Here is a 144,179-nt window from a genome sequence, read left to right as displayed (position 1 = left end):
GGTCATCAGTCTCCTAGAACTTAGAACTACTTAAAGCTAACTAACCTAAGGACATCACACACATCCAGACTGAAGCGCCTAGAACAAAATTGAAATTCCCTCTGCCTATTATTTGCTAAAACCTTTTCTCGATATGCGACCATTTCAACAAATGGAGGAGATACAAGCTGTAAAAGGGGATACAATGGCAAAAGTTTTGTATTTTTTGCCATTAGATAGTTCCTTAACTCGTTAAAAATATTGTCTACAATTTACAGACTTCAATTTGTGCTACAAATGATGTAAAAGTCATTGGCCGGCCGGTGTGGCCGAGCGGTTTTAGGCGCTTCAGTCTAAAACCACGCGACCGCTACGGTCGCAGGTTCGAATCCTGCCTCGGGTATGGATGTGTCTGATGTCCTTAGGTTATGAAACTTCCTGGCAGATTAAAACTTTGTGCCGGACCGAGACTCGAACTCGGAACCTTTGCCTGCTAGGAAGTTCCATATCAGCGCACACTCCGCTGCAGAGTGAAAATCCCATTCTGGTCCTTAGGTTAGTTAGGTTTAAGTAGTTCCAAGTTCTATGGGACTGATGACCTCAGATGTTAAGTCCCATAGTGCTAAAAGCCATTCGAACCATTTCTTAAAAGTCATTTTGTTTGAAGCAATGCGCAATGTCATGCCCCTTTTTTCTATATGACTCTGTGTTTGCTATATTCTATTATTTCCTGCCATCAGGGAAGACATCTGTTGTGTATATGAGGCTGTGAGCCCATTTTCGGTGGTATTAATTATAATTTATTAAAGAAATGTACACATTGTAGAACACTCAACCGGCAGGCAGGTTCTGATAGTCTGGTAACCACATTTAGAAGATATGCCCAAAGACAACGTTTTGCTCATCTGCTATTTCTAAAATTTCCTAATATCATGCTTGTCTAATGTTAAGTGATGGTAACACTGCAAAAGTCACGACCCATAAGAGAATAGGATTTGGTTTTACCCATCTACAATTGCTATACATTCCTAATATGATACTTGTCTGATGTTCAATGGTGGTAACACTCAAAATGTCGCGACCAATATGAGACTAGGTTATTATTCAGTTTTTTTTTCACTGTAAACCTGTTGAAGAAGACTGATGATGTACGTATAGGTAGTTCTCAAATGTCAGTGAAGGATATTGCATGACAGAAGGATCAGACTCTAGAAAAGAGCTACAGGAAAACCAAAACCACGACCTACAACAAATGATGATGCCCAAGTAGGTGTTTTAGCTGCTGTGGCGGCTAATCTGCACATCAGTAGCAGAAAAATTGCGCGAGAATCGGGAATCTCAGAAACGCCGGTGTTGAGAATCTACCTCAACAGCGATTGCACCCGTACCATATTTCTATGCACCAGGAATTGCATGGCGACGACTTTGAACGTCATGTACAGTTCTTCTACTGGGCACACGAGAAATTACGGGACGATGACAGACTTTTTGCACGCGCTCTATTTAGCGACGAAGCGTCATTCACCAATAGCGGTAACGTAAATCGGCATAATATGCACTATTGCGCAACGGAAAATCCACGATGGTTGCGACAGGTGGAACATCAGCGACCTTGGCGGGTTAATGTATGGTGCGGCATTATGGGAGGAAGGATAATTGGTTCCCATTTTATCGATGGCAATCTAAATGGAGCAATGTATGCTGATTTCCTACGTAATGTTCTACCGATGTTACTACAAGATGTTTCACTGCATGACAGACTGGCGATGTACTTCGAACATGATGGATGTACTGCACATAGCTCGCGTGCTGTTGAAGCGGTATTCAATAGCATATTTCATGACAGGTGGATTGGTGGTCGAAGCACCATACCTTGGTCAGCTCGCTCACCGGATCTGACGTCTCCGGATTTCTTGGTGTGGGGAAAGCTGAAGGATATTTGCTATCGGGGTCCACCGACAACGCCTGACAACATGCGTCAGCGAATTGTCATTGCATGTGCGAACATTACGAAGGCGAACTACTCGCTGTTGAGAGGAATGTCGTTACACGTATTGCCAAATGCATTGAGATTGACGGACATCATTTTGAGCATTTATTGAATTAACGTGATATTTGCAGGTAATTACGCTGTAACAACATACGTTCTCAGAAATGATAAGTTCACAAAGGTACATGTATCAAATGGTTCAAATGACTCTGAGCACTATGGGACTTAACTGCTGTCCTCTTCAGTCCCCTATAACTTAGAACTTCTTAAACCTAACTAACCTAAAGACATCACAAACAACCATTCCCGAGGCAGGATTCGAACCTGCGACCGTAGCGGTCGCGCGGTACAGACTGTAGCGCCTAGAACCGTTCGGCCACTCCGGTCGGCGGTACATGTATCGCATTGGTACAACGGAAATAAAATGTTCAAACGTACCTACGTTCTGTATTTTAATTTTTAAAAACCCATCTGTTACCAATTGTTGGTGTAAAATTATGAGCCATGTGTTTGTGACTATTGCAGCGCCATCTATCACAAAGCGAAAAAAGTGGTCCAACTAAAACATTCATAGTTTTTTACGTACTACACGAATATCTAATAAAAATGGGGGGGTCCTATTTTAAAAAACGCAGTTGATATCCGTTTGACCTACGGCGGCGTTTTCTACCGGGCCAACCATAGCACCATCTGGTTTCCCCCTTCAAGCTAGACAAGTTTCGTTCTTTGTAGTTTTTTCGTTTGACGCATATTTCGTGAGATATTTTGCCCGGTCACGATCAATGGTTCAAATGGTTCGGAGCACTATGCGACAACTTCTGAGGTCATCAGTCGCCTAGAACTTAGAACTAATTAAACCTAAGTAACCTAAGGGCATCACACACATCCATGCCCGAGGCAGGATTCGAACCTGTGACCGTAGCGGCCGCTCGGATCCAGACTGTAGCACCTAGAACCGCACGGCCACTCCGGCCGGCTATACGATCAATGGACCATCCTGTATAGCGTGAATAGAATAGCAGTGGTCCTATAATTAAACGCTGTGGAACGCCATCAGAAGTAGGAGTGGAGCCTCCTAAGAACGGCTTTGTGCACTGGTGTTACGAGTAGGGCTATTAGGTAAGACGTCGGGCAGGTTTGCATCAGGCGGGCCCACAGCTGGTGACCCCGTTCCCAGTACTTTTCCAGTCAGGGTCGCGCGAGGAAGCGGCTGCGGAATTCTGCGCGACGGCGAGACAGGGCGCGGGCGATGCAGTTTTATTTTGTCTGGCTCTGGCCGTCTGGCTGCAGTCGCGGGCGACGCCGGTTGGTGGAAGCGGCTGCGGCTTCAGGGCCAGACGGCTGTGTGTGTGTGTGTGTGTGTGTGTGTGTGTGTGTGTGAAGGCGCCTGGGGAGGGGCGGTAGGGAGGGGGGGTGGGGATGGGGTGTCGCAGTGCATTCGTCTGGTCGGCGCGCGCGGACTGCATGCAGCTCGTCCACTGCACGTGGTGCATTCCCGCCACCTTCTCGCACTGCATGCCTTCCTGCCACGGGCGTTTAACGGGAGACCAACATATTCGTGGGGATACGGAGAAAGCATCACAACTTACTGGTATCAGGTCGATATGGATAACTGGATGCTGGATACTTTTCAACTGGTACCTCTGCTCGTATTGGCATTTTATAGCAGATCTGTTTACCAAGAATCTAGGGAAGTGCTCGATCGTTTTGCTGCAGATATTCACACGATACTGTAATAAACGCTCGGACAGGTGTGGGCTAGATTTTTAAAAATGTATATAGAATGCAAATATATATATACACTATGTAAAAGGGAAAAAGCTGTTAGCAAAAATCTTGAAAACTTCTTGAACGATAATATTCAAATTTTTTCACAATTCTGTAATAAAAGTTCAGCAAATTGGTCAAGTAATATATATATATATATATATATATATATATATATATATATATATATATATATATATACACCTGTCCCAACGTTTATTATGGTATCGTGTAAACATCTTTTTACAGTATTGTGTAAAAACTTGAAGTATATCGTTCAAGAATTTTTCAAGACTTTTGCAAACAACTTTTTCCCTTTTACATAGTGTGTATATACTTGCGTACTATATAATTTTTTTTTCAAAAAAATCTAGTCTACAGCTGTCCGAGCGTTTATTGCAGTATCGTGTAAAAATCTGCAGCAAATCGGGCAAATACTTCCCTATATTCTTGGTAAACATAACTGCTGTGAAATACCGACACGAGCAAAGGTACCAGTTGAAAAGTATCCAGCATCCATTATATATGGATGCTGGATACTTTTCAACTGCATCTATTATAATGGAAGCTGGATACTTTGATACTTTTCAACTGGTACCTTTGCTCGTGTCGGTATATAGTCGTTCGATTTATACAGTAGTACAGATGTATCTACGCACTTACATACCATATATATTAAAAAAACGTTGCCTGTTTTTCCGTCCGATGTTTATACCGTAACAAATGGTTCCAATGGCTCTGAGCACTATGGGACTTAACATCTGTGGTCATCAGTCAGTCCCCTAGAACTTTGAAATACTTAAACCTAACTAACCTAAGGACATCACACACATCCATGCCCGAGGCAGGAGTCGGGCCTGCGACCGTAGCGGTCTCGCGGTTCCAGACTGTAGCGCCTAGAACCGCTCGGCCACTCCGGCCGGCTCATACATCTGTACTACGGTATAAAGTCAAGTAGTTGTTTAACGTTGTTCCCAAAAATTTCAATAAGATGTAGACCAATTACCTTCACATTTTTACGCGATGCTCTAATGAACATTCCGACAGTCGTACGCTATACTATTCTTTTTAGAATATAGTAGTATATAAATATATTTGTTACATGTTGTTGTTCTGGTGGTCTTCAGTCCAGACACTGGTTTGATGCAGCCCTCCATGCTACTCTATCCTGTGCAAGCTTCTTCATCTCCCAGTACCTACTGCAGCCTACATCCTTCTGAATCTGCTTAGTGTATGCATCTCTTGGTCTCTCTCTCTACGATTTTTACCCTCCACGCTGCCCTCCAATACCAAATTGGTGATCCCTTGATGCCTCAGAATATGCCCTGCCAGCTGATCCCTTCTTCTAGTCAAGTTGTGCCATATTTGTTACATATGCATTGGGAAATGTTGTTACCAAAAATCTCGAAAAGTACTTGACCGATTTACTTTAAATCTTTACACGAGAAATGAACATTCGGTCAGATAGTCACTATATATTTTAATATAATTATGTGTGTAGTATATAGATGATAAACGTTCTTACCAAAATCTCGGAAAGTACTTGACCGATTTACTTCAGATTTGTAGAGGATACTCTAATGAAAATTCATACAGACGTAGAATATATAAAAGGGGTATTGATGGTCGACTTTATGCCCACTGGGACCACAATTAAACCTGACATGTACTGTGAGACTGAAAACACTCAAACGGGCGATTCAGGAGCGCAGAAAAGGAATGTTGAGGGAGGGCGTACACATTCTCCATAACAACGCTCGCCTACACATCGCTCGGCAAACCGTTTTCTCCTGCAACAGTTTCAGTGGAACACAATCACCCACCCACCCTATGGTCCTGACTTGGCCCCCAGTGACTATCACCTGTTACCTAGGTTAAAAGAACATTTGGCTGGAAAGCGATTCAGCTCCGACGACGAGGTGAAAGAAGATATTCGCTGCGAGCTGGTATGATGTTGGCATACAAAAAGTGCCACAGCGTCTACAAAAACGCATCGACAGAAAGAGTGATTATGTCGAAAAATAGCTAAATGTTCAAGCTGTAAGCCGTTGTAGAAATAAATAGGTCTATGTACTTATAAAAAAATAGGGTACCTTACTTTTGGGATTACCCTCGTAATTTGCCAATGTCAATAAGCATTGTTCCGTTTAAAGAGTGTATGTTTGCACAAAAAATGAAAAGGAAACACGTGGAAAAAAAGTAAGCAAACTCCTCATTGTATCAAAAGGAATCGCCATAACTGTTAATACATTTATCTCACTGCGAGACAAGACAGTGAATGCCTTCATGGACAATTGTTTGCAGTTGTCTACGGAGCCATGAATGTACCAAGGCGACCACCTCTTCGTCTGAAGCAAATCGACGCCCGCCAGCATCTTTTTTCAGGAACCCAAAAATATGGAAATCGCGAGAGGAGAGATACGGATTGTATAGAGGATATGGGTGGACCCACATGTTCCCAAGGTTTTTTCCACTACTCTGTAGAAGTGTCGCTGGGAAGTCCTTAGATGTCCTCTATACGACCCCGATTTCTCCCACGCTATTTCCATATTTTTGGAGCCCTGGAGAGAGACATCAGTGGATCTCGATTTGCGTTGGACGAAGAGGCGCCTTCGTAGTTCTGTAGTAAACAGCAAATATTTTCCCATGAAAGCACTGACCGTCTTGCCTCACAGTGGGGTCAATGCTTTAACAGTTATGGCAATTACTTTTGAAGTAATAAACAGTTTACTTTTTTTACCTGTATCGTTTTCATTTAACTGCTGCCCATACACTGATGCTCATAAATTAAGGATAATGCTGATACATGGTGAAACGACGCTCTGGTGGGCAGTTTGCGGATTGAAGTCACCTCGGGGTATTACGATGCGGTGCATTTGACCTGCGGTCGTCGCACGGTGGTGCTGGCAGCAGTCCACATACGCAAAGGTATGTTGGTGCAAGTGTGCAAACGTTTTCAGACTCGCTAATGGTAACTGTGTGTTAAACATGGCTCAAAGAACACATATTGATGAGGTTATGAGGGGTAGAATACTAGGGTGACTGGAGACTGGTCAAACACAGCAGGTCGTAGCACGGGCCCTCCGTCTGCCATAAAGTGTGATCTCTAGATTATGGCAACGATTCCAGCAGACAGGAAACGCGTCCAGGCGCTACAGTACGGGACGGCCACAGTGTACAACACCACAAGAAGACCGATATCTCACCATCAGTGCCCGCAGACGGCCACGGAGTGCTGCAGGTAGCCTTGCTCGGGACCTTACCGCAGCCACTGGACCAGTTGTCTCCAGACACACAGTCTACAGACGAATGAACAGACGCGGTTTATTCGCCCGGAGACCTGCAAGGTGCATTCCAATGACCCCTGGTCACAGGAGAGCCCGTAAAGCCTGGTGTCAAGAACACAGTCCTTGGAACAGTGGTCCCAGGATATGTTCACGGACGGGTCCAGGTGATTCTCTCCGGCTGTTCATCTGGCGTGAACCAGTAACCAGATACAAACACATCAATGTTCACGAAAGGGATCTTTATGAAGGTCGTGCGTTGATGGTGTGGGGTGGGATTATGATTGGTGCACATACACTCCTGCATGTCTTTGACAGAGGAACAGTAACAGGTCAGGTTAACGGGACATTTTTCACCAGGATGTCCGCCTTTTCAGGGGTGCAGTGGGTCCCACCTTTCTCCTGATGGATGATAATGCAGAGCCCCACAGAGCTGCCATCGTGGAGGAGTACCTTGAAACAGGAGGTATCAAGCGAATGGAGTGGCCTGTCTGTTCTTCAGATTTGAACATCATCGAGCACGTCTGGGATGCTCTCGGTCGACGTATCGCTGCACGTCTTCAAACCCCTACGACAGGCACTGGTGCAAGAATGGGAGGCTGTACCCCAGCAGCTGCTCGACCACCTGATGCAGAGTATGCCAACCCGTTGTGCGGCCTGTGTACGTGTGCTTTGTGATCATATCCCATACTGATGTCTGGGTACATGCGCAAGAAACAGTGGCGTTTTGTAGCACATGTGGTTCGGTGGTCTAGGGACGCCGGCACGGTAGCTCAGCGTGTTCGGTCAGAGGGTTTAACTACCCATTGTAATAAAAAAATTGAGCAAACGGATCAAAGAACAATCTGAGCGAGTGTCATCGGACGTCCGCCAAGAACAAATTCAACGAACAATATAGAACACAATGAGATTTTTAAAAAACAAAAAAAAGGGGTAGCGTCTTTGATTCATAATCAAAACGTCTTCGGTCCCGGCTTCGATCCCCGCCACTGCCTAAATTTTGATAAAATAAACAGCATTGGCGGCCGAAGACTTCCGGCATAAGAAGTCAGCCTCATTCTGACAACGGCCTTGTCAAAGAGGGCGGAGGAGCGGATAGAGGTTCAGGGCACTCTCTTGTCCCAGGGGTGGGAAATTGCCCCTAAAGGCGGAAGAATCAGCAATGATCAACGACATGAGGATGCAGAAGGCAATGGAAACCACTGCATTAAAGACACGTAACGTGTATCCACAGGACATGTGGCCTGTAGTTGAAGAAGTGTCATGATGATCTCTCCATTGGCAAAAGATTCAGGAATAGTCCCCCATTCGGATCTCCGGGAGGGGACTGCCAAAGGGGAGGTTACCATGAGAAAAAGATTGAATAATCGACGAAAGGATAATGTTCTACGAGTCGGGGCGTGGAATGTCAGAAGCTTGAACGTGGTAGGGAAACTAGAAAATTTGAAAAGGAAAATGCAAAGGCTCAATCTAGATATAGTAGGGGTCAGTGAAGTGAAGTGGAAAGAAGACAAGGATTTCTGGTCAGATGAGTATCGGGTAATATCAAAAGCAGCAGAAAATGGTATAACAGGTGTAGGATTCGTTATGAATAGGAAGGTAGGGCAGAGGATGTGTTACTGTGAACAGTTCAGTGACCGGGTTGTTCTAATCAGAATCGACAGCACACCAACACCGACAACGATAGTTCAGGTATACATGCCGACGTCGCAAGCTGAAGATGAACAGATAGAGAAAGTGTATGAGGATATTGAAAGGGTAATGCAGTATGTAAAGGGGGACGAAAATGTAATAGTCATGGGCGACTGGAATGCAGTTGTAGGGGAAGGAGTAGAAGAAAAGGTTACAGTAGAATATGGGCTTGGGACAAGGAATGAAAGAGGAGAAAGACTAATTGAGTTCTGTAACAAGTTTCAACTAGTAATAGCGAATACTCTGTTCAATAATCACAAGAGGAGGAGGTATACTTGGAAAAGGCCGGGAGATACGGCAAGATTTCAATTAGATATCATGGTCAGACAGAGATTCCGAAATCAGATACTGGATTGTAAGGCGTACCCAGGAGCAGATATAGAGTCAGATCACAATATAGTAGTGATGAAGAGTAGGCTGAAGTTCAAGACATTAGTCAGGAAGAATCAATACGCAAAGAAGTGGGATACGGAAGTTCTAAGGAATGACGAGATATGTTTGAAGTTCTCTAACGCTATAGATACAGCAATAAGGAATAGCGCAGTAGGCAGCACAGTTGAAGAGGAATGGAAATCTCTAAAAAGGCCCATCACAGAAGTTGGGAAGGAAAACATAGGTACAAAGAAGGTAGCTGCGAAGAAACCATGGATAACAGAAGAAATACTTCAGTTGATTGATGAGAGGAGGAAGTACAAACATGTTCCGGGAAAATCAGGAATACAGAAATACAAGTCGCTGAGGAATGAAATAAATAGGAAGTGCAAGGAAGCTAAGACGAAATGGCTGCAGGAAAAATGTGAAGACATCGAAAAATATATGATTGTCGGAAGGACAGACTCAGCATACAGGAAAGTCAAAACAACCTTTGGTCACATTAAAAAAAAGCAACGGTGGTAACATTAAGAGTGCAACGGGAATTCCACTGTTAAATACAGAGGAGAGAGCAGCTAGGTGGAAAGAATACATTGAAAGCCTCTATGAGGGTGAAAATTTGTCTGATGTGATAGAAGAAGAAACAGGAGTCGATTTAGAAGAGATTGGGGATCCAGTATTAGAATCGGAATTTAAAAGAGCTTTGGAGGACTCAACGGTTAACTAAGGCAGAAGGGATAGATAACATTCCATCAGAATTTCTAAAATCATTAGGGGAAGTGGCAACAAAATGACTATTCACGTTGGTGTGTAGAATACATGACTCTAGCGACATACCATCTGACTTTCGGAAAAGCATCATCCACACAATTCCGAAGACGGCAAGAGCTGACAAGTGCGAGAATTATCGCACAATCAGCTTAACAGCTCATGCATCGAAGTTGCTTACAAGAATAATATACAGAAGAATGGAAAAGAAATATGATAATGCGCTAGGTGACGATCAGTTTGGCTTTAGGAAAAGTAAAGGCACGAGAGAGGCAATTCTGACGTTACGGCTAATAATGGAAGAAAGGCTAAACAAAAATCAAGACACGTTCATAGGATTTGTCGACCTGGAAAAAGCGTTCGACAATATAAAATGGTGCAAGCTGTTCAAGATTCTGAAAAAAGTAGGGGTAAGCTATAGGGAGAGACGGGTCATATACAATATGTACAACAACCAAGAGGGAATAATAAGAGTGGACGATCAAGAACGAAGGGCTCGTATTAAGAAGGGTGTAAGACAAGGCTGTAGCCTTTCGCCCCTACTCTTCAATCTGTACATCGAGGAAGCAATGATGGAAGTAAAAGAAAGGTTCAGGAATGGAATTAAAATACAAGGTGAAAGGATATCAATGTTACGATTCGCTGATGACATTGCTATCCTGAGTGAAAGTGAAGAAGAATTAAATGACCTGCTGAGCGGAATGAACAGTCTAATGAGTACTCAGTATGGTTTGAGAGTAAATCGGAGAAAGACGAAAGTAATCAGAAGTAGTAGAAACGAGAACAGCGAGAAACTTAACATCAGGATTGATGGTCACGAAGTCAATGAAGTTAAGGAATTCTGCTTCCTAGGCAGTAAAATAACCAATGACGGACGGAGCAAGGAGGACATCAAAAGCAGACTCGCTATGGCAAAAAAGGCATTTCTGGCCAGGAGAAGTCTACTAATATCTAATACCGGCCTTAATTTGAGGAAGAAATTTCTGAGGATGTACGTCTGTAGTACAGCATTGTATGGTAGTGAGACATGGACTGTGGGAAAACCGGAACAGAAGAGAATCGAAGCATTTGAGATGTGGTGCTATAGACGAATGTTGACAATTAGGTGGACTGATAAGGTAAGGAATGAGGAGGTTCTACGCAGAATCGGAGAGGAAAGGAATATGTGGAAAACACTGATAAGGAGAAGGGACAGGATGATAGGACATCTGCTAAGACATGGGGGAATGACTTCCATGGTACTAGAGGGAGCTGTAGAGGGCAAACGCTGTAGAGGGAGACAGAGATTGGAATACATCCATCAAATAATTGAGGACGTAGGTTGCAAGTGCTACTCTGAGATGAAGAATGGAATTCGTGGCGGGCCGCATCAAACCAGTGAGTAGACTGATGAAAAAAAAAAAAAAAAAAAAAACTGCGTCTGGACGGTTTTCTCGACTTATCACCAATACCGTGGACTTACATATCTGTGTCGTGTGTCTTCCCTATGTGCCTATGCTATTAGCGTCAGTTTTGTGTAGTGCCACGTTGTGTAGTTGTGTGTTTTATTCCCATCTAGACCAAATCTATAGTCAAGATAGAGTAGTGCAAATAATTTTTTCTTCTGCTCTTGTACATATTAATAATACTGTTAATATACGACCTCAGTATGTTATTGATAGCAAATTTCATCTTATTGGTAAAATTTTGATTGTGCCTTCAGCAGTTTCATGACGTTCCGATTGATGGAGGGGCTTTATTTAGTCTTTAAATTTAGCGTTTGTGACAATGGTGCGTTCCAAGCAGGCAGCTGTCAGTGAGTGTCAAAGCAGAGCATCGCAGATATAAATAGGAGCTTACAGATTGTCTACGGAGATGTAGCAGTGAACAAAAGCACGGTGAGTACGAGGGTAAGTCTGTTATTATCCACAATTTAGTTATACGTTTGTTAATTCCGTAGTACTGTCGTTTCACGTTGTTTATTTGTTGTTATAGCCTTGCAATTTTGAAGCTGCTAGGTTAGTTTCGTTATCGCTGCCGCGCTGTTAATCATGGCTGCTGCTCTGTCTATATGCACCAAAGAAGAGCAACATTCTGTGACCCTTTTTTGTGGTCAGAGGGTGTATCAGGGGCCGAAATTCACCGAAGCCACCGGTACAGTACGGGAACAGTGCTTGCCACAACGGAGTGTCTGCGAATCGACTGAAAAATTCCGAAATGGTCTCACAAGTGTTACGCTCGGTGAAGAAGCCGGATGACCGTCTACCGGCACTAATGAAGAAACCATTGAGCGTTCACGTGAAATGATTCTCTCAGACAGACGATTAATTTATGACGAACTGGCACATCGTTTGCAAATTAGTCACGGTTCTGCCTACTAGATCATCCACAACAGACTTGGGTTTCATAAAGTTTGTGTAAGATGTTTCCCAAAACAACTCACACAGTTACATAAGCAAACGCGCTTGGACATTTGAAAAAAAGGGGGGGGAGGGATCGCTGTGGTAACGAGGGGGAAAACTTCTTAGACAGGATCATTACTGGTGACGAAACATGGATCCATCACTACGAGCCGGATAGTAAACGGCAGAGTATGGATTGTAAACATCCAAATTCGCCGTGCAAGAACAGGTTCAAGACCCAACCGTCCGCAGGAAAACTGATGCTTACGGTTTTTTGGGGCTCACGAGGTCCAGTACTGGAGGATTATAGGGAAAGGGGCACAGAAATAAAAAGTGTACGTTACAGTGAGATGCTTACTGCCAGGCTAAAACCTGCAGTTCGAAGCAAACGCCGAGGATTGTTGTCAAAAATGTGTGTTGTTGCACGACATTGCCCGTCCACATATTGCTGCCCACACTGCTGAAACGCTCCAGAAACTCAAATTTGAAGTACTGGATCATCCTCCATATAGTCCAGATCTTGCCCCCTCCTTACTATACTTGTTTGGTCCACTCAAACAAGCATTAAGTGGCCGTCGATTTGCCTCGGACGGAACAGTGACAAAAGCGGTGCATTCCTGGCTCGCAGTTCAACCTTCTTCTATGAAGCCATCAGGAAGGTTGTACAACGATGGACCAAGTGAGTTGAAACGCAAGGAGACTATGTCGAAAAGTGATGTTCTTGTAAGTTTCCTGTTTGACTACAGAAAAATTTTGTATCTACTTTGCGGATAACAGTTGACTTCGCCTGTCATCATCGCAACAAGGTCCCAGGCCGGCCGGGGTGGCCGAGCGGTTCTAGGCGCTTCAGTCTGGAACCGCGCGACCGCCACGGTCGTAGGTTCGAATCCTGCCACGGGCATGGCTGTGTGTGAAGTCTTTAGGTTACTTAGGTTAGTTCTAAGTTCTAGGAGACTCACGACCTCAGATGTTAAGTCCCATAGTGCTTGGAGCCATTTGATTTTTTTTTTTTGATTCCACACCACACATTCACTTTTGGAGTATCCCCGTGAAGCTCCCTAGTCACGTGGGTGTTCAGATCCCCAGATTCTCACACTTTGTCTGTTTAATGTCCCAGAAACATGAAAAGTTGTCTCGTCACTGAAACAAACTCGCTTGAGGAATGGTTCATCCTCCGAAAGGCGTTCCAGCATGTTGAGTGCAAACTATGTCCGTTTTGGCTTGTCATTTGACGCAAGTGTCTGTAACAGTTGCACTTTGTAAGCGTACAACTGTCAGTTCGTGTGGAGGACCTTTTGCACAGTTGAACATGGTAGTTGCAACTGTCTGGCAGCAGTGCGGATGGACTTCGTAGGTGAACGAGCGAAGTCGTTTAAAACGCGATCGATGTGTTTGATACACGATATCTTTTACATATCGCCATAAAAAAAGTCCAAGGGAGTGATATCTGGCAAGGAATTGACCCATCCCTCCCAGTCCATCTCTCTTCATTGAGGAACCGACAAATATGCAGTCCCCAGTGTGGTGGTGCACTATCTTGCTGGAAAATGATAGTTGGTTGTAAGTCAATCAGTTGTGGTGCTACATATTCAGTCAGTAGGTCGTGGTAAATACGTGCAGTAATTGGCGACTCGCTGAAGAAAAATGAATCAATTATTCGGTTGCACATGATTCCACACCGGCCGGCCGCTGTGACCGAGCTGTTCTAGGCGCTTCAGTCCGGAACCGCGCTGCTGCTGCTACAGTCGCAGGTTCGAATCCTGCCTCGGGCATGGACGTGTGTGATGCCCTTAGGTTAGTTTGGTTTAAGTAGTTCTAAGTGCTAGGGGACTGATGACCTCCGCAATCAAGTCCCATACTGCTCAGAGCCATTTGAACCGAACCTGTCCCATGTTCCGCGCGCTGGCCTGCCGCATACAACTGTTGCCTAGGTTAAAAGAACATTTGGCTGGAAAGCGATCCAGCTCCCACGACGAGGTGAATGTTGGAACTTCAACCTGTTCGTCGCTGCCACAAAAATGCAAACAAATTCTACTCGTGCACGACAACGCAAGGCCTCGCTCACGTCTGCGCGCCCGAGAGCAGCCGACAAAGCTTCACCAGACTGTTCTTCCTCATCCACCCTACAGCCCGGATCGCGCACCTCCCGACTTTCACATGTTTCTCGCAACGAAGGATGCATTCCGTGGGAGGCAGTACGTGGGTGTTGGGGAGGTTATCGATGCAGCAAGATCTCGGTTGCTACGGCGACCGTAGAGTGGTGCCAAGCACGTATACAGGCCTTTCCAGTAGTGTGGCATGAGATGACCTCTTTTCAGAAAAAAGTTTTGAATTTTTTATTGAAGGCCCTCGTAGCTGTGTGGACCACACACAGTTCAAATTACCTAATTTATATAGTGGGAATACCTTTTATCGCAGTTAAAAGTTAATTTTTCTGTAATACTTTGCTGTTTTATTTATTATTCACCAAGCATTTTAACCATATGATTTTCCTCAGGATCTGGGCTTGTCGATGTTTCTGATATGAGCTCTTCCATAATTGTCATAGTTTCACATCCGTTAAGTTCTTTTGTTTACACAGTTTGCATCACTTATATGCTCAAATGTGTGTGAATTCCTAAGAGACCAAACTGCTGAGGTCATTGGTCCCTAGACTTAGACACTACTTAAACTAACTTATGCTAAGAACAACACACACACACACACACCCTTGCCCGAGGGAAGACTCAAACCTCCGTCGGGAGGAGCCGCGCAATCCGTGACATGCCGCCTCAAACCGCGCGGCCATTTTGCGGGGCTTTGCCTTCTATGAAATCAAAAAAGTATATCTGTTCCAAGTGTGTTCATACGCTCTTTGTGGTTTTACAATTCTCTCTTTGTTAGCCCTCCCTATAATCTCGCTTAAGTATCTGAATTCGTCTACTTCGGGAATTTTCCTAAATCTGCTGATCAAATATTCTTGTTATAACCACGACGTCTTTCGTGGCGGATTTGTCATAGTAATTGTCTTTCGATGCAATTGTCACGTCAACTCTCCATGATAATTCAGTCTTCCATCAACCACCACTGTCTTCATTAGGAAAACAGCTATCAGTCGTCAGCTGGTTTCCTGACGAAGACAATGGTGGTGGTTGTTTGGAGTCCGAACTTTATAGACACTTAACGATACAAGTGGATCAAAGCACATAATATAGGAGAATCCTCTAGAATACCGGTTGGTTTCCTTCTATATGTTACAACTTTTCATTTGGAATTAGCTTTTTTAAACTATTTTTTGAAGTTTCGGTGCACCCCGTTAATGTTGTTGTTGTTGTTGTTGTTGTTGTTGCTGTCGTCTTCAGTCCAGAGACTCGTTTCATGCAGCTCTCCATGCTACTCTATCCTGTGCAAGCCTCTTCATCTCCCTGTACCTACTGCAACGTACATCTTTCTGAATCTGCTTAGTGTATTCATCTCTTTGTCTCCCACTACGATTTTTACGCTCCACGCTGCCCTCCAATACGAAATTGGTGATCCCTTGATGCCTCAGAACATGTCCTACCAACCGATCCCTTCTTCTACTCATGTTGTGCCACAAACTCTTCTCCCCAATTCTATTCAACACCTCCTCATTAGTTAGGTGATCTACCCATCTAATCTTCAACATTCTTCTGTAGCACCGCATTTCGAAAGCTTCTATTCTCTTCTTGTCCAAACTGTTTTTCGTCCATGTTTCACTTCCATACATGGCTACACCCCATACAAATTTTTTCAGAAACGACTTCCTGACACTTAAATCTATACTCGATGTTGACAAACTTCTCCTCTTCAGAAACGCTTTCCTTGCCATTGTCAGTATACATTTTATATCCTCTCTACTTGGATCTCACATTCCAAGCTCCGATCCGTTAGAACGCTAGTTTTCTTTCTCCTGATAACGACGTCCTTTTGAGTAGTCCCCACCCGGAGATCCGAATGGGGAACTATTTTACCTCCGGAATATTTTACCCAAGAGGACGGCATCATCGTTTGACCATACAGTAAAGCTGCATGCCCTCGGGAAAAATTACGGCTGTAGTTTCCTCTTGCTTTCAGCCGTTCGCAGTACCAGCACAGCAAGGCCGTTCTGGTTAGTGTTGCAAGGCCAGATCAGTAAATCATCCAGACTGTTGCCCCTGCAACTCCTGAAAAGACTGCTGCCCCTCACACATTTGTTCATAGTGCATTGTTGAACATGGAGCTCCGCAACAAACCACCCCGGCCATCGGGATTCGACCGTCGATCAATCGAAACGTGTCGGCTATACGAGTGAGTCACACTTTCACTACACTAGGTCGCTGGTCGTCTCCACAAACGCAGTCATCGAGGTGAACGGCGGTTCCAAAAGTGCAGCGCGCCACGGATGCAGGCTGGTGGGTGCAGTATTATGGTGTGGGAGAAATTCTCCTGCGCTTGCTTGGGACCTGTGATCGTAATACACTCCTGGAAGGGGAAACTTTATTGACACATTCCTGGGGTCAGATACATCACCTGATCACAATCATGCACAATGTCGCCACTAGTACAGTGTATATCCACCTTTCGCAGCAATGCAGCGTGCTATTCTCCCATGGAGACGATCGTAGAGATGCTGGATGTAGTCCTGTGGAACGGCTTGCCATGCCATTTCCACCTGGCGCCTCAGTTGGACCAGCGTTCGTGCTGGGTGTGCAGACCGCGTGAGACGACGCTTCATCCAGTCCCAAACATGCTCAATGGGGGACAGATCCGGAGATCTTGCTGGCCAGGGTAGTTGACTTACACCTTCTAGAGCACGTTGGGTGGCACGGGATACATGCGGACGTGCATTGTCCTGTTGGAACAGCAAGTTCCCTTGCCGGTCTAGGAATGGTAGAACGATGGGTTCGATGGCGGTTTGGATGTACCGTGCACTATTCAGTGTCCCCTCGACGATCACCAGAGGTGTACGGCCAGTGTAGGAGATCGCTCCCCACACCATGATGCCGGGTGATGGCACTGTGTGCCTCGGTCGTATGCAGTCCTGATTGTGGCGCTCACCTGCACGGCGCCAAACACGCATACGACCATCATTGGCACCAAGGCAGAAGCGACTCTCATCGCTGAAGACGACACGTCTCCATTCGTCCCTCCATTCACGCCTGTCGCGACACCACTGGAGGCGGGCTGCACGATGTTGGGGCGTGAGCGGAAGACGGCCTAACGGTGTGCGGGACCGTAGCCCAGCTTCATGGAGACGGTTGCGAATGGTCCTCGCCGATACCCCAGGAGCAACAGTGTCCCTAATTTGCTGGGAAGTGGCGGTGCAGTCCCCTATGGCACTGGGTAGGATCCTACGGTCTTGGCGTGCATCCGTGCGTCGCTGCGGTCCGGTCCTAGGTAGACGGGCACGTGCACCTTCCGCCGACCACTGGCGACAACATCGATGTACTGTGGAGACCTCACGCCCCACGTGTTGAGCAATTCGGCGGTACGTCCACCCGGCCTCCCGAATGCCCACTATACGCCCTCGCTCAAAGTCCGTCAACTGCACATACGGTTCACGTCCACGCTGTCGCGGCATGCTACTAGTGTTAAAGACTGCGATGGAGCTCCGTATGCCACGGCAAACTGGCTGACACTGACGGCGGCGGTGCACAAATGCTGCGCAGCTAGCGCCGTTCGACGGCCAACACCGCGGTTCCTGGTGTGTTCGCTGTGCCGTGCGTGTGATCATTGCTTGTACAGCCCTCTCGCAGTGTCCGGAGCAAGTATGGTGGGTCTGACACACCGGTGTCAATGTGTTCTTTTTTCCATTTCCAGGAGTGTAGAAGACAGCTGTGAACCACGTCCGTTTCTTCATCCTTGATACCTTCCCCGACGACGATGTCATCTCTCAGCAGTATAACTGTCCGTGTCTCTGAATCAGAACCCTGCTACAATGGTTTGAGGAGCATTATAGCGAACTGACGATGTCTCGGCGAGCAAATTCGCCTGATATATATCCCATGGAACCCACCTGGGTCGCTATAGGGCGCCTGCAACGTGTATGCGAATCAGGGGCCCGTTATTTACGCGAATTACATGACCTGTCTGTACACATCTATTGCCACATACCCCCACAAACCTGTCAACAATATGTCGGAGCCCTGATCCTCCCAATCAGTGATTTATTTCGTTCTAGAGACGGACAAACATGCTGTTAAGCAGATTGTCAAAATGTTTTGGCTCATCAGTGTACATAATATAGAGGGTGGTCCATTGATCGTGACCGGACCAAATATCTCGCGAAATAAGCGTCAAACGAAAAAACTACAAAGAATGAAACTTGTCAAGCTTGAAGGGGGAAACCAGATGGCGCTATGGTTGGCCCGCTAGATGGCGCTGCCATAGGTCAAATACTTAAAAAAAAATAGGAACCACCATTTTTTATTACATAGTCGTGTAGTACATAAAAACCTATGAATGTTTTAGTTGAACCACTTTTTTCCCTTTGCGATAGATGGCGCTGTAATACTCACAAACGTATGGCTCACAATTTTAGACGAACAGTTGGTAACATGTAGGTTTTCTTAAATTAAAATGCAGAACGTAGGTACGTTTGAACATTTTATTTCGGTTGTACCAATGTGATACATGTACCGTTGTGGACTTATTTCTGAGAAAGCATGCTGTTACAGCGTGATTACCTGTAAATACCACATTAAGGCAATAAATGCTCAAAATGATGTCCGTCAACCTCAATGCATTTGGCAATACGTGTACCGACATTCCTCTCAACAGCGAGTAGTTCGCCTTCCGTAATGTTCGCAAATTCATTGACAATGCGCTGAGGCATGTTGTCAGCCGTTGTCGGTGGATCACGATAGCAAATATCCTTCAACTTTCCCCACAGAAAGAAATCCGGGGACGTCAGATCCAGTGAACGTGCGGTGCTTCGACGACCAATCCACCTGTCATGAAATGTGCTATTCAATACCGCTTCAACCGCACGCGAGCTATGTGCCGGACATCCATCATGTTGAAAGTACATCGCCATTCTGTCATGCAGTGAAACATCTTGTAGTAACATCGGTAGAACACTACTCAGGAAATCAGCATACATTGCACCATTTAGATTGCCTTCGATAAAATGGGAACCAATTATCCTTCCTCCCATAATACCGCACCATACATTAACCCGCCAAGGTCGCTGATGTTCCACCTGTCGCAGCCATCGTGGATTTTCCGTTGCCCAATAGTGCATATTATGCCGATTTACGTTACCGCTATTGGTGAATGACGCTTCGTCGCTAAATAGAGCGCGTGCAAAAAGTCTGTCATCGTCCCGTAATTTCTCCTGTGCCCAGTAGAAGAACTGTACATGACGTTCAAAGTCGTCGCCATGCAATTCCTGGTGCATAGAAATATGGTACGGGTGCAATAGATGTTTATGTAGCAATCTCAACACGTTTTTGAGATTCCCGATTCTCGCGCATTTTGTGTGCTGCTGATGTTCGGATTAGCCGCCACAGCAGCTAAAACACCTACTTGGGCATCATCATTTGTTGCAGGTCGTGGTTGACGTTTTACATTTCGCTGAACACTACCTGTTTCCATAAATAAATAAACTATCCAGCGAACGGTCCGGATACTTGGATGATGTCGTCCAGTATACCGAGCAGCATACATAGCACACGCCCGTTGGGAATTTTGATCACAATAACCATACATCAACACGATATCGACCTTTGCGGCAATTGGTAAACGGTCCATTTTAACACGGGTAACGTATCACGGAGCAAATACCGTCCGGAAATACTGACGGAATGTTACGTGATACCACGTACTTCTACGTTTGTGTCCATTACAGCGCCATCTGTCACAAAGCGAAAAAAGTGGTCCAACTAAAACATTCATATTTCTTTACGTACTACACGAGTAAGTAATAAAAAATGGGGGTTCCTACTTTTAAAAAATGCAGTTGATATCCTTTTTATCTATGGCAGCGCAATATAGCGGGCCAACCATAGCGCCATTTAGTTTCCCCCTTCAAGCTAGACTAGTTTCGTTCTTTGTAGTTTTTTCATTTGACTCTTATTTCGTGAGATATTTGGCCCGGTCACTATCAATGGACCACCCTGTATAGATGAATACATTGCGAAACCATGCATTCATATATCCTGATTCGTGTTCACAATAACAGGAGTGGGTGAACCCAAGTTATGGTTTGAAAGACACTACCAAAAGATTATAGATCTACTTCCGGCCTGAACTCCACCATCCACGCATTGCGCGTTAAGGGGAGGTTTACTACCTTGTGATTCAAAAAATAGATTTTTTAAATTGCAATTTTGGATCCATAAAAGTGGTTAGAATTCACCCCTGGAAAGGTTTTTCCTAATACGGAACGGAATTGTTTGTTATTCGTGGCCAGCCTTTTTCACGCACGTTTTTTTCGGGAATTTCTTCGAGAAAAGGATGGGCACGCAGCTTAGAAATGTGAAGAAACAAAACCAAGGCATCAGAGGAAAAGCACAAGGGAAGCTTACTGATAAAGTGATCAATGAGCTTACGACGTACTACGGCTTGGCAATCCGACGGCATTCCAATTCGGTGGAACAGATGGAGAAGGCAATTTGGGCAACGTATTTGCACAAGTGTTCGACGGATGACCACCCACAACATAAAAATTGTCTGGTTGGGGGAAATAGTGCAAGTGACCCATTGCAGAGGCTACCGGACATCTGGACGAATATCAACACGACCAGCCGCTCTCCAAAGTCGTTCAAAAAGTGATTCATCCGATCTACGGGGCCCTTTCGGCAGACGAGTTATTGTACCGGTGCTTGGGAGGAAACACAAAAAAATTCAATTGAAAGTTTGAACGCGTGTGTTTGGAAGTTAGCCCTCAAGCATTTGCATTCTAGTGGGAAGGCTGTTGAGATTGCGACTTTCCTGGCAGTGAGCAGCTTCAACGAAGGGTATTCAGCAGTTCTGAAAACCATGACAACGATGGACGTCACCCTGGGACTCTATTCGACGCAGCTCGCCAAGCATTCGGACGATCACCGGATTCAAGCGGCCGAAAACCGCTTGTCACCGGCCGTACGAGCGGCTCTGGAGCAGCGCAGGATAGCCCAGATCGAGGAAAACACCCTCCTTGAGGGGAGGAAGAACTAGTTTATGGACCCGGAATAGCAAATTGAACGCACGTTGCATATCAAAAAACTGCCTATGAGCAGCGCCTATCGGTCCTACAGCCGATCAGTTCCAGTGATTCCACCAGGAAGGAGGTACACGGCTCGTGTTGTCTGGAGTTCAACCATGCCTAGACGGTCAATAGCGCGGTTTGGTCGCGTCCGCATTGTTACTTTGTGCCAGGAAGGACTCTCAACAAGGGAAGTGTCCAGGCGTCTCGGAGTGAACCAAAGCGATGTTGTTCGGACATGGAAGAAATACACAGAGAGAGAGAGGAACTGTCGATGACGTGTCTCGCTCAGGCCGCCCAATGGCTACTACTGCAGTGGATGACTGCTACGAGCGGATTATGGCTCGGGGAAACGCTGACAGCGACGCCACCATGTTCAATAATGCTTCTCGTGCTGCCACAGGACGTCGTGTTACGACGCAATAGGCAGCGTACCATGGAGCGCGGTACAGATGGGCCCAGCAACATGCCGAATGGACCACTCAAGATTGGTATCCCGTTCTCTTCACCGATGAGTGTCGCATATGCCTTTAACCAATCGTCGGAGACGTGTTTAGAGGCTACACGGTCAGGCAGAACGCCTCACACACACTGTCCAGCGATTGTAGCGAGGTTGAGGTTCCCTGCTGTTTTGGGGTGGCATTATGTGGGGCCGACGCACGCCGCTGGTGGTCATGGAAGGCGCCTTAACGGCTGTACGATACGTGAATGCCATCCTCCGACCGATAGTGCAACCATATCGGCAGCATATTGGCGAGGCATTCGTCTTCATGGACGACAATTCGCAATTCGGGCCCCCATTGTGAAAATCTTGTGAATGAGTTCCTTCAGGATAACGACATCGGTCGACTAGAGTGGCCAGCATGTTCTCCACACACGAATCCTATCTAACATGCTTGGGATTGAATGAAAAGGGCAGTTTATGGACGACGTAACCCACCAACCACTGAGGGATCTACGCAGAATCGCCGTTCAGGAGTGGGACAATCTGGGCCAACAGTGACTTGATGAACTTGTGGACAGTATGCCACGACGAATACAGGCATGCATCAATGCAAGAGGACGTGCTACTGGATATTACGGTGTTTACAGCAAATCTGGACCACCACCACTGAAGGTCTCGCTGTATAGTGGTACAACATGTAATGTGTGGTTTTGAGCAATAAAAAAGGCGGAAATGATGTTGATCTCTATTCGAATTGTCTGTACAGGTTCCGGAACACTCGTAACCAAGGTGATGCAAAACTTTTTTGATGTGTGTATTTTAATTTCAATTTAACGGGGAGAGAACCTTGAGCCGCCATTTTTAATGACCAGGGGACATTGAGGAACTGCAGTGATTTTTGTGTAATTATAGTGTTTGAATAAATCATTTCTGTTCGTCTCACTGAATCATGCGAAAGGTACTATTGTCCTGATGTTTTTCACATTAATGTACATTTGATAACTCCGAGAGTAAGATTTTTCAGATTAGATAAAAAAGAAAATATAAGAAGCAAGGAAAAAACATAGTGTGAATGTATTAATTTTTTTTAACAAACTCCTACTCTACGCTATGCGTTGTCTAAGTTATCTTTCAGCATATAATTTACCAACAAAACTTTCTGGTATGTCGTAGTAACTTCGGCCCTCGCGTGTCAGCGGCTAGCGAAAGCTTTGCCAGCTAGGTAAGTAGCGCATTGCGACGTGTAAACAGCTGCTGCAAATATCTGGCAGTTAGCACAGCCCGCGCTTAAGCAGGCGACTTCTGCAGCTGAGCTCCGCTGTAGAGGCAACCTGTAGCCACAGTACAGTAGCGCCCTTTTATTGTGCTTCCGTTTACACGCTGTTATATAGAGCTTTTATTCTTGCGCTAATAACCGACACTGCAAACTGCGCAAATTAAGGCAGTAATATTGTGCCTGCAGAGACCGCTTTAAACAGCATTTATTGCTTAAAAAAAGGCGAGACTTAATTGTAGGTTTATGGTAAAGCACCGGTTTTACGAGGTTCGTAATATTTGCTTTATACATAGTCGCTGTCCTATGTGGCATCTCCTTACAGCTGAGGATGTTACACTGAGACCTGCTTGTTTCATAAAAAGCGATACCCATCAGCAGATTCTCAAATCCAGAATTCCCGTAGCTACACTTAACTTGTGATTGTTGGCTATCCACAGTTACAGGTCAGATCAAATGCTTGAAATGGTTCTAAATACTATGGGACTTATTATCTGAGCTCATCAGTCCTCTTAGAACTGAGAACTACTTAAACCTAACTAAGGACATCGCACATGTCCTTGCCCGAGGCAGGATTCGAACTTGCGACCGTAGCAGCAGCACAGTTCCGGACTGAAGCGCCTAGAACCGCTCGGCCACAGCGGACGGCTAAAGATCAGTGGATGCATTTTATATTTGAATTGATCTTCATATTAGGAACAATGTAACTGAGATGAGAAATGAAAAGAGTAAGTAGAATACGAGTAGGATGCAAGAAAAAAGGAATACGGATCGATTGCCTGGCACTCACAGACTGAAAAGTTTGGATCAAGGTAGTCAGGTCGATGGAATACTGCTTGGTTTTCGAAAAGTATTTGTCTCAGTACCACATGTGCGCTTATTATCAAAAGTACGATCGTATGGGGCTTTCCGGCCAAATGTTCTTTTAACCTAGGTAACAGGTGATAGTCACTGGGGGCCAAGTCAGGACCATAGGGTGGGTGGGTGATTGTGTTCCACTGAAACTGTTGCAGGAGAGCAACGGTTTGCCGAGTGATGTGTCGGCGAGCGTTGTCATGGAGAAAGTGTACGCCCTTGCTCAACATTCCTCTTCTCCGGTTCGGAATTGCCCGTTTGAGTGTTTTCAGAGTCTCACAGTACCTGTCAGCGTCAATTGTGGTCCCAGCGATTCAGCTCCGACTACAAGGTGAAAGAAGAGGTTCATAACTTTCTGAACACCATGGCGGCGAGGTGGTATGACATGGGCATACAAAAACTGGCACAGCGTCTACAAAAATGCATCGACAGAAATGGTGATTATGTCGAAAAATAGCTAAATGTTCAAGCTGTAAACTGGAGTAAACCATTGTAGAACTAAACAGGTCTATGTACTTATAAAAAATTAGATCTTACCAAATAACACAGTTTTTGATGAACAAGAGAACGAAAGTACGCTCGACCCTAGAAGACAGAGAAGCTTGCAGAATATGAAACTGTAAGAATATTGGAAAAGGATGGAGACCAGAAGAACGAAACTGATCCGAATTAATATGATAATCAGAGGGCAAAAAGAATAAGGAGAAAATAACATAAAACATTTTGAGTAATGTTTGTTTACTATTATTCAGTGCTAATAAAGACATTATGCATGTGATTTAGTCAGTGCTGCCTACATATCTATACTACAGGGTGTCCCACAAAAACGCGGTACGCCTTAGGTAATTGCTAATCATTTCTAGTCTGTTACTTGCAAGCTTACTACTTTCTGTTAGAATATGGACTTTAATAAAAAATGGCAAGGTACTGTTAATCAGAACACGGGCAGAAGTTGTGATCTAAATGACAATATTCATCCTTAACATCACAAGAAAACAAAAATGACTAAAGAAAAGTCGCACAAACTTTTTTTTATTTGACAAACGCTTTCACTAACATGGGGTCTATGGTGGACAAAGTGACCAGGTAGCGATCGACACACGACACAAACCGGAACACTAATCGCTTCATCTGACTTCATATATGTGAATCGATGTTATGGCACAAAAACTACGCCACCATCAAGAATCTGTACTCTACTATTCCCAAAAAAGAAAAATATGGTTCGAATGAACAGGGTTCTGAGAAACACATACTGGAACCCTACGCAGTAACAGCGAATACTTTATCCTCCTGCTGGTCAGGGAGGCACAGCACGATGCGTTCGGTGACTGAAGTTATGGGCGGCAACAATCTGTTGTTAATGGCGCGCACCCGAAAAATGGAAGTACGCGGTCTGGCGCTCTGTCAATTCGGAACGCAGGTACTTCCCTATGAGCCTCTGAAACCCCGGTGGCTTCCAGTGTGCAGGTGGACCCGTTTACTGGTCTGCCAAACCAGTTTGACCCCGTGCCACGACTATGCGTCACGGAATATGGTTCAATTGGCTCTGACCACTATGGGACTTACCTGCTGAGGTCATCAGTCCCCTAGAACTTAGAACTACTTAAACCTAACTAACCTAAGGACACCACACACATCCATGCCCGAGGCAGGACTCGAATCTGCGACCGTAGCGGTCGCGCTGTTCCAGACTGTAGCTCCTAGAACGTGACGGAATATGTCAAATGTTTAGACGGCCTACTCAAGACAAATAAGTACACCCACACATTGCTCGTTGTGTGCGTGGTGCTCGAAGCAGTACCTCTGACGGTACAGAAGGTGACTGGCACAGGATCTAAGTGGTACACTGGCAAAGGACACAAGTCTCACCATTTAGGTAGAGACCTGCAGTTCTTTACTAGCGAAGCGCCAGTACAAGAGTGATCTTCTCTTCCTGCCCGCTTTCCTCCTCAGCTCGGTAGTAAAAGCCTATTTACATGTGCTTAGACACTGGACTCGCATTCGGGAGGACGACGGTTCAATCCCGCGTCCGGCCATCCTGATTTAGGTTTTCCGTGATTTCCCTCAATCACTCCAGCTAATGCCGGGATGGTTCCTCTGAAAGGGCACGGCCGACCTCCTTCCCCATCCTTCCCCAATTCGATGAGACCGATGACCACGCTGTCTGGTCTCCTTCCCCAAAACAACCAACCAACCAAAATTTACATATTAGATTTCCCCCACTTTAGCGCAAGCCAATCACGAGCTGGAGCGCGGTATTCGAAGCTTGGAGAGTGCCCCTTGCTCTGTATTCACCGATTTGACCAATAAAAGATTTTAAGGTTATTTTGGGGAAAAGGAAAAAAGATTCAGCTTCGCAGCCTCTTTCCCATCCGTTTACGCCGTGTCTTTTGTAACAACATGACCAGTATGCCGGCCGGTTCTAGGCGCTTCAGTCCGGAACCGCGCGACTGCTACGGTCGCAGGTGCGAATCCTGCTTCGGGCATGGATGTGTGTGATGTCCTTAGGTTAGTTAGGTTTAAGTAGTTCTAAGTTCTAGGGGACTGATGACCACGGCAATTAAGTCCCATAGTGCTCAGAGCCATTTGAACCAACCCATGCCCACCACGCCCAGCGTATCTTATAAGCAGGTAACTACATGTTTTTTAATGTTACTGTTATCTACTTTCACAGTTAGTTCATTGCTACTTGAATCTCATGCGTGAGGCATACCAGTTTTATGCGGCATACCCGTACAATATGACAACTAGTTGCGTAACGTGGTTACCAATACTCTGGAAAAGGACTTAACCAGTTTACTTTTAATTCTAACACGATACTGGAATGAACGATCGGACGGCCATACGCTATGTATTTCTTTAACATAAGTAATATATAAATATATGTGTATACACTACTAGCCATTAAAATTGCTATAACAAGAAGAAATGCAGATGATAAACGGCTATTCATTGGACAAATATATTATACTAGAACTGACATGTGATTACATTTTCACGCGATTTGGGTGCATAGATCCTGAGAAATCAGTACCCAAAACAACCACCTCTGGCCGTAATAACGGCCTTGATACGCCTGGGCATTGAGTCAAACAGAGCTTGGATGGCGTGTACAGGTACAGCTGCCCATGCAGCTTCAACACGATACCACAGTTCATCAAAAGCAGTGACTGGCGTATTGTGACGAGCCAGTTGCTCGGTCACCACTGACCAGACGTTTTCAATTGGTGAGATATCTGGAGAATGTGCTGGCCAGGGCAGCAGTCGAACATTTTCTGTATCCAGAAAGGCCCGTACAGGACCTGCAACATGCGGTCGTGCATTATCCTGCTGACATGTAGGGTTACGCAGGGATCGAATGAAGGGTAGAGCCACGGGTCGTAACACATCTGAAATGTAACGTTCACTGTTCAAAGTGCCGTCAATACGAACAAGAGGTGACCGAGACGTGTAACCAATGGCACCCCATACCATCACGTCGGACATACATCAGAATGGCGATGGCGAATACACGCTTCCAATGTGTGTTCACTGCGATGTCGATAAACACGGATGCGACCATCATGATGCTGTAAACAGAACCTGGATTCATCCGAAAAAATGACGTTTTGCCATTCGTGCACCCAGGTTCGTCGTTGAGTACACCATCGCAGGCGCCCCTGTCTGTGATGCAGCGTCAAGGGTAACCGCAGCCACGGTCTCCGAGCTGATAGTCCATGCTGCTGCAAACGTCTTCGAACTGTTCGTGCAGATGGTTGTCGTCTTACAAACGTCCCCATCTGTTGACTCAGGGATCGAGACGTGGCTGTACGATCCGTTACAGCCATGCGGATAAGATGCCTGTCATCTCGACTGCTAGTGATACGAGGCCGTTGGGATCCAGCACGGCGTTCCGTATTACCCTCCTGAACCTACTGATTCCATATTCTGCTAGCAGTCATTGGGTCTCGACCAACGCGAGCAGCAATGTCGCGATACGATCAACCGCAATCGCGATAGGCTACAATCCGACCTTTATCAAAGTCGGTAACGTGATGGTACGCATTTCTCCTCCTTACAACGCCGGTCAACTGCTGTCTGTGTATGAGAAATCGGTTGGAAACTTTCCTCATGTCAGCACGTTGTAGGTGTCACAGCATCTTATTTCTGTCGGTTAAATTTTGCATCTGTAGCACGTCATCTTCGTGGTGTAGCAATTTTAATGGCCAGTAGTGTACATAAAGCGGAAACGTTACCAAAAATCTCGAAAAGATTTTTGATTTACTTCACAATTTTACACGATACCATAATGACTATTTGGTCGGACGTAGACATTGTACTTTTAATGTACATAGTATGTGAATACATGTGTAATAGCTAAACGGGCAACGTTGTTATAAAAAAAAAATCGGAAAGCTCTTGACAGGTTAACTTCAAATTTTTACATGATAATCTAATGAACATTTGGACGGACATAGGTTATATACTTTTTTTAAACGATAATTTACAGCTTTTCTGTTAAAACCGAATGACAGAAAGAAAATGCTGTCCTGTGCTGCAAAAAACGTGCTGTATCGTTTTCTTTCTTGTAGCCAGTTTCAACTACGATAGCGAGGCATGTAAACCATTACACAGATTGTTTCTCACCTATACAGTGTGTCTCGCAGATGTCGTCAGTCATCTTTTCCTTGGTTTTTCGGCAGACATTTTAATTTCGTTTCTGCAATGAATGGAAGGAGTAAGCTCGAACAAGTATTACTCGCTGTATAAAGGAACAGTCCCAGTTGCAAAAAGTAACTTTGCAAGTGAGACTGTTTCTTTATACAATCACGAAAAACGGTTGCTGTACCAATGAGCCTATCATGAATTGGAATAAACTTTACACATGCACTTTACATATCGCACTAGGCTAATTCGGAACCGCTCGATGTAATGAGAACCTAAAATTCCGGTTTAAAAACAATTTTGTTTGATATGGGAAAAAAAATCCTCGCACTTCGTCGATACCTGGTATCGCATAAAAGATGTGACGAACGGTATTTGTAAATTGCAAGTAGCTGCTGAAAAACCAGACCAATGTGGTAGACGGTCCTTAGGAGAGACATCGGGTATGTTCTGCATCTGCATACTCCACAAGCTCCTTACGGCGCGTGGTGGAAGGTATCCAGAACATTTAATTCTATTGATTTCGCTCAGTAGTCATTTCATGGTATTTTTCTCTAATTTTATGTATTCTGTGTCAGTTTCCATATTTTACTAGGTTTTGGCCATTTTACATATTTAATCGTATTTACCTCAAATTTTACTTATTTCACATCGATTTTTCGTGATTATACCAGGTTTTCCTCGAGTTTTACCGATTTTATGTCATTTTCCATATTGTTTCCACAGTTTTCCATATGTATATGGTCATATTGCCGACAAACCCATGCGCTTTTGATTTTCTAAGAGAATATTAACGCATCTTTTACACCAACCTACTAAAAAAATCTAAGACTTGCCCTCCCCCTGATCCACATGCATTCATTTTGGGTAGGATAATCATGAAAAGCATAATAACAGTCTCTTCGTACCTGTATGAAACTGAAGACTCGATTTATGTCCAGGATGTGACAGAGAAATGGAGTACTTTGCAAACATCTTTGTTCGTCCAGAGGAGAGTGTTGAAATAGGTTTTTCATCTATGAACATTATTCATCACACATGCGTTGGAAGCTGACTGTGGTATGGAGACGTTTGCTGTTAACGATTACAGATAGATAGCGCTCTGTCACACACTAAACACGCAATTGTACACAAGTCGATCGTAAGTTATACAAGACAACTGATGAACTCAAGCGAACAATGGAAAAAAATTGTTAAATGTGTGCTAAATGACCTGCAGCAACATCTCCCTCTCTCTAAAATACATCATCAGTCTGCCATTAAATCATACCTTGTTACAACCCCTCTGAAGCCATCACTCCATTCATTTTCTATCATCCTTTACTGCAGATTCATGTCTGCTTAGAGGGAGACGGTACTCTTTTGCAGGAAAGCACCTAAGACAGCAGTCAACTTGCATGTGTCACTATTACCTCAATAGACATACAACAGAATGTTATTAAAAAACCGCATAGCAACTACTCTGTAAGGAATTTGTTACCTGACACCGCATGGTTGGTGGAGAGTACAGATAAGCACATTGTGAATACTGATTGTTAAGAAGCAAAACACCTAAACAGTCTTGCTCAGGATCAAACACAAGATCCATTCTGTAGTTGTACGAGGGTTGTCAAGAAAGTAAGTTCCGTTCGGTCGCGAAATGGACACCATAGCGAAAAACAGATGAAGCTTTGTACAGACGTGTTGGGCAGTGTATGTAGAATGTCCGTCGATCGCTTCAAGATGCTCTTGTCAGTTGTGAGTGCACTGTGAGCCAGTAAAGGTGCCTAGAACAGCAATATCTCCCGCCAAGCAGGAGGGCCCCGCTGAGAGGCTTCGCCTTAATGAATGCAGCCCACCTGACACAGCTGCCACGCACTTTCTTCTTCATGGCGATTCTCAGGCGCACTCTGCAGGGGCAGTGGAGACGCTCCTGCACCCATTTCGATGGGTTCGATCACCCACAACACAGCCCTAATTGGCTCGTCCTGAGTACCATCTTTGTTCACATGAAACGCTGGATACAAAGACAACACTTGGGCGCAGGCTACACGCTGTAGACCAGCGTAGAGAATTATCGGAAAGCGCAGGCGGCTGCTTTCTATGACGATAGTATTGGAAATTTGGAATAAGGCTCCTACAAATGTCTAAGTCGGAGTGGCTGAGCGGTTCTAGGTGCTTCAGTCTGAAACCGCTACAGTCGCAGGTTCGAATCATGCCTCAGGCATGGATGTGTATGACGTCCTTAGGTTAGTTAGGTTTAAGGAGTTCTGAGTTCTAGGGGACTGATGACCTCAGATGTTAAGTACCATAGTGCTCAGAGCCACATGAACCATTTGGACCATCTAAGTTGGAGCGGCGACAATGTAGAGAAGCACCTGGCATGTGTAACTAACTCTTGCAAATAAAATATTTCTGATTTTCACTGTGATTTCCATTTAGCGACCAATCGGAACTTACTTTCTGAACAACCCTCGTATATTGCAGTCACCTCAACTGGTAATTCAATGTTCTTTAGCAAAGGACACTTTATAAAAAAAATCTATAAGGCGGTTGCCTGTAAATTTGGGGTCACACCTGGGCTTGTGATCCCACGTATATCAATTTATTGGTAGTCGTCCACGTAAAACGTCAAATTCCCACTGTTTCCCTGGTTGCCGGTGCTTCCATGTCAACTTTTTCTTGTATTCCTCTTGCTATCGCATACTCGTTACCACATACAACAATTTTCCTGTACCAAGTAGAATCCATGCAAGTACTCCCACATTCCTCTTAATTTCCCCACATTTTAGAGTATTTTCGCTCTGTTTATATGTATCATTCGTCATTTTATCGATTTTATGTCACTTCTGCCGATATGATCATGACATCACTTGTCACCACTTATTCCAAAATTGCTTTTTTATTGTAATACGAGGGCTATCCACAAAGTACATTACGTTTTTTGATTAAAAATAAATAAAGTATTGGAATTTTTTTTATTATATACAGATGAAAGCCACACTTAAATACTACTTTTCTACATAGTTGCCATTTAAATTAAGGCACTTATCGTAGCGGTGGACGAGCTTGGAAATTCCTTCGTCGTAAAATTCGGCGGCCTGCGCCTTCAACCACGTGGTTACCTCTTTTGGGACAGAAAAGGTGTGATTTTTGTGGATTTCCTGGAAAGAGGCACTACAATAAACTCTCAAAGGTATTGCCAAACTCTGCACAATCTCAGAAGAGCAATACAAAACAAGCACAGGGGAAAGTTCGGCTCAAAGATCTTGCTGATTCACGACAACGCCCGGGCCCACACGGCAAATGCCACTCGTGAAGTTCTCGAATCTTTTAAGTGGGAGTTGTTTCCTCATCCGCCGTACAGTCCCGACCTGGCACCGAGCGACTCCCACTTATTTGCAACAATGAAGAAGTGGTTCGCTATGCAGCGTTTTGATGACGACGCTCGGCTTCAAGATGAGGTAACCACGTGGTTGAAGGCGCAGGCGGCCGAATTTTACGACGAAGGAATTTCCAAGCAAGTGCCTTAATTTAAATGGCAACTATGTAGAAAAGTAGTATTGAAGTGTGGCTTTCATCTGTATATACTTTTAAAAAATTCCAATACTTAATTTATTTTTAATTCCAAAACGTAATGTACTTTGTGGATAGCCCTCGTACAATTGCCAACATTTGGCGCAAATGCACAATTTTTTCTGGTCAGACGATGTAGTGTAGCACTGTACTCGAAAGCATCCATATACCTCCTACCACATATTCTATGGTTGCAGTGCACTTTTTTCTGTATATCTGTGTCTGAGTGTGAATCGTTAGCCGAATCACATTTTAAAATCGGTGATACGGTGACTTTCAGTCTGTTAATACACACCTCACGATCACCGTCCATATTTGTGCGGAAGACCACTTCATTCAGAAGCAATACCATACCGCGATTTATAAAGCATATACAGTTTTGAACGTGGGTATCGTTAGCGGTAATTGTGTTTACCTGTAGAACCAAGACTGCTTTTTATGCAGGGTGACAGTAACATGGTTGATGCGATCGTATTTTTAACATCTGGTCACTTATTAGGCGATTACGTCTCTCTTTCTAATTTGGAGTGGTTCCACTCGCAAGAAAAACAAATGAGGCATGTCCATCCATCGTGGATTTGCGCTCAGTATTGTTTGGTGCCACCAGTTGTCAATTACTGGCGAAGTAGTAGACTTATCAGGGGATGTGTGACAGATTCACCGAGATTGACAGGCTTATAAAGTTTGTGTTGGGGTATAAAGTTACTGTAGTCTTTGTTCCAACTCGTGCAAAGAAAATGGCTAAGTCTGGTCGTAAGAGAGGTATAGATTCGACGTGGGAGATTGCGATTTCAACATACTTATAGCCATAAGCCTCCCCCCATGGACCTTGCCGTTGGTGGGGAGGCTTGCGTGCCTCAGCGATACAGATGGCCGTACCGTAGGTGCAACCACAACGGAGGGGTATCTGTTGAGAGGCCAGACAAACGTGTGGTTCCTGAAGAGGGGCAGCAGCCTTTTCAGTAGTTGCAGGGGCAACAGTCTGGATGATTGACTGATCTGGCCTTGCAACATTAACCAAAACGGCCTTGCTGTGCTGGTACTGCGAACGGCTGAAAGCAAGGGGAAACTACAGCCGTAATTTTTCCCGAGGACATGCAGCTTTACTGTATGATTAAATGATGATGGCATCCTCTTGGGTAAAATATTCCGGAGGTAAAATAGTCCCCCATTCGGATCTCCGGGCGGGGACTACTCAGGAGGATGTCGTTATCAGGAGAAAGAAAACTGGCGTTCTACGGATCGGAGCGTGGAATGTCAGATCCCTTAATCGGGCAGGTAGGTTAGAAAATTTAAAAAGGGAAATGGATAGGTTAAAGTTAGATATAGTGGGAATTAGTGAAGTTCGGTGGCAGGAGGAACAAGACTTCTGGTCAGGTGACTACAGGGTTATAAACACAAAATCAAATAGGGGTAATGCAGGAGTAGGTTTAATAATGAATAGGAAAATAGGAATGCGGGTAAGCTACTACAAACAGCATAGTGAACGCATTATTGTGGCCAAGATAGATACGAAGCCGACACCTACTACAGTAGTACAAGTTTATATGCCAACTAGCTCTGCAGATGATGAAGAAATTGAAGAAATGTACGATGAAATAAAAGAAATTATTCAGATAGTGAAGGGAGACGAAAATTTAATAGTAATGGGTGACTGGAATTCGAGTGTAGGAAAAGGGAGAGAAGGAAACATAGTAGGTGAATATGGATTGGGGCTAAGAAATGAAAGAGGAAGCCGCCTAGTAGAATTTTGCACAGAGCACAACTTAATCATAGCTAACACTTGGTTTAAGAATCATGAAAGAAGGTTGTATACGTGGAAGAACCCTGGAGATACTAAAAGGTATCAGATAGATTATATAATGGTAAGACAGAGATTTAGGAACCAGGTTTTAAGTTGTAAGACATTTCCAGGGGCAGATGTGGACTCTGACCACAATCTATTGGTTATGACCTGTAGATTAAAACTGAAGAAACTGCAAAAATGTGGGAAATTAAGGAGATGGGACCTGGATAAACTGAAAGAACCAGAGGTTGTACAGAGTTTCAGGGAGAGGATAAGGGAACAATTGACAGGAATAGGGGAAAGAAATACAGTAGAAGAAGAATGGGTAGCTCTGAGGGATGAAGTAGTGAAGGCAGCAGAGGATAAAGTAGGTACAAAGACGAGGGCTGCTAGAAATCCTTGGGTAACAGAAGAAATATTGAATTTAATTGATGAAAGGAGAATATATAAAAATGCAGTAAATGAAGCAGGCAAAAAGGAATACAAACGTCTCAAAAATGAGATCGACAGGAAGTGCAAAATGGCTAAACAGGGATGGCTAGAGGACAAATGTAAGGATGTAGAAGCTTATCTCACTAGGGGTAAGATAGATACTGCCTACAGGAAAATTAAAGAGACCTTTGGAGAGAAGAGAACCATGTGTACGAATATCAAGAGCTCAGATGGCAACCCAGTTCTAAGCAAAGAAGGGAAGGCAGAAAGGTGGAAGGAGTATATAGAAGGTTTATACAAGGGCGATGTACTTGAGGACAATATTATGGAAATGGAAGAGGATGTAGATGAAGACGAAATGGGAAATACGATACTGCGTGAAGAGTTTGACAGAGCACTGAAAGACCTGAGTCGAAACAAGGCCCCCGGAGTAGACAACATTCCATTAGAACTACTGACGGCCTTGGGAGAACCAGTCCTGACAAAACTCTACCAGCTGGTGAGCAAGATGTATGAGACAGGCGAAATACCCTCAGACTTCAAGAAGAATATAATAATTCCAATCCCAAAGAAAGCAGGTGCTGACAGATGTGAAAATTACCGAACTATCAGTTTAATAAGCCACGGCTGCAAAATACTAACGCAAATTCTTTACAGACGAATGGAAAAACTGGTAGACGCAGACCTCGGGGAGGATCAGTTTGGATTCCGTCGAAATGTTGGAACACGTGAGGCAATACTGACCTTACGACTTATCTTAGAAGAAAGATTAAGAAAAGGCAAACCTACGTTTCTAGCATTTGTAGACTTAGAGAAAGCTTTTGACAATGTTGACTGGAATACTCTTTTTCAAATTCTAAAGGTGGCAGGGGTAAAATACAGGGAGCGAAAGGCTATTTATAATTTGTACAGAAACCAGATGGCAGTAATAAGAGTCGAGGGGCATGAAAGGGAAGCAGTGGTTGGGAAAGGAGTGAGACAGGGTTGTAGCCTCTCCCCGATGTTATTCAATCTGTATATTGAGCAAGCAGTAAAGGAAACAAAAGAAAAATTTGGAGTAGGTATTAAAATTCATGGAGACGAAGTAAAAACTTTGAGGTTCGCCGATGACATTGTAATTCTGTCAGAGACGGCAAAGGACTTGGAAGAGCAGTTGAACGGAATGGACAGTGTCTTGAAAGGAGTATATAAGATGAACATTAACAAAAGCAAAACGAGGATAATGGAATGTAGTCAAATTAAATCGGGTGATGCTGAGGGAATTAGATTAGGAAATGAGACACTTAAAGTAGTAAAGGAGTTTTGCTATTTAGGAAGTAAAATAACTGATGATGGTCGAAGTAGAGAGGATATAAAATGTAGACTGGCAATGGCAAGGAAAGCGTTTCTGAAGAAGAGAAATTTGTTAACATCGAATATAGATTTATGTATCAGGAAGTCGTTTCTGAAAGTATTTGTTTGGAGTGTAGCCATGTATGGAAGTGAAACATGGACGATAACTAGTTTGGACAAGAAGAGAATAGAAGCTTTCGAAATGTGGTGCTACAGAAGAATACTGAAGATAAGGTGGATAGATCACGTAACTAATGAGGAGGTATTGAATAGGATTGGGGAGAAGAGAAGTTTGTGGCACAACTTGACTAGAAGAAGGGATCGGTTGGTAGGACATGTTTTGAGGCATCAAGGGATCACAAATTTAGCATTGGAGGGCAGCGTGGAGGGTAAAAATCGTAGAGGGAGACCGAGAGATCAGTACACTAAGCACATTCAGAAGGATGTAGGTTGCAATAGGTACTGGGAGATGAAGCAGCTTGCACAGGATAGAGTAGCATGGAGAGCTGCATCAAACCAGTCTCAGGACTGAAGACAACAACAACAACAACATAGCCATAAGGGAGATGAAGGACTTTATGTGGAAAATTATGTCCAGTCATAAGAGGAATATATATTTGATATTTCCAGAGCCACAGCCGTCAGCTGGAGATACTTCATTCATTGCCCATTGTCATCAGACTGGAGCTGCAATTCGCGTGTTAGTTACACTATTTGTAATTCAAGAACGGCTGGACCGATTTGGCGGAAAATTGGTGGAGAGGTAGCTTAGAACCAGGAAACGGACATAGGATACTTTTTATCCCGTTCGACTGCTATAAAACGTGGTATAACAAAAACGCATCTGGTATGCAATAAAAGAACGCAAATGTCAGATAAACGTCACTATAAAACGTGGTATAACAAAAACGCATCTGACATGGAATAACAAAACGCAAATGACAACTAAACGTCTATCACGGCTCATTCAGCATTAAAATTGCCGTTAAATCTTCAAGCTATTGAAGAACCAACATGTAATATTACGAAAAACTCAGCAATGACCAAAGTTTTATCAGCATCCAAGATCATCATCTGGGACAAAAAACACAATGGCGCATAAACGTGCAATAGAGGCACTTAACCGAACATTGAAAGATCTACGCAATGACTCGACATGTTTTGGAGGAGCAATGATTTCACTATCCAGCGATTTCCGCCAAACACTGCTAATACTTCCAAGATCAACGGCTGCAGACGAAATAAATGCTTGCCTCATATCATCGAATCTATGGCGCTATGTGAAGAAACTTCAGCTTACGACAAACATGAGAGTTGCATTGCTTAATGATACATCTGCTGAAGATTTCTCTGAGCAATTGCTAACTATCGGTAATGGTCGAGTACCTGTCGAAGAATCGAGTGGATTGATTTCATTTCCTCATAATTTCTGTAACTCTGTCTCATCGAAAGACGAACTTATCAACAAAGTATTCCCAAACATCATTACTAATTACAAAAGTAATGAATGGTTGTGTGAGCGAGCAATTTTAGCGGCTAATAATAAAGATGTAGATGACCTAAACTACATAATTCAGAATGAGATCATTGGTAAAATGCATTCATTCAAATCTATTGGCTGTGTAACAAATGAAGATGAAGCCACCAACTATCCAATTGAATTTTTAAATTCCTTGGATGTGCTCGGCTTACCACGGCACAATTTACGCTTAAAAGTTGGCTCCCTAGTAATCATGCTTCGCAACACAAACCAACCAAGCCTGTGCAACGGTACGCGTTTGGTGGTAAATTAATGAACAATGTTATGTACGCGACGATATTCAAAGGAAAATTCGAAGGTGAGGAAGTTCTCATTCCGAGGATCCCGATATGCGGTTTGAGTTTAAAAGACTTGAATTTCCGCATTCGCCATGACCATTAACAAATAACAAGGCCAATCCTTGAAAGTTTGTGGTTTAAATCCGGAATATCCATGTTTTTCACAGGTCAATTATATGTGGCATGTTCACGGATCGGAAGACCATATTGTAACATCCACGTGATAAATTTTTGGCTAAAGTGCGACGAGAGGAAATTATGCCTCTAACAGTTATAAACATTATCTATTCGACATATGAAAAACTAGTGAATTAATTATTTATATAATATTCTATGATATAATTGGACATATCGATGTGTATCATACAAAGACAATGATAATTGTAAATTGCTTTTATGATCTGCATTTGTCTTCCCTTGTTTTTGCCTTTTGTTGGCTGGCTTTTGTAGGTTGCAGACACATATCGAACTGAGGTCTGTTGAGAAATTGTAATTATTTGTTAATTATTACTCGAAAATAGAGTTCATTATTATTATAAATATGAGTGAATAATTATTTGTAACTTTAATTCCTCTCTGTAAGCATTATCTCTGTTAATTATTTCTTTCCGCTGCAAGGAGCGCAGCCATTGATGATAGCGATTTGTATCGCGTTTTTGTCTGTGTTTTCCTTAGAAACAAATCAAATGTTTGCTTGATGAAGTCTAAATAGTGCACAATACTAAAGTAGATTTTATAGAGTTTAATAAGCATTTTAAATATTTACTTATTTGCTTTAACAATAGAAAGTCTCTATCAATTGTCTGCCGCCATCTTAACAATTATCTCAGCGGCAAATTCAAATTACGAAACTCTGCAGACATAAATGCCGAACGTAATACAAATGTGCAAAAATAAATGTGCACCGGTGGTCCCGAACTCATTTTAATCAAAATAATTCGAATCAGATTGGTTCTTAAAAAACAGTGCTCATAGCACGAACGTTATATCAAACTTTTCTAGCTGGTGTATGGAGCCGAAAATAATTACGCACGAGTTGCGAAAAATATTGTTTCAGGTAACATACGTCAGTGTTGTGCGCGGCTGATATTCAGTGGTTTTAATGATCATTTTGCTGAAGATAACTACTTCCATCTTAATCAATAGTTGTGTAGAATATGTTGTATGAACTGTGATTTAGTGACACACAACTTACAGACTACACTTAAACACGACGTTAACTTGGAGTTCTTTAGCAACTTGATCAAATCTTCAGCCGGGAGAAAAATTATTTAGTCATTACTCAATGTAATAAAATTATATTATCATTTCCATTTACAAATTAGTTAAATACCAAACCACTGAATAACCCAGCGAACGCCACAATATGACGGTACGTCACATAAATATTGACATTTTTATCGGTTGTAAACCGCAGTTACAGTATTTTATGAATATAATTAGTGTAAAAGATATAGGTAATGTTCTTGAAACAACTGATATACAGCGATAACGTCTTTATTTAATGTCTATGAAAATAAAAGAGGATCGAAAGAGACGCGATTGTACGACCGAGGAGGAAGGACGCATTTTATGGGACACACACTGTTTTGTTTTGCTATACGGAAGGCAGCCATTGAGCGGCTACACATATTTTATGTAAGTTATTCGTATTTCTGATAAAATAAAATTGTTATTATTATCACAAAATTAATTTCTTTGTAGTAGTTGTCACCTCAAATGCTCGCAGTGGCTAATTATTTTTAATAAACATTTTTTCAGTAATTTGCGCTGCGTGAAGCTCATCTTCCGATGCAGCCTCTGGTCGGCCATTACGCGCCTAAGTATTAATTTATTTTTCAAAGTGTTAACAGCAAATGTAAATGCGAGAGATTTCGTTGTAAGAACCTTTCTAAATTGCAACAGATAATAAATTTACGTTAAAGTTCATTTTTTAAATTATACAGATTCCATGAGTTCAGTAAGTTTAATCTTGGCCGGTCCATGGCAACAATCGAAATTCTCTCAAGCCTTGCTTTGCAATATATAAATAGAAATTGACAAAATTACATTCAATTCAGTTAATGGCAACTGTATTTTAGTCATCAAGTTCAAAACTAAAGTTAGTACATGAATAACTGAGGCCCTTCAAGAACCCGTTTCATAATGGGTTCATACCCCATTTATAGAGGTATCAATCCTCTCCTTTTTAATGACCAACAACTCTACAAAACTTCTCTTCCTATCAACATTAATGATAGGAACGATCCTGTCCATTTCATCAAATTCCTGATTTGGGGTTTGAATAGGACTTGAGATCAACTTACTTTCATTTATTCCGCTCCTAACAGGAAATAAAAATATAATAATAAATGAATCATCAATTAAATATTTTATTGTCCAAGCAATAGCATCGACAATATTATTATTTTCAATTTTGCTGATTCAAATAAAATATCCCATGGGATGGGAAACAGAATTTATCCCATCAATAATAATTAGATCTAGATTATTATTAAAGATTGGAGCTGCACCTTTCCATTTCTGATTTCCAGAAGTTATAGGAGCATCAAGATGAAATAATTGTTTAACATTAATAACATGACAAAAAATCGCCCCAATAATGGTCTTATCCTATTGTATTCAATTAAGAACTTTTATTTGAACAATTATTATCTTAAGAATTATTATTGGGGCAATAGGAGGTTTAAATCAAACATCCTTACGACAACTTTTAGCATATTCATCAATCAGACACCTAGGTTGAATAATTAGATCATTAACAGTCAGAGAAAACATCTGAGAACTATACTTCATTATTTACTCACTATTAAGATTAATTATAGTTTTATTATTTAAGCAAATAAATTTATTTTTCATAAATCAAATTTATTCAGCCAGAAATATAAAAACCGAAATTAAATTCATAATATTCTTATCTTTATTATCTTTAGGTGGCCTACCACCATTCCTTGGATTCTTACCAAAATGAATTGTAATACAATCGTTAATAGAAAACTATATAACAACTATTATAACTATTATAGTTGTATTAACTACAATTACACTCTACTACTATATACGTATTAGATTCTCAGCTCTAATTATATCATACACAGAAAATTCGTGATCTATAAAGATAAAGTCCCAAAAATCAAGAATCATTCTTCCTATAACAGTAATAATTTCAACAATAGGATTGATTTCAACATCAACCTTAATTTCATTATACTAAGGACTTAAGTTAATCAAACTAATAACCTTCAAAGTTATAATTAAAAGAATAATCTTTTAGGCCTTAGTAAAATTTTACATCTCTAGAATTGCAGTCTAGAATCATAATTGAATATAAGACCTAAATATGATAAGAGAGAAAACATCTCATAAGTAGATTTACAGTCTACCACCTAAAATTCAGCCATCTTACCGAAAAAATGATTATTCTCAACAAACCATAAGGACATGGTCTTTCCCAGAGAAAGAATCATGCTGATAAATTAAAAAAATAAAAATATATAAAATATATATGTAATTTTTGTATATGACGTAACGAATGCCACCGACGTCACAATCACCTGCGTTGTTTGTCCTTCCGCCTGATAATAAAACAAAAAAAGTCGTGTATCACAAGGTACTTAATTGAAGCGTGTAAGCTGTGCACCAAAAAACAACAAGAATAAAGAATCATTAAAATACTTAATTCTTTTATTTTTATTTCCTAATAAAAAACTGAACTTAACATCCAAAATCTGATTATTTATTGACTTTAAGGCGGAACAGAGTTCGCCGGGTCAGCTAGTTACATTGATCAATATGTGGATGGTTTCCTAGGACGACAACGTTTGGTGTGCGGCGTGCGTGGTAGAGGTAGCCTGTGGCCTGAGCGAATGGACATTTCTGACTGGCCGGCTAATCGGTTCTCGCCCATACCTGCAGGGGCGAGTCCTCGTGGAAGCGCTCTCTGGATATCTGAATACCGAACTAATACTTTGTATGCATTGGGCTGTCTCCGGGATCACATGTATTCTCCGTGGAAAACTGAGCAATTCAATATCAATCAAATAGTTCAAATGGCTCTGAGCACTATGGGACTTAACATCTGTGGTCATCAGCCCACTAGAACTTAGAACTACTTAAACCGAGGCAGGATGCGAACCTGCGACCGTGGCGGTCACGCGGTTCCAGACTCAAGTGCCTAGAACCGCTCGGCCAATTCGGCCGGCCTTTCCATGGCCGGAGTGGTACACTTTGGCATACACGTGTGTCCACAACTATGGCAGTTTCCTCCAATCTCTAAGCGTTCTCACTGGTAGTGTATGTGGCGTGGGTCGCGCTCCATCTGGGGGTGAGTGGGTTGTATGTATGAGTGTTTTCGGCAATCTCGCGCACCTAGACGTGACAGCTACTGCGGCCGTGATTTGGATGCTCTCAATACATTGCCGTGCTGTCTTGTCGTTGTTAGTATCCTGACACGCAGAAAACCCTCGTCTTCCTCCCATCTTCATGCTCATTCTTCGTCCTGGTGTGAGACAACAATCTTACGGGCTACATAATGCTTTAAAAACCCACCAATGCAACCTCTTTGCAGATTGTTTAAGCAAACAACATGTAACTGGATTGACATTTGAAATTATCGGCTACCTCCAACGTAATGGACTGTCTTCTACACTACTGGCCATTAAAATTGCTACACCACGAAGATGACGTGCTACAGACGCGAAATTTAACCGACGGGAAGAAGATGTTGTGATGTGCAAATAATTAGCTTTTCAGAGCATTCACACAAGGTTGGCGCCGGTGGTGGCCCCTACAACGTGCTGACATGAGGAAAGTTTCCAACCGATTTCTCATACACACAAACAGCAGTTGACAGGCGCTGCCTGGTGAAACGTTGTTGTGATGTCTCGTGTAAGGAGGAGAAATGCGTACCATCACGTTTCCCACTTTGATAAAACCGATTGCGGTTTATCGTATCGCGCCATTGCTGCTCGCGTTGGTCGAGATCCAACGACTGTTAACAGAATACAGAATCGGTGGGCTTAGGAGGGTAATACGGAACGCCATGCTGAATCCCAACAACCTCGTATCACTAGCAGTCGAGATCGTGCAGCCACGTCTCGATCCCTGAGACAACAGATGGGGACGTTTGCAAGACAACAACCATCTGTACGAATAGTTCGACGACGTTTGCAGCAGCATGGACTATCAGCTCGGAGACAGTCGCTGCGGTTACCCTTGACGCTGCATCACAGATAGGAGCACCGACGATGGTGTACTCGACGACGAACCTGGGTGCACGAATGGCAAAACGTCATTTTTTCGGATGAATCCAAGTTCTGTTTACAGCATCATGAAGGTCGCATCCATGTTTGGCGACATCGCGGTGAACGCACGTTGGAAGCGTGTATTCGTCATCAGCATACTGGCGTATCATCCGGCGTGATGGTATGAGGTGCCACTGGTTACACGTCTCGGTCTCCTCTTGTTCGCATTGACGGCACTTTGAACAGTGGACGTTATGTCTACATCTACATCTACATCCATACTCCGCAAGCCACCTGACGGTGTGTGGCGGAGGGTACCTTGAGTACCTCTATCGGTTCTCCCTTCTATTCCAGTCTCGTATTGTACGTGGAAAGAAGGATTGTCGGTATGCTTCTGTGTGGGCTCTAATCTCTCGGATTTTATCCTCATGGTCTCTTCGCGAGATATACGTAGGAGGGAGCAATATACTGCTTGAATCTTCGGTGAAGGTATGTTCTCGAAACTTCAACAAAAGCCCGTACCGAGCTACTGAGCGTCTCTTCTGCAGAGTTTGTCTTTCATCTCCGTAACGCTTTCGCGATTACTAAATAATCCTGTAATGAAGTGCGCTGCTCTCCGTTGTATCTTCTCTATCCCTTCCATCAACCCTATCCGGTACGGATCCCACACTGCTGAGCAGTATTTAAGCAGAGGGCGAACAAGCGTACTGTAACCTACTTCCCTTGCATTTCCTTAGGATTCTTCCAATGAATCTCACTCTGGCATCTGCTTTACCGACGACCAACTTTATATGTCATTCCATTTTAAATCATTCCTAATGCGTACTCCCAGATAATTTGTGGAATTAACTGCTTCCAGTTGCTGGCCTGCTATTTAGTAGCTAAATGATAAGGGACCTATCTTTCTATGTATTCGCAGCACATTACACTTGTCTACATTGAGATTCAATTGCCATTCCGTGCACCATGCGTCAATTCGCTGCAGATCCTCCTGCATTTCACTACAATTTTCCATTGTTGCAACTTCTCGATACACCACAGCATCATCTGCAAAAAGCCTCAGTGAACTTCCGATGTCATCCACCAGGTCATTTATGTTTATTGTAAATAGCAACGGTCCTATGACACTCCCCTGCGGCACACCTGAAATCACTCTTACTTCGGAAGACTTCTCTCCATTGAGAATGACATGCTGCGTTCTCTTATCTAGGAACTCCTCAATCCAATCACACAATTGGTCTGATAGTCCGTATGCTCTTACTTTGTTCATTAAACGACTGTGGGGAACTGTGTCAAGCGCCTTGCGGAAGTCAAGAAACACGGCATCTACCTGTGAACCCGTGTCTACGGCCCTCTGAGTCTCGTGGACGAATAGCGCGAGCTGGGTTTCACACGACCGTCTTTTTCGAAACCCATGCTGATTCCTACAGAGTAGATTTCTAGTCTCCAGAAAAGACATTATACTCGAACATAATACGTGTTCCAAAATTCTGCAACTGATCGACGTTAGAGATATAGGTCTATAGTTCTGCACACCTGTTCGACATCCCTTCTTGAAAACGGGGATGACCTGTGCCCTTTTCCAATCCTTTGGAATGCTACGCTCTTCTAGAGACCTACGGTACACCGCTGCAAGAAGGGGGGCAAGTTCCTTCGCGTACTCTGTGTAAAATCGAACTGGTACCCCATTAGGACCAGCGGCCTTTCCTCTTTTGAGCGATTTTAATTGTTTCTCTATCCCTCTGTCGTCTATTTCGATATCTACCATTTTGTCAACTGTGCGACAATCTAGAGAAGGAAGCACAGTGCAGTCTTCCTCTGTGAAACAGCTTTGGAAGAAGACATTTAGTACTTCGGCCTTTAGTCTGTCATCCTCTGTTTCAGTACCATTTTGGTCACAGAGTGTCTGGACATTTTGTTTTGATCCACCTACCGCTTTGACATAGGACCAAAATTTCTTAGGATTTTCTGCCAAGTCAGTACATAGAAATTTACTTTCGAATTCATTGAAAGCCTCTCGCATAGCCCTCCTCACACTACATTTCGCTTCGCGTAATTTCTGTTTGTCTGCAAGGCTTTGGCTATGTTTATGTTTGCTGTGAAGTTCCTATTGCTTCCGCAGCAGTTTTCTAACTCGGTTGTTGTACCACGGTGGCTCTTTTCCATGTCTTACGATCTTGCTTGGCACATACTCATCTAACGCATATTGTGCGATGGTTTTGAACTTTGTCCACTGATCCTCAACACTATCTGTACTTGAGACAAAACTTTTGTGTTGAGCCGTCAGGTACTCTGTAATCTGCTTTTTGTCACTTTTGCTAAACAGAAAAATCTTCCTACCTTTTTTAATATTTCTATTTACGGCTGAAATCATCGATGCAGTAACCGCTTTATGATCGCTGATTCCCTGTTCTGCATTAACTGATTCAAATAGTTCGGGTCTGTTTGTCACCAGAAGGTCTAATATGTTATCGCCACGAGTCCGTTCTCTGTTTAACTGCTCAAGGTAGTTTTCAGATAAAGCACTTAAAAATATTTCACTGGATTCTTTGTCCCTGCCACCCGTTATGAACGTTTGAGTCTCCCAGTCTATATCCGGAAAATTAAAATCTCCACCCAGAACTATAACATGGTGGAGAAGTCTACTCGAAATATTTTCCAAATTATCCTTCAGGTGCTCAGCCACAACAGCTGCTGAGCCCGGGGGCCTATAGAGACATCCAATTACCATGTCTGAGCCTGCTTTAACCGTGACCTTCACCCAAATCATTTCACAATTCGATGTTTCAGATGTGTTACGACCCGCGACTCTACCCTCCATTCGATCCCTGCGAAACCCTACATTTCAGCAGGATAATGCACGACCGTATATTGCAGGTCCTGTATCGGCCTTTCTGGATACAGAAAATGTTCGACCACTGCTCTGGCCAGCTCATTCTCCAGATTTTTCACCAATTGAAAACGTCTGGTCAATGGTGGCCGAGCAACTGGCTCTTTACAATACGCCATTCGCTACTCTTGATGAACTGTGGTATCGTGTTGAAGCTGCATGGGCTGTACCTGTACACACCATTCAAGCTCTGTTTGACTCAATGCCCAGGCGTATGAAGGCCATTATTACCGCCAGAGGTGGTTGTTCTGGGTACTAATTTCTCAGGATCTATGCACCCAAATTGCGTGGAAATGTAATCACATGTCAGTTCTAGTATAATATATTTGTCCAATGAATACCTGTTTATCATCTGCATTTCTTTTTGGTGTAGCAATTTTAATGGCTAGTAGTGTAAGTGACAGGAATTAAAAAGCGCCATAGTTGCTTAAATATTCCATACTGCCTTGTCACCGGTAGGAGGGGAATGGGGGGGGGGGGCGGGGGGAAGTCCAATAGGGTTTGGAAACCGGGCGGCTGCAAGATCGAATGCCGCCAAATATTCCAATCCTAGTATCCACGAATAGAAGCACGGCAACTCTGTTCTACACAAAGGGTTTCGATTTAATTAATTAGTCATTCAATTTGATAGAGTGGGGAAATATTTCCAAGACATCCACAGCTAAAGGGTTCGGTGTGCTACCGATGGAATTTGCAGGTCCAGCAGTGGCGCGCGACAGGATGCGGCCACTTAGAGAGAAAGAGAGAGAGAGAGAGAGAGAGAGAGAGAGAGAGAGAGAGCATGTGTTTCTGCAGGAATATCTGATGTATTAGATATCAAAGGGTTGCCGCCACCTGTAGCTTTTCTTTGGAGATTAGTGCGACACCCGGTATGTCAGTCGCGGGGGCGTAATGCAGCCTCCGCGTGTAGGTTCAAATGGCTCTGAGTACTATGGGACTCAACATCTGAGGTCAACAGTCCCCTAGACTTAGAACTACTTAAACCTAACTAACCTAAGGACAGCACACACATCCATGGCCGAGGCAGGATTCGAACCTGCGACCGTAGCAGCACCGCGGTTCCGGACCGATGCGCCTAGATCCGCCCGGCCACAACGGACGGCTGCGTGTGTGGGAATACACGGAGCATCCACCTCGGTGGACAGCGCGAGCTTTGCGATCGAAAGATTTTTAACAGTGTAATTACAAGCAGTGAACTATGTCGAAGGTATTCCTTGAGCCATAGAAATTAAAAGGCGCCATAGTTGCTTAATTATTCCATACTGCCTTGTCATGCTCAAAATGTTTAAATGAACAGTATTCCACACATTGCAGTCAATTTGTCCACAAATTCTTTAAATAAATAAATAAACTATATTGTAGACACTGCCTTGTGTTCCATGAATTGTTTCAATAAACATTGTTCCACACATTACCTTCTCTACCAGAAATTGTTTAACCAATATTCTATACATTGCAATCGAGTCCCCATCAAATAGCCATACAACTAAATCTATTTCCCCATCGAATAGCCAATAATCTAAGTCTTTTCCGCCAATTTACGGGTGGCGGTGGGGGGGTTGGGCTGGACGGGTTTCTAGAGGAGAAAGGGCTAATTAATTGATCGATTTCATTAATTAGTCAATTAATTTGGTATCAAATGTGTACTTGTGTCAGCGAGGGGAGTTTCCTGAGTGGAGCCACACTTGACAAAATGTGCTGATTGCCGCTGTTCCAGCTGAACTAGATCATTACTCTACCATGCGTAGGCCTCCGTTTACACAATACAAAACGGCTGCGTTTCGGGAGTTGTAACCGCGAAGCATGGACAGTTGATGAACGGCCTCACGTTGTGCTGAGCGATGAATCGCAGCTTTGCACAGTCACAGATAACCATCATCGGTGAGTATGGCGGCGGACTGAGGAGATGAAACATGGCAGTGTCACTCCCGGCATGAAGATGTGGAGAGACAGTGGGTATGGCTTCAGGTCATGGCTGGTAGTGACTGAGGGAACTCTGATGCAACAATGGTATGTCACGGACATCCTGGGTCCTCTCATGCCATAGCACCATGTTCCAACAGGACAACGCTCGTTCACACATGGCACATGTCGCTATGAACTGTCTGTTTGGTACTAAGGTAGGCCCATGGTCAGCAACGCCCTCAGATGCGTCCGCAGCTCGTGATCTAGTGGCTAGCATTGCTGCCTCTGGATCACGGGTTCCTGGGTTCGATTCCCGGCCGGGTTGGAGATTTTTCTGTGCCCAAGGACTGGGTGTTTGTGTTGTCCTTATCATCATCATCACCACCACTCGTGATGATGGCTAGATTTGATTGTGTAAAAATTGGACTGTATAAACATTGGGACTTTGTACAGGCGCTGATGACCGCACAGTTGAGGGCCCCACAAACCAAACATCATCATCATCTCCCTCAGATGTTTAGCCGAGCGGTCTCAGGCGCTGCAGTCATGGACTGTATGGCTGGTCCCGGCGGAGGTTGGATTCCTCCCTCGGGCGTGGGTGTGTGTGTTTGTTCTTAGCATAATTTAGGTTAAGTAGTATGTAAGCTTAGGGACTGATGACCTTACCAGTTAAGTCCCATTTTTTTCCCCTCAGATGCGTCGCCAATAGAGTACCTGTGGGACAAACTTAAGCTATCACATCTGCTCAAGTGCCAGCATCCACGATATCCAGGAGCATTTACAATAGTTTTATGTCAGGTGCCTCAGGAGAGGATAGAGCAGCTTTACCACACCCTTCCCAACCAAGTCACGCTATCGATGTCAGACGGGGTAAAACGCCATACCTATAAATGAGCTCAGCTACTAAGTCCTTCATGTATCTGATGCCATTTCATAATCACTGAAGTAACATCTCATATCTTTTCAACCCGTGAAGTTCCATTTCGTTTCCTCCACCACTTTCGGGTACTAAATTTTAGTCAGCCTGTGAATTTCATTCCTTAAAACTTGATGATTAGTTGCGAATAAATATTGTTAATCACTGAATAAAAAAAGTGTTACTCTAAGGCCATTCTCGTCGTAGCAAAACTCATCGAAGAGCTTCTATGTTGGTTTAATTTGTTTGTCGTCCGGCCCCGGTAGCTGAGTGGCAGTCCGCCTTTAGCCGCGGACTTGTTTACGTCCCGACTGCGAACGTTCGCGGAAGAAGCGGTGTTTACACCATCCCCAATCGCGTGTGCTACTGTTTGAATCGAACGCAATGGCACACAATTTCACGTTCTGTAACGAGTATGCACGACCGAAGGCTTTCGAAACCGAACGTTTCTTGAGGGACGAAGTGCAACTTAATTACACGGACATTATTGGAATTCATTTATCAATCGTGAGCAGCACTCTTTATGTAAAGAAGATTGACGACGCAGCATGCGATAGGAAATTGAAGCCGCCAAACGAGGATTCCGGTTCCGACACTCCGATGGTCATATTGGCCAAGTTTTAGTCGCTAAGTCGGGCCTGGGCGTGCGTACGATTCGAGTCTTCGAGCTGCCTTTCCAGGTACCAGAATCATTGGTCACTGAATCGCTCCAGCCATATGGCAGAGTTATCAGTCATACGGCCGAACGTTGGGCAAATTTTAGCACGTATCCAGTGCTCAATGGTGTGACAGGTGCGAATTGCCCTTACGAAACATGTGCCATCGTACATCAACATCGGCGGCTGTCGAGCTATTGTCATCTACACTCCTGGAAATTGAAATAAGAACACCGTGAATTCATTGTCTCAGGAAGGGGAAACTTTATTGACACATTCCTGGGGTCAGATACATCACATGATCACACTGACAGAACCGCAGGCATATAGACACAGGCAACAGAGCATGCACAATGTCGGCACTAGTACAGTGTATATCCACCTTTCGCAGCAATGCAGGCTGCTATTCTCCCATGGAGACGATCGTAGAGATGCTGGATGTAGTCCTGTGGAACGGCTTGCCATGCCATTTCCACCTGGCGCCTCAGTTGGACCAGCGTTCGTGCTGGACGTGCAGACCGCGTGAGACGACGCTTCATCCAGTCCCAAACATGCTCAATGGGGGACATATCCGGAGATCTTGCTGGCCAGGGTAGTTGACTTATACCTTCTAGAGCACGTTGGGTGGCACGGGATACATGCGGACGTGCATTGTCCTGTTGGAACAGCAAGTTCCCTTGCCGGTCTAGGAATGGTAGAACGATGGGTTCGATGGCGGTTTGGATGTACCGTGCACTATTCAGTGTCCCCTCGACGATCACCAGAGGTGTACGGCCAGTGTAGGAGATCGCTCCCCACACCATGATGCCGGGTGTTGGCCCTGTGTGCCTCGGTCGTATGCAGTCCTGATTGTGGCGCTCACCTGCACGGCGCCAAACACGCATACGACCATCATTGGCACCAAGGCAGAAGCGACTCTCATCGCTGAAGACGACACGTCTCCATTCGTCCCTCCATTCACGCCTGTCGCGACACCACTGGAGGCGGGCTGCACGATGTTGGGGCGTGAGCGGAAGACGGCCTAACGGTGTGCGGGACCGTAGCCCAGCTTCATGGAGACGGTTGCGAATGGTCCTCGCCGATACCCCAGGGGCAACAGTGTCCCTAATTTGCTGGGAAGAGGCGGTGCGGTCCCCTACGGCACTGCGTAGGATCCTACGGTCTTGGCGTGCATCCGTGCGTCGCTGCGGTCCGGTCCCAGGTCGACGGGCACGTGCACCTTCCGCCGACCACTGGCGACAACATCGATGTACTGTGGAGACCTCACGCCCCACGTGTTGAGCAATTCGGCGGTACGTCCACCCAGCCTCCCGCATGCCCACTATACGCCCTCGCTCAAAGTCCGTCAACTGCACATACGGTTCACGTCCACGCTGTCGCGGCATGCTACCAGTGTTAAAGACTGCGATGGAGCTCCGTATGCCACGGGAAACTGGCTGACACTGACGGCGGCGGTGCACAAATGCTGCGCAGCTAGCGCCATTCGACGGCCAACACCGCGGTTCCTGGTGTGTCCGCTGTGCCGTACGTGTGATCATTGCTTGTACAGCCCTCTCGCAGTGTCCGGAGCAAGTATGGTGGGTCTGACACACCGGTGTCAATGTGTTCTTTTTTCCATTTCCAGGAGTGTATGATGGACAGCCCCGGACATGCTCCGGGTGTGGTGGTGAAGGACACCTGCGATCTGCGTGTATGCAGAGGAGACTCGTGCAACTCCCCAGCGGAGACATCCAGAATCCGACTACACCAACATCATTGCCGATGACTTACGTGGCGGCGCTTCGCGGGGAGGTGACGCCGAGGTCGGAGCGCACTATCAAACCGACGCCGCAGTTGATTGAGGCGCCTTCGGACCCTACTGAAGAAGGAATGGCTCCGACCAACCTCGAATCCCAGACATTACAGGTGGTGGAGAAAGAGGATGGCAGCATCACAACAGGCATGGAAGCTGAAGTGGAACGGCCCCAGGGCGTTGTAGCGGCGGCTAGAACACAGGTGATGCAAGATTCGCCAATACCAGAGGCTGAGGTTAGGGCCCGCAAACAACGCTCGCCAAAGCGCCGCAAGAAGCGCCGACCAAACTCTGCGGAGACGCTCCCTTCTCTTCTTGGGAGCCCAGATGAGTCCAACACTATGGACCTGTCTGACTTGGAACCACAAGCTTCGGATGTCGCAGACCATATGAATTCGGACAGTGAAAAGATGTCATGTCGTTCAGACGACGCATCCGATCAGGGGTCTGCTACCCCTTCTGCGGTGGAGTCTAAAGCTGCGAAAGAACAGATGTCACACATCAATGCCGCACAGGAAAATTTGGAGCACCGCAATAATATCAGCTGGTATGAGCAGGACGACGAAATCACCGATGCGGACCATTCTATTGGTGGGGACTCGCATCCGTCCGCATCTCAAGACACCTAATGCCGCAGGGACACGTCCGTCGGGCGACCCTCTGCGGATGTGCAAAGAGACTGTCGATACGGTGAAACACTGTCATTTTAACATCATGTGGAGATGACAGCTACTCGACAGGCATACAGAATAGGGACAGTGAATGTAAATACCATTAGATCGCCCGTGAAACAGCAGTTGTTTAGGGACATGATATACGCGTCGGATGTGGATATACTGATGGTGCAGGAAATCTACATTTCTGAGTTCCAGGAAGTCCACGGCTACATCTCCTACACCTCGCCGCACTCGAACAACGACAGTGGAACGGCGATATTGGTCCGGGACGGGATTCCGGTCCGCGACCTGGCTTATCTACCTTCGGCACAAGGACTGGCGATAACTGTTAATGGAATTCGCATTCTCAATGTTTATGCCCCTTCCGGCACAGACAACAGACGGGCGCGTGTGAGATATTATTCGGAAGAGATTGTGCCCTTATTTACCGGCAAATTCGATCATTTCATTATAGGTGGTGACTTCAATTGTGTTTTAGCCCAAAAAGACCAGACTCCACATTAGAATACCTGTCGTGAATTGCATGTGCTATGCCGGGATCTGGAGTTAAGCGACACCTGGTACATGATGCATAGGAACCGTGAGGGATATACTTTTTATACTAGTCACTCGGCGAGCAGACTCTATTGAATATATGTTTCGGTTGGCCTACAGGATAAGGTGGTCGACGCGAAACGATGGCCTTCGGCATTTGCTAATCATCTGGCTTATATTTGTACCATATCAGTCCCTAGGCAAAGTGTGTGTAGAAGCCGCGGGACATGGAAGCTCAATTCGTCACTTTTGGCGGATACAAAGAGTGTCGAGGAGGTATGGGCCACATGTCAACGCCGTCTACCAACATATACCTGGTGGCTCGAATGTACTAAACCGGCAATAAGAAGAGCTCTCATACAGTATGGTCGCGATAAGACTAGATGGCAAAGAGACACACTTGATTATTATTACACCATGCTTCGTGAGCTGTCCTTCCAGGTGCCGTCTGCAGAACATTATGCGGAAGTTCATCGTGTCAAGGCACAAATCCTATCGTTCACGTGACGACGACTGGGTGGCATCCCAATACGGGCAAGATGTCTCGACACCATCTCTGGGGAACGTACCTCGATGCACCATGTGTCGCGGGAACATAAACGTTACCGCCGGGCATTGGTAACAGTGCTCCACGGTTTAGATGGCCGTCAACTGACAACACAACAGGACATTGCAAATGAATTTTTAGAGCATTTCCGCCACCTCTATGACGGTACACCGACGGACCGTCTGGTGGGGGAAAAGATACTGCAACATCTGCAACCGACACTGACAGAGACGGATAAGGCAGCGCTTATGGATCCACTCACAGAAGACGATATAAGGGTGGCACTCACAAAAGGAGCGGCCCATAAATCACCAGGGCCAGATGGGATTACGCTAGAGTTTTATCGACAATTCCTGAACATGATGATGCCACAGTTGGTGTCGATGTACAATGAGGCGATGCGTCCGGACATGCGCCTACCGTCGGATTTTGTGACGGGCTTTCTTCTTCCCATCCCGAAGATGGCGGGGAGTCGCAATGTTAATCAATATCGGCCTCTCACTATGCTAAACACTGACTATAAAATCTCTGCACGACTACTAGCGTCTCGTCTCAAGCTGGCGATATCCAGGACAATATCCCCTGATCAGGCTTGCCTAGGGGTGCGAAGCAACATCTCCTGGCGTTAAGTGAATACCGTGACGTTATCGCCCTTGCGGAAACCTGTAAAATGCGAGCAGCGATGATATCTGTGGACTTCGATCGTGCGTTCGACAGGATAATCCATGACTTCTTGGCGTCAGTCATGAGCCGAATGGAGATTCCACCTGTTTTCGTCTCCATCGTTATGAGGCTAATACGAGGGGCTACATAGAAGGTGATTGTAAACGGCCGGGAAGCGGGCTCGATTCCCATTAACAGCTCAGTCCGACAAGGGTGCCCACTCTCCATGATGCTGTTTGCGATAGCGCTTGAGCCGCTGATGTGTGTTATGAGGCGCTCACTTACTGGGATAGCGATTAATGAGAAATCTTTCGTTTGTCGCGCATATGCGGACGACATGATCCTCCTTGTCAGATCAGGACATGAAGTGCGTCAGGTTGTTGAACATCTAGACTCTTACGCTACGGCGGCAGGCAGTGTCGTTAACATGACGAAATCCAAAATTATGCACATTGGACGGGGTCTGGAGGACGTACCGCGACCGTTTCAGACGGTGGAATCGCTGAGATGTCTGGGGATTACATTTACCCGTTCACTACGGCGGTCAGCGGCGGCGAGTTCTCGGCGGCTTCTGCAGAATGTTCGTCTGACGATATGCAACAACTCACTGAGAGCCTTTGACATGATCCAACGTGTGGCATACACCAACGTTCACATAGCGTCACGATTGCTCCATTTAGCGCAGATCCTACCAATACCGAAGGGTACTGCAGACCGCCTCATGGCTGCCTTTGGTTACTATGTTAGTACTGGGATGTTATTTAAGATCAAATATGACACGTTAACGCTACAGTTCCGGAACGGTGGCCTCAACCTCACCAACGTTCAAAACAAAACTCTGGCGCTTTACATGCGAGCGATGATACGAAATTGGCAACAACGTAAGCATACCATAACGTCAGCTCTGATAGAAGTACGAACCCCCTATTGCGGTGGGCAATATTTCGCATTCTCTTGCACACATTGCCTCATTTCTTGTTGATTACAACTATGTTCGTCTGAAAGTACCTTCGACGGGAATACCCACGACTCTGGAGATCTATATATGCTTGATGGATCACCATTGCCGCAACATAATGGAATTCAAATATCCGTCGAGAACGTGGAACCACATTTGGTGTGCAGTGCATACTCCATTACTGTCAACAGCAGCGAGATCGATGTGGTACATTCTTATAAACCGTAAACTTGTGACCAGGAGTCGATTACATACAATTCATATGGTCGATTCACCTCTTTGCACAAACTGTGGATTGTTAGCAACGGAAGAACATGGTTTAGTGTGTGGCGCAGCGAGGGACGTCAGGATGCTGACGCGTCGAATACTGGCCTGCCTTCGGCGCACTAACTACACAGAAATCACATAGGATGTACTTTTTCTACCGAACAAGACCTTTTTTCCCAAAAACAGGCGTATGCGGCCAATTGGATCGCTGGACATGCGACGAAATATTTGTGTTCGTACGATATTAAGTCCGTGATGGATTATAGGATGTATTTACAAGAACAACACGATCTCATACGGATTCATACGAAATACAGGACTTACTTTTCCAGTTTTTTAGGAAGTGTTTTTCACAATCCGCCCGACAGCTGGGGTGTCCCAGAACTGAGAAGAATCCTGCAGTAGAACGACTAGATACAGTACTGCGCGGTTCCATTAAATTGGCATATTGCACACTGAGAAGAAAACTGGCCCCTACCTGTTGGCGCCAGTTGTGACTGGATTATGTTAACGTGAACAAACACACACACACACACACACACACACACACACACACACACACAACGATGGTAAACACCGAAACCGCCTCAGATAATGGTCCTTCGAATGGTCGACGCAGGAGAAATACATGCCGCCCACACTGTCAGAAATGGTCAAGATTAATGGCTTTCTGCCAGGTTTATGATGCGACACCGCGTGCTGCAGGGATTGTGATGCACGTGATAACTGCATTTTCACTCCCGTCCGTGACTAGGATTGTCATTTACTTTATTCCTGTAAAAAAAAAAAAAAAAAAAAAAAAAAAAGCGGGCGGCCTTTGCGTTGATTTTATGGTTTCCATATTGTTTTTGCTGTCTCGATACTTTTCTTATTCCCAGGACAGCACAACTGTACGAATAAAGATTGTTTGTTTACCCTGCCTTCCTGTTACCCAAAAAAAGTGGTTGCATTGTTGGACCATAATGCGAAAAAAAAGTTCGTAGAGCAATTAAAAAAAGTGGTCAGCGCGACAGAATGTCATTCCTAAGGGCCCGGGTTCCATTCCCGGCTGGTCGGTGATTTTCTCCGCTCAGGGACTGGGTGTTGTGCTGTAGTAATCATCGACGCGCAAGTCGCCGAAATGGCGCCAAACCTGACGGGAGGTCCTAGTCACAAGACATTTACATTTTAATTTGTTTGTTAGGCAAAAAGTCACATGCAGCTTGCTACGTCCATACTGTCAGACTACATGGTATTAGGTGGAGCAATAATTCTTTCTTATGGTTAACGTTGAATCTGAAAAGGGTAAGATTATTTTTTAGGATCTATTGCTGCACTTCGTTTGTCACATTGCTTACTCAAGCATTATATTGTCAGAACCGTAAGAATGTCAGTGAATCGCTGAGTGTACACACGGCCAGCCCATCATGGTGGATTTAGTATGTTTAGCATTACTTCGGAAGAAGTCACCGAACGAATTGTTAATTCTTCCCACTGTATCATGTTGTGGCCAAAAAAGCTTATGTTTCCAGCTCTTTCGAAACACACGGCTTTTTTTATTAGCCTCTTAGCCCCTACAGCGCCTTTAAGGAGAAAATGTAAATTGTGACTCATTTCTCTTTTTGATCACCATTGAATACCGACAGCCTTGACCGAAACGCTTCCCAACATCTAGTCCCTATGTATTCAATTAACTGGCGTTCGTATTCTAATAAAGCCTGATCTTTTACATGGGTAAACACGGAAGTGATTCTCATATCTTTACGTCAGAATGATTTCCACGACAAACTTTCATCATTTGAACACAGTAAAAAAACTTCCCTTGACACAAAGATTTCGCTAAATTTTTCAGTTTTCCTTCCCATTCTAATTTAATTTTTTGCCTGTTTTACTAATAGACACTTTACTTAACAGTGCAGTAGTTATTTTCTGCATATCCTCTCAGAATAAACAACACATCCCCACGATTCGCTGCTTCCAACAGTACGGCGCGTTTGTGTAGATCAGTTCGAGACGAGGTGACTCGCGAGCAACAGGTATGTATCCGTCCCCTGTCAGCACAATCTTACGAAAACAGGGCAGTGCAGCAAGAAAGTAGAGCCACAATAGCAGTCAGAGGGTAAGGCATCATCAAACAATTGAGCTTTTTCACTACAGAGGAACCAAGCGTCAAGTCAAACTGCACCTTTCCCCAGACGCATACAGGTGTGTATGCTTGATGAATATGGAGATCATCCACACTGCACTTACATTCACGGTAATTAGGTTTTACAATCCTGTCATCCAGACTATTTATAAAAGACTGGATGAGATGATTTGTGTTGGAGGAGCACCGATTTTACAATTCTTGTAACTAAAAAAAAAAAGCGGTCTACTACCAATTACATATTCCCCTTTGAATTTTCCGTGCCAAATGATCTCTGTATTCGCTCATATGGGTATTAGTTCGGCAAGTAGGACGTGTGTGTCACCGTCGTGTCTTGAAACATAGGTTTTCCATCCGCATGTCATGAGGACTAATACATTTTACTAGAATTTCTTATCTGAAACATGAAGGCGTGTTACTGTCAGAAAACTAACAGGCCTTTTAAATCATAGGCCTACGTGTCTCATAAACGGGATGAAAACGATTTGAAATTGTCGTATCTGCTAACGTATAATTAAATATGACGGGTCAGCTTTCGTCTAGAGCAGTTTGTATCCTCAATCCCAGTACAGCTGACAATTTTTTGTCTCCACAGTACTGAAACGTTAAAGGTCGCTGGTACTCGAGGTGCTAACGCGTTGATCCTTTTCGCTGCCAGCTTCGGCGATCCAATGATAGGATTACTGTATGCAACTGGCCTCTTGCTGTGTCAGCGACACTCATCCACGAGTTTTACAAACCTGTGCCCTGATGACTGGAGTTCTTCTTGGTGTCGTACCGTGTCATGAATAAATATTTTTACTGTAAAACGAACATTTCGACGGTGTTACAACGGCCTTCCTCGGGGGTTAGTCTAGTTTTGGGGGAGGAAAGGTGGCTCTTATTACAGACGATCTGTGACAATACGTCATATTTGTGAAGTTTTATTGGCTCTCGAATATAATAGGCTAGTCATAACGAAAGGGGACAGGGTGGGAAACAAACAATTGGTGAGCTAGCCGGGTTGTCAGTGACTGCCCTAACTTCTGCACCATTACGCCCCCGTTGCTGACTACGGCATGTAGATGACACATTACATGAACTTTAAGTATAATGATACCAGTGAGCTTATACATCGAAATTCTACCCTGCACTGAAAGATATATGTAACTTTCTGTGCGTGGCTAAATTTCGATACGCTCTCTGGCACCCTCAGCAAGTTATTCTCAACATGGCGAGGTGGAGTTGGAAAGGTTCCTTCAGCATTAAAATAGCCTGGACAGGGGTATACAGTTCACTCACGAAACCGAAAACAGCACGTTGCGTTACAATTTTTGGACGTGGAGTTATATATAACCGGGGCACAAATTGTACCGGAAGCCAATCCGCACAAATGTGCCTGCGCGCCGAGAGGTACCATCAGCTCCGAAGTATTCAGTTCTGCACACGCAAATTTCCCGTGCCTGCCGGATAAGTGACACTAATATTATCAAAGATGAACTGAGGGAGCTACACCACATGTTTCGCGCCAACGTTTATGAGAATAACGTTATAAGAAAGGCCAACCGAAATAAAACAAAAGTGCAAAAAAGAGAAGTTTCTGCTAGTGCACTTACCGTATATGAAGGGCTTCAATGAGCGGCTAGGCAACGCCCTCCGCCGACGAGATGTTAAACAGATTTTCCGCTGCAGCCATTGGATCCACAGCATGATAAGGTTCCACCAAGCATGCAGTCAACAACTAAATTTTATAGGAGTGTATTAACACTATGCCGTCCGGCGACACCACAGTGGTGTTGTGTGCATAGTATGGCGCTGTGGCCGGCGACAGCTCTTTAGCATCTTTTGCATTCTGTTGGTGTTTTGTTTAGGTAACTGTAAGTTACACATGACAACAAGTTTTTATGTTTTTATATGTACTTGTGCCCTTTCATCGTGGCGGACGAAAGAGGCAATAGGATTATTTACGATGAATCCGTGGACGTCTTGTCCGACGTTCCGGACGATTGGGAAGAAGACATTGGATATCAAAAAACTGAAAGTGAAGTAGAATCGTAGGAAGATAGCGAAATACGTTCAAGAAGAATTCGGCGAACGCTACGGTTGCCAACTGATTCGGCTGAATCAGATGAAGAAGACAGTGCACAGCGGTCAGACTTTTGATTTACCGAGGACCGATAATAAGTTTGTAGGATCCCCGGGTCCAAACATATTTCCCTAAGATACACAGGGCGTCGAGGATATATTAGAATTATATATTGGGAACGATCTAACTGAATATATTCGCAACGAAACCAGCAAGTACTACAATCAAAATTGCAATTGAAGGATACCGGTTTAAAAAAAAAATGCCAAATTTGTCGATGTTACGGGACCCGAACTAAGAAATGGTCTGGGCTTGCTATCCTTATGGGAACTGTAAAAAAAGCATGATCGATGATTTTGGTCATCGAATCCGTTGATAGACGTACCGATATTTAGCAAAACGATGTCCCGCAACTGATTCAGACAAATATGATCATTTTCACGTTTTTCCGATAGCAACAATAAACCGGATAATGCCAACGGGCTTGTCAAAGTGCAATCAGTAATTTATTATTTTTCCAAAAAGTTTAAGGAAACGTTTAATCTAAGTCCAAACATCTCAAATTGAAGGAATGATGCCGTGGCGTGGACGGTTAAACTTTAAAGTTTACAATCCGTCGAAAATTACGAAATACGGCATACTCATTCGGATACTGTCAGATTCGAGTACGGGATACATTTCCTCATGCAAGATATATTTCGGCGCTGGACAGCCTTTAGCAAAAACAGAGATGTAACTAATGTCACCTTGTGATGGAAAGTGGCATCACTTCCGCATGGTTGATTATTATAACAGTCTAGAACTAGCAGAGAAGTTACTTGAGAAGAGAATTTGAGTTTGTCGAACGATACGACAAAATAGAGGATTTCAGGAAAATTAAAGCGCGCAAAAGTCAATGTGTTTGAAACTTGTCATCAACGGAAACGTGCGGACAGCAAAGTGTTAACTACGTTGTGAGTGCGGAGCTGTTCATATAGGGGAGACCAGTTAGTACACGAGAAGCAGGACACGAACGCTATATGCGATCAGCACAGCATAATAAATCGGTGACAGCGGAACAAACCTACCTTGTTCCAGGAAGCTCGTGTGCTGGCGAAGGAGTTTTGGACGTGCCAACGTAAAATTCGTGAGGCGACTGAAATTATCAAGCAGGCAGACAACATCGATAGAGAGGACGTCTACGAACTTCCGCCTTCCTGGCTGCCAGCCATCCCAGTACAACGGGCCTCGAGAGGCCGCAGAGTAAATGCCTCTCCGAGTATGGACGCGACAACGTAAACAAATATCTATAGGGGAAATGTCGGTGCATTTGCGCGCACTAAGATGCGAAGCGCTGATTTGCCGACTGCCGCCAACCACTGGCAAGCCAGCTAGCTCACCAAAAGCTCCTTTCCTACCCTCTCCCCCTTCGTCATGACTAGCCTAATCCGAGAGTCAATAAAATTTTACAAATGTCACGTATTGACACCTATCATCTGCAATAGACGAAGCCACCCTTCCTCCACCAAAACCAGTCTAGCCCTGAGGAAGGCCGTTGTAATACAGTCGAAACGTTGGTTTTACAGTTTGTAATTAAAGTATTTATACAATGATGCGACAACACCCAAACCACTTTTAATCATCATGAGACTGGCTGCAGAAACCTATGTAGTCAAGCCTGTGAACATTCGTTCTGACCTTCTCTGCACACATTCAATATCCCCTGTTAGGCTATTTGGTACAGGGCCCACACACTTGAACAATATTCTAGAACCAGTCACACGAGTAATTTGTAAGCAATATGCTTTGTAGACTGATTGCAGTTCCCCAGCATTCTTCAAATGGCTCTGACCACTTTGGGACTTAACATCTGAGGTCATTGGTCCCCTAGAACTTTTAACTACTTAAACCTAACTAACCTAAGGACATCACACACATCCATGCCCGAGGCAGGATTCGAACCTGCGACCGTAGCGGTCGCGCGGTTCCAGACTGAAGCGCCTAGAACCGCTCGGCTTCTTCGGCCGGCCCCAGCATTCTACAAATAAACCAAAGACCACCTGCTTCACCCACAACTGAGCGTATGTAATCATACCATTTCGTATTCGTACAAAGAGTTCTAGGTATTTCTATTAGTTTGCTGATTGCAACAGTGGCTTATTGATATAGGATACTACGGTTTTGTTTTTTTGGTTAAGTGCACAGTTCTACATTTTTTGACATTTAATGCAACCTTCCAATCTTTGCACCATTTTGAAAGCTTATCAAGATCTGACTGGATATTTATGTGTCTTGTTTTTGACAGTACTTCATTATAGATAACTGCATCATCTGTAAAAACTCTGAAGTTACTATTAATATTGTGTACAAGGTTATTAATATACAATGTGAACAAAGGTCCCAACACACTTACCTAAGGCACACCTTTAGTTACTTCTACATCTGGCGATGACTCTCCGTCCAGGGTAATATGCAGTCTCCTCCCTACCAAAAAGTCCTCATGGAGTAGGCAATTCTGCTTGGGACATCTCAGAATGTGTCTAAGATTCTATAACAAATCGATGTAAAAGATACTAGATAGTAGTTTTGTAGATGGGTGGGTATAACAAATCGATGTAAAAGATACTAGATAGTAGTTTTGTAGATGGGTGTGACCTGTGCTTTTTTCCATGAACTGGGCACAGTTTTTTGTTTGAGGGATCTACAATAGATTATAGAAAAATGAGGTGCTAACTTAGTGCCAAATTCAGTAGAGAATCTGATAGGGATTCCATTTGGTCCTGGAGCTTTGTTCAATTTAAACAATATCATGCTTTTCCGCACCACTGACACTAACACTTATTTCACTCATCTTTCAGTGACATGAGGATTAAACTGGGGCAATTCTTTGAAGATTTCCTTTGTAAAGGAATGTTTGAAAATGAATTAAGCATTTCAGCTTTTGCTTTGCTATCCTCAGCTTCAGTTGTGATTAACTAGAAACTAACTGTCTTCACAAAAACTAAAATAGAATTAGAGCACCACACAGTGACCTTAATTCCTGTACTAAAGGGATGCAAGTAGTCCGTGGCCTAGTTTCAGCTTGTTCAAAAAATGTGTACATTGGATACACTGTATTAAGATAGCTTCATGGGACTTTGACCAATGCAAGGGTAACTTCTCTGGAGGAGATTACAATGAAGCTACAAAATGATCTGAGAAACTAAAATGATCTTTAGCCTTGCTTCTTTTTCCTACTAAGTATTGTTCAATTTCCTTCTCTTCAACAAGCAGTCAGTACGTCCATTACTGCTCATAACATGGTTTCTTCTCAGATCTTAATCTTATTTACTTTGAAGGCTGATATGGTCTTATGTGCACAATGGGCTTATATATCTGTGTTGCAGCTGATCAAAGAAATGTAGTTGTTGGTACTGTTACTGGCACTCAACACTATGGTATTCAGTGATGTTACAATTAGAGGATTAGACTAATTGGGTGAAGACGCTTAAGATGAAGATACACTAAAAGACAACATAAGGCACCTTCTAGCATTCATAGCACTCACCGCCCTCTAAATAATACAAAGGAGTGAAACAATTCGCGACAGACTATTAACCAAAGGTAACGTCAATTAGTGGCACAACTTTATGGAAGAATTCCAACCAATAATTAAAATTCCAATTGGAAACAATCTTTTTTGAGATCAAGCTCCATGTAGTTTCACTCTTTATAGCGTCACCTTAAAGTATCTGGTTCTTACACTAATGGTAGTATGTTGTTTTTCTGGTGGTCATAAATGTGTTTACAGATCAGGACTGAAAATTCCACCCAGTAGAGCAAGATCATGGCAAACAAATCCACAACACTTGATCAAAGATCATTGTGCACTGTGGGTTTTTAGTTGATGCTGGCTTGTTTATTACAAAACTGACTTGACGAGCATAACAATGCATATTTTATGTACAGGGATTAAAAAATCTGCTATCCCACCAGAGGAACCAGCCATAATGGATGCTTCAACCTAAGTCTGTTTTTGGGGAAATTATAAGTTGGAAAGTCCAGAATGGAATAACAACAATATGAAAAGAATAGACTTTTGCTATTCACAACATAAATGATACTTTGAGTCACAGTCTGTTTTAGGGAGTTTTATTGACTTAATGCTTCTTTCATTCTGTAAACACAAATAATGTTTGTGTGTTTTGTTTTGAAGGAGACAGAAAACTCAAGAACCCTTGCTATTTGGATTGTCTCTTATTATGAAACATAAGACAATGGCCATCTTAAATATTTTTAAAATGTCACTGGTTTCATTTCCTATAATATTGTTTTGGTATTTCTTCCCGGCATGCCTCAGACTTAATGTGTAAAAATTCATTTTGGATTGTTTTTTGTTGTTCCTTCGAAAACAGTTGCTTTTTCTAAATAAAATTTTAGTACAACATCCAAATGGGTGCTAAAAGTCATTAGTCTCCTGAAAAAATGTATGTCTGAAGACAGTCCAGTTTCATCATAACCCCTTACGGTCAGTTGAAAAGAAATATGGAAACAATATAGTTTATTAAAATATTTAGCACATATCTATAATGCCTAACTTCTTCATTATAAATATCAATTTCCTTTCCATTTACACTATCCAGTTGTGCAGCTACACAGGCACTTCCAGAAAGTGACAGCCTTAAACAGTTCTATATGTGTAAAACTGAAGATTCACACTTCTTTATACACCTGTGACACTTACTCTGCTCCCTGCAGGTTCCCCATCAAACAGCAGACATGAGAACCAGAATACCACCTTTTTTAACTTCGCAGCCACGTAACTAGTGATTATTTTTATAAATACCCCTTTTAAATGTTCTCTCAAGCTGTCTCTTTCTAGTATTAATATTTTGCACAGTTTTTAAATTCCGTAATGGTCTTCCAAGTCTCATTACAGTAAGTCTCTTCACATCAGAAAGACAGGAAAACTGTCTAATTTTAAATCATTCACACTATTCATTTCCACTCACACTCTACAATACTGAAGCAGTACCCACAATCCAGAATCTATTGATATTACAATGCTAAAAAAATTAGTTGAAACCAAAACAACCATCCCAAAATTTATAGCACGTGCAGAAAGTATACATAACACCCACACTACACTGCCATGTCACTTACTCTAGTCACTTGGCACCATGTGACAATTTTGACACTAAGCTCGATTTGCCGTTGATAAAAATATAAAACGAAGTTATGCTGATGAGAAAACATTTCCTCCGAAACTCTGTGTTCATAACAAATTTGTTTCTGAACCAAAATATTTATGACTGCTCATGAAATGCCACTGTTGATAATGTTATGGGTGGACATAAGTTGAAACCTAGCAGCATGGAGAGTAACTGTCATTGTGCAAAGTGAGAAAGCAGGAATGAAATAACCTCTGCAGAGAGATGCAATCTAAAGGAGATATATGGAACTGTTTCCTGTTACAGGGGTCACAGGCATGATGCTGCAACACCTGATGACAGACACAAGTGAGGTTTCCACCTGCTGCTACCTACAGCTGCTTGCTCGTCTCTGCTCAAACTACAGTGTGGTGAGCTGTCCACTGGGGAGTTGCAATAGAAAAGTAACATGCACATTTCATTTGAAGCCAGCAGCGTTTGTTGTTGTCTTCAGTCATGAGGCCCGGAGGCTCGGCACGAGCATTTCGAAAAATGCATGACTTGCCGGGTGTTCGATGAGTGCTGTGGTGAACGTCTTCAACACGCTGTGAAACCACATCCAGACTTCGCGGAGCTGGGTGGCCATCCCTCATTACAGATGTCGGATGTAGGTTGGGCAGACTGGTAAAACAGGACAGGCAGCGAACTGTGGCGGGGCTACCATCATACTGTAATGCTGGGCAGAATACAAGTGTGTCTGAATACACAGTTCACCAAACACTCCTAACGATGGGCCCCCGCAACCGACTCCCCCATCGTATGCCAATGTCAACACCACAACATCGGCAACTACGACTGAAATGGGCACGTGACAATCAGCATTGGATGTTGGGAGAGTGGTAGAGCGTTGCATGGCACACAGTAAAAATAAAGTATCGGAATGGCAATCAACATCTACATCTACGTGTTTACTCTGCTATTCACAATAAAGTGCCTGGCAGAGGGTTCAATGAACCACCTTCAACCTCTCTCTACCATTCCACTTTCGAAAGGCTCGCTCGAAAAAGGAGCACTAAAATTTTCTGTGCTAGCCCTGATTTCTCTTATTTGATCACGATGATCATATCTCCCTATGCAGGTGGGTGCCAACAGAATGTTTTCGCAATCGGAGGAGAAAACTGGTGATTGAAATTTCATGAGAAGATCCCGTCGTAATGAAAAACGCTTTCGTTCCAATGATTGCAACTCCAATTCACGTATCACATCTATGGCACTATCTGCCCTACTTCGCGATAATACAAAACGAGCTGCCCTTCTTTGTACTTTTTCGATGTCATCCGTCAGTCCCACCTGATGCGGATTCCACACCGCACGGCAATACTCCAGAACAGGGCGGACAAGCGTGGTGTAAGCAATCTCTTTAGTAGACCTGTTGCACCTTCTAAGTGTTCTGCCAATAAATCACAGTCTTTGGTTTGCTGTACCCACAGTATTACCTATGTAATCGTTCCAATATAGATTATTTGTAATTGTAATCCGTAAGTATTTAGTTGAATTTACAGCCTTCAGATTTGTGTGACTTAATGCGTAATCGAAACTTAGCTGATTTCTTTTGTACTAATGTGAATAACTTCACACATTTCCTTATTCAGGGTCAACTGCCACTTTCCGCACCGTACATATATCTTATCTACATCATTTTGCAAGTCGTTTTGATCATCTGATGACTTTACAAGACGGTAAATGACAGCATCTTCTGCAAACAATCTAAGACAGCTACTCAGATTGTCTCCTATGTCATTAATATATATTAGGAACTATAAAGGGCCTATAACGCTTCCTTTGGGAACGCCGTAAAAAATATGGAATCAATTTCGCATCCCCTGTCGGTAGCACGTATTACTTCATGAGAATAAAGAGCTAGTTGTGTTTCACAAGAACGATATTTTCTAAAACCGTGTTGACTGTGTGTCAATAAATCGTTTTGTTCGAGGTACTTCATAATGTTCGAATACAGTGTATGTTCCAAAACCCTACTGCAAATCGACATTAGAGATATAGGCCTGTAATTCAGCAGATTACTCCTACTTCCTTTTTGGGTATTGGTGTGACTTGAGCAATTTTCCAGTCTTTAGGTACGGAGCTTTCTGTGAGCGAGTGGTTGTATTGTTGTTGTTGTGGTCTTCAGTCCTGAGACTGGTTTGATGCAGCTCTCCATACTACTCTATCCTTTGCAAGCTTCATCATCTCCCAGTACTTACTGCGACCTACATCCTTCTGAATCTGCTTAGTGTATTCATCTCTTGATCTCACTCTACGATTTTTACCCTCCAGTACTAAATTGGTGATCCATTGATGCCTCAGAACATGTCCTACCAACCGATCCCTTCTTCTGGTCAAGTTGTGCCATAAACTCCTCCCCAATTCTATTCAATACCTCCTCATTAGTTATGTGATCTACCCATCTAATCTTCAGCATTCTTCTGTAGCACCACATTTTGAAAGCTTCTATTCTCTTCTTGTCCAAACTATTTATTGTCCATGTTTCACTTCGATACATGGCTACAATCCATACAAATACTTTCAGAAATGACTTCCTAACACTTAAATCAATACTCGATGTTAACAAATTTCTCTTCTTCGGAAATGCTTTCCTTGCCATTGCCAGTCTACAATTTATATCCCCTCTACTTAGAGCTTCATCAGTTATTTTGCTCCCCAAATAGCAGAAGTCCTTTACTACTTTAAGTGCTTCATTTCCTAATCTACTTCCCTCAGCATCACCCGACTCAATTCGACTACATTCCATTTTCCTTGTTTTGCTTTTGTTGATGTTCATCTTATATCCTCCTTTCAAGACACTGTCAGTTCCGTTCAACTGCTCTTCCACGTCCATTGTTCTGTCTGACAGAATTACAATGTCATCAGTGAACCTTAAAGTTTTTATTTCTTCTCCATGGATTTTAATACCTACTCTGAATTTTTCTTTTGTTTCCTTTATTGCTTGCTCAATATACAGATTGAATAACATCAGGGAGAGGCTACAGCCCTTTCTCACCCCCTTCCCAACCACTGCTTCCCTTTCATGCCCCTAGACTCTTATAATTGCCACCTGGTTTCTGTACGAATTGTAAATAGCCTTTCGCTCCTTGTATTTTACCCCTACCACCTTCAGAATTTGAAAGAGAGTATTCCAGTCAACATTGTCCAAATCTTCCTCTAAGTATACAAATGCTAGAAACATAGGTTTGCCTTTTCTTAATCTATGTTCTAAGATAAGTCGTAGGGTCAGTATTGCCTCATGTGTTCCTACATTTGTACGGAATCCAAACTGATCTTCCCCAACGTCGGTTTCTACCAGTTTTTCCTTTCGTCTGTAGTATTTTGCAGCAGTGACTTTAAACTGATGGTTCTGTAATTTTCACATCTGTCAACAACCTGCTTTCTTTGGGATTGGAATTATTATATTCTTCTTGAAGTCTGAGGGTATGCTGCCTATCTCATACACTTTGCTCATCAGATAGTAGAGTTTTGTCAGGATCAGGACTGGCTCTCTAAAGACTGTCAGTAGTTCTAATAGAATATTGTTTACTCCCAGGGCCTTGTTTCGACTTAGGTCTTTCAGTGCTCTGTCAAACTCTTCACGCAGTATCATATCTCCTATTTCATCTTCTCCTACATTCTCTTCCATTTCCATAACATTGCCCTCAAGTACATTGCCCTTGTATAGACTCTCTATATACTCCTTCCACCTTTCTGCTTTTCCTTCTTTGCTTAGAACTGGGTTTCCATCTGAGCTCTTGATATTCATACCAGTGGTTTTCTTTTCTCCAAAGGTCTCTTTAATTTTCCTGTATGCAGTATCTATCTTACCCCTAGTGAGATAAGCCTCTACATCCTTACATTTGTCCTCTCGCCATCCCTGCTTAGCCATTTTGCACTTCCTGTCAATCTCATTTTTGAGAGATTTGTATTCCTTTTTGCCTGCTACGTTTACTGCATTTTTATATTTTCTCCTTTTATCAATTAAATTCAATATTTCTTCTGTTACCCAAGGATTTCTACTAGCCCTCGTCTTTTTACCTACTTGATCCTCTGCTGTCTTCACTATTTCATCTCTCAAAGCTACCCATTCTTCTTTTACTGTATTTCTTTTCATCATTCCTGTCAACTGTTCCCTTATGCTCTCCCTGAAACTCTCTACAACCTCTGGTTCTTTCAGCTTATCCAGGTCCCATCACCTTGAATTCCCACCTTTATGCAGGTTCTTCAGTTTTAATCTACAGTTCATAACCAATAGATTGTAGTCAGAGTCCACATCTGCCCCTGGAAATGTCTAACAATTTAAAACCTGGTTCCTAAATCTTTGTCTCACCATTATATAATCTATCTGAAACCTGTCAGCAGCATTTATCAGTCCATTACAAAGCATTAATATGTCAAACACCCAGAGACAATTGATTTTAACATATTTTATAGGATATGCTATGTATTTTAACGTAAAACATTAGACAAAGGTGGAAATGGGTGTAAAATTACTTGGAGTTGTGCAACATTGCAACAGTATTGTGTACCACCCCTTGGAACTGCTAAAAGAAGCATCAATGGCCTAAAGGACACAAGGGCAATTGTATTCTGGGAAACATGCATAATCTGCAGTAGCCGGGCACATTCTGGGGCTAGAGAAACACGAATTTGATTCGACAATATTTATGTTTTATTGAAGTCCAATCATTACTACGTTAGAATGTACCAAAATGCTACATAAATTTAAAAAAAAAAAAAAAAACAACACATATACACACAAAATTAACAGATAAGAAGGCAGCCTGAAACTGGACAAGTCAGAGGATTTAGTGCTAAATAAAGCAAACAGCACTAATTCTCCTGCATTACAAGCTCCATAACACACTGGCATGACTCTGTGATCTTTGGCAGTAGTTGGGTGACATCACGAAAATGGGTGGAACTGACATTTTGAAACACCTATGCAGTGGAGTAGGTGAGTGTCTCAGGTATCAATGCCCAGCCGTTTACCTTGATGGAGTCTCATTTGTGAATGACTGGCAAAAAGGAATTTCGTGTAATCAAATAGAGCCTTGAATATAAAGTGACTTCGAAATGTCACCACAGCCTAGTTAATTAAGTTCTTTAGCTGGTAAGGTATGATTGTGGATTCAGGTACTATAGGGTGCCATCCATTTTTTTCATTGTAATGGCTGAGATATATATTTTCTTTTAATTAATTGTTCTGTATATATGCTTTTCCTCATTTCTAGTGCTTTCCCATGCCATTTTAATAATCTTATGCTAATTTTTTCTTCTGTTTATTCTTTTTTCATATGGAATCTTTGCCCTTGTGATTTTAATCTTTTTACTTATATCTTAATATGTATATGTTTAAAAATACTAATTCGTCAACTAAAAAACAAAAGATGAAATAATATATTTATATTGGCTTTGAATTGGTATTAAAAATATGTTTTCCAACACACTGTACATTTTTTGGCGAGTAATCATCACACAAATATTTAAAACATAAATTCTTCACACACCACAGTCAGAATATAAACATTATCTTACCTCAATCACATTTTTCCTTTATAAATTCAAAGAGAAGCACACTTCCTTAACATTACAAAATACTGTATTTTCATTACATAATGTTGATCTACACCAGGCACACCGAACCATATTACTAGCTGCTGGTGCGTGGTCTGATGCACACAAAGCAAAAATCAGCAACAGTGACTCACCTTTTCCCTCCCAAACTGTATCACAATTCTCTGAGGATCACTCTATGTATGAAGATGTGTGACTCACCCAGGTCAACTGACCTCAGATCTAGTGGGAACATGTAGGGAATTAATGAGGACAATGCATGCACCTGGAGTCACCTCTGACCACTCTCCCTGAGTTCTGAGTATTGGATGAGCAAGCATAAGTCATGCCATAACACTGACGAGCACAGGAGCTGTCCAAATATAACTCTAGCAACAGTGTGATGTTGCAACAGACATTTACAAAACTGTGTTACATGACTGGTTGAGATAGGTGTGTGATGCTGCTGCAATCAGGTATATGCAAATGTCAGTGATCTTCTTACGTCAACTATATTATACTCATTCCAGTAGCGATTTATATGAATCTTTTGTCCACAGAAATCAGGTTTATACCACTTGTACCAAAACCATTATGATATGTAACACATTCTAATAAAATTGTGACGGGAGGATAACAGTCTAATATTTTTGATTTGTCAGAAAAGGCCTTTACATTTACATTTGACACATAACACATGGGTCTTCCTCAACTTATTGTATTGTATTGTATTGTATATTAACCGGGGACCTAGAAACAACGGAGAACTCCGATCCCGCCGCAGCCGCCGTGGTCCACAACCACTCCGCCACCCCACACCGAACCCAGGGTTATTGTGTGGTTCGGCCCCCAGTGGAACCCCCCCCCCCCCCCCCCCCCCCGGGAACGTCTCACACCAGACAAGTGTAACCCCGATGTTTGCGTGGTAGAGTAATGATGGGATACGCGTACATGGAGAATTTGTTTGCACAGCAATTGCTGACATCGTGTAACTGAGGCGGAATAACGGGAACCAGCCCGCATTCGCCGAGGCAGATTGAAAAACGCCTAAAAACCACCCACAGACTGCCTGGTTCACCAGACTGCCTGGTTCACCAGACCTCGACATAAATCCGCTGGGCGGGTTCGTGCCGGGGACCAGGCACTCCTTCCCACCCGAAAAGCCATGCATTAGACCGCACGGCCAACCGGGCAGGCTTTCTCAATTTAAGTCTGAGAAACCTGTTCCCCTCCATTTTTTCAAGCTCTCCTTAACTAACCGTTGTTTCCTCCCTGGTCACAGCAATTGTCTAAGTTAACATAGCATGTTAGTGGAGTTGATGTGACTATCAATACTTTCTTCCCATGATGATTTATGGAAGGAGGACCCAAGTTTGGAATCATGGTGTAATGTGGCACAATCTGTGAGGTTCATGTAGTTTCTGATAAAGACTACTGTCTTACGAAAACGATTAATAACATCCATTTTCTTTTCATTACTCCTTTGAGTTTGGATGCTGTGGTAAAAACAATAACAGATAATGATTTCCCATTTATTTCTCTACAAAAAGTAACAAAATAACTGACTGAACAGTCTTCTTGCTCTGATCATTTTCATTAAGTGTTAGGTAAGTTCACAACGATACTTTCAGTAACAAAGGAAATGCCAACAATGATGAAAATACTGTAAACATGGTAACAATATTAAAAATATGAAAGTTCCTTGTCAAAAGCTGCATAACACATACAAAATAATTATGGAAGACCCATGGATAATTGACTTCTACAAGAAAATTCCACAAAGTTTTTCTTCATAACTCTCTGCAGGTAACCTTTTCCCACAGAGTCCTGTTATGATGAAGTGCACTTGCAAGCACCCATCACCCATCAGTTTCTGTTCCTTACTTGAATATGAGTGCACGACCTAGAAAGAAACAAAGCACACTGAAAATTTTAACTACAGGAACAATTTACTCCTTCAAATATCCAAGGAAGAATGCAACAAGTTGTTTACACCTTACTTATTATTACTGCTACATATAATCAATTACTACTACTATTACTATTACTATTACTAATACTACTATCTGATATCGTAATAATAATTCTTGGTATAATGTCAGTATATAAAGTGAAATGACAATACACTGGCTCATTAATCAAATAATATTTCAAAATTAATGTATAATCCAAGGGCTCCTATCATGATAAAAAAACAATTTGTTTTTCAATGTCTGAGGGGAGAAAAGAATGTTAGCAGTGCATTTCACGAGAGAACTGTACCTTAAAAAGCTGTTGTGTATAATGTGTTTGTAACAGTGACTCATTACAAATTGATAATAGGTATGGAGTACACAACAAAGTGTACTTTTCTGCCCTGTTTATTTGGATATGAGACAATGTTTAATTAAGTGGCTGTTATTGAGTAACAAACAGAGTAAATAAAGAATACATTCAAGTCTTGAAAAGTAATCTTTGGTGCCCATAGTTCAGTAGAACTGTTTCGTTGCTCAGTGACCAGAGAGAGTCAGCCTATGACAGATATTGCCTGAGCAGTTAAGCAGCTAGCAGGTGGTGTGCAATCACAGTAAAAAGCAAATGTGATGGTGGAAGTGCATGGGCTTCCATGGTCAGGGACAATTTGAATAAAACACTTCTGGGCATTAGGCCACATCATTCCGAAATACTAGACACAACTATGAAACTGATGTTTCAACCACCTTTGCAGTGGTCTTCTATAGGGCTACTAAACTTACTTTAGTCATCCTTAACAGTATTGCTACAAAACAGTACGAATATCAGTTCCACAGTTACTTTTATTTCAAAATTAAATGCTCCACTGCCCCAAGTGTTTTAGTCAGAATGTGGGTGCATAATAATCAACAAGTTTGTCGTATTCAATCCAGTGCTTTTCTACATTTGCATCTATACCCTGCAAACCACCACAAAGTGCTCGGCAGAGGATACATCCCACTGTGCCAGTTATTAGGGTTTTTTCCTGTTCCATTCACATATGGAGCATGGGAAGAATGACTGACTGAATCCCTCTGTGTGTGCTGTAATTCTTCTACTCTTGTCCCCACAATCCCCAAGTGAGACCTGTGCAGGGGGTTGTGGTATATTCCCAGCATCATCATTTAAAGCGTGTTCTTGAAACTTTGTTAGTAAACTTCCTTGGGATAGTTAACGGATATCTTGAAGAATCTGGCAGTTCCATTCTTTCAACATCTCAATGACACTCTCCCACAGGTCAAATGAACCTGTGACCATTTGTGCTGCCTTTCTCTTTATATGTTCAATATCCCCCATTTGTCCTATCTGATACAGGTCCCAACCACTTGAGAAATGTTCTAAACCCAGTCGCATGAGAAACATGTAAGCAATCTCCTTTGTAGACTGATTGCACTTCCCCAGTATTCTACCAATAAACAAAAGTGCACTACCTGCTTTACACACCAAAGAGCCTATATGATCATTCCATTTCATATTCCTACAAAGTTTCACACTCAGGTATTTGCATGAGTTGAGTAATTCCAACAGTGACTTGTGGATGTTATACTGACAGGCTTAGGATACTATGTTTTTTTGTTTTGTGAAATCCATAATTTTACATTTTTGAACACTTAAAGCAAGTTGCCAATCTTTGCACCGCTTTGAAATCTTATCATGATCTGACTGCAGATTTATGCAGCTTCTTTCAGATAGTACTTCATTACAGATAAGCACGTCATCTGTAAAACATTTGAGGTTGCTGTTAATACTTTCTACAAGGTCATTAATATACAACATGAATAGCAAGGGTCCAAACACACTTTCTGGGGCACACTCGAAGTTACTTCTACATCTGATGATGACTCACCATCCAAGATAATCTGCTGTGCCCTCCTACCGAAAGATCCTCATTCCAGTCACAAATTTAGATTGGTATCCCATACGATCACATGATAAGCGTAAGTGTGGTACTGCGTCAAATACTTTTTGTAAATAAAGAAATACTGCATCTATCTTTCTGCCTTGAGCCAAAGCTTTCCGTATGTCATGTGAGAAAAGTCTGAATTAGGTTTCGCATGATTGATGTTTTCGGAATTCATGCTGGTTGAGATGGGAAGGACATTATACTCAAGACACCTTATTATGTTTTGAGCTCAGAATATGTTCTAAGATTCTACAACAAATCGATGTCAAGGATATTGGGCAGTAGTTTTGTGGATCACTTCTACAACCCTTCTTGTAAATGGTTGTGACCTGTGCTTTCTTCCTAATACTGGCAGGTCTTTTTGGTTCGAAGGATCCATGATAGATTATAGTTAACAGAGAGGCTAACTCAGCAACAAATTCAGTATTAAATCTGACAGGGATTACATTGCACCCTGGAGCATCATTCAATTTTAATGATTTCAGCTGTTTCTCGGCAACACTGACACTAATCATTATTTCATTCGTCTTTTCAGTGGTACAAAGATTAAATTGAGACAATTGTCCTGGGTTTTTCTTTTAAAGGAACATTCGGAAAGAGAGTTAAGCATTTTAGCATTTGCTTTGCTACCTCCAATTTCAGTTTCTGTTTCATTTGCTAGGAGCTGGACACTAACTTTGGACCCACTAACAGCCTTTACATATGATCAGAATTTCTTTAGGTTTTGTGGAAGATCATTTGATGGTAGTCACTGATGGCTTCATGCATTGCTCTCTAGACAGCCAAACGTGTTTCATTTAACATCTCTCTATCTATACCTCTATCCTTTTTTTCACCTATTCTGCAGTAATCTCTATTTCTTTAGAGTCATTGTATACCATGGGGAATCCCTCCTATAATGAATTGTTCTACTGGATATGTATCTATCCAATGCATGGTCAAGTACCCTTTTAAACATGAGCCGTAGTTCCTCTACATGCTCCTGCCCTGTTCTGAAAGTCTCAAGTTCCTCACTGAAATATGACACTACATATTTTTTTATCTGGTTTACTGAACATGTACAACTTTCTACTTGTTTAGCTGTCTTTTGTACTTCGGTAATCATTGTTGCCACAGTCGCGTTTTATTTTCTATCTATCATAGCAAAATGAAAAAGGTCATTTAATCTTTGGTTTGGGACCTCCGCTGTCTCTATAGCAATTTTATGGATCTTTCTCCACATTGAAGTCATTTTTAGTAGCTCACTTTCCCTCCGCCAAATGGGCTTGACATATAGTTGTTTTTTAAGTTCTTTTACTTCTTGATCATCTAAGGTTGTGGCTTGGGCACTTATGGCCTTAGCTGTTTCTGTGCCCTCAACAAATAAAACAAACAAATTGCATCACTGTCACTGATACCAGTTTCAGTGTGGACGTCCTCATAGAGTTCAGGTCCACTTGTTGCCATTAGCTCAAATACACTTCCATCATGGGTGAGGTTCCAAACGATCTGTTCTATGTAGTTTTCAGAGAAGGCATTCAGTAATGTTTCACTGGATGTCTTATCATGCCCACCACAAACAAATTGTCTAATTTTCCCAATTGATTGTTGGATGATTAAAATGTCCACCAATTACTACAATATGATTGATGAACTTACATACCAGTGAACCGACGTTTTCTCTAAAGTTTACAGTTACATCAAACAATTTCACATCAGCTTCAACTTCTATCTTGCTGGATTGTGACAAATGCAAAACTCCGGCACTTTGCTGCAAACGCTTTAGCAGTTAACCATTAAGATTTTAACTCGCTCTCCTTTGGGAGGAATTTCTTTTGATCTTACACTGATAGTTCTGGATCTGCTACAGCTATCATTACCTGGATTCGATGGAAAGTCGCCTAATCTACAAAATCCTTGTGTGCACCCCACAAACAGACAGCTACATATGTAGTGTGGTCCCTGATGTGCACCTGGCTCATTTAGGGGTCCCTTCAGTTCTCATCCCTATGGCAAAGTCCAGAAGGTCACAGCCTAGCTCATTACAGAATCTTTGAAGTCTCTCGTTCAGCTCTTCCACTTGACTCAAAACCAAAGAGCAATGATTAGTTCTGGCAACAATACTACAAGCTGTAAGCTTCACTGAAACTCCATGCGCAATGCTGGGCTTCTCAACCTTCCCTGCCAGTTGCTGGAATAACCCAAGAGTGACTTCAGAGGCCAATAATGATTTGTTCAAACATGTGGCACAATCTGCAGTTGTTAGCATTGTTTAGTTTAGTTTTTTAGTTATAATTAAATTCTATTTAGTACCTTTACATTCTCGTGGTGTATTAACTGGTTCATACAACTGCAGGTCGAAGTTTGGTTATGACTGATTCCCCAAATTTTAGGGATCAGTTCTATTTTCTTTCAACTACGTCTAGTGTAGTGAAGGGTGCAAATTCAACAGTTGAAGCTAAACAGAGGAAGAAAAGCATGATACACAGGCAAGCACCAAACCTATGATTTCAGTGAAAGAAACTGTTTGTAAAAGGAGAAAAATGACTACTCAGTGAAGAGAATTTCAAAATCTTCAAAACATTTTGTAAGAAAAAGGACACAACAATACAATGAACTCTGTGATAAGACTGCAGGGCAAAGATGCAGATACCAGAGAAAAAGCGCTTGTAGAATAAGTAAACTGCAACACTGGACAATTTCCAGAAAGATAATATTTGTAATTTTATGGATTACCATCACTATCAAACAGATGTAGATAGATCAAGGTTTAGCATCCTGATGGCAATGAAGACTTTAGAGACAAAGCATGAACTCATGTATGACAAGGATGAGGAAGCCATGTACTTTCCAAAAGAACCATCCCAGCAGTTGTCTTAATAGTTTTAAGGAAACCTAAATAAAGATGGCCCTAATGGTTCTGAAGTCCATTCCTCTGGAATGCAAATCCGGTGCCTTGACCACTGCTTTGCTACACCTTGTCAAGTAACCATTATTGGAAAAATGAACATCTGATACTGTGTTGTGTATGACTTCCTCTTTCATTATGGCCTCTGTATGATCTTGTGGAGCATGTTGATGGATTTCTTCTTCTCCCTCAAAACTTCTTTACCCTTTTCTGTCTTCTCTCACACACTTCTTCTGAGAACTTCAGTATCCTTTTCTCTTGTCTGCTCCACTGTCAACACTCCGCGCTTTACTGTCGTTGACATCTGGCGTATTGGCGGTATGCACTTCCATCTCCTATTTTGCTTCCCATTCACCTTGATCCTCATCTCTGAGCAATCTTTCCCAAATTTGGTACAGTTCTTTGACAGGTCTTTGCATCTGTTGTCAGGCCTCTTTATTTTCCTCAATATTTTTCTCTCTCTCTTTCTCTAATTGGTCCATGTCCGGTCTTCCTCATGTTACTACCTCACCTGCATATGATACCACTTAACCACCATTGCCTTACAATGTGTGGTCTTTGTTCTGTATATATTTATTTTACTGTTTGTGTGTGGAGGGGGTGTGGGAGGGGGCATACAGAAAGCTTGCCTTATCTCCATTATCCTCTCTGTTACCACCTCACTGTTCCTGAGATGGTTTGGGAACTCAAATGGGGCTCCCTGGAGGACAGAAAATGTTCTTTTCGCAAAACATTATTGAGAAAATTTAGAGAACTGGCATTTGCAGCTGCTTTCAGAATGATTGCACTGCCGCCAACATACATTTCACATAAGGACTGCTAAGAGAAGAGAAGACATATCAGTAATTGTAGGGAGTCATATAGTCACTCGTTTTCCCCCCATTCCATGTACAAGCAGAACAGAAATGGAAACCGACTAGCAGTAGTACATGATAACCTCCGCTATGCATCATACGGTGGCTTGTGACATATGTATGTAGATGTATTTTATATATATTCTCATAGGTACATAAATTTGGCCACCTTCTGTATGTTACTTTCAGGACTTATCCAAATGCCAGTACGGTGTTTTTATTTTGCTGCATGCAATCCTTAGTCCTACCCATCTAGCTTTCTAACTTAAGTTATACAGTTTCCCATCATCTTCCAACTCATTTACTATCGCTATGTCATGAAAAAAGGGCTGGCGATCCACTTGGGTCCTAGTGTCCTTTTTGTCTCCCATATTCATCTTTGGTATTCCTCTTTGGTTGTTTATTGCTCTTCATTGTTTGATTATTTTTTCCATTGTTATGGTGATCTTGAAAATAGTAAATTTTCTTTGTGTCCAGTACTGAAAGACAGAAGTTGCTTGTTATGCACCAAGATAAGAATTAATAGTGGCTAGATTAATACTGGCTCAAGGTCACTTACTCACCATAGACACATCTTGAGTCGAAAATGGCAGTTTGTAAAGTAATGCAGGTATATGACAGTTTTGTTAACAATTTTGCATTAATGTTTTGTTCAAAAAACAGAGGTGATTATTATATTAAAAACAAAGATTCCAAGACTTACCAAGCGGGAAAGCGCCAATAGACAGACACAATAAAATAACACACAAACACACACACAAAATTTCTAGCTTTCGCAACCAACGGTTGCTTCTTCAGGAAACCGTTGGTTGCGAAAGCTAGAAATTTTGTGTGTGTGTTTGTGTGTTATTTTATTGTGCCTGTCTACCGGCGCTTTCCCGCTTGCTAAGTCTTGGAATCTTTGTTTTTAATATATTTTTCCCATGTGGAAGTTTCTTTCTATTTTATTTACATCATTAGAGGTGATTATTACTAAGAGATGAACAGCGTAACTCTCCCAAAGTGCATTCATCATCTAATAGAAATTCCATTAATTTCAATCCTGTGGCATACACTGTTGTTGAAGAACCAAACAGTTTTTCTAACCTATTACAGACTTTTGTACTTTAACAAACAATGGTTTGTGACAGCAATATGAAGTCTCTACAAAACTGATTGATATTTTATGTCATGATAATTCCAAATTTATGTGAAACTTAATTGATATGCAGTGAACATAGAGTTGGCGAGAAATGTGTAAAATACCTGTGCATGATAAGACAGTGAGGACTGAAAAGTGTGTGTGTGTGTGTGTGTGTGTGTGTGTGTGTGTGTGTGTGTGTGTGTGTGTAAGGGGACAATACTTGAAAAGATGTGGGTGACAAACATTTCACCAAGTTATATCAATGCTGACAGATTTACCTTTTGTAGTTTCACCGATCCTCTGGCCCAACGAGGTCACCTATGACGATCTTCAGTTGGGGCATCAGAGTACGCAACACCTGCAATCCGCCTACGCCAATTCCCTCACAGAAGGAGAGTTTGAGCATCCTCAGGTTGTGGAGGTGTTTCGGGAACAGTCCCAGTGGTAGGACGGACACAATGCTCGAAGTCAAATCCAGCGTTTCTAACTTTTTAAGTCCTAATAGGTGGCGCAATCCTGGACGTAGTCTGTGGAGAAAAAGTTTAGTCCAAATAACTGATACACAGCAAAAGTTTCTACAGTTTAATTAAATGTACTAGTCAGTTGACATCTGATGCATGGAACTACAGTTTTAATACAACGATTTTCAGCTTCTCCCTTGGTTAAAGCTTGGTCAAACGAGGTGTGGGCTGGTCGAATGTACTACTGTTATGTGTCTATGTACAGCTCACTACTCACACACTACCAGTGCAATGACACTGTTGTGGCTTATTGTAATGTATTGTGATGGTGTGAACCCTTACTAAAGAATCTCAGTTCCAAGTTAAATCTACCTATATTTACTTTGTATCATTTAACTGAGGCCCCATCTATAAATACCCAAATCCACAACTCTCATGGATATACCCCTCTTTGTAGATGTTGGTTTATTCGGAGTTATAACTGATTACTTCATTTAATCTTTGAGCTTATATTGTGGTCTAAATAACAGAAAATCTTTACAGAATGTTTGTACTTGGAGAGATAAAAAAATCTACTCACCAAGAGGAGGCAGGAGAACACACACATAAAAGGTATAACAGTTTGCATGCTTTCAGGGCTAGTGGCGGCTTCTTCTGGCAGACAAGTTGAAAGTGAAGGAAGAGGAGAGAAGGGAAAGGGCTGGTGAGGTTTAAGCAGAGGGGCAGAGTTTGGAAAAGTCACCCAGAACCCCGGGTCAGGGTAGACTTACTGGACAGGATGCAAAGGGAAGGTAGTTTGTTTATTTTTAGCTTACAGCATAAATACACATATCTATTACTCTGATATGACTGTATCAGTGTTGCAATCATACACTTCCCCAAAATGAAAACAGATTGTAATATGATGTGACACACAGCACATATAGACTTTGCCTGTTGTGGTAAGACCAAACACTGCCCATCAGCGCATACCTTCAGGTGAGACAGCTTATTTTGTAACGGCAGATTGTGACACTGTTGCAGCTGTATACCATACTTGGAACATTCTTTTAATTCATATTATTCTTTACATTAAATAATGCTGCAGGCCAAATTTACACAGGACTAGCGATCCACACTGGCTTTGCAAGGGTAGCACTAAGTGCCATACGGCTGGATGACTTGTCTGATGTTGCGATAATTTTGTTTATGGGGCAGTGCTTAGGGTTATGATTAAAAACCAAAGAACACTGTTAGGTTATGGAAAATTAACTCCAGATTTTAACAAGGGTGTTGAACAAAGTTTGTTGAGTTTAGCCTCTAGAAGAAGCTCTCTCTTAAAAGCTTACTGTTTACTTTTAACTGTAGCCCAGCAGATTTTATCTGCATATTTAATATATTTCTTTGTATACAACATTGATTAGGTGCAAAAATGAACATATTACTTAATGATGTCATACGTGGCAGGGCCATGTACAACTTACTATATAACAAACACTGCACACTTAGTTCAATTCCAGCAATGTTCAGTGTCTGGACTTGTGCTTTGTTAATTGTAAGTGTAATGGGGAATTGGAGCCATCTGAACTGGAAAGGTAAGTCTGTGGGTATTATTGGTGTTCCTGGTATCAAAACAGTTTGTCCAGCACTCAATCAAAATATTTTTGACACTGGTTATTCAGTGCTTTGTTCTGCTGGAAAATTGAGATGTGTTCAAATTTCTCAATAAAATAATAGGTGCACCTACATTTAGTATTAATTCATGCAGTAGAGTTTCAGGCAGCATCGATTTAAAAATTCAGTAGGGTGATGCACTGCTTCCTCTTTACCTGAGACCATGTCAACACAGTAATGAATTTGTGATAGGGCCTCAAACTTGGACAGAATTAAATCATTTACTCTACTGACTTGTTCATTTGAATGAAATTAACAATATAAGGCAAAAGGTAATACTGCTGCTTGCCATAAAGATGACACATTGAAGTGCAGACAGAAACAACGGAAACACTGTTACACATTTAACTTTGACCCAAAGCCTTTTTCAAAACAAGGAAACACTCACACAAGCAAGCACACCTCACGCACACATGACTGCAATCCCACACCAGAATGCAACTGGGAAATGGATAACAGGATACTGGTTGGGGAGAGAAGAGTGCTCTCCAGTGGAGCATGAAGGAGGCATGACAAGACTCTTGATAACACTTCTGATTGATTCCTCCCCTACCGGCATTACCCACCCCAGTACAAAGTGCCAAGCTATATTGCAGATGTAGTTCTTTGCTTAAGCATTGCCCTCAATAATATTTACATAATACAAAAATATGTGGAAAGACAAGCATTGAATTAAATATTCCCAGAATCGCAGTGACTGTCAAGTGCAACTAAGTGCTGTGCAGTTGCTGGGCCTCTTCCTACATGGGCGTAGCACCATCTGCGATGCCATTGGTGCTCTGCCTGTCACTGTATAAGCCAGTGTTTTCATCATGCATCTGCCTTACCTCTTTAATCTTGGGATGAGCAGCTTGCATACCGTGCTCAGCTGCAAACCGCTGTCTATACTGAAGGTGTTATTGGGTATTTTGGTCTCTATAGCTTCTGAAATGAGGATATTTTGGTATCTACAGCTTCTGTAATTACGCTATACTACGCACCATTAGTCTTTAAGATGATAGAGGTGTCACTAAATGTAATTATACAACAAATGGCAAAAACAAGGCACTTTTTGTTCCCCTCATTCATACAGTTCAGCTTGTGGGTACCTCTAAAAAGTGCCTGCAATATTTGTTTGTTGCAGCTACTCTCGCACAACACTTCTCATGGGCAGTTAAGTTGTGTTAAGTTTTTGGCGTCAGAGATTCCACTGAATGAACCTGGTACCGGAACAGTCCACTTTTCTGAGGGGTAGTGGTGGTCAAAAGTGTGCAGGTCTGTATGAGTGTGTTTTCTGCACAGACTGCACCTGTATGGATTTTGGTCAACAAAGATGTCACGGAAGAGTGAGGTACAGTCTTTTTTTACCTCCGTCATGAACTTGAAGGCAGTGTCGTCCCCTCCCTTGACACTTTACCCACAAAAACCCTGTGGATTTCTGAGCCCCAGCATATACAAAACTTGTTCACATATGCATGTATCTGCACACTTCTGGCAACCACCGCCATCTGCTCCAAAGGCGAACTTTACACAAGGCCTGAACTGCATATAAAAAGCATTTTGTGAGAATAGATGTAACAGACAAATATTTCGCATGCTCTACTGTCATGATGATCACATGAAAGTGGTTGAAGGACAGGGCAAATGACAATGGGTGACAAGCTGTTGGATGTCCATACTTAATTCAGAATGTTGGTGTCGACAGCTTGCCTTTGCTGTAAAGCAGCGTATCGTAGCACACAATTCAGAGCACATTGTTGAATGTGGGGCTGTGCAGCAGATGGTCTTTGCGTGTCTCAATGTTGACCCAGAACATTATTGTGGACTACCTGTGTCCATTCATGCTCAATGTCTTCACTGACGGCAATGGTACCTTCTAGCAGGATAACTGTCAGTATTACAAGGCCAGAACTGTAGTACTGTGGCTTGAGAAGCATGACAGAGAACTCACGTGAATATCTCAGCCAACAAAGTCATTTGATTTGGAACTGATGGACCACATCTAGAATGATATCTGCATGCACATACCACCATCTCTTAATTTACAGGAACTGTGCGACGTGTGTAGACATCTGGTGCCACGAAACGCTGGAAACCTACCGAGGACTTGTCGAATCCGTACCGTGCAGAACTTGTACTGTACTCGATTCCTGGGTGGCCCTGCGCGCTACTAAATAGGTGGTCATAATTTTTTGGCTCATTTGTACAGACGCAAGGTGTGATCAAAAAGTAAAGCGATGTTTTCAAAATTCATGGGCTTTATACATCCAATTTAAAAAAAAAAAAAGTTTTTTTTTTATCTTGTTGGGAGACATATTCTGGATGGAGATTTATATTTTCAGCCTTTTTGAATAATTAGTTTTCAAAAAAGATGGATCAAAGAATTTGCATTAAATTTTGCTTGTAAAATTGAATTACCTTGGACACCCTAGCACATCAATTACTGATGACAATGTGGCGGAAGTAAAGAAAAGGTTCTGAAGAATCACTGAATCACCATCAGAGAGTTTTCTGATGGTGTCTGCATATCCTACAGCTCATACCAAAAGCATTTTGTTTGGATGTTTATCGCATGAAATGTGTAGCAGCAAAGTTTCTTCCGAAATATTCGAATCTCAACCAAAAACAACTTAATGTAGACATCACTCATGAATTGCTGTCTGAAGTCAACAACAATCCAGAGCTTCTAAATACAGTTACAACAGTTTGTTGCATCCCAAGTGTGGGTTTTACTTGAGACTGAATGTCACATTTCATAACAACAGATTAGGTGATTGGCCGTAGTGCGAGGGAGACTTTTGAACTAGCTAAGAAGTTACAATCTCTGGTGTAAAGGTAGATAGGCTGGGAGATAATAGAAGTAACTCTCCAGAAACATCATTCAACAATCTGACGATTATTCAGAATACACAGAATGAAATCCTATCTGCTCTGGCTGAGATGTTTCCAATGAGCAGCCAAGTCTGATACAGAGACTGCAAATGACAGTTGTCGTTCCGTCTGCTCTTCACATGCGACCCATACGACTAATCCAGAGTCCCACATCTGCTGCCCATCTGATCATTAGCTCCAGATGCTAACTCTGCAACGAGCCCTGGCTCTCCCTCCAGCTCCTTGCATCAGACCTCTGTCTAGCACTCTTCTACCAATCTTCTGCCTACCGATCTCTCTCTCAGAGTGTCTTGCTGACAAGTTTTGTATACTTCTCCCCTTTGACCCTGCTGGCTAGTGCCATGACATAATGTGTACTGTTCTTCAGAGGCTGAGAGGAAGGGTAGAGATGCCTCTCTTAACAGGGTCACACACTGCATCCTAAGCCCTGTATAGGCTGCTCATGACGTAGTGCTGTGCCCACCAGAAGACCCTCTCTCTTTCTCCCTCTCAGCACATGCTCTCTCTCTCTCTCACCAGAAGTGCTGTTCGCCTATTAACTTTAGCCCTAATCCTTGCCAAGCACCCTGTTGTCAGAGATACACAGAGCCCTCTTTGTGCCTTTATAGCTTATAGCTTTTAATTCTTTATCAAACTGGCTGCCCACCAGCCTGGCGTCAGCCAGCCAGCCCACTTCCAGGTCTGTCGCTCCTCTCGCCACGCCTAAATACATTACTGTTGCTTCTTTTAATATTATAGTTTCCCTTTTTGTTATTTACAATGCCTCAACAGTTCCTTGTTTTGTTATTAACAATGCAATTCACGCCTGGCTCCACTCATGGATATAACAAGTTGATGAAACATGGGTATATGTGTATGACATTGAAACCAAGGCCCAATCATCCCAGTGGAAACTATCGGAAGAGCCAAGACTCAAAAAAATTTGACAAGTTCGATCACATGTGGTTCTCCTCACTGTTTTCTTTGATTACAATGGGATCACAACCACTTGTGGGAATTGTGTCATGATAATACCCCCTCTCACACCTCAGTGCTTGTTTGCTATTTTTTGGCAAAAAACAAAACTGTTATGTTGCCTCAGCCACTCTGTTCACCAGACAGGAGCCCCTTTGATTTTTATTTCTATTCTCACTGCTGAAGAGACCCATGAAAGGACACAATTTTTCCACCATTGATGAGCTAAAAACAGAATCGCTGAAGAAGCTGAACACTAGAATGAAAAGTGCTTCCAAGATTGGAAACAGTGCTGGCATAAGTGTATTATATTTGAATGTGAAATGCTTAGTACTCCTGATAGACACATACAAGAAGGAACTATCACACACACACACACACACACACACACACACACACACACACACACACCTGGACATGTCCTGGCACTGGAGCTGGAGGTTTCGCAGCCCCGGGCAGCACCTGGCGATGGCCGTGATGGCGCCTCCACCCAGCGAGCAGCAGTTGGACAGGTCCAGTGTCTCCAGCCCACTGCCCAGCAACTGGAGCCCTGCATCTGAGATCTGCCTGCAGCCGCCAAGCAGAAGCTCGCACAGCTCCAAGCAAGACCGACAGATTGCCAACAGTGCGTCGTCGTCTACGGCCAGGCCACTGCTGCGCAAGTCCAGCTTCTTCTGAAAACCAATAACACGTTTGCTTACTTCTCACCGTCTTCTCAAATTAACCTGTTCACTGTTTTCTCCTAGCACCAGTCCGATATGTGCCAAGTGTACAGGACACCAAGTTGCCTGTGAGCACAATGGAGTAGGTCCTCATGTCAGTGGTGACAGGGATATACAGGGTGGGTCCAGAAACTAATGTGCTGCAATTTTTTGTGATTTGACTACATGTTGTAGAGTGGCTAGATCGTTTTTGGGGGACCATTAGCTTCCCAGCAGTAGGTCACTCAATTGCCTTCATCCTCTTGCAGGGTTAGGGTGGCTTCTTTCACAAACCTCTATGTAGTAGTTGTGTCAAACTCACAATACCGAAAACTTTAGGCAATACTATGCAAAAAAGCTTCGCGAGAAGCTCAACAAGACACCACTGGAAACTTTTGGAATGCTCAAGGAAGGCTTGGGGGATGACTTCCTTTCCAGATCACAGTCAAACAGGTGGCACATGATGTTTAAAGACGTGCAGGGCACATGTCAACATCGTGAATGGATGACCGTGCGACTTGTGTGTGCCAGTTACTGAATTCAGACCATCGAATGAGTGTTTGCTTGATTTCAGAAATGTTGGACTTGCCAAAAACTGTTCTCCATGAGACTGTATTGGTAAACTCTGCCATGTGGAAGATTTGCACAAAACTTGTGCCTAGACTTTTGACCAATGATCAAAATCAACACCAAGTGGAAGTGTGTGAAGAATTCTAGCAACTCTGTGAAGATGATCCCAATTTCCTCGACAACATGACCAATTGGGGATGTCACGGGTCTTTCAGTATAACTCAGAGTCAAAGCAGCAGAGTGCAGAATGGCACACAATATCTTCGCTGCACCAGAAAAGCCTTGCATGAACAAGTCCAGGATGAAGTCCATGCGCATTGTGGTAATTTTTTTTAATGGCTCTGAGCACTATGCAACTTAACATCTGTGGTCATCAGTCCCCTAGAACTTAGAACTACTTAAATCTAACTAACCTAGGAACATCACACACATCCATGCCCGAGGCAGAATTTGAACCTGCGACTGTGGAGTTTTTATAATGCAAAGGAGATAGTACACTATGAGTTGTTACCCCCTGTAAGGCAGTGCTCCAGAGGCTGAATCACAGAGTTGCCCACGTTCACAAGGAGTTCCGTGCATTGTGGAAACTGCACCATGACAACATGCTGGCTCACACCACTTTGTTGTTACACTCTACCTAATACATAGCAAGTGTGACAAAAGTGCCACAGCTGCCCTACAGTCCCGACATGGCCCTGGGAGACATTTTTTGTTTTTGTTTCTTTGGCTGAAAAGGGACCTCAAAGGAAAGCATCTTTAGTCATGGACAATGTGCACGTTACTTTGTTGGCTTCCCTGAAGAGCATCTGATTGAGATGTTCCAGAAAGCTTGTTATGCAGAGAAATAATAATGGCAAAAATGTAATGCTGCAGAAGGGTCATGCTTAAACAATTCTGTCATTCACATTGAGTCTGTTTATTCTAACGATGTGGTTTACATTGTGACCCTCCAGAAAGCATTTTTAACCATTCAAGCCAGTAGTTCACATTCTCAAACCTAGGCAGCAGTTTACATGGCCGGCTGGTGCAGGAATTCAGTATTTTAGTTCAATGGTTCCTGCTCAGGAGTTATTTCTTGAACCTGCCAATACTCTTGCCATGTTCAATACAACAGTTCTTGCCTGATCACCAAATTAAGCAATGTTGGGTCCGGTTAGTACTTGGATGGGTGCCTATCTGGGAGCACCAGATGCTGTTAGCTCAGGGACACACACGTCATCGAAATGGCATGCAAATTAAACACTTGCATGAGGCCTTTAAGCCATATGACATTATTATTATTATTATTATCATTATCTGTCAAAAGTTAATCAAACCTTCAGGAACTGTTAACAACAGACCTTTAACACGTTTAAAATGTACATGATCGGTGTGATGAACTTTGATGCACTCTTAGAAACAAAGCCTTACACATAAGTCTCTTCCCATGAGTTTCTGGCAGTTCTGTTCAAATAAACATCTTGCAATTCACAGTGCATCTACCTATGTCATTTCAATGGTACAGCAAATGATAAATACATCATACTGTGAAATATTTAGTAGCCTTTTCAATATTTTAACCTACAACTTACACTTTTTTTTTTCTTTTCCTGGAGGACAGTTTCTAGTCCGTAACTTCTTTTGACTCGCTCTTTTTCGGATAAAAATTTATGTGATACATCAGCATACACATATCTCTACACTAAACTGATGAAGCGATGTTGCTTGTTGTCTGCAGGCAGTAGAGCAATGTGGTGTCCTGTAACAGACCACAGATGGCGAAGATGTGCTTGGGTTACTGCCGATGCAATTGCCCACAGCACCCAAGTACATACTCAGATTACCAGTCTAAAAGTTTTAATCTGAACACCTGTCTAATGCACAATAGATGCGAGTAGCATAGGTTATGGATATTTGAAAGAAACTGATAATTTACAGTCATGTCAAAATAAACAGAGAGGGAACTGAGGCAGAAAACCTATCTGCTCTTGAGTAGAATCAAATAACAAGAGAGGCACATGACAGAACTATACACTACAAAAGAGAGAGAGAGAGAGAGAGAGAGAGAGAGAGAGAGAGAGAGAGATAGAGAGAGCACGTGGATCTCAGTGCAGGAAGATAATGCTGGACTATGCTGTGAGTCATTAAGGACTCTTGAACTGTTCTCCATCTTTGGTCCATCAATTTGGCTCTTATGTAGCCAGCATGTGTGCCTTGCTAGAACAACAGCATACACAATACTAAATCTTAAAGAGAAACATAAACAGACAACTTATTCAGTGCTACAACAATGGTAAGAGTAACATATGGAGAGGAAATAATAACTGTGGTAGAAACTTAAAAAATGTTAGGTGCCCATATGGATAAGAATTTTAAACTGGAAAAAACACATTTTATAATTCCCAAACAACTTAGTTTAGCCATATTTATGTTTTGAATTATTACAAATCTTTCGGAGAGACAAATCCTTAAGTTAACATATTTTTCGTATTTTCACTCAATAATGCAATATGGAGTAATTTTTTGGAGTAACTCATATTTAATACAGAACATCTTCACAGCTCAGAAAAGTGCTGTAAGGATAATATATGGCACTCATTCACAATCATCTTGAAGACATCTGTTTAGGGAGTCAGGTATTTTGACTACTGCATCACAGTCTATTTACTCCCTCGTGAAGTTTGTTGTAAATAATCAACTACAGTTCAAAATGAATAACAATATACATAATCACAAAACCAACAAAAAATAATGACATTCATTAATCTACATTAAGACTAATTTGGCCCGAAAAGCAGTGCACAATGCTGCAACCAAAATTTTTGATCACATATCAAATCATACAACACAAAACTGCCTTTATTATGGTGTATTGATAAGTTATACGTTTTAGACAATCGTGAACGCAACCTTCCACTGAAGATGCCTTGTAGATAATAAAGGCGAAATGCATATGGCATGAAAATTGTGTTTCATTCAGTTGTAGTCAGACGGTCCAAAAACAATATACGGTGATATTACACCCCACTGAGGAGGACAAGACTACAAAGTTAAACAAAATTGCCTGTCACAATCACAAGTAAAACCTAATTTCTCTATGCTGTAAATGGACTATTATTCAATATATCTGATCTTCTTTCAAAATAATTTGATATTACACCCTCCCCCTTCCCCCCACCACTGAGTAGGTATGCAAGCACCTTGGCTGACTAGAGTTTTACTGCCACATAGTATAAACAGGCTGTTATTATGACAGCAGCGCACGCCAAAGATACAGAGAAGACGAGCTCCATGATGACACATAGATGCTGTTCTTGTTTGGCACTTAATTATTGTTACTTGGTTTTTTAGGTTGATTAGGAAGTCTATCACAATAGTAATAAGTCTTTTGCATTAGCTCAGTTGAGCAAAGTGTAATATAAAATGGAATAATATATTAATCAAACAATGGAAAATCCAAGATGGAATGTGACACTATTATGAAAAGGAAAGTTGCTTCTCACCATATAGCGGAGATGCTGAGTCGCAGATAGGCACAACAAAAAGACTGTCACAAATAAAGTTTTTGGCCATTAAGGTATTCGTGAATAACACACACACACACACACACACACACACACACACACACACACACACACACACAGCTCACATACATGACTGCACGATAATATATTAATGGAATAACATATTAATATATATTAATTACCAGAAAAAAATATTGGCTGCATTTTTAAGTCATAATGATGAAAACAAAAATCATAATTAATTTTTTCTGAGTTAATTACCTTTCTTCAAATTGAGCCAGCTATCTGAAAGGAAAATCTCAAGAATGGGAACCATTATACTGGCAGACATAACAGTTAAATTTGAAAACAAACTGAAAACGTTTCTCGTTGAAAACTCCATCTATTTCGCAGCAGAATTTCTATTTTTTGTAGTCTGTAAAATGTGGTGAGTAGGAATTACTAAGTCAAATCTGTGTTAAAAAGTAACGCGCCTTGTTAAATGGTCAGAATGTAGCCATATTTACAAATTAATTTTTAATGTGAATGATGACTCATTCCATACCATTACAATTAGTCATACAAATGATCCATGGAACAACAATTGATCCATGCAACATGAAACTAATTACATCTTGTTTTGTGAAATTTATGTTGGCCATTAAGGCGTTTGTGAATAACACACACACACACACACACACACACACACACACACACACACACACACACACACACAGCTCACATACATGACTGCACGCCCCATGAACCATGGACCTTGCCGTTGGTGGGGAGGCTTGCGTGCCTCAGCGATACAGATGGCCGTACCGTAAGTGCCACCACAACGGAGGGGTATCTGTTGAGAGGCCAGACAAACGTGTGGTTCCTGAAGAGGGGCAGCAGCCTTTTCAGTAGTTGCAGGGGCAACAGTCTGGATGATTGACTGATCTGGCCTTGCAACATTAACCAAAACGGCCTTGCTGTGCTGGTACTGCGAACGGCTGAAAGCAAGGGGAAACTACAGCCGTAATTTTTCCCGAGGACATGCAGCTTTACTGTATGATTAAATGATGATGGCATCCTCTTGGGTAAAATATTCCGGAGGTAAAATAGTCCCCCATTCGGATCTCCGGGCGGGGACTACTCAGGAGGATGTCGTTATCAGGAGAAAGGAAACTGGCGTTCTACGGATCGGAGCGTGGAATGTCAGATCCCTTAATCGGGCAGGTAGGTTAGAAAATTTGAAAAGGGAAATGGATAGGTTAAAGTTAGATATAGTGGGAAGTAGTGGAGTTCGGTGGCAGGAGGAACAAGACTTCTGGTCAGGTGACTACAGGGTTATAAACACAAAATCAAATAGGGGTAATGCAGGAGTAGGTTTAATAATGAATAGGAAAATAGGAATGCGGGTAAGCTACTACAAACAGCATAGTGAACGCATTATTGTGGCCAAGATAGATACGAAGCCCACACCTACTACAGTAGTACAAGTTTATATGCCAACTAGCTCTGCAGATGATGAAGAAATTGAAGAAATGTACGATGAAATAAAAGAAATTATTCAGATAGTGAAGGGAGACGAAAATTTAATAGTAATGGGTGACTGGAATTCGAGTGTAGGAAAAAGGAGAGAAGGAAACATAGTAGGTGAATATGGATTGGGGCTAAGAAATGAAAGAGGAAGCCGCCTAGTAGAATTTTGCACAGAGCACAACTTAATCATAGCTAACACTTGGTTTAAGAATCATGAAAGAAGGTTGTATACGTGGAAGAACCCTGGAGATACTAAAAGGTATCAGATAGATTATATAATGGTAAGACAGAGATTTAGGAACCAGGTTTTAAGTTGTAAGACATTTCCAGGGGCAGATGTGGACTCTGACCACAATCTATTGGTTATGACCTGTAGATTAAAACTGAAGAAACTGCAAAAATGTGGGAAATTAAGGAGATGGGACCTGGATAAACTGAAAGAACCAGAGGTTGTACAGAGATCCGAGAGAGAGCATAAGGGAACAATTGACAGGAGTAGGGGAAAGAAATACAGTAGAAGAAGAATGGGTAGCTCTGAGGGATGTAGTAGTGAAGGCAGCAGAGGATAAAGTAGGTACAAAGACGAGGGCTGCTAAAAATCCTTGGGTAACAGAAGAAATATTGAATTTAATTGATGAAAGGAGAAAATATAAAAATGCAGTAAATGAAGCAGGCAAAAAGGAATACAAACGTCTCAAAAATGAGATCGACAGGAAGTGCAAAATGGCTAAACAGGGATGGCTAGAGGACAAATGTAAGGATGTAGAAGCTTATCTCACTAGGGGTAAGATAGATACTGCCTACAGGAAAATTAAAGAGACCTTTGGAGATAAGAGAACCACGTGTATGAACATCAAGAGCTCAGATGGCAGCCCAGTTCTAAGCAAAGAAGGGAAGGCAGAAAGGTGGAAGGAGTATATAGAAGGTTTATACAAGGGTGATGTACTTGAGGACAATATTATGGAAATAGAAGAGGATGTAGATGAAGACGAAATGGGAGATACGATACTGCGTGAAGAGTTTGACAGAGCACTGAAAGACCTGAGTCGTAACAAGGCCCCCGGAGTAGACAACATTCCATCAGAACTACTGACGGCCTTGGGAGAGCCAGTCATGACAAAAAACTACCAGCTGGTGAGCAAGAAGTATGAGACAGGCGAAATACCCTCAGACTTCAAGAAGAATATAATAATTCCAATCCCAAAGAAAGCAGGTGCTGACAGATGTGAAAATTACCGAACTATCAGTTTAATAAGCCACGGCTGCAAAATACTAACGCGAATTCTTTACAGACGAATGGAAAAACTGGTAGATGCAGACCTCGGGGAGGATCAGTTTGGATTCCGTCGAAATGTTGGAATACGTGAGGCAATACTGACCTTACGACTTATCTTAGAAGAAAGATTAAGAGAAGGCAAACCTACGTTTCTAGCATTTGTAGACTTAGAGAAAGCTTTTGACAATGTTGACTGGAATACTCTTTTTCAAATTCTAAAGGTGGCAGGGGTAAAATACAGGGAGCGAAAGGCTATTTATAATTTGTACAGAAACCAGATGGCAGTCATAAGAGTCGAGGGGCATGAAAGGGAAGCAGTGGTTGGGAAAGGAGTGAGACAGGGTTGTAGCCTCTCCCCGATGTTATTCAATCTGTATATTGAGTAAGCAGTAAAGGAAACAAAAGAAAAATTTGGAGTAGGTATTAAAATTCATGGAGATGAAGTAAAAACTTTGAGGTTCGCCGATGACATCGTAATTCTGTCAGAGACGTCAAAGGACTTGGAAGAGCAGTTGAACGGAATGGACAGTGTCTTGAAAGGAGGATATAAGATGAACATTAACAAAAGCAAAATGAGGATAATGGAATGTAGTCAAATTAAATCGGGTGATGCTGAGGGAATTAGATTAGGAAATGAGACACTTAAAGTAGTAAAGGAGTTTTGCTATTTAGGAAGTAAAATAACTGATGATGGTCGAAGTAGAGAGGATATAAAATGTAGACTGGCAATGGCAAGGAAAGCGTTTCTGAAGAAGAGAAATTTGTTAACATCAAATATAGATTTATGTATCAGGAAGTCGTTTCTGAAAGTATTTGTTTGGAGTGTAGCCATGTATGGAAGTGAAACATGGATGATAACTAGTTTGGACAAGAAGAGAATAGAAGCTTTCGAAATGTGGTGCTACAGAAGAATACTGAAGATAAGGTGGATAGATCACGTAACTAATGAGGAGGTATTGAATAGGATTGGGGAGAAGAGACGTTTGTGGCACAACTTGACTAGAAGAAGGGATCGGTTGGTAGGACATGTTTTGAGGCATCAAGGGATCACAAATTTAGCATTGGAGGGCAGCGTGGAGGGTAAAAATCGTAGACGGAGACCGAGAGATGAGTACACTAAGCAGATTCAGAAGGATGTAGGTTGCAGTAGGTACTGGGAGATGAAGCAGCTTGCACAGGATAGAGTAGCATGGAGAGCTGCATCAAACCAGTCTCAGGACTGAAGACAACAACAACAAATGTTCTGTTTGTCTCTCATTTATAACTAACATAAAAAACAGACCCTGAGTTTATGATTAACAACTAGTGTATGATCAAAAGACAGAAGGTATTCAGAGTATGCTATATGCACTTTTCCAAAGATCCAAAATATACTATTTTCTGGAAATAAAAGTGATTACATTCATGCAGTAGGGACACTTTTGCTGTTTATTTTTATTGATTCAAATTCCACATGAAAGTGCACTGTTTATGATTAATAAATGTAATTTTGGTAGGTCAGCTTTTCAAGACAGAAAATATAATACGAGGGTCGGTCAAAAAGTAATGCCTCCCATTTTTTTTCTACTTAAAAAAATTAAGTTAAGTGAAAAATTTGAATTTGGGGCCATTCTTCAAACCTTCTTCTGCAATCCACTGCAGTAGTAACTTTCTGTGTCAACAGGTGGCAGCACAGCAGAAGTTTGTAAGATGGCCGACATCGATGTTCGTTTGAGACAGCGTTGTGTGATTGAATTCTTGAATGCAGAAGGTGAAACGCCCATACGCATTCATGAAAGACTGAAGAAGGTGTATGGTGTTGTGACAGTGGATGTCAGCACTGTTAGACGATGGGTTCGTCGTTGTAAGGAAGCTGAAGGGCAAACACCGTTGACTGACGAAAAGCGGAGCGGCAGGCCGGTGAGTGCAGTGACTCCACACAACATTCAGCAAGTTGATGACATCATTCGTGGTGACCGTCGGGTGACTGCAGATGAAGTGTGTCGCATTATTTCTCTTAGTAAAGGCAGTGTGATCACGATTATTAAACAATTGGGGTACTCAAAAGTTTGTGCACGGTGGGTTCCAAGAATGTTAACCGATCAGAATAAAGAGGCAAGGAAAACAATAGACTCCCAACACTTGCAGCGCTTCCGTTTGGAGGGAGATGAGTTTCTGAAAAAAATTGTGACCGGGGACGAAACATGGGTGCATTTTTTTGAACCCGAATCAAAGAGGCAGTCAATGGAGTGGCGTCACACAAGCTCGCCGAGGAAGAAAAAATTCAAAACTGTGCGATCGGCAGGGAAAGTTATGGCAACAGTTTTCTGGGATACAGAGGGTGTGATTCTGGTTGATTTTTTGGAGCAGGGATGCACAATAAATTCTGTTCAATACGTCACAAGCCTCAAAAAACTTAAAGCACGTCTTCAGCGAGTTCGCCCAACAAAATCAATGGCAGATGTTCTTCTTTTGCATGACAATGCAAGACCACACACCAGTCGTCACACCTCTGATGAGATTGTCAAAATTGGATGGGAAGTTTTGCCTCATCCCCCCATACAGCCCTGACCTGGTACCATCAGACTTCCATCTGTTCGGGCCACTAAAAGAAGCTCATCGTGGGATTCATTTTGAAGATGAGGAGGCCGTCAAAACATCCGTGCGTCAATGGCTTAGGAAGCAGAGCTGTGATTTTTACCGTGCTGGGATACATGCCCTTGTTCAAAGATGGACCAAAACTGTAGAGATGGGCGGAGATTACATTGAAAAATGACAAAATGATCCTCAATGTTGTGGTTTTCAACCTATGTAATTGCATTTAAATTTCCTGACAATTAAACGTAGAAAAAAAAATAGGAGGCATTACTTTTTGACTGACCCTCGTAAATTCATCACCATATAAATTAACTTCCTCTTGAACAAAGACATCAGGACTTTTACAACTGATAGAATGTTTTACATCAGGAATGCCATACAGGAGAATAATTCACTATCTGCCATATGCATAAATTTAAAATGATCTCTTAATAAAATATCATTTTGTGTCAAATCAGTTATTACACATAATATAGCACTTCTATTTCTTAAATTTCTGTTGCCTGTGTTACTTAACACTCACCAGTCTACAGGTTGCTGCCCCACTGAACACCTGTGCCAGTATACCGGGTGGCAGCCCATATGCGTACGGTGCCGCAAACTCCTGCAAGTTTACGAGGTCACGCAACGAGAACAGGGCACTGGCAATCCTGTCGATAGGCACGTCGTACCATCCCAAGGTCAGACGTTTCAAACTAGCACCACACAGAGTTGCCACCATTGGCAACACACATCTACAAAAGGAACACAAGATATTTGCTGCAATAAATTAATTTTATTTCTTCTTATTATTATTACTGTGATTGACTCAGAAGTATGTCTAATAGACTGGATCAAAATTTAGCGTACAAGTAAATATGCTCTTCCTACTTCCCATTACTAAAATACATTTTTATCTTTTATTTATGACTTGTGGCTGGATAGTCAGGTGAAGGAATGGTAGCTGCCTCCCACCATAGTGAAAAATTATATTTGAAAAATAAACTTTCATCCCACCCAAAGACACACAGATGTTATTATTTCAAGGAAGCCAGAATATGGAAAATGACAATGAAAGGTAGTAAGTGTGCCCAGAGACAACTGTCAAGAAATCTTTGAACTATTTTACTATTTGCTGCAAATCTCTTCACAGCGGAAAATACCACATGGTTCTGTCTCCTAAAAACCTTCCAACAGCACTATAAGTTCAATCTGCAGGGTTCTTCTGGTGTTACCAGCAAGTATATAAAACTGCTAAAATATGTACATTGAAAGCATTGGCAAGTTTATGTCTGACAGTAAAATTCCATGTGGAAGACTCAATACTCTCCCAGTTAAGTACATTGTAGGTAGTAAGCACCTATTATAAAGTGGTAGCATTAGCATGTTTGCAGTTTAATAAACAGTTTGGAGTTTTATAACAACAGTGTAGGAAATTCCTGGACAGATAATACCTAAAATAAAGGAAAAGCAATCACTCATCTATAGCTGGCTGACGTGTGGTGCCCAGAAACACATCACAGTATTTTACCACACGCCAATCAGCTGTAGTTTAGAATTTTATTTAGCAATAAATACATCTCCATTTCCTCCACCCCTGGCCCTTTCTCAAAACTAATACAAGCCTCTCTCCCCCACCTCTGTTACCGAACGACTATCGTGGAAGTTGGGCCTCAGTATCAGTTACCACTTTCCAATGACTTCCATGGGATTTTTTTTTTGTTTTCAATATTTCGCTTGATTATTGACTGAATTTAAATGCTGTCATAATCAACTCATTAAGAGCTATAATCTTATATTAAATGTTTAACACAATAAGACAAGTATTACAGTTAGAAATAGTGTGTCAGTCTTGAGACAGCGTAATTGATGGCCAGCTAATACCTGGACTTTATTCATCCAGTATTTGAGAATGAGAGCACTTAGAAACTTTCTATCTTTCTATAACCTTTATTGTATTATTTAAAACCTTTACAGAACTTTTTCTCACTGATCCCCGCAAAATGATGAAGATACAAAGTTTATTAATTACATCACTTTCATTATTCTTGCAGCAAAACGTCAGCATTAGGAGTGACTTAGTATTTATTACTTCTGTACTACTGACTCTATTTGCAATGAAGTTTACAGGCAGTATCCACATATATGACAGAATTTACTCGCAAAATTGTATCATTTTAAGACACATAGTACAGGAGATATGAGAACACAAACACTGATATGCATGTAAAACTAGCTTTTGCTTTGTGTGTCCTGGCTTCCCAGAGGAGTTTTACGAGAAAATGCAGAACCTAGTATCACGGGTGTAGATATCTTTAATTTGTGTGGCTTGTCTTCAACTATCTTAACACTTATACCACTCATGATTAACTAAACCAATCACACACCAATTGTTGCACACTAATGTACAGTGAGTGTTGTTTTCACCTGTGTTACTTTTCGAAAGATGTTCTGGTGTCTTATAATCTTTTACTGGATAATGCTGGTACAGAAATCATTTTGTAATATTCCTTCTCCTCTTCTTCTCGCAAATAATGTCTGCAGCTAATGACCACATAGTGTGGGCAACACTGAGATGCACACAATTCTGCTATGTAACATAATTACATTGATGTTCATGGGGAAAGCATTTCACCAGTGGACCTCAACCTAATCCCCTCACTACTACACTCGTGAAATTTTTTCAAACAGACTTAGCTTTGTTTCAATTCAAAGATGAGGTTCATTCATCAGCATCTACATCTGAACCACACTGCTAGCTGGAGACAAAAAGACACCTAATCTGGTCACTGGACCAGAAATTATACATCGATTATAGGCATCATTTAACAGACCAACTGGTTCCTACCAACTTTCTCAGATCTCAAAATATAAGTCTCAGAAGAATGGTTATACAGGGTGTTACAAAAAGGTATGGCCAAACTTTCAAGCAACATTCCTCACACACAAAGAAAGAAAATATGTTATGTAGACATGCGTCTGGAAACGCTTACTTTCCATGTTAGAGCTCATTTCATTACTTTTCTTCAAATCACATTAATCATGGAATGGAAACACACAGCAACAGAACGTACCTGCGTGACTTCAAACACTTTGTTGCAGGAAATGTTCAAAACGTCCTCCGTTAGCAAGGATACATGCACCCACCCTCCGCCGCATGGAATCCCTGATGTGCTGATGCAGCCCTGGATAATGGCATATTGCATCACAGCCGTCCACAATACGAAAACGAGGAGTCTCTACATTTGGTACTGGGGTTGCGTAGACAAGAGCTTTCAAATGCCCCCATAAATGAAAGTCAGAAGGGTTGAGGTCAGGAGAGCACAGAGGCCATGGAATTGGTCCCCCTCTATCAATCCATCGGCCACCGAATCTGTTGTTGAGAAGCGTACGAACACTTCGACTGAAATGTGCAGTAGCTCCATCGTGCATGAACCACATGTTGTGTCGTACTTGTAAAGGCACATGTTCTAGCAGCACAGGTAGAGTATCCCGTATGAAATCATGATAACGTGCTCCATTGAGCGTAGGTGGACGAAACTAAAATGAGCTGTAAAATGGAGATTAAGCATTTCCGGACACATGTCCACATAACATCTTTTCTTTATTTCTGTGTGAGGAATGATTCCTGAAAGTTTGACCGTACCTTTTTGTAACACCCTGTACATACAGGAATCAATAAGCCACAAAAAGCAACCATGTAAGTTTATTTCAATTTTAACAAATGTGGACAAGTCTGTTTCTTCAACCAAAGCATTCTCTAGTTAGCTCTTATCCCCAGCATACAGAGGTTAAAACATAATTAAGTTTCTGTAGAATCCCTTTAAACACTAGCTACTTATGAAACACTATAGTAATTTCTAACAAAGTCCTGTAGCTGAATTTAACGGTGCAAATTCTATGCAACGTAACTTTCATCTTTACAAGATCCCAACTAGTGAAAAGCTATGGCATTTGCTTATGTTTGGGAGGTTGCTAACCTGGCTACTTCATTCTGCCAAACTTACCAAAACCTTAGTCCAAAACAAGTACAGAGGATTGTTCAACATTCAGACTTTCAGGTTTACGAACTATCAATGGGTTCCATCCATCCTTTCTCTTGATGGTACCTCTAATTACTGTTGTCTTCTTTCAATATTCAGAACAATTTTAACTGATTTTGTAGTAAACTCTCTGACAATTTAGATCAGCCCAAAAACTCACACAAAGTTTGTCAGTCAGCACTGTGAACCTTCTAGTCAACTCTGCTTAGTTTAGAAAATCCATCTATTCACAAAATGACAGTTGGCATAAAGGAGACAATTACTAATGAAGAGCTACAAAACTTATACTGCACAAATAGTAGCCCACTAAACATATGCCACAGCTTACACAACTAAAGTAACATTCCTGCAACAGTATACATGTACACCATATTTAACTTGTGTTCAACCAAACCCCAAATTAAAACACAAATATGGTAATGTACTTGTGTAAATGCTCATTTTCTAGAGACTTAGAACTAATGTTAAGAGTTTTTACTGAATAAGCAAATATGCATCTTTATCACATATTGCTTCCAGGAACTGAAATGTCTTCAGTGCATATTGTCTCTTGGGAAATCAAAACTTTCATCAAAGCTTGATGCTCTGTTCATAGCACTAGGTACCACAACACAAATACAGCTTTCACATAAATGTCCACAAAGTTTTTCATGGTCACTGTGAGCATTTTATTAACTTATGTACTCACCTCCTATCTGAAGTCATCCATCGGAGCTCCAGTGCCTCTATCTGCCCAGCTTTAACAGCAAGAAAGTTGTCCAGTTCATCACCAGCACAGAACTGGAGAGGAATCTCCAGACACCGAAGTTTGGGGCAGCCATCAGCTAGCTGTTGCAGCCTGAAAGGCTGATATGTCAATGTCCGATACTCAAATCGCAGTGACTTCAGGTTTTCCATCTTGCTAATGAGCTGTAAGAGGAGTGACACTATTATGAATATGATTAGTGTTCAAGAGCAACAAAAATAAACTTTCCTTATATTTAAAGTTACACAAAAATATAGGCAATGAAATTGTGGTTGTTGCTGTGATTCTACTGTTCCTTGCTCTCAAGTAGGTGGGCGAAGAAGGTAATAGCAATATATGTAGGTCCATTTATCTTAGCTTCACAACTCACTCCCATTAACACTTAAATGAAGTAGAGGTCCTATTGCTTATTTCTTTTTTTAAGAAAGAAAGAAAATACTCCAATGAAACCTCAAAACAATATGCTATCACTGTACTGGTTCCCCATTTTATTAAACTTTTTCCTTCATGTTTCATACTTGTAGGCAACCTCTGACTTTAGCGAGTAATTTATCTGCATTCGACTGATGCATTTCGTGTGTGTCATCATCTGTAGAGAACCATCCAAACTTTTGGTTAGAATGAAACTTTGTATAAACTTCAAATTTTGTGTGTAAAATTGTAAATAATAGTGTGTAATTTATTTCTATATCTGTCAAACCAGATATTACAAACAGCCTAGCACATTGTAGGAGAGTAACTAGCACAGGTATAGGAGAAAGACATTAAGCTTGCATTTTAATACTGGTACTCACCTCGTCTTCATAAATTTGAAAAAGGCATACGACAGCATACACTGACCAAACATATTAAATGTATTATGAGAATTACTTTTGCCCTGTAAGACCATATAACAAGAGAGGATCTGTTAGGACAACCATTCTGCAAAGTTACAACTGGCAGAAGGGACTCTGGTAGAGCAGTTCTTGGGCCAAATCTGGTCCAGGACAAGAAGACATGTAATCCAAAGTACTAATGAACCAAGTACCAGAAGGAACTAACATAGAATTGCAAAAGTGTCAACCAACAGGAATAAAAGAATGGAGAGCAGATCTACCCCACTTTGTCTATGCAAATCACATTGTCCTACTAACTAAAAACACACACCACCTCATTGACATGACCAGTACATATAGAAACAAGGTGTTACAGGCAGCAAAAGGAGCAAAAAGGAGTATGGTGTCTTCAGTAAAACTGACAATGGAAAGAAATGTCTAGTAGTCAGTGACTGGTCACTGAAATGAACAGACAGCTTTAAATACCTGGGAAGTATTTTCAATGAACATAACAGCCATGGGAACTAGTTAGGGGAAAGACTATTGACAGATAGTATAGTACCTCACACACATTAAGAAACAAATCACTAGGAGGCAGTAAGACTATTCCAATACTTTAGTCAAGCAGTAATCCTCATGTATACATATCATAAACTTCCCAGAATGCAATGGACAGATATTGACAGATTTGATTAGTAGAAACCAATAAAAAATTTGGACTCTATGGCAGATCCTAAAAAACAAGAGAGAACTAAAAAAAAACAAAGAACTGATAGATTAGTACTCACGTTCCAGAATCATGAATTTATCTGTATATAAAATATCAGAAATATCAGTGACTCAATTAGCAAAGCAAAAAAATTGAGCCACCCCTATGGCACTATCGTTTGCAAGCGAAAGTTCCTGCAAAGTGGAACCCCGAAGTTTAAGGGAGGGCTTCGCCTTGCCGGCACCAGTTCCTAAGTGGTTAAGGGGACTCCAAACGCAATACTCCTTGTTGTGGCTGGCCAGAAGATGTTCTCACAATTCCATCCAATCTTCTTTCCAATCTTGTTGAACAGATTTCCATTGAAAAAAGCCTTGTCTTGTCTAGATGGAGTTTCAAAGGTTCTGCTGCTTAAAGAAATTTTTTATTGGTTTTATCCTCTACTAGTGATGTGGACGGGGCAAATGCCCAAAAACTGAGCAGTTTCAAAAAAAGGATTTTTATAGTTTTTCCTGCTGGAATGCACAAATTACCAATTAAATCAAGGAATGTGATGGTACTACCAACATGTAAAGTCAGTAAATGTTTACACTCACTTAAAGCTAAGTATATAGTCGAACTTACTGTACCAAGAAAGGGTGCTTATTGCTGACAGCTGCTTATCATATAAAATGTCCTTTTTCGTTTTAACAGTTCTACTCTTCACTCTCTCTCTCTCTCTCTCTCTCTCTCTCTCTCTCTCATGCACACACACACACACACACACACACACACACACACACACACACACACACACACACCTTGTTGAACAGCTGTGTTGTGATAGGCCAGTATACAAAAACATCGTTCTTAGGTCTCTTTATAATCTGCGTCGAATCTCTGATTATTACTGATGAATGATTATTAATAACAAAATTATTACTGAATGCATTAAACAGCTGGTATGTGTTTTTCAATGATAAATGCATTCTTAAATGTTCTAATTGTTTTCAGTGAATAAAAGAAGAGGAAGAGGAATAAGTTTTACTGTTAGATATAGTGAAATTCGAGACAGTTATGAGAATACCCAAAATGAGTGAATTGTTCATTTCTGATAATAGTCAAATGCTAGAGAAACAGTGATTCTTGGAATCATGGAATCAGAGTCTGCAAATGACACATCCCTAATTAAATTCATTATGTGTTACCTCACGAACTGACTTCATGAAAGATGCAAAAAGTCATGTTTAGAGGCCTGTTTATTTCTTCTAATAACTTTTTCCTAATGCTCAAGAAACTTTGGCAACCACCTAAGAAGCAGCATTGCAAAACACCTTTTCCGATACAGGATATTGGATTATTATTTTTTTTAAATTTTTTTTTTTATAATCACCACTTACAAATTATCTTTAAACTGCATAAATTACCAGGTATTTATGAATTTGGTATATTTGTGAAGTAGTTAATGGCCAAACCAAAGTTCTCGGGCTTCAGTCATTCACGATCGGCAGCAATTTCTCGACAAATATTTGAAGGAGAGATGCCAACAAGACAATAAATCTTCCAAACAGGTGTAGATTTTAAGCACTCTGTAATAGCCTGCAAACTTTGTTTATTACAGGATGCATAGTTTTTGCATGATGTGATTTACACCAAACAGTGGAGGCATAATCCACTGCAGAATAGCAAAGGGCCAAGGCACTGGTCGTAAGAACTTCTTTCTTAGCTCCCGTGTTAATGCCTCTTAATGTTCTCAACATTTTACTCCAAGTGCTGCTTTGCTATATGACACTGCAGAAATGTTTTCTGAAGGTGAGGGCACAGTCCAGTCTTGCTCCTCCTACGTACTTTGAAGTGAAGCAATGTTCCAAATTGGTGCTATTTCACGACACTGAATCTTCTTGATGCCTCCCTGTTCCTGAGATGGAAACTACAGAGTAATAGTATGTACCTATTTTACTCAAAGGGGGTTTAAATGATGATGATACAAGGTAGACTGCCACTAGAAACATTCAGAGGAGTAGTGGACAGCAGCAGAGTGTGTGTTTGTGTGTGTGTGTTGGGCACATGCCCCTACTATCAGCTGAGTTGCGTCCTTTGTTCCTAAATTCATTACTTTATGACAATTAACATTTTTACAAAGTAGTTCACAATACTTACAGGTCATTATGCTAAAATTAAAGACTGCTGTAATAATTTTGCTCTTAATTAACTTTTTGCTGCAGCTCCGAAAACTCAATAGTAAATACTTTGGTTTAACTAAAAATATTCTATATTGATTATTATTTTCTTGGTAGTATTTGAGGTATATCTCCATGATGCATAAAAGATTCTTTGCTTGTCTGCCATACTTGTTTTTTTTCCTTTTTTTCTTAATGGTGCATCATTAAAGACAATTTTGGGCCCTGCACAAGTGCGAAGAAAGGATTGTACGAAATTGTCATTGATGATGCTTTGTAAATAAAAGAACAGAAACTTATATGAAAGACGAGCAAAGAGATTTTTACTTGAGTTCCAGATACTAAGAAGATTAGCATGATTTATGACAAATACAAGATTTAGTATTTCTATCTATACAACAGTTTCACAACACTATTTATTAAATTTTAAGTCCAAAATCATAAAACACGCTCCATAAAAGGTAAACAAGCCAATATACAGATTATTTATAAGCACATCTGTGGTTTCAGAAGATGACTGTATGAAAACTTTGAGACAAACAGAAAACTGACACACATCACTGGATAGAGCGTCTCACAAGCTTTTAACTCACTTTACAGGTGCTCAGTACAGACACCATTTGTGAGGCAGCAAACATCAATATAATATTCAAACTCCTGCCATCTAAAACAAAGTGTGGCCGAGCACTGTCTCAACTGTCGTGCTGTATTTGTGGCATTAACCATTACTGCAGCATGTCCAGGTACACCAGTCACAGTTTTCTTCACAAAGAAATTTTAAAGAGGACATGGTATGGAATACATTAACTTCAGATGAATCACAAATATGTTCCACATTCCCGTGTGAATGTTCTGTGCCCCTAAACATGCACATTATGAAGACTCACTTTCCCAGGCCACTTTGTCAGTATAAATTAACATTTGCAAAAAAAACTGTGTTCCTCCAGGTGCTGCTGCACGTCATTGCGATAATCAAAATGAAGCTCACTGTCCAGAGTAGTCAGCCCGTGTAATAACTGCAGCCAGTCCCGTTTTCCACACATTATGTTTGCGTAGGATCCACCAGACAGTCAACTGAGGTATCTGCATGTATAGTCGTTTTCTCTGTGCTCTTGATGAATGATTCTCATCACATAAGCAACCAGTCTCGTGGAATGTGTTGTCACATGCTCAGACCATTCCATTTCTTTGAGCTTTTACCTGATATCCGGTATGAAATCATCGCCGTACTGCTGCAACTGACTCAGATTTAGTGAATTAGAGGACACAAAATGCAAGTATTGCTCCATTATATGCTGTGTTCTGACATGCCTGCTTCCTGGTAGTGAGTCTGCAACTATGCTGCAGCATGTATTACAAATGAAAACCTGGAGAGATGTTCTATCCACTGATATATGTAATTTTTCTGTACATTTTGTTGTTTTCGAGCATTAATCTTCTGAAAGCCTGGAGCTACTCATGAATAACCTGTATAATATTAAATCAGCTACGAGGGAACATGCTGTTATAGCATTATGCAACCATATGAACAGGATTATAGCATTATGCAACCATATGAACAGGATTAATCTAAAAAATTTAATGCTGCACAGTATGAACTGAGACTGCCACAAGCAGATCAAAAATTACAACATCACATGCAGTTATAACAAAGGAAACATATGTTTTGCTTTACACTTGTACAACTATTCCATTGATAGTCTCTATTTGACAGATAGTGTAAGGGTTTCTTAGATTGTTCTATCCTGATCAAGTATCCTGCCCTGTCTACTGAGATTAATTCTTGCCATCTTGTTAATTGTTCTTTCCACTGTTTCCATGTTTCAGATATCTTCCCAAACTGAAAGAGGGAAGTCCTCAAGGTAATAAATCATAATAAAGGAACAGGCATTAGCAGTGTGTGCATGTGAACATCTTCCTGTCCCAAAGAACAAAAATCCAGAATCTCAACAATGACAATTTTACTTTCTGTTCTTGTGCACTGCTCATTACGTCATCTTCAAAGTAAGTGATCCCTCCAACCCTTGTTTCCGATTCATCCACAGTTATACATTATCGTAATTATAGCCCAAGAATAAATTATTTTCAGTTACAAGTCTAAATAGTCAGAGCACTACTGGAACAGCCTAAGCTTTAGATAACAGCTTCATTAACTGAAATAGCTTGTCTGGTACAAAATTTTGAATTCATTTTACTAATTTTTGAAGCATTGAATTTATGGAATTTGGACTCATTAAATAATTTAAAAACGCACCATACAGCAACATGTTTCGTCAACAATACTGCAAGGTTTTGCATAAGGTTGAGAAGATAATTTCACTTGTTGTATATAGCACTCCGTCTTTAGACCACGAGTGGCCTACCGGGACCATCTGACCGCCATGTCATCCTCAGTGGAGGATGCGTATAGGAGGGGTGTGGGGTCAGCACACCGCTCTCCCGGTCATAAGATGGTATTCTTGACCGAAGCTGCTACTATTTAGTCGAGTAGCTACTCAGTTGGCATCACGAGGCTGAGTGCACCCCAAAAAATGGCAACAGCGCATGGCGGCCTGGATGGTCACCCATCCAAGTGCCGACCATGCCTCACAGTGCTTAACTTCGGTGATCTCACGGGGACCAGTGTATCCACTGCGGCAAGGTAGGTGCCACTCACTTGTTGTATGTTAGATTAATTTTTTAAGAGTGAATTTAGTTTGACACAGCAGTTCTGTTGCTTTTTCTTTTGAGCTATTGCCTCTATTCTTTTCAAGTGGGTGAGTGATCCCATAAGAGTGATAATTACAGAAGTTTATGGTCATTTTAATATTAAAAATGTCATTAATTCTTTTGTCACAGTTTCTAACGATGTCCCGCATCAGTGTATCAGTTCCATCACTGTCTTTAACTATTTTTCAGAGAGCATGGCCTTAAAATTTACAAGCTAGCAGCAAATTTTCTAATATCTGTTACATCATCAGACATTTCACTACAGAATCTACAGAGTATTATTTTTGTAAAAAAGGCTACCTTTCTTGAATGTATTTTTTTCCTGCTTTGCTTAAGAGAATATAAAATCATACATGGTGGCAAAAGACAGCCAATGATTAACTTTCAGTTTGTGTAAACAAAAACTTTCCAGTAGAGTACATTCAAAGCTCGAAGATATTTTGCTTGGTACAGTTATTAATAAAGGCTCACACAGCTGCAACATAATAGTTAAAGACAGAGTGATCAGTTACTCAACAGTTGCACATCTATTTGCCAGCACATCTCCCCAGCTTTTTTTCAGCCCTGTCATCTATGGCAGTTGCCTTGGTGCTGGTTTTGGATAGCGCCATTTTGCCAAGCATGGTGGCATGTCAAAAGTTTACAAATTCAGCCATTTCAGAAATGCTTCCACCATTGGCTCAAAATCCAATGATCATACCCGTTTGGATGTTAGATAGATCACTTTATTTCCGCATCAGCCAATGACTGCACCATTTTCTGTGTCTACCCAACATATACCCTCCACTTCTAGTGTTGTCCGCTGCTGTGCGTGAGCATTTATACAATGTTGTTGCTGAACATAGTTGGTTGTCACATCAATGTGACTGGTCCATGTACATTACGCCTAACAACAAAATAGGGAAGTATTATGAAACTGAATTCAAGGTCTGTCACAAAAGTGACTAGTCCTGTACAATCTTCCTGTTAATTGCGTTTTTCACTTTCCATTATCAGTGTAAATTTATTCCTTTTTTTACCTGTTTTGTCCTTTGTCTGTAGCTTCTTGAATAATTTATGGAACATACCATTTTGTACTCTCCCAATTATTTTGATTTCCGAATGGTGCACTCTTATTTTTTAGACCCAGTTGTAAAGCTCTTATCACCTGTCAGTACACAGGAAAGGTATAGTATTGGTAAGAGCTATGGCTAAATGAAGAAATACTTGTAGAAACCGAAAAAAGCAGGGGAAGTGTGAAATTGTAAAGTTAGACAAATATCTTGCTACAAAATAATTTCATATTATGTCCATGCAAAATACTGACCATCAACCCTCCAACTGCAGCATCCATGAATTGGTGGTTACATCCCTGAGTCTGCAGTACTTCCCATGCCACAGGTGCTGATAAGTTCCAATGTAACCATCAACTTTTGTCAACTTCTTTTGCCCATAGCCTTAGACAGGTAAGGGGAGAGTTAGCAGTATTATGTAGACACTTTTATGTGACAACTGGTTGTGAGTGTAAACAGGGCACAGTGCACTTTGTATACCATGGAAGTCATCTACACTTAAAGGGTTAATTCTCAACATATAAACCTGTCACGCAGTCAACTAAGGTCGATTTCATTCTGGATGTCAGTGGAATGTAAGGTAGTGCCATAATCAAATGGAGGTGTCCTCACACTGAACAGTATATCAATATGTCACATCAATTAGCCCAATATCAAATGATGAAAGTAAAAAACTGGGATTTAGCATTGGAATTAAGGGACTAGCTATGATAGATTTGAAACTTCCTGGCAGATTAAAACTGTGTGCCCGACTGAGACTCGAACTCGGGCCCTTTGCCTTTCGCGGGCAAATGCTCTACCAACTGAGCTACCGAAGCACGACTCACGCCCTGTACTCACAGCTTTACTTCTGCTCAGCGCACACTCCGCTGCAGAGTGAAAATCTCATTCTGGAATGACAGGTTTACTGATGGCCATAGCAAAATTTCATTACACACATTGTACAGTAAATTTTCCACAGCTTTGAAAGGTCAAAAAATAGGAAATGTGTCACCCAAACTTTTCAAAGCATGATATTTACTTGCACACAAGAACACAGTGTCCCAGGAGGAACAGTCAAGATTCAAGAATATGACAAGGATGGTCATTCGAAGCAAAAAAGGTCTAGTAAACATTGGCTCTAAAGTGCATACCTTAAGAGCTATGAGCACTTGTTAATTTTCGATACTGTGGAACACGTCTTTTCTACTGAACAAGTGCTCACATTTCTTAAAGTATGAACTTTTGAGCCCCTGTTTACTGGACTTTTCTTCTTCTTCTTCTTCTTCTTCTTCTTCTTCTTCTTCTTCTTCTTTTGATCCACACTACAACCTCTCAAAATATGGGAAGCAGTACTGAAGATGAAGAAATGCTTATAGCTGTTAAGGTATGGATTTTAGAGCCCAAGTTTACTGCATTATTCTGCTTCAAGTGATCGTTCCTGTCACATCTCTGAATACTGACCAATGCTGGGGGCCAACCTGTATATGCATAGAAACACATCAAAAATATTTAGGTGGAAATATGTAGAACATATTTATGTTATCCATTATGTTTTTTGGCTTCTTTCGAAGTACTGATGTCAGAAACAACAGTACAGTTAAAACTTTTATCTATTACTATGTGGAACTCTGTGAATGTGATGAATCAAGGTTTTCAGAAATAAATGCACACAATTGTCTTTTGCGATGGTACAACACAACTTCTATTTTACCTTGACCAGTTTCAAGTCATTTAGCAACTTCTTGTAAGACGGTACCAGTTCTTAGCATTGTTTGTGGGATTGTTCTGTATAGTTATTTGCAGCCAAACGAAAAAGGTAAAATGCCGTTCGCTAAGAGGGCATATTCAGGACGAAAAAACACACATTCAGTAAGCTGACACCACAAACTACGCTATAACAGTGTCACTCAGCCAGTTCCAATTCCAGGATGGAAGTGTTGCTGTTGGAGACACACTAATCAGCAACTCTCATGTATATGCTCCTTCTCCCCCCCCCCCCCCCCCACCCAAAAAATCGGACCCTCATTCTCAGATGTTGTTTTTACTTAGCAGTATCGATGTACATACTGTGTGATGCCGTCTACACCAGCCAATAACCACAAGACAGACAGCATTTGCAGTAGAACAAGATGGAGCAGCCATCTGCAACCCACAGACTTTGCCGCCTGTAGCTGCAGGCTTCTGCCACCATGATGCTGCCAGAAACTGGGGCTTCCCACACACACTGCCTGTTGTTCGGATTAAATGCTAACACAGGCATGTTGTTTGCCCATGGCCATCTACATCACCAGGCCTCCATCCTGATTTGTGAAAAATGACATTCCATGCTGATTTGCCAGCAGCTAAACACCTGCCACAGTACGCGTCACATCATGACCCCTACAACAGTTTACGTTTAGTTATGTTCGTTACGCCCAGATAACAATTCCCCTATGCTTTGTAGCAAGTAACCTAACTACGTTTCCCAAAATGATCTGTGCCCCATAATTAATCTCAAGGATGCATATGCCTCTACCCAATGACCCCCACAACAGTACAGGTGATTACAATCTGACGGGGAGTCGCCTGATAACTTGAAGCCACTCTTGTAAAAAAGGAAACTTTACTGTAACAACAGATGACTGGTTGCAGTTACTTCCAAAAACTGTAGTTTTCTTGTTCAATACAATTGACCTTTTCATTGTTAAATTTTTTTTGAACAAAAATGGTTCCATCAGTTTATGTCCTTATTTACGTATAGCATACGCTTTTTCTTTCTTAGGTACTGTAAAGCGTAAACCAGTTTACACTTTCACATATTAGACTTCTTTTGTGAAACAACACACACAAGGAAAATATCAAAAGTCTACAAACATATTCTCAAAGTGTCACAATGTGAAGCAAACAAAATATAGATTAAGGAGACAAAAATAAGCAAAATTCAGTATTACAATACGAGTGAACTCACTGACAATAGGTTAAATTCCAATGACAGAGGACAATGCCACGCCCCTCCCTCAATGCACTGATGTGTAAATGTCAAACCTTCCTTCTGGGGAATCTGTGATGTCACCATCTCGTTCTGACCCTATTCTGTCGACAGACTGTGTAAATGTTGCCATCAGAAACATACTTCAGAATTTTGAGACATTCTGTTCCACAACAAGTGAGCGTGAATTGACCTTAAAACTACTATTATTGCATGCATATGAGGAGAACAATATGCTTCTGTCAGCAGCAAGCAGAGCAGCCTCACTCCAGCATGTGGGCCATACCTCCAGATGCTCGACCGTTGTTCGCTGGCCAGGCACTACGAGTCTCTCTATGTTGGGGCAGTTCTCGACCAGGCAGCTGAGCTCAGAGGGCAACAGCTTGTGTCTCCTGAGGGCGGAACACAATGACGACAATGGCTCAAACTACTGCTGCACAATCTGTGTGCAACAACACAAGTGATGATGTACAATAACATCTTAATTTCAATTTCCATAAAAAGAAAACCTTGAAATATGGGCTAACACTGTCCTGGACAGCAACATGATAAAATTATTTATGAGGAAGAATTGCTGGTCAGTAATTACTTTCAGGAGATGAAATATCAGTACTGCCAATAGGCACATGTAAAGATAACCAATCAGAACAAAACTTCCTTCTAAAAGAGCAATATGCTGGGGATGTTTAAAAGGGGGTAGGTAACTCAGCCCCAATGAGAGAAGGGACAAGATGAAATTGGAGGAAGTGGGTTGGGTGGGGTGTTGTCAGAAAGAGTAGTTCAAAGTACATTGGTAAGAAGAATAAAACGTTCTCGGTTTTCCAGCCGCGTCAATTCAAATAAAATGCTCGAGCTTTTGATGGCCATCTCCGCCATCGTAGTCAGGAGTTCACTGACTGGACGACGATGGCGGAGATGGCCATCGAAAGCTCGAGCATTTTATTTGAATTGACGCGGCTGGAAAACCGAGAACATTTTATTCATGTATGCCGTCGTGAAAGACTCCGAGGATACATTGGTAAGCACAGCATCAGTCAAGAAAGAGAGAGAGAGAGAGAGGGGGGGGGGGAGGTAGGGAGGGACAGAGGGAGGGTGGGCCGAATGGAAGGGGCCAAAGACAAAAACATAAAGGCTAAAAGAAAGTATTGAAAGTGGTGAGGCGTAATACATGTAACAAAAAGATGATTATGACAATCTTCTGTCACTATCAACAATGTTAAGAAATTACCTCAACGTAAAACATGACCTGTTCAGTTGCAGACAGGCACAGTGGAAAGAATGTTAAAGATTATAGCTCATGGCCAAAGCTGCTTTATGAGGGATTGGAATGATCTTTGTACGATGTCCCTCATTTCAAAGCATTAAGATAGATAATGAGACCACTGATGAAGGATGTGGTTCAGTTGTTCCACTTCGGTGTGGTATTAGGTGACAAAGGAGGGCAGTCTTTTGCAGTTGGCTATCTTGGGGAAAATGGCACAGGAAATCTGTTTGCAGACTAGATCTGTGGGATAGAGTCCATCTATGAAGGCCTTGGTGACATTTTCAGTACACTGGGAAAGGGAGTTCTTGTCACTGCAGATATGTTGTACCCCAGGTGACGAGGCAGTATGGGAGGGATTTTTTCATGTGGAAGGGATGGCAGCTGACAAAATGAAGCCACTGTTGGTGGGTTTACTGTAGACAGAGGTGTGGATGGAGCCATCAGAGAGAGGGTTCCCCCCCCCCGACCGTCTACTGACTCGTTTGATGTGGCCCGCCACGAATTCCTTTCCTGTGCTAACCTCTTCATCTCAGACTAGCACTTGCAACCTACGTCCTCAATTATTTGCTTGACGTATTCCAATGTCTGTCTTCCTCTACAGTTTTTGCCCTCTACAGCTCCCTCTAGTACCATGGAAGTCATTCCCTCATGTCTTAGCAGATGTCCTATCATCCTGTCCCTTCTCCTTATCAGTGTTTTCCACATATTCATTTCCTCTCTGATTCTGCGTAGAACCTCCTCATTCCTTACCTTATCAGTCCACCTAATTTTCAACATTCGTCTATAGCACCACATCTCAAATGCTTCGATTCTCTTCTGTTCCGGTTTTCCCACAGTCCATGTTTCACTACCATACAATGCTGTACTCCAGATGTACATCCTCAGAAATTTCTTCCTCAAATTAAGGCCGGTATTTGATATTAGTAGACTTCTCTTGGCCAGAAATGCCTTTTTTGCCATATTGAGTCTGCTTTTGATGTCCTCCTTGCTCCGTCCGTCATTGGTTATTTTACTGCCTAGGTAGCAGAATACCTTAACTAGCAGAATACTTTAACTTCATTGACTTCGTGACCATCAATCCTGATGTTAAGTTTCTCGCTGTTCTCATTTCTACTACTTCTCAGTACCTTCGTCTTTCTCCGATTTACTCTCAAAACCATACTGTGTACTCATTAGACTGTTCATTCCGTTCAGCAGATCATTTAATTCTTCTTCACTTTCACTCAGGATAGCAATGTCATCAGTGAATCGTATCACTGATATCCTTTCACCTTGTATTTTAATTCCACTCCTGAACCTTTCTTTTATTTCCATAATTGCTTCCTCGAAGTACAGATTGAAGAGTAGGGGCGAAAGGCTACAGCCTTGTCTTAAACCCTTCTTAATACGAGCACTTCGTTCTTGATCGTCCACTCTTATTATTCCCTCTTGGTTGTTGTACATATTGCATATGACCTGTCTCACCCTATAGCTTACCCCTACTTTTTTCAGTATCTCGAACAGCTTGCACCATTTTATATTGTCGAACGCTTTTTCTATGTCGACAAATCCTAAGAGCGTGTCTTGATTTTTCTTTAGCGTTGCTTCCATTATTAGCCGTAACATCAGAATTGCCTCTCTCGTGCCTTTACTTTTCCTAAAGCCGAACTGATTGTCACCTAGCGCATTCTCAATTTTCTTTTCCATTCTTCTGTATATTATTCTTGTAAGCAGCTTCGATGCATGAGCTGTTAAGCTGATTGTGCGATAATTCTCGCACTTGTCAGCTCTTGCCGTCTTCGGAATTGTGTGGATGATGCTTTTCCGAAAGTCAGATGGTATGTCGCCAGACTCATATATTCTACACACCAACGTGAATAGTCGTTTTGTTGCCACTTCCCCGAATGATTTTAGAAATTCTGATGGAATGTTATCTATCCCTTCTGCCTTATCTGACCGTAAGTCCTCCAAAGCTCTTTTAAATTCCAATTCTAATACTGGATCCCCAATCTCTTCTAAATCGACTCCTGTTTCTTCTTCTATCACATCAGACAAATCTTCACCCTCATAGAGGCTTTCAATGTATTCTTTCCACCTATCTGCTCTCTCCTCTGCATTTAACAGTGGAATTCCCGTTGCACTCTTAATGTTACCACCGTTGCTTTTAATGTCACCAAAGGTTGTTTTCACTTTCCTGTATGCTGAGTGTGTCCTGACAATAATATCTTTTTCGATGTATTCACATTTTTCCTGCATCCATTTCGTCTTAGCTTCCCTGCACTTCCTATTTATTTCATTCCTCAGCGACTTGTATTTCTGTATTCCTGATTTTCCCGGAACATGTTTGTACTTCCTCCTCTCATCAATCAACTGAAGTATTTCTTCTGTTACTCATGGTTACTTCGCAGCTACCTTCTTTGTACCTATGTTTTCCTTCTCAACTTCAGTGATGGCCCTTTTCAGAGGTTTCCATTCCTCTTCAACTGTGCTGCCTACTGCGCTATTCCTTATTGCTGTATCTATAGCGTTAGAGAACTTCAAACGTATCTCGTCATTCCTTAGAACTTCCGTATCCCACTTCTTTGCGTATTGATTCTTCCTGACTAATGTCTTGAACTTCAGCCTACTCTTCATCACTACTATATTGTGATCTGAATCTATATCTGCTCCTGGGTATGCCTTACAATCCAGTATCTGATTTCGGAATCTCTGTCTGACCATGATGTAATCTAATTGAAATCTTCCCGTATCTCCCGGCCTTTTCCAAGTATACCTCCTCCTCTTGTGATTCTTGAACAGATTATTCGCTATTACTAGCTGAAACTTGTTACAGAACTCAATTAGTCTTTCTCCTCTTTCATTCCTTGTCCCAAGCCCATATTCCCCTGTAACCTTTTCTTCTACTCCTTCCCCTATAACTGCATTCCAGTCGCCCATGACTATTAGATTTTCGTCCCCCTTTACATACTGCATTACCCTTTCAATATCCTCATACACTTTCTCTATCTGTTCATCTTCAGCTTGCGATGTCGGCATGTATACCTGAACTATCGTTGTCGGTGTTGGTCTGCTGTCGATTCTGATTAGAACAACCCGCTCACTGAACTGTTCACAGTAACACACCCTCTGCCCTACCTTCCTATTCATAACGAATCCTACACCTGTTACACCATTTTCTGCTGCTGTTGATATTACCCGATACTCATCTGACCAGAAATCCTTGTCTTCCTTCCACTTCACTTCACTGACCCCTACTATATCTAGATTGAGCCTTTGCATTTCCCTTTTCAGATTTTCTAGTTTCCCTACCACATTCAAGCTTCTGACATTCCACACCTCGACTCGTATAACATTATCCTTTCGTTGATTATCCAATCTTTTTCTCTTGGTAACCTCACCCTTGGCAGTCCCCTCCCGGAGATCCGAATGGGGGACTATTCCGGAATCTTTTGCCAATGGAGAGATCATCATGACACTTCTTCAACTACAGGCCACATGTCCTGTGGATACATGTTACGTGTCTTTAATGCAGTGGTTTCCATTGCCTTCTGCATCCTCATGTCATTGATCATTGCTGATTCTTCCGCCTTTAGGGGCAAGTTCCCACCCCTAGGACAAGAGAGTGCCCTGAACCTCTATCCGCTCCTCCGCCCTCTTTGACAAGGCCGTTGGCAGAATGAGGTTGACTTCTTATGTCGGAAGTCTTCGGCAGCCAATGCTGATTATTTATCAAAATTTAGGCAGTGGCGGGGATCGAACCCGGGACCGAAGACGTTTTGATTATGAATCAAAGATGCTACCCCTAGACCACGGGTAGACCATCAGAGAGTATGAGATGCACAAAGGTGCAAAGCTGGGTTGAGGAAGACCAGGGTGTCTTGGCCCTGAGTCCATATCATCAATGAACGTGAACCAGATCAGGAGTTAGGGGTTTTAAGAGGCTAGGAAGGTACTAGATGGCCCATACACAAATTGGCATAGGAAGGTGCCATGTGGGTGCCCATGCTTGTGCCACGGACCTGTCTGTACACCTTCCCTTCATAGAAGAAGTAATAATAATAATAATAATAATAATGGCGTGTGACGAGGGCCTCCCATAGGGTAGACCGCTCGCCTGGTGCAAGTCTTTCGATTTGACGCCACTTCGGCGACTTGTGCGTCAAATAGAAGAAGTAGTTAGGTGTTACAGTAAAGTTAGTTAGTTGTATGAAGAATTAGGCAGTGGGTACAGAGTAGGGCTGTTGATAAAATATTGATATATTGTTATTTTTTACAAAAAAAACTTCGATATATATCGGCAATATTTTTTCACCAATATATCAATGTCAGATGGCAATATTTTTATTTTATATTTTCTTGCAATTTTTGGTAAATATTGAAATTGTTCTTTTGAAATTGTAGTAGAACATAATTTTGCTTTCCCTGTGTGAAAGTGTCTTACCATTTTTTGAGCTTTCATCATGTCCATTCTTTCTCTTTGACTGTGTGAAATAAGCACAGATGTCACAAAGAAGAAGTCCAATTGCACTGGCGGGTGGCCATGTGAATGGAATAGCCAGGTATCCATTGTGAAGAAAGCTTACTTGTTTAGCCGCCTTTTGTTGTGCCGGCCTGCAACTTAACTTCTCCGCTATATGGAGAATAGCAATCTGTCCTTTTCATAATATTGTATTATTCGAACTTGGATTTTCCACTGTTCAATTCTGACCAAAATGGTATGTACAATGATTGCAATTTGACAATTGCAAATGAGCTCGGAATCACGCTTGATGGAACATCCAAAAATTTTCATTATCTTCGTTTATGCCTAATGTGAGCCAAAAATGATGTAGTGGAAGGTGGCTCGTCGTCCATATGGTTTGTATTTGATGCCACGAGTTTCACAATATCTCGAGATATGTCTGAGCATGAACTGATAATGTAAACTGTGGTGTGTCATTGAACTAATTTAAATATGATTAAAAAAATTTGTATTTTAATTTCAAACTTACCTTTATGAAGTTCTTCAGTCCTTCTACAAAAGCACTGCATAGTTCTGATACCAATATGTATTGATGAATAGTGTACTTTTAAAAGTACACTAAGCTTCTATACAAATTGTCAATAGCTAAAAATGTAGAGTGATCTCCAACTTGGTTGTAACTAGTATACAGTCTCCTCATACTTGTATCACCTTTAGCAATTCTTTGACCAATTGCTTTTATGAGATTTTCGAAGTTGTGTTTCGACATTCCACTAAAATTCTGGATGAGGTCTGTACCCAGCATTAGTTGATGAGTTAAATTTTCTGAAGCATTCCACTTACATAAAAAAAAGAATGCACCCACAAAGCCCAATCCCTCTTGTTATTTGTAGCTTTATGACTCATGTAGCGCAAAAGCAGCTCACTCGCATTTGTCCAGTATGTGGTAATAGTGTAGCCCTGCAAAACACTCTATTGCCACAAACATTATTGGGTGACTGTGGCTACTGTTGTTGTCATACATGTAGCTGCAATTCATCTGGTTGCAATGTCATTGGACAACATTGCAGAAATATATTGTTGGCAATGTGCAATTTTTAAGGCCAATTTTAAAGAACCTTAACAACCTGCAGTGTATCCTGAAAGGCTAGCAAAGATTATCATCCATAATGAAGGCATACAGCATACAAAAATGGATTCAAATTATGAGAACTTTATAGTGAGTTTAACATATGAAGAAAATTTTCCCTTACCCACTGTTTTCTTTTTCTTTTGGGTGAAGGAATTTGTCATCGAAATTGAATGTACCATGATTGTTTTATGCTATATTTCTCAGATAGGATCCAGTTTCTCGCTACTCTTGTCTCTGAATGCTCTCCAAGTCATGAAACAATGTAACTTCTGGTTACCTGAAGAGAACAAAGGCAGTAATTAACTGAAGAGAATGAAGGCAGCAAAGTGAGCGAAGTGCAATATTGAGGAGAATAATGTTGAGACAGTGGCTAAATGAAATGGAACGCATAACTTTAACCTTTGAAATGATCTAATGACGATGTTCTGCTGACGGCCAACTTCTTAACAACTGACAGTGAAAAAATCTCTCAAAAAGCCATTTCTAAATTAAATATAACTGTCCAGAGTTGTAACTTAACAATCTCAACCACAAAACCAAAGGCATAGCCTTTAAAGGTCAAGGCCAGGTCCCAAGCAAAAATGCAATGTAAGACCAGAAAATAGAGAAAGTTAACGAGTTCTCCTTCACAAATGAAAAAGACATACTGGAAAAATGGAACATTCAATTATATTAAAGGAAACATATACAGAATAATGGGAAAAAAGGTGAGGAGAAAAAAGCCTTAATGAAGTTCTACACAACAATGGCAATGCTAACTACACTTGATGGTAGTGAAACTTGGAGAATAACAGCTGGAAATGAAGAAGGATATGAGCTACAGAAATGGAGAGCAACTGGCTACAGACTATCTGTAATAACAATTGGGACTTGAGAAGGCATAAATGAACAGATCAAGGAGTACAGAAACAGATGTAGAGTTCATATCACAAGAATGAATGAAAATAAAATGCTTAAAATAATAATGAATAACTGACCAATAGGGTCCCTGCATGTCACATTAAGATAGGCCAAAATCACATAGAGCAAGTACATAAATACACATACCTGACCAGTGGGATCTTTCTGATGAGGTGAGAATTCAAACTGGAAAAGCAAGGGCTGTCTTCAGTACGAAGAGTGACCTTTTCAAGAATCATGGCTTAGTAATGATGACGAAGATCAAATTTCTATGCTGCTACGTATTTTCCACCCTCTTCTATGGTGTCGAAACATGGACTCTGACAGAATCATTGGGTAAGTGGCTGGAGGCTTTTGAGATGTGGCTGTACAGGAGAATGTTAAGAATACCGTGGACAGTGCATGTCACAAATGTCGGGGTTCTATGAATAATGAAGAAAGAGAAAGAAGTACTGGTCACTGTGAAAGCAAAAAAGATCCAGTACCCGCAGAACAACAACAGATAGCATCTCCTCCAGACCATCCTGCAAGGAAAAATACCAGGGAAGAGAAGAATTGGGTTAACAACATCAGAGCATGGACCTATAAAACATCTATAGAGCTATTTAGAGCTGCAAATGACAGGAAAAGCACTGCCAAGATGGTTGCTAACATCCAGAATGGATAGGAACCAGAAGAAGAACAAGAAGACCAATAGGGAAAGTTCAATGGGTAGACCAAGAAAGAGGTGGAAAGATCAAACACTAACTAACCATAGGCTACAGAGGCACTGAAAACAATGAAAGAAGCAGAAGAAAGTGGAAGCAGAAAAAATATTTGCAAAGCACACCCACAGCTGGCAAATAAACAAATTATTTGGTAATATGTTGATGTTGTGGTCTTCAGTCCTGAGACTGGTATGATGCAGGTCTACATGCTACTCTATCCTGCTTCACATCCCAGTACCTACTGCAACCTATATCCCTCTGAATCTGCTTAGTGTATTCTTGGTCTCCCTCTACAATTTTTACCCTCCATACTGCCCTCCAATGCTAAATTGGTGATCCGTCGATGCCTCAGAACATGTCCTACCAACTGATCCCTTCTTCTAGTTAAATTGTGCCACAAACTCCTCTTCTCTTCTCCCACATTCTATTCAGTACCTCCACATTAGTTATGTCATCTACCCATCTAATCTTCAGCATTCTTCTGTAGCGGCACATTTCCAAAGCTTTTATTCTCTTCTTATCCAAACTATTTATCATCCATGTTTCACTTCCATGCATTGCTACACTCCATACAAATACTTTCAAAAACGACTTCCTGACACTTTAATCTCTACTCGATGTTAACAAATTTCTCTTCTTCGGAAACACTTTTCTTGCCATTGCTGGGTCTCCATTTTATATCCTGTCTACTTCTGCCATCATCAGTTATTTTGCTCCCCAAATAGCAAAACTCATTTACTACTTTAAGTGTCGCATTTCCTAATCTAATTACCTCAGCATCATCTGACTTAATTCGACTACATTCCATTATCCTCGTTTTGCTTTTGTTGATGTTCATCTTATATCCTTCTTTCAAGACACTGTCCATTCTATTCAACTGCTCTTCCAAGTCCTTTGCTGTCTCTGACAGAATTACAATGTCATTGGCGAACCTCAAATTTTTTAATTCTTCTCCATGGATTTTAATATCTACTCCGAATTTTTTCTTTTGTTTCCTTTACTGCTTGCTCAATATACAGATTGAATAACATCGGGGAGAGGCTACAACCATATCTCACTCCCTTCCCAACCACTGCTTCCCTTTCATGCCTCTCGACTCTTATAACTGCCATCCAGTTTCTGTACAAATTGTAAATAGCCTTTCACTCCCTGTATTTTACCTCTGTCACCTTCAGAATTTGAAAGAGAGTATACCAGTCAACATTGTCAAAAGCTTTCTGTAAGTCTACAAATGCTAGAAACATAGTTTTGCCTTTCCTTAATCTTCCTTCTAAGATAAGTTGTAGGGTCAGTATTGCCTCACATGTTCCAAACTGATCTTCCCCAAGGTCGGCTTCTACCAGTTTTTCCATTTGTCTGTAAAGAATTTGCGTTAGTATTTTGCAGCTGTGATTTATTAAACTGATAGTTCAGTAATTTTCACATCTGTCAACACCTGCTTTCTTTGGGATTGGAATTATTATATTCTTCTTGAACTCCGAGGCTATTTCATCTGTCTCATACATCTTGCTCACCAGATGGTAGAGTTTAGTCAGGACTGGCTCTCCCAAGGCTGTCAGTAGTTCTAATGGAATGTTGTCTACTCCCGGGGCCTTGTTTTGACTCAGGTCTTTCAGTGCTCCGTCAAACTCTTCACGCAGTATCATATCTCCCATTTCATCTTCATCTACATCCTCTTCCATTTCCATAGTATTGTATTCAAATACATCGCCCTTGTATAGACCCTCTATATACTTCTTCCACCTTTCTGCTTCCCCAGTTTAATGTGGAATCCAAACCACCTATCATTCCTGGGAAATCTTCACATTACTAAGAGATGAAGGCTAGGTTAAAAGCAGACTGAGATATTCCACTATCCAACCACAATCCAATCCTATGATCTTTCAGTATCATGCAAGTTCTTTACCATTAGAAGTGACTACTCCTTCCTTAACAATTACCCGTCATTAACAGATATGAATTGGTAATATAAAAAAACAAAAAAGTGAAAATTTCCAGAATTGTTTACATCAACAGTTTTTGCTCACTCTCCTTATAGCAGAATTTAATGTTTAAAACATACTCATTAGATGAGACATTTAGCAGTATCTGATGAGAAGTGTTTCAGAGAAATCACAATAACCTAAGGCAATATTGCTATATCATGCGTTAAACTATTATATTCTCATTTAAAAGCTAAAAAAGTTACTAGGTGTGTATCATAGACTTGTTGTTGGCAGCATTATGTCAATAACAACAACAGCAATAATAATAATAATAATAATAATAATAACAATGATGATAATTCTTTGAGCCTTTAGCAGCCAGGTGCAAGTCTAGCAATTGTTCGCTACTTTGGTGACATGCATGCCTCTAATCTAAACCAGTAATTTTACTGAGGAAACAGTTTAATGTGGGATCCAAACCACCTATCATTCCTGGCAAATCTTCAAATTACTAAGAGATGAAGGCTTGGTTAGACTGAGCTATTCCACTATCCAACCACAATGCAATCCCATGATCTTTCAGTTACCATCCAAGTTCTTTACCATTAGAAGTGACTACTCCTTCCTGGACAATTACCCATCATTAACAGATATGAATTTTTAAAACAACTGATGAAAGCTATTATCAGGAAGGTCGTCTTTTATTGCTCAATTACTATATTCACAGCTTTCTTTTCTTTTACATTAGTTGACTTATATTTGTCTTAGGAATGTCTTTGACCACTAATTCTACAGAGAAAAGGCTCCCCAGAATCACAATACAGATAGCAGTTTTCTGATGATACCATGGAGTACAGTACGGTGTCAAAGTTGAGTGAGTGTGGGAAGATACAAGATGACTTAGACAAAATTTCCAGTCGGCGTGATGAATGGCAACTAACCCTAAATGTGGAAAAATGCACAGTTGGAAGATCAAACCTGAAGTGTTCTGATACAGTATTACTGGTGTCCTGCTTGATATAGTCAGCCATTTAAATATCTGCGCTTAACATTGAAAAATGATATGAGGTGGAACCAGCATGTGAGAACTGTGATAGGGAAGGCGAATGGTCGATTTGTAATGTTCAGATACAGTACTACTAGTATCATGCTTGACACAGTCAATTTGTTTAAGTATCTGGGCATAAAGCTGCAAAGCGATATGAGGTGGAACAGGCATGTGAGAACTGTGGTAGGGAAAGCGAATACTCAACATCATTTTGTTGGGAGACTTTTGGCAAAGTATAACTCACCCATAAAGGAGACAGCATATGCAATCCATTTTTGAGTACTGTTCGAGTGCTTAGGACCCACACCATGTCATATTTAAGGAAGACATCGACACAATTCAGAGGTCGGCTCCTAGATTTATTACAGGCAGGTTCAAACAACATGTGTTATGAAGATGCTCCTAGAACTCAAATGCAAATCCCTGGAGGGATGGTGCCGTTCTTCTCAAGAAACACTTGAGAAAATTTAGAGAACATTCGTTTGAAGCTGACAGCCAAACGATTCTACTGCCACCAACATACATTGCGCCTAAGGACCACGAAGATAAGATATGAGAAATTAGGGCTCATACACAGGCATGTAGACTGTAGTTTATCCCTCATTCTAATTGCAAGAGTAACAGAAAAGGAAATGATGAGTAGTGGTACGGGGTACCCTCTGCCACACATGATGTGGTGGCTTGTGGAGTATCTATGTAGATGTAGATGTAGGTGAGAGGGGGCAGCTAAAAACAGACAGGTCAGCAAATGAAAGATATAGAAAACTACAGCGGAGTGAACAAAGTAGTAATTACTGTGAACAAATGCTGAGACAGATGCAGAGCATGCTCTACAACATGACAGTCATGTAATCAGTGCTTGTTTCGCCGCACGTCATCTTGATTCTCCCCTTGGACTCCAGTTTCTCGTAACTCCACAGGTGGGAACTACAGATACAACATATCCTTGGTTCTTGTCACCCACCTCGCCTTGATTTACATTAATTTTTTCTGTCTCAGCATTTCTTCACAGTAACTATTCCTTTTTTCAATCTGTTAGTTTTCTACTTCTTTCATTTTCTCAGACTCTTCCCCCCTCTATTACATAAAATACATTTGGATTTTCACTCTATATTAGCTTGTGCACAGAGTTTCAGCAGTAATCTCTGCCTTGCATACTACCTTGTCTTCCATCTTTAAGCTTTAAGTATTCCTTCTCATGCCATCCAGTAAGTGTCCCCTGATCCGGGTTTCTGGCTGAGTTTTCCAAGCTCTATCTCTTTTCCTTGACCTCTCCAGTGCCTTTCCTTTTACCCCTCTACCTTCCCCTTCAACCCTTCTGCTGGAAGAAGGACCCACTGGCTCCAAAAGCTTGCATTAAATTAAACCATTTTTTAAGTGTGTATTCTCCTGTCTCTACTTAGTGAGCAGATTTTTTGTCCATTCAATACCAAACAACGGAAAATCCAAATGGAATGTAACAATATTATGAAAAAGAAAATTGCTACTCACCATACAGCGGAGATGCTGAGTTGCAGAGAGGCACAGCAAAAATACTGTCACAAATTAGCTTTCAGCCAGTATGGCCTTCATCAAAAATAGACAACACACACACACACACACACACACACACACACACACACACAAAACACGCAAATGCAACTCACACACACACACACACACACACGACTGCAGTCTCTGGCAACTGAAGCCACACTACTGGCCATAGGGACTGATGACCTTAGCAGTTAAGTCCCATAAGATTTAAAAAAAAAAAAAAAAAAAAAAAAAAAAAAAAAAAAAAAAAAAAAAAAAAAAAAAGAAAGAAAAAGAAAAAAAAAAGAAAGTACTGGTCAAAAGCTAATTTGTGACAATCTTTTTGCTTTGCCTATCTGTGACTCAATTACATTATACTGCCATTAGTTCAAAGGAATAACAAGTTGAATTTGCCAACGGTTCTGCATTGTTTTAACAGTACCAGGGGTACTGATCAGTCCAATACATAATGCATGCCAAAAAGAAGGACACCCGGAATACATGGTCAGATGTCTATGTAGCTTTGTACACGTACACACCAACAGCAGACATGTAAATGACTACAGAGTTGCAATTCTCTATGACGAGAAGAACATCCACCAGAGTGCATTAGCATATTTTATGTTTGGAGTTGCCACCAGGACTGGCAGAGTATATAAGGGATGTAAACAGCATCAAATGTTGAGTGATTATTGTGAAGGATACAGAGATTCAGAGTACTCATGCGACACACTGTTTTCAACACCTGGCAGTTTGAGAGAAGCCTCTTGTGGGTCCCCATTTGCCTGACTGGTAGAATCATAAAACATCCAGTTTTTTGGTGTATTTGGATGTGACAGTGACCTGATGTCAAGCTGCATGGGAATGTGACTCCGTGTCAAGGTTCTGGTCAACAACAACTGAATACCACAAACTGTTCCTGCTCTCCTAGAATGAGCAGTTGACTTCCTGCGTTACTGTGTTACCCTGAACAATTGGTCAGAGACTAGCAACAGCAGGACTTGGGTATTACTGTGGAGTGGTCTGCAACAGGGAAGCATGGGCCCTGATGAATGACATCACATAGTATTGAGTGATAAATTGTGACACTGCACTACTCCCAATGACCACTGTAGGTGAGTATGGCAGCAACCCGTGGCGAGGTCCCATTCTTTCAACGGTTTGGAGAACTACAGTGGTGTTACTCTTGATGCCATGGTGCGAGGAGCAATTGGATATGACTGGTCACAGCTGATATTGATTTGAGGGAACTCTGTCAGCACAACAGTATGTCATGCATATCTTACACCCTGATGTGTTGTCTCTCAAGTGACACTACTGTGGTGCCATTTTTAATCCACTCATGGCATGTGTCTCTATGAAATGACTGCACGATGTTGAGGTACTCCCGTGGTCAAAGAGATCTTCAGATCTCTCCCTGATAGAGTATGTGGGACCAGTTCAGACATTAATTCTGTCCCTGCACCTGTTTCAAGGATATGAAGGGCCAGTTACAAGAGTTGTGGGCCAGTTTGCCTCAAAACAGGATAAAATGACGTTATGACACCCTTTCTAACTGAATCAGTGGATGCATCCAGGCAACATCATACTGATAAGTGGGTCCATACTGTCAGGAGGCAGTGTAGGTTCCACTTAATGGTTTGCTCACTTATTTTTGCATCCATCAATTCACTTTGTAATTTTTGCAATGTGGTGTATCAGTTTGTTTATTTGTATTTTACAGAGACAAAATTTATACAATTTATGAATCCATGTGGTTCTGTCATGTCAAAGTCATCTTCGAGATACTCTATATATCTTTGTCATATTTTAGACTATCTGCAATTAAAATAATTTTTTTTAAATAAAGTGTTTAATTGGGAATGTTTGTAGTAATTATATTAACACTGAAAATGTAATTTTGTAAAGAAATTGCATTAAAAATAACAATATTGGTTTTATATGTCTGAAATGCATCAGCTTTGTTTATCACACCATCTCCTGTGAACACACAATTTTGCTAGGGCACTGGCGTAGCTTTTGTGGGAGTCAGTTGCAAGAATAGTTCACAATTGAACTAAGTTGTGGTTGGAGAAAATGTACCAAGAATAGAAAGAGATGCTGTATCTGTTGATAAAAGTCTGAAAGTGTGCTTATGTTTACATTTTAAATATTGACTCACCATGATGTATATGAATCTTACAAAGAACCTGAGATACCTGTAACTGTTTAACAACTGCCTGCAACTGCCAGCACACTACTGACCCACCAGTACGGTTTAGGTTGATGCTGTGCACACTTCTACTTTTTTTACAGCATGGTGCTGTATAGTCAATTTAATCACAGACAACCACTTTTAGCATGGCATTCACTTTTATCTTGACGATGGGACTTGGCTCTAAGCAATCATTTTGCTTTGCCATGACAGTTTAGAAATCAGCCAGTTCAGAAGATTTTATTCTTCATGCCAGCAATGAACTAAATCAGATAAATGAAAATTTTGTTGCACTGATAATTATCAGTTTTCTTCACAGTGTGCAAAATATGCATTATATTGGAATTAAATGTACATGGAACAGGTCATTCTTTATAGTTAGGTGAGAATGAGTATGTTACAATTATTGGAAATGAGAGTATGATCAGTAAAGTACTTTCCAATTTCTTTCTTACATATATGTCCATGTTTCCTAATCCTTATTTCTTTTTGCTTAAATTATGGAAACTCTAAAATATAAACAAAAACACAAAGTAACCAGTCACTGAATTTAAAGTGTTTTTGAGGCTTTGCTCTATCATCAAATGACATTTCCAGTGTTTATCAAGCATACTTTGCTCCTGAGAAACTAATGGTGTTGAAATATCTACAGTGTTTCAGATTGATCATTTTGAGTGCAGAATGTTTTTGGGGAATTAGTAAGAAGAAATTCTGCAATCAAAGACACTTATTTAAAATATTTTAGATATCTCAAGATGGTCAGTTTAACGAGCAATGCACCTGAGCTAAACAATGGAACTGACATCTGAATATGAACCAAAGCCCCCAGAATGCACTATAAATACACACACACACACACACACACAGTTTAGTGACTTGTTACTTTTTTGTTTTTATTTATAATTATTCTGCAGTCCTATGTCACTAGCCACCCTGGAGTACTTCACAGGAAACATACTGACCTACCAAGCTTTCAATAGTTGACAGCTGGACTTACCAGTGTATCTCGAGCTCGGTGAGGCTGTGGCACGTGCGGAACACATGCTGCAGCATGCCAGACGGTAGCATGCGCTGCAGTCTGAGCACTCGCAGCTGTGGCATGCTCATCACCAGCGACAGGGCCTCTTCGTCAGTCTGGTTTTCACCGACAACGTAGTCACTGTTGCGCCACAGTGTGTCATCATTACACACGGCCTGCCATCGCCGGTTCACGTGGCTCGGCCCTGCGGCCAGCTCCTCTCGGGACAGGTACGAGAAGATGTGTAGGAGGATTTCATCCGGGAAATCACCGATGTAAATGGAACCCATAGCCTATTTGAAAAGCACACGCGTTAATTACGTAGGAATATAAATTTGAATGCAATTTCAAGACTTTTGATACCTATGTATTGAACAAGTCAAGCTCAAATAAAAGTAGTTAACACACAAAACAGAAAATTAGTCAGTTCACCGGAGACCTCACGCTAATACCTTGTAGCACTGTGTGCAATCTTGATAACTAACTCAATCTGGCAAGGAAGAGAGTCGATAGTTTCCTTCAGGTATGCCATATCCAGTTTCTCATGTAACAGACCAAGATGTGCTATTGACGAATGACTAACACTGACTACTTACTATTCACTGTCACTTAAAAGCATAATCAATATCACTACTACTTAACTATATTTGCCATATAAACACAGCAAAATTACTAGTATTTTCACAATCCTAAGTAAAAATACAACTCTGTATAACATTAAGTTTTGAAAAACAACCCTTAGTAACATTTTGGTAAATTAATTAGGTTTAGTTATGATGTGAAGACTTCTGACTAATAAAAACACATATTTCACAAAACAGAATATAAAAGGATGTATATTACTCGACAATGACTAGAAAATCTGTGTTTATGTTTTATTCATTATGCCATGACACATTTCAATAACTCTGTAATCCATTTTTTGTAATTATAATTGAGTTAAAATATAACTGTCAATAATATACACACTGGTTTTGATTGTTAAGAATATGTTTACAATTCAGTGGCTGTGCCTGTGAAACCAGTGCAGATTTTGTTCATGTGAGTGCACAAGATCACGTCAGTAGGCGTGCATCAAAGTTTTGTGGAAATTCAACCAAGGCAGTTTAAAAATCATTACACTAAGTATGTGATTAGATTTATTGCATACATGTTATTATTTGGAGTACCAACCATGCCAAATAAGACACCTCATGACTATGTTACTGCAGTGAGCAGATATAATCAGCTGTTATTGTCAACAACAGAACATTCGAGTTCTCAAATAAAACTGTAACTTTTTCTGCCAGAGTTACTGACATTATACCAAACTTTGTAATTATGTTGATATACGCACAAATTAAGTGCATATTTAATCTGAATTACAGCCTGGGGGGATGTTACAGGCTGAAGCCTCTCCTCAATAATTAGATCCTACAGAGCTACCAAATTACAGGGAGACTGGTGCATTTCACCTACTGTTCAAAACAGCCACAAACATTTTCCACGTGATTAAGACTGGGATACTAACAGGTGACTTGAGGTGCAATAGGGAGCCTCTGTGTTCATCAAACTAGAAACATTGTGTGCTCACATCAGTGAACATAGTTTTTGTTGTCTTGAAAGATGCAAGTCTCCACAGCACACTCATTATGAATATGTACAGGGAGACACAAGTAAACCTGAACTAATTCAACGGGCCAGAATTTGCCTCTGAAAGCTTGTAGAAATGGGAGAGTTGTTTTAATGATTTCAGTAGCTCTGAGAGAGTCAAGTTGGCAAGTTGATTATTTGTTCCAGAGCATGAGGTCCTTTGTCTGGTATAATGCCACACTTGTATGGATTGTGCCAGTTAGTTTGTAGACTCATCCGTCACCACTTGTGAAGTCTGTGAATGTGTATTTCTTACTGCATGACAATAATGAGCAAATTAGTGATTTGTTTGCAGTCTTGAGCTGGTAGAAACATGCAATACACACTTCAAGAGTAGGTGTCTTTAGAGCACTTGCCCGCAAAAGGCAAAGGTCCCGAGTTCGAGTCTCGGTCGGGCACACAGTTTTAATCTGCCAGGAAGTTATTGATAATGTTCAAAGATGCTTGGAAAACTCTGCTTGTGATTAAGCCAGGAGACAGGCTTTTCAATTGCATATTGCGTATGTCAGAAAGCTGCAAAGAAATTGGCATTGCTACCATACAGAGTGTAATCATGCAAGCATTGTAAGAAACAGATCATGAGAAAAGAATGTGTTACTGTCAACAGCTTCAGGGATTCCTGACTGAATGTCAAGACGTTAACTTAGTTTACAGATGATGCACGATTCCATCTGTCAGGTTACATCAACACACAAAACAGCATATACTGAGCTGGTGTAAACCCTTGTGTCGTCCACAAACCACCACTGCATGATGAAAAGGTTGGAGTGTGGTGTGCAGTGTCAGCTTCCAGGATTGTTGACCCCAATGTCCAACGGTGTCCATGCAACTTGTAACCAGTTTCTTTGGTGACCGAATAATCTCAAAAAATCTGTCCTCCCTCCCATCACATGACCTAAGCCACCCAGATTTTTTTTCTTGTTGGGGTATCTTAAAAGCTGAGTGTATGAGATTAGACCATGGGCTACTAAAGAACTCCATAAGGCCATTACACATGAAATAAGCAACAATGGTGAGGATACACTTCACAGAATGTCACAGAATATGATGAAATAAGTACTGTTGTGCATCGATGCTGGGTGTGGGGGGGCACTTCCAACATTGGTCATTGGTAAGAGGACTTCATCTCCCAAAACTGCCATTGTGTCCTATTATTGGTTACAAAATTATGACTCATTAAAGTAGTTTAGGTTTATATGGATCACGCTGTAGAAGAAAGGGCAACACTTGCTTGTCAAGAATTTTGAAATAAATATCCCAGTTCATGGTCACGGTAACCTGAGTAAGTGGGCACAAATCATAGTGTGAAAGGCAACCCTAAAACATAGAGCCACCTCTGACCTGAAGTACACTCATCACACACTGAGGGTTAAACATCTCCTTTGGCAGTCAGTGCAATAAATGTCTTGCATCAATTGAAAGAGAGATGAAAAAGTAGCTCATTGGATCACACTACATACCTTCTCTCAGCTACTGGTTACTTTCTGTGCCGTTTAGCCATCAAACTTGCAGTTTCATGTGCCACTGTGAGCAATGGCCATTAGAGAGGTACCCCATACCTAATGCCTCCTGCATGCAGTTACATTCAGAATGTTCACTTGGAAACTGGATGGGTTGGCCTTGCATTCACTGACTCACTGGATTACATGAAACAAATCCAGTCAGCTACAGTTCACTTTTTGTGTGAAAGAAGGTACTGCTGTGAGCAATGGGCATTTGAGAGGCACTTCATTCCTAATGTTTACTGCCAGTAGTTTGAAATGTTCATTTGCAAACTGGTTGAGATGGACCTAGTCACTAACGGCCTTTTTGTTTCTTTTGGACTGATGATGTGTGACATTAGTCTCTGTTCTTTGTTGGTTAGGTTCTTTTTACAACCACTGTTCTTACATCGAATTACATAGCAACAAGTAGTACATTTTTCACACAGACTCACTGGGTAGGCTGCATTAATACGCCAACAAATTGGCCAACTTCTTACATGGTGCAGTTAAGGACACATCCAAATTCAACAGCTCCATTCTTTCGCATCTGTACTCAGACCCATCTTAACTGCACTGATTTCACACTACTGACTGGCATATATGCATCACTCCACTGATATCACACATCAATGGTCCAGGGTCATGTGAGTGCCTGGTACTAGTTCTACATCACCTCATTGTTACAAATTGACCAACAGCAGGTTGAAAAATATTTTGACCACTAAGTGTATATTTACAATCTCGGAAGTTATGAAGAAAAAGAGAACTAGTTGTAGCATATAACATATGCAAATAATAAAATGAGTTGAACACACTCACTTTCACAATCAAGTTCGCCATACAAGTTACATCTAAATCTGTACTCACAAGCCTTTATATTGTGTGCACCAGAGGTACATTTTCTCCATTTGTATTCTGTAAGCAGATCCTACATGGGAATAGAGGTTGTTGGTATCACTCTATATGAGCCTAATTTTCTCTACATTTAGCACTGGAGTCATTACACAAATTTTGTGTTAAAGAGAATATGTTTCACAAGTTATTGTTGAACATCAGTTCCCTGAATTTGGTGAATAATGCTTTCTATGAAGCTCAACATTTTTCTTGGAAAGTCTCCCACTGCTGTTTGTAAAAAATTTCTGTGACACTCTCGTGCTGCCTAAACAAATCCCAGAAAAATCACCAAGCTCGTTCTTCAATGTTTTCTTTACCTTCCATTAATCCAAGACTAACACACACTACTGAAGAATTGACCAAACAAGTATCACTTTTCTTTCAATAAATATGAATCTGGTAACTGCTTTCCCCACGGCTAAATTTAAGTGGTTTTCTGTAGTATTACAAATACAGTAGAACCATGATGATCCAACCTCTGATTAACCAACTCCTCAGACACAAAATATGCAATTTACTACAAGGCTGCCAAAGCTTGGGAAGAACTTTAGCAAAACCATTTCAAAAAATAGTGGATGAAAGTTTTTCCTAGCCTAAACCAAAAGCAAAATAATGCCAGACACTGCAGATTGAGTTGCTGGTTTACAAACTCTTCAGAATGATATCCATCCTGCTAACAAAGAGCAATGGCTAGAAGAAAGTGACATTGATATTACAATGAATACAGAACTTTGTAGATGATCAGATCCTTGATCTCGTTTTGCAACAGTATAGTGGTAAGCAAGAGCAGTCAAATTATGAAAAGATTAACAACTCTGCAGCAATGAATGTGTTCCAGACTGCCCTCAAATATTTGGAACAGCCAATTACTACAGTGTACAATACTGTATTTTTCTTGCTGTTTATTAGCAATTTAATATTACTGACTTAAATATGATTTACTAAATTGTTCTGAGCTCTGTAAATGACTTGTCTCATTCTCCTCTGATTATCCGACCTTTTTACTGATCTGACCACCACCTGGACCCAAAAGTGATGGTTAATTGAATTGCTCTACTGTACTGGTGGTAGCACTTCTGTTTTTCCCATTTGAGCAACATCAGGTCAGCATCTGTATTTTTATACTTCAGAATATTTACATAACCTGTATTGCCAAGATATTCACATAATTATTTTTATTTTTATGTTTAATGCTGAGTTTTCAAGATCCTCATAATGTGGTACTGTCATCTCAACTGACACAAAAATTTGAAGCAAGGGGAGCCACAAGTGTCATAAGCCTTGTTGCTCTTTATTTGTAAAAAAATAGAGACAAAAAGGAAATGTTAAAGCATTGTAAATACAGTACTCTAGTATCATGAAATGAGTCAACTCTCACTTGTCTGTCAAAAGGAAATGGTTTGTGAATGTACAGTATCATAGTGTATTAATCTTGTCAAGGGTGTTATCTGTAGCAAGAAGATAAATAAATGGTGAGCATTAAGAAAGTTATTTTGCAGCTGAGAAGAATTTTATTTATTCTGCAAAGGAATGGGAAGCAAGTAAGGAAGAAATATGTAAAGTTTAATATCCCATGAAATGACGTCATTTAGAGACAAGAACACAGGCTTCTTTTACAAAGAAATCATTCCATTATTTGCATGAGGGGATTTGGATCGTCTTCTCCTAAACTAGGAGAGTATTTCTACTAGAAAGAGCAGATAGGCAATTGTTAGCATCCCACTTAAGACAATGAATTGACATGATTTAGTTCCAGTACAATAGGCATAGATGAATTATGGGTGAAAGTTAAACAGACTGTACATCATACTTGTGGTTAACATAAATTCATAAATCTGTAAAATGATTGATGTGTAAGCTTACAACAATTACCATCAACATACCTTAGCAATAGATCTTGCTGAGAACCCCAGGAAATTCTAGTCCTATTTAAACTCACTAAGTGGGTCTAAGGCTCAGATCCAGTCATTCGTTAATCAGTCTGGTGTGGCAGCAGAAGTTAAGCCAAAGTTTTACATTTCACATTTAAGAAATCATTCAAGCTGGAGAATCGTACAATTATATCGTTGTTTGACCATTGCCATAGACTCCTGTATGGAGGACTTCGTAATAAGCATCCATTCCCTTCATCCACAACACAAACCCAACACTACACTTTGTGTGCACTAATGACAGTCATCAACAGGATGCAGGTGCACACTTGACACTTCGAAATAGGTCATAGGAAGTAACAGCAAATCACTTCCACTAGGAGCTTGCCACGAACAGTGACGAAAGAATTCTGCATCAGCTCCAACATGCTCATTCTGTGATTCTGATACAGAATAAACAAACAGAAAACTACAATCTGAGATATAGTAATGTGCAATGGTTCCACTTTCTACAATTCTACTCCTCAACTATTTTTTTTTTTTCCTATTATACATGTGTTTCATATAAAAGATGTCCCGTAAAGGTTGCGACAAATTTCCAGAGAAGGTGGGACACATAATAAGGTTTGATAATTGCACAGCAATCCATGGCAGTGAATGTTAGGGTTAAGTGGTAACAGTAGTTGAGGATCTGAAAGGAAATAAGAGAATGATTAATCTGAAATATTTTTAATGTATAACATAAATATAGCTCTAATGTTACAACAGACGCTCGAAGTTCACACCATCAGATGCCATGCATCAGACGCCTGACACCAACAGAGCATTGTCTGCCAGACATGCTCGAACACACTGAAAGTTTCTTTGATTGTAGCAGCTCCACAGATGGTTCTTGTGACTGATTTCATGGCTTCCCATGGAAAGGCACCTAGACCAAATAAATCTGGCGAGTGTAGCAGCAGTACTCTAGTATACATCACCACCAAGTGCTGTGCAACTACATTTGAGATTATGGGTTGCTATGTTATTTGCAATCCTTATCGTGTACCCCAAGTCCACCAAAAAGTTGATGCCAACATTTCCATGACATCAAGTATGCAATGTGCACACAAAATTGCCTCATTCTTATTCGTGCAGAATTTCAGTGAATTTTATTACTCACAATGACAGTAATCTATTTGTGCCATGTGGAAACAGTTTATTTACGCAAATATTCACGATTTATGATACCTGTAAACAGCATATCAAATTTGAACACCCTAAAACTGTTGGTTTTAAAACTGACATAGTAGCTTATTTAAAAGCTCTCATTCTCCAATCTTTAATTAATGATTTACTTTTCCTACAAAAAAAAAAAAGTTATTCATATTTGAATCTCTGTGTTCCAGAATGTCCAATCTTGGACATAGGCAACTCTTTCTAAAATCCAGTGTTATAGTTTTCAGCTCAAATTTTTCTATCTCCACAAGCGTGCACTTTCACGAACCCAATATGTCACTTTAGTAAGTATCCCAATTAGGAAATATCACTTTCTAGAAAATTCTTGGCTAACTTTCAAATCTCCATGCACATTAAAAGCCCCCTCCCATAAAATAGTGGCTATTATTTTGCCTTTTTCTAATTATACAGCTTTTGAGTAAACAAATTTGCTTCACTGTCCCCTGTATTTCATATCTTCCACTTTTTCTATCTTTTGATATCCAAAATGTAATAGCCTTGTATTTTAAAAATTTGTAATTTCTGTAATACACATATCTAAAAAAGGTGATGTGTGTAAAGCACCAGTCAGTCACTTTCCGGTAATCGTCAAGAAAAATAATACGTCAATCAGACAGGGCCCAGTTGTAAACATGCAAATTTCTGTGTTCAGAATTTCATCATGTAATTTCCAGTCATTGTTCTGTAATAATGATATTAAGTCAATCACTGCCATTGTGAAACTTCTAATTGTTGCAGCTTACCAATTTGTGTTACAATATTTACAATATTGATGTTCATGCATAATACAAAGTCAATAATCAAAACTGAATTTAGTGTAAATAAATGTAAAGAGAATAAAATGTAACTTCAACAGTGTTGTGTCCAATAATTCTTCGATATGTTGAATACAATAGCTTTTCACTACATCGAATAATCACAGGACATTTAAAGAAAGAAATTTCTTGAGACTTATGAGGTAAAAACAAGGTCAGTGTGTTACTAACCTCGTTTTTAGCTCTTAAGTCAAACTGATGAATTAATGGGCAAAAAAGTTCTTTTGCCATAATACAAAAACAGTTGTCACCTATTCAAACAGTGATGTAAGTACAATTTCTGAAAACATTTGGAGCCAGTTAACAAAGAGTGTGAACACAACGTACTGCAACTAGCAAAATGTACTAAGGAAATGTTAAAATCATGATTTTAAGGTGTTTGTTCAAGAGAAAGTTTATTTTCACCCATATGTATGCAAGTCTCTCAAAGTATTTAAACAGGAATGATTTTTGTGCACTGTGTTGTAATCGCGACCAGAACGGTCATGGGGTGGCCAAGAAAGCGCGGCGGGACCAAGTGGAGTGCAGCCCGCTAACAAACACAAACAAATGAAAAGGATGGGCACGAAACAACAATGGATGATCGAGAGAGACCTTACGACGACAACACACAAGAAGCAACAGGGTGACAGAGGCAACCAAACAAATCCAAGACATCCACTAGTAATGAAAACAAAGAACAGTAAACACGCTGTCTGTTGTTGAGGCGATATGTCAATACGCCCACAACAATAAGACTAGCTGAGCGAGAGGCAGGCACTTAAATACACGATCGGGGGCGCCGCTATTGGTCGCTGGGACCATATGTTCCACTGTGGTGCCCTCATACTAAATGTGGGCCAGGAGGAGCACGCCACCATGGCTTATGGCGCAATGGTGCAGAGACCTCTACAGGTCTTCGACATCTATGACGTCTGGTGCAGATTCAAATTCCACGGAGCGCGGTACCAGACATTGGATAAGGTCTGCATTATAAAATAAATCATTTGCAGGCAGGCAAAAAAGAAGATGATTGTTCCACATTGAACTTTCAGCCAAATCATTCTATAGAAAAGAAAGGAAAACACATACACACAAGCAGGTACACCTCATGCACACACCAAGCAGCCTGAGCAGACTGCAACTGTTGCACTGAATGGAAGCAAGAATCAAGAGTGGGGCAGGGAAGGGGGAAAGATAACAGGGCATGGGTGGGGGAGAATACAACTGTCTGCTGGAGCGTGCAGGAACTAGAAGGCAGCGGAACACAGTTGATAGGTGATGCATGGGAGGCTATAGGGGATGGGAGTGTAAAAGGAGAGGAGCAGAGGGAGGGAAAAGACTGGTGGGTGTGTTGGCAGATAACGGCACACAGCGAGAGTGAGGGGAGGTGAATTGGGCGGAGGTGATAGCACAGGCTGGGCGTGGGGGAACTGTAGGATGCAGATTGCGAGGGGCAGTAGTTTATCATAGGTTGAGGCCGACACAATTTTGAGAGAAGAGTCCTACCCCATTAGATGCCAGGCCACCAGTGAAGGCAGCCATGCCATATACCAGCCCTGCTGCAATCATTGTGTAGCTTTTTATACTGGTATGACCACCAACCAGCTGTCCATCAGGATGAATGGCCCCTGCCAACTTTGGCCAAGAGCAAAGTAGACAACTCTCTGGCAAAACATGCAGCTAAACATAACATGCTTGATTTCAATGGCTGCTTCACAACCTGGAGCATCTGGATTCTACCCTCCACCATCAGCTTTCCTGAACTGTGCATATGTGAGTTATCTTTACAACACATTCTTCACTCTCAAAATTATCCTGGCCTCAATCTATGATAACCTACTATCCCGACACCCTCCAATAAACAACTTATATACCCTAAACTATCTGTAAGATTTTCCTGTGTAGGTTATTCTTTTATTTTGAAATAAATACTTTATTTCACAATCAACAAGCAGCTAATATTCTCCCTTGTGTTTCATGAAGCTGCACTAAACCAAAAATTGTTGTGCTTACAGGATGAGATGATCCACAGAACAGTCAGCATGTGGTTGCATCCGTAATAAGAGTTCAGCATAATCATAGTAGGTATGTGCTCACACAGCAAGATGGCGCAGTGGTTAGCACACTAGAGTGGCATTCAGGACGACAATGGTTCAAACCTGTGTTCGGCCATCGTCACTTAGTTTTCTGTGATTTCCCTAAATTGTTTCAGGCAAATGCAGGGATGGTTCCCTTGAAAGGGCATGGGACTGATGACCTCATTGTTTGGTCTCCACCCAAATCAACCAACCAACTGCAGAGTGGTGAATTTTGAACTGACTGAACAATTGCATGTCTTTTGAAATAGATTATTCCTAATTATTACTTTTAAAACTTGATTTCTGAGCATACAGAGACAAAAGAAAAGAAAACATTGGAATGCTTACAACAAGCGATTTTTGCACAGCATTTTCAATATGCAGATATAAGAAGAAAAACCAGTTAGGAAAGTCATCCTTCCAGAACTGTAGTCAAGAATGTGAATGACCAGAGCAAGGTATAGCCATGCACATCTGAGCAAATTATCTGTTAGTAGAAACACAGCAGATGCCTGCACACACATAGAGGCGAACATGCCAGATGCTACAGTGTTATAAGATGGTTACATATGTAACTGCATGGCTGGCACGCACCCATGATCAAGTGTTTTGTGCAAGTGTGTACAAATCCCTCACACTTCCACATGGCTTAAGCATGCTTGTACAAGCGTTAGTTTGTACCTGAAATATGCCAAGCTCAGAAGACGATGCACTGAGTTTAGCAGCCTTTGTCCTTGCATTGTGAGAAAAACAAAAGAGGAAATGTAATGTGATTCCTCATAAATTAATTTTCTGATTGCAAATTCCTGGACATCTGTTCTATTAGATATAGATCTGCTACCCAATGGTGAGTTTTGAAAATTTGTACTGGACCAGAACTTGAATCTGTATTTTCTACTTACTGCGAGTCTTAACCACTTCAGCTATCTGTGCATGCTCCCCAAACTGTCCAAAACTTCCACATGTCACACTGTCTACATCCTTATATTGTAGTCCACTAAATACAGCACCTAATGCTTGCAACATTACTCGGATGCACACAACAAGCAAGGAGGAATCAAGATCACTGGTGTTAGCATTGTATGCCCACCTACACCAACATTGGTCTCAGTTCCTTGTTGTCTCACTCTCCCTGTTGCAGAAATCCAAGTAATGTTGCGAGTATTAGATGACAAATTTAGTGGGCTATGATATAAGGATGTAGTCAGTGTGACATACAGAATTTTGGTTCAGTCAGGGAGCAGGCTTGGACAACTGATGCAGTTATGGCAGTTGCTCATGAGTGGAAAATTTGGGTTTGAGTCTTGGTTCAGGACAAATGTTCATACATCACTAATGGGTAGTAAATATATACCTAACACACCTGATGTTTAGGAATTTGCAGTCAGTGAATAACTTTTGAAATATTTTGTGCAGCTGTAGACCACCAACTGAGTCCATTCTTTCAGAGATGCATGTAAACGTGACATCATCATTTTGATTTACTCATTTTATTGAAGATATATCCACATGACTGGCACAATTATATCAGGATAATTGAAGAAACACATCTGAACCTTCTGTCACTCATTACATCTTTGAGAAATAATCAAAGGTTTCTAGTGACAGGAAGGAATTATGACTTTTCATACACATCTGCACGTTCACAGATGGCACTAAGCATCATAGTTCCCGGCACCATCACATTTTGTGCAAAGTGTTGAAAAATCAGTGACACGTAAGTGAAAGATTTCTTTCAGCCTACATTAACTTTGTGTTAAATCTTTTACTTGTAAAACAATTACATACACAATGAAAGTTAAGAGCTAGCTGCAAAATGTTAACAAATGATGTCACTAAAATGTGATATATATGATTCAACTGATTCCTGCAAATCACTGCTACTGATAATTCCAATGGTTTGACAATAAATTGCAAAAACCACACTGGTGGCAGGAATATTTACTGAAGTTGTAGCAGTACTGACATCATATATTGTGTGAGACAGTTTTATTTCTCCCATTTCCATTATGAAAGAGATAACAGGAAATGTTTACGATCTGATATGTACCTCATCTTCAAAGCTACATCTTTCCAAATATGACACGTCCTCCAACAACATTTTTGAGTTTCTTGGGGGGGGGGGGGGGGGGGGGGGTGACCTGATATAGCCCCAAGTAACAAATCAATAAGATTACAGGTTTGTTTATGTGTAGGAGATCTGTCTGGTCATTTCTTCACAATTTGCTGGATAGAGTATTCTGCACAAGGCTTATGTGTGATCTACACATGCCTGGAATGTGTACCTCCAACTCTTCTATAGGGCCAAAGATAGTGTTTATGTGTGTGAGGTGTAGCTGCTTGTCTGAATGTGTTTGTTTTCCTTTCTTTTCTGATGAAAGCTTGGCCCACAAGCTTAGTGTCTAACAGTCCACTGTATCCGTCTGCAACTAAACATGTCAACTTTATGGTGCTCAGCAATCCATCCTTTCCACAATGGGTAGTTTTCTTTTACAAGGTGTATATTTTACACTTCTCATGCTTCATTCTGCACGTTTAACACCAGTACACCTAATAATTATATACTAGCTATTGTAACTGTTGAAATTAAAATTTTACATTGCTACGTTCTTGAGAAAGAATGCAACTAGTCCACGATAGTGAAGGACTTGGAAACAGGGAGAGAATTTTCCACACACTATAGGATGCATTAACAGGAAACCAGGAGATGCAAATGATGAGGAGAGAATTTTCCACACACTGTGGGGTGCACTAATGGGAAACAGATGCAAATGATAAGAGTTATTCTAGAGCCAATGTCGTCACATATGGCAAGGCATCAGATACAGAGTTTATGTTACTTGTTACAATGAATTCGGCATAATTCCAGTGTCTGTCAGTGCAACATTTGATTAATAATGAAATCTTCTGTAGGACACACTACCGTAACTAGCGTCAATACAAACATTAAAGGTGAACGCTCATGTAGTGATGGTTCCGCAATAGACTATATAGCCATCCTAAATGCCCAGTTGCTACGTATTGGTAGCTGGTTATCAGGATATGATTACTTTGAGATTTTCTAACAACTTTTTATATACTTTTATATTTGTGCTAAGCCTTGTATATGTGCCACTATCGGCACTGATATTATAAACAAAAAAAGGGTATTAGCATTATGTCTATTTGCGCATTGTGGAGAGATTGTTCAGCTGGTTTATCCGTTCACTCCACTTACATTATCCTCAAAATTATAAGCTACGCACATGCCGCAACACACAACACAATACTGAAATCGATCCTTTAACAATAACTATCTTACAATTATTGGTTTACAACACTCAACAAACTACGCAGTTACTATTACCTCTCGTCTTTCAACGTAGTATGCGAAGAATAATAGTCATACAACTACTGGGTGACAAAAGTAATTATTTACTATCGATGATAACTACTCGAATAATTCTCAAATGTTGTGAACAAGCGATAAAATCAGAACATCCCTGAACTCTTTTTTGTTGCGCGCTTCTGAAATTTCCTCGTATCGATAGTGGTAATTATCGATTTTCTTAAAGTCGATTAATAAGAGGCGTGAGATCGCGTTAGACGGAGGTGAAAACATCTATTTACATTTTAGTTGTGTATCAGATTAGCGAACATTTATTTCCAAAATCTTGAAAGCAATCTGATAATCAGTTCGTGACATCATAAAGACTATACGTACTTAATAGACAGAACTTACGGAAGTTCGTAAGTATGTGTGACCACTCCGAACACGTACAGCATGTGATCGATAGGTTTAGCTAACTTCCGTGCGGTGGGCATTTGAATTCGTAACTTGTATTCAATTGCCAGTTTATATTTTTACTACACTCCGCTGTTACGTCATACATCTACGAAACTATCCATTTTTACAGAAATTTATATTTGTAAGGCTGTCGGGTGATTTGACCCCTCATTTACAATTTCTATCGTACTAACACGACCATTTGTCATGGGGGAGCAGAGGCAAAAAGAAGGCCAAGTAATCATTCAAGTTTAAATCATATTTGACCTATGCTCATCTGAAGTTCACTGAAAAATTTGAGTCTAATTTTACCGTAAAACAAATAAGGACAGAAACGAACAGAAGCAATGGTAATGGATATCTCCTGGGATTAAACTATCATGTGTTAGGAAGTGACAGCTCTTACTAAAAAACTTTCAGGAATATTACTAAAAATAAAACAGACAACATAGTGACGCACATGAAACTGAGTCCACAGGATGCAGGTCTGTCTGAAATGGCGGCAACTTCAAATCATTGGACACCAAATGCAATGATTACTTCCTCTCAGTGTCGGCAAACATCGGACCTACTATTACACAACCAAATATAGATACATTAGATTTACTTGTGCAGACAGTCATGCACCACCAAGGGACATAAGTTTCAAAAATACAACACTTAAAAATATAAAATTTGTCAGGTCACTAAAACGTTGTAGTTTGCTGGCTATTATGGTGCTTCCAGCATAACATGAAATTCTTAAGCTGACCTAATATGATTACCCTTCAGCTATCTTTGTGATGAATAACTGACTCAGCGCATACTTCAATATGCTGTAGTATCTACAAAACTGGAGATAAGAAAACCACCTTTAATGACAGATCTATATCACTCCCTCCAGTCTTTTCAAAAATGTTTGAGATGGTGGTGTATGACACAATACGGACTCATTCCACGGAGCAAAACTTGTCAACTGCCCTTCAGTTTTGTTTTCATAAACCTGACATTGAACCCTGCCTTGAATAGTTCTGCCCACAATCCTAACTTGATCCACCACCACTACCTCAGAATCATCCCTTGCAAGCCTTCCAAGAATTCCTCACATCCAGCATTGCTTCACAACCTTTCCTTAGGTCCCTACAACATGACCCTAACCTTCCTCTGCAGAACCCCAGGCTCTGCGTTCCAAAAAGCTGATGGCTCCAGCATTATCCTCCCAGAATACAAAGGATCTACCACTATAGTACTTGATCAAAAGGAGTATATGAAGGTCTACATTAGCTATATGACACCTCTACATACAGCATTTGCCATCAAGATCCTTCTGCACACCTCCATAAAACCTCAGGCCACTCACAATGATAAACACCTCAATACACAGAACTCACCTCACCCAAATCATGCACTCCCATCTTTTACCTTCTTCCTTGTTGTTGCTGTGGTCTTCAGTCCTGGGACTGATTTGATGCAGCTCTCCATGCTACTCTATCCTCTGCAAGCTTCTTCATCTCCCAGTACTTACTGCAACCTTCATCCTTCTGAATCTGCTTAGTGTATTCACCTCTTGGTCTCCCTCTACGATTTTTACCCTCCACACTGCCCTTCAGTGCTAAATTTGTGACCCCCTGATGCACCAAAAAATGTCCTACCAACTGATCCCTTCTTCTAGTCAAGTTATGCCACAAACTCCTCTTCTCCCCAATTCTTTTCAATATCTCCCCATTAGTTATGTGATCTACCCATCTAATCTTCAGCATTCCTCTGTAGCACCACATTTCAAAACCTTCTATTCTCTTCTTGTCCAAACTATTTATCATCCATGTTTCACTTCCTTACATGGCTACACTCCATACAAATACTTTCAGAAACGACTTCCTGCCACTTAAATCTATACTCAATGTTAACAAATTTCTCTTCTTCAGAAACGCTTTCCTTGCCATTGCCAGTCTACATTTTATATCCTCTCTACCTCAATCGTTATCAGTTATTTTGCTCCCTAAATAGCAAAACTCATTTGCTACTTTAAGTGTCTCATTTCCTAATCTAATTCTCGCAGCATCACACGATTTAATTAGACTACATTCCAATATCCTCGTTTTGCTTTTGTTGATGTTCATCTTATATCCTCCTTTCAAGACACTGTCCATTCCGTTCAACTGCTCTTCCAAGTCCTTTGCTGTCTCTGACAGAATTACAATGTCATTGGCAAACCTCAAAGTTTTAATTTCTTCTCCATGGATTTTAATGCCTACACCGAACTTTTCTTTTGTTTCCTTTACTGCTTGCTCACTATACAGATTGAATAACATTGGGGATAGGCTACAACCCTGTCTCACTCCCTTCCCAACCACTGCTTCCTTTCCATGCCCCACGACTCTCATAACTGGCATTTGGTTTCTGTACAAATTGTAAATAGCCTTTTGCTCTATGTATTTTACCCCTGCAACCTTTAGAATTTGAAAGAGAGTATTCCAGTCAACATTTTCAAAAGCTTTCTCTGGGTCTAGAAATGTAGGCTTGCCTCTCCTTAATCTTTATTCTAAGATAAGTCATAAGATCAGTATTGCCTCACATGTTCCAACATTTCTACGGAATCCAAACTGATCTTCCCCGAGGTCAGCTTCTACCAGTTTTTCCATTCGTCTGTAAAGAATTCCTGTTAGTATTTTGCAGCTGTGACTTATTAAACTGATAGTTTGGTAAAAACAAAGATTCCAAGACTTACCAAGCGGGAAAGCGCCGGCAGACAGGCACATGAACAAAACACACAAACACACAGAATTACGAGCTTTCGCAACTGGCAGTTGCTTCGTCAGGAAAGAGGGAAGGAGAGGGAAAAATGAAAGGATGTGGGTTTTAAGGGAGAGGGTAAGGAGTCATTCCAATCCCGGGAGCGGAAAGACTTCCCTTAGGGGAAAAAAAGGACAGGTGTACACTCGTGCGCGCGCACACACACACACACACACACACCAATCCGCACATACACAGACTCCCACCTTTTTGTAGTTTCTTCAGTTTTAATCTACAGTTCATAACCAATAGATTACAATTTAAAATCTGGTTCCTAAATCTCTGTCTTACCATTATATAATCTATCTGAAATCTTCTAGTATCTCCAGGGTTCTTCCATGTATACAACCTTCTTTCATGATTCTTGAACCAAGTGTTAGCTATGACTAAGTTATGCTCTGTGCAAAATTCTACCAGGTGGCTTCCTCTTGCATTTCCTAGCCCCAATCCATATTCACCTACTATGTTTCCTTCTCTTCCTTTTCCTACTGTCGAATTCTAGTCAGCCATGACTATTAAATTTTCGTCTCCCTTTACTATCTTAATAATTTCTTTTATCTCATCATACATTTCATCAATTTCTTCATCATCTGCAGAGCTAGCCACCGTTAAATAGCCCAAGGTGAGGGTAGCAGGCTGCAAAGCTGAAAATGATGTAATGATGCCTTATTGCACTGAATTGGGTAAATAATTGATGCTTTTAATGGATACAGGAGCCCACATCAGTTTAATCATAGAAGAAGTGATAGATAGTGGAATGCCGGTGAATAAGGATGAGGTACAGACATTAAAAGGAGTAACACAGGATACAATGAACACGTTGGGTACAGGGTGTTAGGCGAGCACACTCTCCATGTATTAAGACAAGACACAGATGTCCTGTATAATGGTTTGGCAGGTAGAGATTTCCTACAAAAACAGAGAGCAGTCATTGATTATGGCAACAGAAATAAATGGGAGGAGTATTCCGTTGATCACAGAACCTGAAGGAGAGTTACCAAAGGGATGGAGGGAAATATGAAATTTTAATGTACCAACGGTAGCACTGCAAGGCCGACAGAAAGATAAGATTAAGCTGAATGAGATACATGAGAGGAAATATTGGAACAGAGTGTTAAAGGGACAACGCATTATCAATAGTAGTAACGGACTGATACCATGGTCAAGTGAGGCAGGGTCACACACGCTGACTCAAGGCCAGGCAAGAGAAAGTCGCGATTGCACGGAAACAATTGGTCCCAGATAGGAAACGGTTATGAGAATCTGATTATTAGAGCGTAAGATGATTTCGGAAGGCGAATAGTTTATAGTACCGAAACAACAAGTAATGAAGGGTGTACCCACCTGGAAGCTCTAGTACGAAATACACAAGGTACGCGTATTATTAGTGTGGTGAATACGAATGAAGTAGAATGTGATGTTAGTTCAGTGTGTTTAGTTAATGAACCCTTACACTAAGAAGCAGTACCAAGAAGAGTAACAGAAACGCCGGAAGAGGCACCGGATTACAAGAATCGCGTAGTACAAGTGAGAGGTGCATTGCGAATAGAACACTTAAATGAGGAAGAAAAATATGAGGTAGAGAAATTGTGTATTGGATATATTTCACTTAAAAGGCGATAATTTATCATACACGGAGACAGTCAAGCATGTACTTCCACTATTGCCAGAGCATACAGGCAAAGTTATAAATGTCAGACCATATTTTATACCAGAATCCCAGAAGGAGGTATTACATGAGCAGATAGAAAAAATGTTGGCAGACGATATCATCGTAGAAAGTCAAAGTCCATGGAATGCTCCAGCATTGTTAGTTGAGAAAAAGTAGATGTCAGTGGGAAACGAAAATATATATTGGTGACTGATTTATCTTAAGGTAAATGAGATTTCTGTAGGGGAGGTGTTCCAAATCCCGAATATATCAGAGATCTTAGACCAGTTGGGGAAGGCTAAATATTTTTCCACTCTAGAATTGGCCAGTGGATATCACCAGATTTTAATGACTCTGCAGGACAGGGAGAAAAACAGCACTATGAGTACAA

The 144,179-nt window shown here is 41.4% G+C and overlaps 1 protein-coding gene across 1 annotated transcript; it reads right to left on the bottom strand.

Moving 5' to 3' along the window:
* Positions 1–70,927: 70,927 nt before the first annotated feature.
* On the bottom strand, positions 70,928–139,111 carry LOC126293437 (F-box/LRR-repeat protein 20-like). Its single transcript, XM_049986666.1, has 8 exons — positions 138,946–139,111; positions 125,605–125,918; positions 109,768–109,873; positions 99,034–99,254; positions 94,847–95,057; positions 84,599–84,861; positions 78,527–78,775; positions 70,928–71,392 (listed from the first exon to the last, which is right to left on the bottom strand). Exons 2-7 carry the CDS (start codon positions 125,913–125,915, stop codon positions 78,538–78,540), a joined length of 1,350 nt encoding a protein of 449 aa, XP_049842623.1. The 5' UTR covers positions 125,916–125,918; positions 138,946–139,111; the 3' UTR covers positions 70,928–71,392; positions 78,527–78,537.
* Between the last annotated feature and the right edge of the window lie 5,068 nt (positions 139,112–144,179).

Source organism: Schistocerca gregaria, chromosome 10 (assembly GCF_023897955.1).
Source record: "Schistocerca gregaria isolate iqSchGreg1 chromosome 10, iqSchGreg1.2, whole genome shotgun sequence".
In the NCBI taxonomy this organism is placed as follows: domain Eukaryota; kingdom Metazoa; phylum Arthropoda; class Insecta; order Orthoptera; family Acrididae; genus Schistocerca; species Schistocerca gregaria.
The sequence above is the reverse complement of the archived record's forward strand: the minus strand, read 5'-3'. Positions and strand labels throughout refer to the sequence as shown.

Excerpts from the sequence above, each read along its gene's own strand:
- LOC126293437 (XM_049986666.1), bottom strand. The coding sequence starts at position 125,915 with ATGGGTTCCATTTACATCGGTGATTTCCCGGATGAAATCCTCCTACAC. Across the intron at positions 95,058-99,033 it reads TGGATGACTTCAGATAGGAG|ATGTGTGTTGCCAATGGTGG; the intron begins GTGAGTACATAA and ends TTCCTTTTGTAG. Across the intron at positions 78,776-84,598 it reads CAGTGCCAGGACATGTCCAG|ACTACGTCCAGGATTGCGCC; the intron begins GTGTGTGTGTGT and ends TTTTCTCCACAG.